At 36.8% G+C, this 119312-nt stretch overlaps 2 protein-coding genes and 1 long non-coding RNA gene across 3 annotated transcripts; all 3 read left to right on the forward strand.

Moving 5' to 3' along the window:
- Nucleotides 1-15397: 15397 nt before the first annotated feature.
- LOC145814454 (serine carboxypeptidase II-2-like) lies at nt 15398-43415 on the forward strand. Its single transcript, XM_082911267.1, has 10 exons — nt 15398-15844; nt 17780-17887; nt 23595-23690; nt 23792-23884; nt 25012-25097; nt 25175-25438; nt 26011-26144; nt 26761-26856; nt 41835-41940; nt 43086-43415. The coding sequence occupies exons 1-10, from the start codon at nt 15568-15570 to the stop codon at nt 43245-43247; spliced, it is 1422 nt and encodes a 473-aa protein (XP_082767393.1). The 5' UTR covers nt 15398-15567; the 3' UTR covers nt 43248-43415.
- A 7080-nt stretch (nt 43416-50495) lies between these two features.
- Nucleotides 50496-62948, forward strand: LOC114299778 (uncharacterized). Its single transcript, XM_028244611.2, has 5 exons — nt 50496-50721; nt 59209-59282; nt 59648-59751; nt 59895-59960; nt 62322-62948. The coding sequence occupies exons 1-5, from the start codon at nt 50654-50656 to the stop codon at nt 62586-62588; spliced, it is 579 nt and encodes a 192-aa protein (XP_028100412.1). The 5' UTR covers nt 50496-50653; the 3' UTR covers nt 62589-62948.
- Nucleotides 62949-92170: 29222 nt separating this feature from the next.
- Nucleotides 92171-97334, forward strand: LOC145814396 (uncharacterized). The gene is made up of 2 exons (XR_014357684.1): nt 92171-93120; nt 97024-97334. It is a non-coding gene; the product is annotated as an uncharacterized LOC145814396 (long non-coding RNA).
- Nucleotides 97335-119312: the final 21978 nt, after the last annotated feature.

Raw genomic sequence — 119312 nt, forward strand, 5'->3', positions numbered from 1 at the left:
GCTAGGGTTTCACTACGCACGCAGCGGTTTCAAACAACCTATAATCGGGTAAGCAACTTGTCCTAGCTTGGAATGGTCACTATGGATTTCGAATATGCACTAGGTCGAATGGTCAAAAAGGGTGCCCCGGTAAAAATCGGGGTTTGTGTTCCCATCATGGCAGAGCCCGTAACCGGTCAGCCTTATGGCGCGCATCTCAAAGCGAGCCTCCAACAAACCGTTCAGGAATAGCAGATGGCAAACACGGTGTCCTAGGCGCACCAATGCACATGTAATGCAAAGAAACACATAAGTGCAAAGAAAACAAGATATCATGAGGTCGAGTCAAGTTCTCTAAATCCCCAGCAGAGTCGCCAGAAACTGTAGACGTCCCCGAACGTTCCGGGAGGGAATCCCGTTTTGTTCATTTGGGCTTACTACAGTTCAGGACTCAATGCCACGGTCCTGTATCTAATCTCACAAAGTGCAATGCAAGACCGATGAATTATCAAAGAGTCCAAATCTGGCAAATCGTTTTGAAAACAGATTTTTTTGAAAGAAGTGCCAAACATGGACTGCTTTGCCAGATATAGAATCGCCACCTAAATATTTTATTTTAGGGAATTTAGGAAACCCTGACTCGTTGCCTAAGGCCACACGTTCGTCATCACCAAAGTTGCCTCGGCTCGGGAACTTGGATACGATTGGGGAAGGCCACTTCGTGAGCACCCCCACTCGCCCGATCAAAGATCGGCCACTACTAAACATGATATCGAGTTTTGAAAATATTATGCGTTCTTATTCCGGTTATTAGCCTAGAATTATTATATGATGCACACAGCATACAAGTATAAACTGGGTCGCCTGAATTGGAACAAAACATCTCATATCCGTTTGTTTTGAAAATGAATTAAAGTTTGCTACTCGTAAGTAGGCTAAAACACGGGTTTCGACGAATTATTCCAACTCAAGCAACCCAACCTTCACCCACAGGCATTCAGGCAGTTATATCACATAAACACATAGCCTCATGGTAAGCATGCTATCATGGTTGTCACTCACACACATGCAAGGATGCTAAAGCATAAATACTTACCGAGTACTCCAAGCCAAAGAAAGAAGCTAATTAGAAATCATGCATGAATCCTAACTATGCTGAAAAGCCTAATGCAACACATGCAAAAATGCAACTAAGATAGGCTCGGCTATTCTAAAATGGCATATGAAATGCAACAACTGATACACGTATTCATCTCGAAATTGAAATACAATGCAGTTAGTATGATGCGCCGAGCCCAGTGCATGCAATACAGATGAATGAATGCAAACATGCGAACACAAGTATGATAATTGAAACGTGCCCTAAAACTAACCATCATAAGCTAGAAAATAAAAGGGAGAAATACGTGGGGTTGGAAGACATACATCACACACACACACACACTTATTACAACATTGCCCTCATCGGAGGGTCCGAATAAATAATACCCAACCGAATGAATAACGAATTACAGCTAATTATTACACAACCCTAATTAATTAACAAATTAACTAAAACAAATAAGCTAGTAAATAAAACACATGAAATGGACTACCTCAGCTCTGTTCCGCATGATAGGGATGCATGCATGCTCAAGTTGTCTTGTCAGGAAATCCATCATGATGCCCCGATTTGCCTCTGTTTGCTACTAGGCTCGGAACACTGTACAAATCTCCAGAAGGCTGCTGACCAGTTTTTGCTGCTGGTTTTCGATTTGCTGCAACAGAGAGCAAGAAAGGGGCATGGCAAAGTATTTTCAACATATGTGTGCATGACCACACTCTCCATCATTGCATAAGCTCTATGGAGGGTAGTCCTCGATCCTGGTGCCACCAATCACGCATCTCGATGCATGATGGCCGAGGAGTCGGATTGCACGACTCGATGTAAAATGAATGCACATATAAACACAACAAGGCCTAAACTCCATCATGGGTAATCCGGAGTGTCGGCGACCGAGAATCGAAGCACGTTTCGTCACTTTGAGTATGAAACGTCTCACGTTTCCCGTCTTTGGACTAAACCCTACTCCAAACACAATGCAATACACATGGCATAAATAATGCGACTAGTATGCAACCCTAAATGCAATGCAACCTAATCATGCTAGCAAGCCAGGGATGATATGCAAACATGTAACTAGCATACATAATGCAATGAACTAAGAATGACATACTCAATGCACATGAACTATATGGCATACGCGCACATACGAAGATGGACACGCACGAAGATATGAACAAGGCATACACGACGCGACGATCAAACATGCGACAACATGGATATGGCATACATAATGCAAGATGGACTTAAACTAAAATGAATGGGCCTCAGCCACACTCAAATCAGTGGCCAAACATGATGGAATTAGGCAACAAAAACACATGCAAATATGCACAAATGCAAGGGACCGAACCTAAGGCATCAAATGCCACTCTACCAAAGCATGGCAAGGGATGAAATATGGCATACAGTCATACATTTTCGAGCTCTGAAATGACATGCAAGATGGTCCCGAATCATGCAAACACCTCACACAATGCATGCTAGATGGCCCGAATACCGAAACTAGTGAACCGCATTACACTAGAGGTACACAAAGCAATGCACAAATGGCAAAACCAGCCCCAAATAGACCCTAGGCAAGTCCAAGACAGTGGGAAAATGGTCTAAAATGATGGCTCAAAATGCATAGAAATGAAGCTCATGCAATAGTCCCAAAACGAGGCACACAAGCACGACTCTCAAACGCATTTAAAGAGTGGAAAACATGGGAATATGGCATACATGTAAGCTCTTAAATATGATGCACAATGGTCCCAAAACATGGAAACACCTCAACATAAGCATGCAATAGGCTCCAAAACTCAAAGCTGGGCAAGGGTATTGAACTACAACCATGCATAGCAAGCATCATTCAACCATGAGGCATAAAAACAAAGCTAAGGCAGTCCAAAATATGCACAAAATCAGTTTAAAGCATGGCCAAAAAGTGCTAGAATCAAAGGCCAAAATAGCATGCAATGTAAGCTAGTAAAGAGGATTTGCACTACAAGCATATGAGGCAATCAAGAGACCACCAAACCAGAAAAATTCAGAGGTATGACATGCCAAATAAAGCCCAAAAATCCACTGAAACATGGTCTATGCATGCAAGAATGATAGGCTCCTTTGATAGGCTATAAAGAGGGTTGTTCTACACATGCAAGATGGACACCCAAAATGGAAAAATGGGCACTGGACAGAGCCTATGCAAGTCCTAAAACCCACCAAAAATGGCCTGAAACATGGCTTGGAAGCATGCAAATAAGGGCTCCTTTGTTAGGCCAAATATGCTAGTAAACAAGACAAGGGGTGAGAGGGTCACCCCTCTCTGATTTTGGTGCTCAAAACAGCATGCTAGCCACTGAAAATCCACTAGATTTCAATGGCTAAAAGGCCAAAAAATTGACAACACAAATGTTTTAAGGCATGGCTCAAAACAAGGTGGAATGAAGCATGCAAGGGGATAGATAACCCCCAACAGAAAAATGGTCTTAAACAAACATGTTAAGGACCTCAAAATAAGACTTTTTTTAGTTTATGAAAAATCCCAAATATGCTTTCAAATATAGTTAAGATATGAAGCAAAACAATGCTTAAAAAAGGGAAAGGAGTGTTACCCTTGAAGCTCAGCAAGACAGCACACTTTGGGACCAAAAACCAGACCTTCAATACCTCTCAAGACCCTCCAAAAATCTTAGGTTGGTGTTGGAGGTGTTATGCTATGAGGTGTAGTGCAAAAGTGCAAGAACAAAGGACTTTTAAGCCTAGAATATAGAGACAAAAGGAGAGATATATGTGTATGCCTCAAACCAAATTCTGAACCTTTGCTAATGAGGGAGAGACCCTCCTTTATAGCCAAGAGGGTTCAAAGCTTCTCCTAGAAGCTTAAAACCAAGTTTGAAGATCCTCCATACGTGTATGGAGGATCAAGTCTGTGCCCTTCAACTGGCACAGCTGGAATCAACTCAGTGAGACAGAAAATGGGGAAGCTGGCCGACCAGTTCAAGTGGTCGGCCGACCACTTTCCCTGGTCAGCCGACCAGGGTCAAAAGGGTCAATGCACAAAAGCTGGTCGGCAGCGTCTAGTGGTGGTCTCCCAACTCAATGCAAGCTAGTGGTATGGTAGGAGACCAGTAATTGTGGCCCAAAAGTGAGGAAGACAGTACCTGACAAGAAAACCGGAAAATCGGGGAAAAGTGGTCTCCAAGGAGAAAAGATGGTCTCCCACCCTTGTACCACCTTCCAAACAATGAAAATAGGGTCCATGCCAAAAATGAACCAAGACAGATGCAAAATGAGGGTTCAGGAGTCAAAACGCGCGACCGAAGGCCCCGAAAATTGACTGTTAAGCATCGAAAGTGGCGTGCCACCATGAAGGTGGTCTCCCGGGCCACAGTGTCTCTCTAAGGAGAGGAAACAAGGTGTGTGCCAAAAATCAGAGTAGACGGAGAAAGTTAAATGGTCTCGAACTGAGGCACACGGCCGACGGCTCCGAAAATCGAAAATTGGTCTCCAAATTGGAAAAGCGACCTACGACCACGAAAAGTAGCCTACGGCCACTGAGAGATGGTCTACGAGACCTCTCCCTCCCTTCGGGAAGAGAAAACACAACCTGATTCGTAAATCGAGGCAAAGCATAAAAGGTCCCGAGGCTCGGAGGCAAGGCTCTCAGCCAGGATTCCGAAACCTTAGAACGAGCACGACATGCGCAATCACTGAGTGCTCAATCGATGACGTCTGAGTCTTAAGGTTGGTCAAAAATGGGGTGTCTACAGTAAGCAAAACAACAACAAAACATCTTCAACGATTCACAAAACTTGACTTCTCAAAAAGAAACCTCCCAGGAGGCACAGTGGTTGGTTGACCCAAAATACTCCAGGCAGCAACTTATGCCTGGTTACGTGCCTGCTCACCCACATATATAATATAAATAGTGAGCAGAAGCCTAGTGAATAATAACAGAGTAAAGGGTTTAAATGAATGATGTCCATAACAGATTTAGAAATCATAGTTCATAACAGAAACAGATTTATATTCATATTCTTGTTCAAACCACGTACAAAAATCAGAGTTCATGCATCATCATACATGATACATCCATTAGTGTTATCATGCTTGTCAATTCCATAAAGAACCTTCGGTACCAAGAACTTGTAATATACTTGAGCCACAATATTATTACGCCCGAGTAAGGGCCATGAGACCACGGTATTATTACCCTTGGGCAAGGGCCTTGTGCTTATAGACCATGGTATTATTACCCCCGGGTAAGGGCCTTGTGCTAAAGATGCCACGAATACTTGCCAGAAATTGGACAATCATTCATTGTATTGAATATAACATTTCATAAAACAGATCATATTCCATCATACAGAAAATAAATAAAGTTGAACATAACTTTACTAAGTTATTACTTACAAATGGCTCCAAATGCGGACAGACAGAGCAGACAAAATCCAATAGTTTATGGCGCGTGACCTATACAAACATAATAGATACACATCTTGAAACACATATCTAGATATCACATAACTTCTTTCATTTTCTTCTTAGTGTGTTTCTAAGTATTATCCTCACTATTAGGTCTTAATTATAGCCTAGGAATATCTAGGATGCAATGAGGATGTCAAAATGCACTGTGAAACTAACTTGCTGAAAATAGGAGCCCCGCTCGAGCGCAACTTCCCTCGCTCGAGCGGACATGCAAACATATGAGGGGCTGTTCGAGCGCAACTTCCTTCGCTTGAGCGATCTGTAAACTCAGAAAAGCTCTAGTTGAGTGAATTCTTCGCTCGGTGGCCGCTCGATGGTCTCTCGAGCGCGAGACTGGAGCCCTTGCTCGAGCGCAACTCTTGTCGCTCGAGTAGCCTGCAAAATGTGTAAACTTTTGGAAGCTTGCATTTTACGCTCAAGCCAACTTTTGGTCGCTTGAGCAGAAGTGCAAGATCACTGAGTGGTCATTCGAGCGCAGCTTCTGTTGCTCGAGCGGAAGAGCAGAATCTGGAATTTTCAGATTGCACTCCCAAGCTCAAAACTCGAATCAAACACTTTAAAACTCATCCTTTTGGGCCAAAAACTTGAGAAAACGTATATAAACTTGAAAACATCTTGAATTCAAAACCATTTCGTAAAATTGAGGCCCAATAGCATACCAATTGATCAAAAGTCAACTAGAAACTTATGAATATGCCATGAACATGACTTGCATGAATTACTATGAACTTAGACTCTCCAAAACATGATCAATTAAGGTCAAATGGTAAGAAATGTGATGAATTCTCAGAACCAAGTCAAAATAGACGCATGCATGTGGGAATTCTTTAAAAACAAACTCAAAATTCTATGCATGCATGTATGAATGGCTCAATTTTCTTTATTTCTAGCTTAGTTCTTCCATTATTCAACTTATTTCTCTAGAATTCAAGGTCTAGATATCATATTTGAATAATCCAAGGGTTGAATTCTTACTTAGGCTTGCCAATGAGAGGGCTAGAAGCTTGCTTTTTGTATCTTTAAGTTCAATTCTTTCAATTCCAAGCAAATCCTTTAATTTGAGCCCAAGGTTTCTCCTTTCTCTCCTCTCTCACGTTTTGTCAGCTTGTATAGGCTCAAAGATATGTTGGAGAAAAGAAATGAAGCACATATGGGAGCCTTATATAGGCTTGGTTAATGGTTTAATTAAATTGTTGATCAACTAATCAATTGGACATTAATTTATTCTAGTTTATTTGTTCTGAATCAAATTTTAATTAAACCTACCATAATGTTCTAAAAATCCTAAATAGCACATAAATCAAGCCAATTTCGTGATTAGATGTCAATAAGACCTTCAATTCACAGAACAAAACAAAAACTCAAACAGATATTTCTATATTAGACAGATATAAGTACAAATAATGTAACACACATGCAATTAATTTAAGAGCTTCCACTTAATCACTGATTAGGCTTATTTAATCATGAATAAACATTAATCAGAGGTTGGGGTTGTTACACTTAGCTCACCCCCCTTTACATATATATATATATATATATATATGTAGGTGAGCAGCAGGAGGTTTAACCCTAGAGTTTGCTTGGAAGATCACCTTTGTTTTGTGAAGTAAGTTGAGGAATGCCTCCGTGATAAGGCTTTTTCTTTTGTTTTTGTTTGGTCACATGAGACCATGATATGTAAGTAAGTTTTTGTCCTTTTGTAAACCTATGACCTGTACTCTTTGTACATATATGTGTATATGTTTTGAAAGTGGGTTATAATGTATAAGTTTTCTATTTTATGCACAGCTTATTGGACAAAATTATTAATCATTTATTTATCCTCCACTTCAAGTCCCGTATAATTATTATATTTTGAAATTCTGTCTGAAGACGTAGGTAATCTATAAATATTGGCCGGTCATAATCCAAACCTCTAGAGGCAAGTTCGAGTCATGACAAATATGCATATGGTCAGACTTAAAAAGGTAAACAATAAGACAAATCACAAAATTTACACTTGGTAAAACAAAAACATATATTTTTTTCCTTTTCTTTTCATAATTGTTGTTTGCTTTATATCGGAGTTCATTCGATAATCAATTATTAGTTACCCTTCATATTTTTTTTTTTTAAAACTCAGTAAAAAATTGTTAAAACCTTCATTCTCTCAATACTAGCATATCAACATGCTAATCTCATCAATTTCTCAACAACTTCCAACTTTATGGATATTCAACCATAACAATGAACATGCCAAAATTGTTTATCATTTCTTAACAATGAATCTCTACAACACAAGATTTCACAATATCTCAAATTTTTCCCAAATCTCCAAAATCTAGGGTTTTTACCAAAACTAGGGTTTCTCATTTTTGAAAAGATTTTTTTCTCAAAAGAAGCTTGCAATAATCAACATACTTCATAATCTCAAGATTTGGAGAAACATTTGAAAAGCCCTCTTTAAATCATGTAAAAATCTCATAAATCAAACCCCATCTCAATATACATACAAAACATCATCAAAACCAGTATAGATTTGTTAAAATATATGTAACTCAAAGAATATCCCTACCTCAAGTTATAGAGAGGAGAAGAGAAGAAAAACCCTATAATCGGCAGTGTCGAATTTTGTTCTCCACCGCACAAGTTGAAGCTCTAGATGAGCTCTCCAAAGTTTTCCAAGGAACTAAGGTTGAAATCTTACTGGATTGAGAGAAATCAAGGAAAAATGGTGGTTGGTAAAGTAAATGCAGAGAGAAAGAGGAGGAAATAAAATATGTAGAGGGAGAGAGATGTAATAATATGAAGGGAAAGAGAGGAGAAATCAGCTCAAAAGATAAAAGAAGAAAAAAAATTTGGAGTCTTAAATATTTCCGTACATGTGCGCCTTTTGCCACATGTGCAGCACATCCTCCCGCATATGCGGGCCCTAGCTATACGTTTGATCCTTCCCTTTCCGCACATGCTTTTATTCCAGTAGCGGAGCCTCCAAATTCTTCCACCACCGCATGTGCAACACTCCACCTCGCACGTGCAGCCAAACCCCCGCACATGAGATTTTTGTTTAACTGAGTGTTTTCCTAAGTTTAACTAGGTGTTTCTACATCCTGGTTTTGCTTTTGCACCTGAAACAAGGAAATTCTAAGCTCGAAAATATTTTAGGATTACCACACCAGGAAAAAAATACAAAGTGTGGCGAACTCACATGGTCGACGAGGTCTCAGATTTAAATTAAAGGTTTGAATCAAAGAAATAAACAGAAGTAAAAAGGAAAGTAAGACAAGTTATACCCGAGACATCACATTCTTTCTTTTTTCTTTTTTTTTTTCTCTTTCCCCTATTATAAATATTTTGGAAGTCTATGGCAATCTAATGTAATTTCAACTTGAGGTAGAAATAGTTGAAACAATAGTGCTCCAATTAACACCTACCTAATTTCTTTGGATCACCCAATTCTTACCTTTTTTTTTATATTACAATTATACCCTGAGATAAAATTACATTAAAGGACAACTTTTAATGGAACACCCACCCAACAAATGAAAACAATTAGAAAGATACTATACAATATTGCACACCCATCTCCATCACCATCTATACGTATTCCTTACCAACCTAAACCCTAACTGTATTCTTATTCATCACCACCCTAAACTCATGTATTCATCTTCAATGAAAAACATTTGAAACCACCTAATTAGTTAATGTTTTGCTCGGTATTCCAAATCAGTTAACATTGTAAATAATCCTATTGCAAACTCCGAGTTTCTATGTTTGTGGTTATTTTCACTATTCGTTGATACATATAGAGCAATAGAGGATAATGACAACAACTTTGATGAGGTTGGCATTGCATTAGTAAGTTTATCTATCTTGCATTTACAATTTTGGGTCGTTTTCGATTCGGTACTAGTCTGCCGACTATTAAGGTTCTGTTTAGTAATAAAGTATTGAACAGAAACATTTAGTTTAGCAATAAAGTGTTAAGCATAAATATTTTGTTCGGCATTGGAATGTCATACGGTTCCATTTTGTAGGAATTTTTTTTCCCTATTTCTGTTTTTTCTGAGAGTTTTCTTTCTAAAACCCCCTGTATCGAGGGTTTTACCTCGAAATAAACCAAAAAAAATAATATGTAATGAGGAGTTGGAGGTTACCTGAGAGAAGAAGAAAGAGATTGTCGAAGAGATTTTTAACTGAGATACCGTTATTCACAGTGACAAGGAGAAAGAGGCCATCATTTATGAGAGAAAGAGAAGAGAGGGACAGTCGATTCGTCTCTCAATTGTTTGTCATTCTCAATCGTCTCTCAATTGTTTGTCATTCTCAATCGTCTCTCAATCGTTCATCATTTACTGAAAGAGAGGGTGTGTAAAATCAGGTGGGTGAGCACTTAGGTGTGATGATATTACGAATATGGGTAAAATTAGGCCAAGTTTGAGAACTTGTAAAAAAGTCAAAAAGCCATAAAGTTACTCAAAAAGTTAAAAAATTAACATTATTTACCAAAAGTCAACAATTACGGCTACACAACTCCCAATTCGAATTTTTCCCTACAAATCAATTTTTACAATTTTTTATTACACATTTTTCCATAAAAAGTTAAAAAGTTAACCCAAACATCTATATTTTCAACCTCAATTTTTTAGTTTAAAAAGATAAAAAGTGCACTTATTTAGGACACTCCAAACAACCCCTTAGTATTAAGTGGAGTGTTCAAAGAAATCTTATTAAAATTTAAGATTTAAGGTGGTGGGAGTTCAAAGAAATAGATAGTCCAAAAAAATTAGGTAAGTACTAATACCAACCCTTTTAAATAAATTAAAAAATAGTTAATTATCTAAATATTTAAAAATAAGTATATTTTACTTTTACTTTTTTGATTATCAATTTTCACCTTAAAAAAACTACATTGAAAAAAACCTTAGCATGATAAGTTCCAGTACTTATTACATAGTTTAATGAATCAATAAGCCTAAAAAGTGAAACAAAGTGACGAAATAAAATCGGCTATAACTAATATTTCTCTTTAAAAATTTTGAATACCAAAATAAAAAAAAAAATTAAAAAAAAAATAACAACAACGAGTTCCATGTCAACTATCAACAATCTCACCTATCGTCCATATCGTCCAAAAAATTTAAACCATTTAAAAATGAAATTTTATGAATTACAGAAAGGGTTAATTACTTTTTTTTTTCTTCAGTATTTTGATCTAAATTTTATTTTAATTTTTATAAATTTAAATTAAATAATTTGGTCGCTATACTGTGAGATTAGTTTGAATTTGATCATTCAATACAAATTGAAGGTTAAAATTAATAATTTTTAAATATTTTGTCAATTTTTTAAGCTGTACACATAGATAAAATTAACAGAAATTTAGACAAAAAAATTAAATTAAAATTAGACTTAAAATATATCAGAAATGTCATAACTTACATTTTAAGATATAAGCAAATACCACATAAGATATAACCAAAGATATTTTTTATCATAACAAAATAATAATTACAATAAGTTATAATTAATATCACAGTGAATCATAACTAATACTATAATGAATTATAATCAAGTCTTAATTAATATCACATTTGGTCATAACCGATGACCGCAAACATTATAATTAGAGAATAATAGAATGTGTATTATAGAAATTAAAATAATAAAAATTAAAGTAAAATTATAAAAGTAAAAATTATAATTAATTCTTAAAGAAATTCAGATAGGATTTAAACCAATGAAAAATGCTTGGGAGTACTAATTAGTGCTCCCACTAATTAGGTGGCAGTGGGTCCCGCCATTAATGATGTGATGTTTTAGTTTTGGAGTTGTATTTTTTTATTTTTTTTTACTTTTTTAATGTATTAGTGCTATTAGTGGTGATATTTTTAGTGGGATGAATCATTGTTGTTAAACCAATAGCATGCCTTCGTTTGGCATGGGATTAAAGTGAAATTGGGAGTTAAAATAATAAACCAGATAAAATAAGTTGTAAAATTAATAAAATAAAATTTCATGTTTAAATTATAATTATTTCATTTTTTTTTCATACATGTCAAAAGATCAAAAAAATTCAACTAAAATAAGATTTTTAGCTCTAAATTAAAATAGTTAAAAAACAAAAAAATCAACCAACTTTTCAAACGAAATCTACAATCTAATTTTTGTAATAATTAATGTACAAACATTTATACAAACATTCTCTGGAAAAAAAAAATGTGCAAACATTTAGAAAATGCCATATACCTCAAATTTCCTACTAAATAAATGATCAAATATTTCATATAGGTGTAGAGTTTTTGGCGCTGTTTGGCAACCTGAGATTTAGGCTATTATAGCCTAAAATTGAAAATCAGCCCAAAAGCCTAACTGTAGCAAACTTTTTCTTGATTTTCAAAAAAAAAAAAAAAAAAAAAAAAAACAAATTGACTGTTGGTCGGCTGCTGCAGCAGTGCAGCCTACACTGCCACCAACAGTGTAGGCTGCAGGTTTGCTAAATTACATTATTACCCCTATTCCTCAATTTTTTTAAAAAATAAAGTGAAGGGTAAATTTGTAATTTCAATTTAAACATCATTTCAAACACATTTTTCAATACAACAATCAACCTAAAAATTTAACTCAACTTCCCAAACACAAAACTAAAATAACCTACTAAAATAGCCAAAAAGTCAAATAGCCTACTAAAATAGCCACTTCCCAAACGAGACCTATAAATTCTACATCTATATGAGACATTTAGTTATTTATTTAGTAGAAAATTTTATATCCCCTAAACATTTTTAGTGATTGGCAACAGAGAAGATGTTATCAGCTGACCAATCATAAGTGGTCCTTGCTTTTTTCTTTTTTTCCTTTTTCTCCTTTTCTGGCTTTTCTTAATAATTAATGTACAAACATTTTCTTAAATTAAAAAAAAATAAAAATAAATTATAATACATCTCATGAGATTTGATTAAAATACAAATCGTTTTTTATAGTTTTGAAAATTACATTCCATTCCTGAAGTTTCTAATCTCATAATAAATCGTCAATTTTATTAATATATTATCAAGTCAATTAACCGCTTTTAATGATATTAGAAATATGTTTCAATTAATAATTTAGGTAATTTTATTATTGTATAGTAAAATAATTATGAATTTTATTTTTTAATTAATTCTGTTAAATAAAAAAATACTAATAACGAGGTATTTATAATTTTTTAAACAATAGGAGCAATCTATATTTTAAGCAAACTTTAAAGGTGTATTTATAATTTATTAAAAAAATTTTAAAAAAAAGTACGAACATTTTTGGCAACAGAGAAGATGCTATCAGCTGACCAATCAGATGTGGGGCTTTTATTTTATTTTATTTCTAAGATGAATATAATACAAACGTGTGTTAATCCAAATTTTTTACATGAATAATTTATTTAAAACATATAAAGAATTGCGAGCATTTATTTGTAAATTTCTCGTCAACTACTTATATTCTACTCAATCTAAATTTTTTTTTTTATGTTAGGCATAGTTTGGGAAGTTGGTTTTGGTGGGTTAGGGGCTAAAATAGCCACAAAAAATAAAATAGGCTATTTTAGTCACAAAAAACAAAACATCAAATCCAACCCATAATCATTACACTCCCCTCTCACAAAAAAAAGTCAAAAAAGCTTAAAAGTCAAAAAACTCTTCCCAAACCAAGCTTTTTAGCCCCAGGCTAAAATAGTCAAAAAGTCAAAAAGTCAGCCCACTTCCCAAACGGAGGCTAAGTGACATAGTTACAAAATATCCCTAATAATAATATTTAGATTGACAATATGAATGCTTTGTGATGTGAAAATTCATACTATCAATGTGAATATTGTCAAATATAAATGTTCACATCACTAAGTTGCTAAGTATTTAAAAAATATTTATAAGAATCAAATTATTCATAAAATATCTTAAATATAAGAATTAAGATTTAGTAAATCAAATGTGTAATTTATTAAAATATAAGAATATATTATCAATTAATTAAAATACAAGTATTTGAAAAAAAGATTTCTCACCTGTTAAAAAAAAAAGAAAAAGAAAAAAAGATTTCTCACCGAATCTCTCTAAAAATTGATCCATTTGAAAGATTTTATTAATTATTCAAAATTGAACCCTCAGGGAAAGCCATGCTCAAGGAGAATAAGGCATTCGACTGTTAGGTAACTTATGGCCTCTAGCATACATAATACAATCTAGTTTTTTTTCTCACAATTAGTTAGGTGAGTATCATATACACATTATAATTATAGAAGAAAATAATATAATTTTATATTTTTTAAATTATAATTAAAAAAAATTCATAATCAAATATAAAAAAATCATAATAAAATATCTTCAAATAATGATATAATTAAAAAAATTAACTATGATTAAATAAGAAAATGACAGAATTAATGATCATATGGGATATATATAAATTCTCCACAATATTTCAGAGAGAAAATGCTGTTGTCAGCTGACCAATCAGAAGTGATCCCTGATATTATCAGCAAATAGTAGGGCTGAGTAAGGAATCCGTGAAATTCGTAATCCGATCCAATCTAGTCCAATCCGATAGGTTTAGATTGGTTTTTTGAATCCGTGGTTCGGTTCTGGATTAAAGAATTAAAAATCCGTAATCCATATATTGGTTCCGGATTGAACGCCACGGTTTTCGGATTGGAACCGATCCGAACCGTATGCAAATAATCTATATTTTTATTATACATCCACCCTCATAGTAGCTTCTCTTATTCTATATAAAACCTAAACTCAAACCTAAACCCGTATAATATTTTCTTTTATTACTTTTGTTTGTTAGTTTTTAGTTTTAATTTATAATGGTCTAAATTCTTCTGTTCAAATCAGTTTTCTTATGGTTGTTTAAATTCTAGAATAATATGTCGCTATTGTAGAAAAACATATTGCTATTGTGAAACTAATATAGCGCTATATTTATGTTTTTATGAAATTAAAGTGTTATATATATATTTTTTTGTTATTTAATTATGTGAATCCATGGTCCTAAACCGATCCAATCCGTGTTTAAATGGATTGGTTTGGATTGGCTCCATAATTTAAACGTATTGGATTTGTGCCAATTTTTCAGGAATCGTAAATAACGGATTGGTCTTGGTTTTATCCCAATCCGGTCCAATCTGGACCATGCTCACTCCTAGCAAATAGACATAAAAAAAAATTATTATAGATCTCAAATTTTCTACTCAGGCTTCGTTTGGAAAGAGGGTTGATTTTTTGACTTTTTTGACTATTTTAACTTGGGCTAAAAAGCGTGGTTTGGGTACGACTTTCGACTTTTTTGATTTTTTTTTGTGAGAGAAAGAATATAATGATTAGATGTGATGTTTTATCTTATATTAGACTAAAAAGTTTATTTTATTTTTTGTGACTATTTTAACAAAAAAAAAAAAAAAAAGAGTCACAAAACCCACTTTTCAAACATAGGCTAAATAAATGAATAAATATTTTATATAGAAGTGTTGTCTATAAAATTACAAGTTCTGCATTCATATGAAATATTTAATTATTTAGGTTTTATTTATCATAATTAAAAAAGTCAAAAAATTACTATTTTATTTAAGTTAAATTATCTTATTTAAATCATCTCATCTCTCTATCACTTCACTTGAAACCTAACTCATACCCAACTCATATTCTATTAAAAAAATAAAAAATATACTTATTTACTTCCGAAAAATATTAGAGGTCCTAAATTTTTTACTAAATAAATGACCAAATATCTCATATAAATGTGAAGCCCACAAAATTACGAACCCCGCACCCATGTAGCATTACCCTCCCAACCCACTAATATTCCAACATCACCCAACAGACATAGCGTGGGAATAGCAAATACACGTTAACAGACGATCATTGACCCAACCACACACCTTTTCCTCTTCCCAATACCCAATCTTATAGTACATCTTCAGCATCATATTCTTTTTCTCCCCAATCAAAATCTCCATATTCTCAATCCTGTTCACAAAACCCCACACACAGATGTCAAATCTGAAATGGGGTTTTGTGCTTTGCGTCTATTTTTTCATCACCAATCTTTGCATAGGCAGTTGTAGCAATAGTTTTTCTTCGGACCCACATAACCAACAGTTGTTAGACAGAGTTTCAAACCTTCCAGGCCAAGCCTTTGATGTGAGCTTTGCACACTATTCTGGGTATGTCACAGTCAATGAGGAATCTGGGAGGGCACTCTTTTACTGGTTTGTTGAGGCTGTTGATGACCCTTCTTCCAAGCCTCTGGTTCTTTGGCTTAATGGAGGTATTATATCTTTCAATTACAAATATACCCTGTTTGTTCTTGATGTTTTGATTTGTAGTTGTATGACAAGTAAACTCTTTATAATTTGTCTTAGTGATATATGGTGTACAGTTTTCAATTCCTTCTTACTTTCTGCCCAGTAATTTGAATTTATCTTCATATACTATGTATTTAGATAAGTATGAGCTTATATATGTATGTATATGTGTGTGTATGCTTAGATGGATAGGGCCTGTTTGGAATCAATTTTGTCTTCTGTATTTTCATTTTTCGTGTTTTTTGAAACAGAAGTAACGAAAAGTTCGGAAATGGCCATCAAATATTTTTATTTTTGTTTATTTATTTATTTATTTATTTAGCTTTGGAACTAGGAAATGCCCTCGGGATACAGAGAGAATTGAGAAGGCAACAAATCCTACAGGAAAGAAGGAGGATTCCTAACCCAATCTAAAGATAAAGCTCCCTTTAGATGAGCTGAAGCTAGCCAATGGGCATCTTTTTCTTTCTCGTGGGCACCTAAAAATGCCCATCATTTTGTTATCCAGAAACAAAAATGCTAGAGGCCCCAAAAATTCTACCAAAAATTTTACCAAATGTCTCACATGGGTGTGGGATTCACATGGGACCCACATTCTGTGGGTCCCACACCCATGTGAGACATTTGGTAAAACTTTTGGTAGAATATTTTGAGTTTCTAGCATTACTCATGCAGAAATGGTATGGTTCTAATCAGGAAACAGTACAGCCAAATAAAGCAAACAGACATAACACAAGACATATATAGTTCAGTAATATGCCTACGTCAGGGAGGAGTTCAAATCCACTATGCACAATAAAAGGATTACAGGGCCCCTATGAAGCATAGGTACGGGTACGAGTACGAGTACTGGTATTGGTACGATACGGGTACGTCGATATGGTAAAATTCAAAAAAAATAGGGTACGGGTACGGGTACGGCTTGGTACGTTAATAAAAAAATATTTATTTTTAATTTAGAGTAATGTAAAAATTAATTAAATAGTTTAATTTGTTAAGGTCCAACCTATGATTAACATTTAATGCCAAAAGGAAAAGTATAAATCAAAATTAAATGTCAATATATTAAATAACTTACAAATCATACTTTAATTTTAAAATCATGTTAAGCATAAAACAAAAATTAAAAAAGAAATCTAGTGAAGTGAGTTTTATCACTGTAATAGAAGAAAAATATTGTTTCAACTGAGGTACGGTACGGCTAAGATATATACTAGGTACGTCTGGGTACGTTAAAAATTAAGAAGAAAAAACTTGGGTACGTATTTCGTGTACCCGGTACGTATGCAGAAGTACCATACGAGATACGGTACACCGGTAAGTACCCGGTACGGGTACGGCATGTTTTTCAAAGTACCCATGCTTCATAGCAGGGCCCTGAATCTCGCAATCTCAATTAAACCCCTCAACAATCTTGTCACACTCTCAATCCCGGTCTTGACCTTCCACCCTCTATAAAAGGACGGTTATAGTAAATTTAAGTGCACGGTAAAAATTAGAAGGCACCTCACAACGGTTTTCGAAAATTTATTTTTCATGTTTGCCAAAAATTTTAGAAAACAAAACCAATCAGTCTTCATATTCTTTTATTTTTCATATTTATGCATGTTTATTTCTTTCTCCTCCTAAACATGTGTTTCTGTTTGTCTGTGCCAGCATATGCTTATATGTTGGATGTAGAGTATGCGTATCCGTAACTTAGTTGTGTTTAATTCTCATCTCTTAATTGATCAAATGGGTGAGTTTATTTAATGAAAATTTTCTAAATTGTAGTGTTTCTTTTCTTTTCATTCCTGTTGACATTTATGGTTGATAGTTTTTTGGTTTCTGAGTCTGGTTAATATCATTAGCTAATATTATATAAAATAGTTTTGCTGACCCAAAAATTGTTTCTTCAGGGCCTGGCTGTTCATCAATCGCTTATGGAATGGCTGAGGAAATTGGACCTTTTCACATTGAGAAAGATGGGAAGACTCTTTATTTGAACCCTTATGCTTGGAATCAAGGTATATAGGCTCTTGTGAATTTTTTTAAAATATATTAAGTTAAAACATCTGCAAAATCAGTCGCTATTTTTTGGGATATCTTCTGATTCATGGGCTGCACAAGTAGTATATAAGTTCAAAATCCCTAGGTTGAGCAGTAGGTTGGTAACAAGAAATATAAATACAACTAAAGGATATCTAATATTTTTATATTTTCCCCCAAAACATTTAGAGATCTTGATATCGTAATTTAGTTGCATGTCCAGCCACTTCTGATGGACATTATTGTCTACCTGCAAATCCAAGGGTTATATCATGTTTAATCCAATGCTAATATCTAGGACTGCATCTCATTGTTTTAGTTAAGAATACTACAGAATAAGTATCAAGTTCTATTTGTGCACAGGAGCATTGACAAATATATCTACATTTTCATCAAATACATGTTTCACAATAGTTCATTTTTGTTATTGTTATTTTGACTTAGAAAATATGAGGAAGAAGAACTCCGAAAATATGAGGAAGAAGGAATATATTTCTATTATATTCAAAACTTCTTATCTTACAAGACCAAATGACACTCCTTATATAGGAGATATTACAAACATCATTATAACCCATTATATGCCACTTACATATTATATATTACCACTATCTACCACTATTATATTATATACATTGCCACCAACACCACTATCATATTCTATACATGCCACTATCTACCACCAACGCCACTATCTACCACCAACACCACTATCATATTATATATATGCCACTATCTTATTATATACATTAACACAAATTTCCAGCACTCCCCCTCAAGCTGGTTTGAAGATATCTTCCATAGCCAGCTTGCTAGTCAGCTTATCAAATTGCTTCTTGTGTAGTCCCTTCGTTAGCACATCAGCTAATTGTTCACCTGTTGGAAGGTAGGTCATACAGATTATGCCAGCATTGATTTTCTCCTTGATGAAATGTTTATCCACTTCTATATGTTTTGTGCGATCATGTAAAACTGGATTATGAGCTATAGATATAGCTGCTTTGTTGTCACAATAGACCTTCATAGGTGTCGGGTGAGAAAGCTTTAATTCTTCAAGAATTCTTTTAATCCACATTACTTCACAGATTCCATGGGCAACAGCTCTGAACTCTGCTTCTGCACTACTTCTAGCTACCACATTCTGTTTTTTACTCCGCCATGTAACTAGGTTCCCACCTACAAAAGAGCAGTATCCGGATGTTGATCTCCTGTCTGTAACACTTCCTGCCCAGTCTGCATCTGTGTATACTTCAACTTGAAGATGTCCATGTTTCTTGAACAGTAAGCCTCTCCCTGGAGTTCCTTTCAAATATCTTAAGATCTTATAAACGGCCTCAAAGTGCTCTGCCCCTGGTGAGTGCATGAACTGACTTACCATGCTGACTGCAAAGGCAATATCAGGCCGCGTTTGAGACAAGTAAATCAATTTCCCTACAAGTCGCTGATATTGTTCCCTCTCTTTGACTTCTTCAGCCTTAGCAGCTTGTAACTTCAAGTTAGGCTCGATCGGAGTCTCCACCATCTTACAACCAAGCATACCTGTTTCTCCAAGGAGATCAAGAACATATTTTCTCTGATTAACGAATATACCTTCCTTGGATCTTGCAAATTCCATTCCGAGGAAATACTTGAGGGCTCCCAGATCCTTAATGTGAAATTCTTTTGCGAGTTTCTCTTTGAGGGCTGCTAACTCTGCTTCATCATTACCAGTTAAAATGATGTCATCAACATAAACAATCAATTGCAATTTTACTGTTTTTTGAATGTTTATAAAATATTGTGTGATCTGCTTGACTCTGCGAGAAGCCACAACTGATAACTGCCTTCCCAAAGCGTTCAAACCACGCTCTTGGTGATTGTTTGAGTCCGTATAATGACTTGTTCAATCTGCATACTCTGTCGCTTCCAAGTCTCTGCTCAAATCCCGGCGGTAGGCTCATGAACACCTCCTCTTCAAGATCACCATTGAGAAATGCATTTTTAATGTCAAGTTGATGTAGAGGCCAATCTGAATTTGCTGCAAGAGATAACAGTACTCTGATGGAATTTATTTTAGCAACAGGAGCAAACGTCTCCTGATAGTCGATCTCATAAGTTTGAGTGAAGCCTTTAGCCACCAGTCTCGCCTTGTATCTCTCAACGCTTCCATCTGCGTTACATTTTATCGTAAACACCTATTTACACCCAACTGTTTTCTTGTCTTTGGGTAGATCAACTATCTCCCAAGTACCACTTCTCCTTAAAGCATTCATCTCCTCCATGACTGCTAATTTCCAATTCGGATCATCCAATGCTTCCTGTATATTCCTTGGAACAAACAAGTGTGAAATCCTAGATGTGAAAGCTCTATGGTTTTTAGACAGTCTTTGATAGGAGAGGTAATTTGCAATAGGATGTTTAATGCAATTTCGGACACCTTTCCTAATTGCTATAGGAACATCAAGGTCGGAAATAGAAGGAATAGGATTACCTAAAATTTCGATGCCAGAACTCGGGTGGACATTCGGGTCATTAGGATGGACATTGGGGTCATTATTCCTCAGTTGAAATCGCTTCCTAGAATAAACCTGAAGCTTAGGATTTAGATCATTTTGTAGTACTTCTCCCCCTAAACAAGAATCTTCTTGACTAGGCACCATAGAACTTGGTTCTCCTAAGTGATCATTATCAGACAGATGTGGTTTTTGTGTAGGATAAATGACATTGGGGAGCGGGATAGAAATATCCCAAAAACGATCTTCTACTCCACTTGTCTCCCCCTAAAGAGAAGTGTTGGAGAAATAGGATTTTGTTTCCACAAATGACACATCCATACTCACATGAAATTTCTTGGTTTGAGGATCGAAACACTTATACCCCTTTTTGTTTGAGGAATAACCCAAAAAAACACATTTTATAGCACGGGGGTCAAGTTTTGAACGAAATTGACTGGGAACATGAACATAGGCAGTACATCCAAAAACTTTGGCGGGTAAATCAGAAAACAACCTCGTGTCAGGAAAAAAAGTTTTGAGACAATCAAAAGGTGTTTTGTATGTTAACACCTTTGTAGGCATCCTGTTTATCAAATAAGAGGCTGTTAAAATTGCTTCACCCCATAAATATTTAGGAACATGCATGTAAAACATTATAGCACGTGCTACTTCAAGTAGATGTTTATTTTTTCGTTCTGCAATGCCATTTTGTTGAGGGGTATCCCGACATGTAGATTGATGAAAAATCCCTTTTTTTTTCCAAAAACTCACCCAACTGCTCATTGAAATATTCTGTTCCATTATCAGAATGTAAAATACCAATTTTGGTTTGAAATTGGTTTTCAATCATATTGTAAAAATTTGTGAATAAATTTTTCACGTCAGATTTTTTATTCATCAAATAAATCCAACATAGGCGGGTATGGTCATCAATAAATGTAACAAACCATCTTTTACCAGAAAGAGTAGTGATTTTAGAAGGGCCCCAAACATCACATGAATCAAATAAAAAGGTTTGGAAGCCTGGTAAGGTTTTGGCAAATAAGTAGAGCGATGAAATTTTGCAAAAATGCAACTTTCATAATGAAAAGAAGAACAATCAATCCCTTTAAATAATTCTGGAAATAAATGTTTCAGATAAAGAAAACTAGGATGTCCTAGCCTATAGTGCCATAACATTATTTTTTCTCGAACAGAGATTGAACTAGTACTATTAAAGCTCTGAGCTTTTTTATTACTAACAGGTACTTCATCAAAGTAGTAAAGACCTTCAAGCATCCTAGCACGCCCAATCATCATCCCCGAGTTCTGGTCCTGAAATTCACAATGGGATTCAAAAAATGTAACACGACAATTAGAATCCTTAGATAGTTTACTGACAGATAAAAGGTTACAGGCTAAGTTGGGGACGTGAAGAACAGCATTGAGATTAATTTTCTCAGTTAGTTTAATAAATCCTTTTCCTGCAATAGGTGAAAAACTACCATCGGCTATTCTGATTTTGTCATGACCAGAACAAGGGAAATAGGTACTAAATAAATGGGAAAAACTAGTCATGTGATCGGAGGCACCGGAATCTATGATTCACGGAGAGAAGTTTAGGCAAGAGAAGGCTTTAGGATTTCTACCTGTTTGTGCCAACAAAACACTAGGAGTACCGGATGAGGAGTTAGATTTTATCAGCTTTAAGAGTTGATCAATCTGCTCTTTGTTGAAGGGACCTGAATCGGCTTCATTAGCGGTAGGAAAGCCACGATTCTTCTCTCCTTGTTTGCTGCTTTTCCAGTTGACAGGTTTGCCATGGATCTTCCAACACGTTTCGCGTGTATGGCGAGGCTTGTTGCAAAAATCACACCAGACCCGTGGCTTATCATCAAACCTGCGCTGGTAATTTGCAGCCTTGTTGGCCGCAGCATCGCTAATTAAAGCAGAAATTTCAATTGATTCACCAGTACCTTTTTTCTTAAGCATGACGCTCCTTCGACTCTCTTCCCTTCTGACTTCGGCAAATACTTCGCCAATGGATGGGAGAGGAGGTCTGCCAATAATTCTTCCTCGCACTTCTTCGAACTCAATGTTGAGGCCGGCAAGAAACTTGTAAATACGGCTGTCTTCCACAGTTTTCTTGTGGTGGTTGCAGTCGTCAACCGATTTCCATTCGTATGTGTTGAAGATGTCAAGATCCTGCCACAACCTTTTCAACGAATTGAAATATTTGGTGACGGAATCATCTCCTTGACGAATCTCTCCCAACTTCAAAGTTAATTCGAAAACTTGAGATTGATTTCCTAGGTCAGAATACATCTGACTAACATTATCCCACAATTCTTGTGCAGTAGTATAGTACATGTAATTAGAGCTTATATCCTCCTCCATGGAATTGACCAACCATGTCATAACCATGGAGTTTTCAGCGTCCCAACTGTCGAACAGCGGATCATTAACAGCAGGAGCCTTCTTGTCACCAGTGATGTAACCGATCTTTCCTTGCCCACGGATATACATCCGGACAGATTGTGACCAGCGGAGAAAATTATCACCATTTAGGCGGATGGTGGTGATTTGGACAGAGTGAGAGTTGGACGTTTTCACCGGAATGGCAGCGGCAGGGGTTGAAGTGGTTTCGGACGTGACTGCCGACATGGCTATGACGGTTTTAGGGCTGCTGTGTTTTTTGTTGCTCTGATACCAACTTAGAAAATATGAGGAAGAAGAACTCCGAAAATATGAGGAAGAAGGAATATATTTCTGTTATATTCAAAACTTCTTATCTTACAAGACCAAATGACACTCCTTATATAGGAGATATTACAAACATCATTATAACCCATTATATGCCACTTACATATTATATATTACCACTATCTACCACTATCATATTATATACATTGCCACCAACACCACTATCATATTCTATACATGCCACTATCTACCACCAACACCACTATCATATTATATACATGCCACTATCTACCACCAACACCACTATCATATTATATACATGCCACTATCTTATTATATACATTAACACAAATTTCCAGCATTTTGCATCAGATTCTAATTTCTACATCTTGCTTGAGTATTTTTCATTTTTGTTTTGGTTATTTCTTTTTGTAAAGTATATCACAGAAATTTATGATTGAGAAATTTATGTCAAAAAGTAAGCTCTGCTTTAGTTCCTCCAAGGAAATATAATTGTACCATTTTGCAGTTGCCAATGTACTGTTTCTTGATTCCCCTGTTGGAGTTGGTTTTTCATATTCGAACACTTCATCTGATTTGCTGAACAATGGAGATAAAAGGACTGGTAATACCTTTCTTGTATGACATACTTTTGCTTCCAAGTTCCAAATATATATTATTGTTTCTATGCTGTTGAATATTTACTTCTTCTCCTTTGGCTTGCAGCTTCCGACTCACTGACATTCTTACTGAATTGGTTTGAGCGTTTCCCCCAGTATAAAGGAAGAGACTTCTATCTCACAGGAGAGAGTTATGCAGGTAAATGCTTGTTAATTCATTGTAAAAGTGATACTTTATGAATGTTAATGTATATGTGGTATTCCTAGATATATTAAGTATTGATTTCCTAGATATATTTGGGAATGGTCATAGTTAGGTTTTTAGTAGGATATTCTTTCTCAGCCAATATATACAGGCCTTCAATTATATAGGAAAATTCATTCAATACAATACATTCAATACAATACATATTATTTTCTCTCTTTCTACTATTCTAACAATGAACACATCACATGAAATATTGTGGTGAAATTGGTGGCATTTGGGGATGTTCTGACGTGGTTGTATCTGCCCATTCAAATGATTATGTAGTTTGGTCAGAATGCATTTGGGTTCTCCGTCTAACATCCATGGCCACTGATGTCCCATGGGTGGGTCTAATTCTGTCATTGTATTGGGGGAAACTCTTGTTCTTAAGTTTGGTTTTAGACCTCAATCAAGAGCACAGGGAAAAGAAGAAACATTAAGAGGAGCTAAAAGCTGAATCAAGAGAACAGAGAAATTCTTAAACAGTTTTATTTCAAAGGACCAATGAAAGTGGAAGACATTGAGAGAAGGAATGTGAGATATTATTCCTTAAGTTTCCTTTCTTTATTTGGAGGAAGAATTCAACTTGCCACCCCCCAAAAGAAAATCATTCTTTTCTCAATGTACTGTCTCTTTTGTTCGGTTATATATATATTTTTTCCTGTACAAATCCTCTGTTTTGGTTTGCCTCCAATGTGTCTTGTATATATTATCCTCCTTACCTGATTATTAACATCTTCATAAATTTCTAATCCTTGAAAACACAAAATCAAAATGTTTTAGTTATTTAAGAGTTTAGATAATACATTCATCCTCAATATTTTCCCATCTACAAATAATAAATAAAAAGTAAAAGAATTTACATTTGAAAGGATGATTTCATAGATATGGTCTTAATCTTATAGCTTTTGGTCTAGGGTTTCCTCTCAAAGGAAATCTGGGTTGAATGGAAATACAAGGCATAGTGAAAAATTGAGGGGAAGATTTTGATGTTGACATCCAAACAGGGCACCACCTTATTAGTGGCTTAACAATTTTTTTTGGGCTTGATATAATTGAACTCTGTATTCCACTTCCAGGACATTATGTTCCCCAGCTAAGCCAAGCCATTGTGAGGTACAACTCAGCAAAAAAGGAAAAAACAATAAATTTAAAGGGCTACATGGTATGGACTCTTCTTGGAAATTTTACATAAAATTGTGCTTCTGCAGTATGAAGTAAGTTAATGTATGTGTAACACAGGTGGGAAATGCTTTAACGGATGATTATCACGACCATTTGGGACTTTTCGAGTTTATGTGGTCAGCTGGTATGATTTCTGACCAGACATACAAGCAGCTGAATCTTTTTTGCGACTTCCAGCCATTTATACACTCCTCAGAGAAGTGTGATAAGGTTCTGGATATTGCTAGTGAAGAACTTGGAAATATTGATCCATATAGCATCTTCACTCCTCCGTGCACTGCCAATTTTAGCTCATCAAACCGGCTATTGAAGAGACGCCATGTACGTATGTACATAACATACCGAAGAATATATTTCACTTATTATAAGTTGTAGAATGAATTTTTATTTTTATTCTCATGAGTTCTTTCACATAATATTAGGGTGCTTAGAAAAAGCATTATGTTGGGTTGCTTTCAAATATATTTTGGACAGCCCTTCCTGGTGTCATCCATTTCAAAATTGGTTTTTATTATTTTCTTTGCAAAAGTTTCTGAAATCTTTTAAACCCTTTATTTCTGATCCATGTTTGCCAGATATGGGCTTGGTGGCATGGGCCAGGGTTTGTAATTGGTTTGTCGTGTTTTTAGTTTTCCAAAGAGTTCCTTAGGGGGTTACACAAATAGTTCCACGTGTAAGCATATTTTGTTTTGCTCTCCTCAACATGAGTTTAAGCTTCCACTAAAATTCTGTGTACTTGTTGAATTGATGTACATGTTTACCCCTGGTGTGCCAAACATGAGGATAAATTGAAGTTTAAAACCTTTCCCTAGAAGAAGGTTTCTCCGAATGCTACTGAAGTTTTTGAGAATTTTTTAGTTTGATCATTAATTAAATATAATTTAATCTGATAGGTGGTTGGTCATATTGGCCGGACATACGATCCATGCACGGAGAAGCATTCGGTTGTCTACTTCAATCAACCTGAGGTTCAAAAGGCACTTCATGTTCTCCCGGCAAATGCACCATCTAAATGGGATACCTGCAGGTAGATCTACTTGACGGTATAAATTGTTGATCACATAATCGCCTTAGGTTAACAAATAAACTAGATTTGGGACAACATTATGGTGTCTGGTCAGCTTGAATCCATTCCTTAGTCAAGGACTATGTTTTAATGAATAATTATCGGTACCATAATAGTGGAGCGACATATTTATCTCCTAGTACTATAATATGAGTTTCAGTAAGGTTTTCATGATTTGGAAGAAAATCCATATATAAATAGGAGGAAGGGAATTCAGCTTTCTTGATCCAACTGTTAAAAACATGTTCGGGAAGAAGCATATACAACAGCCCCTCAGTCTACCTAGATCTCATGTAGAGATTTGTGGATGTTATTGTGATCCAAATAAGGAGATTAAGTTCATAGATTTTTTATTGTGTGACCAAGTTGATATTAGAGTTGTATTTCTCATGTCCATTGCACCATGTGTGTATTGCATTTAGTTATTACTAACTATGGTACATTTCGTAGCGCAACTTAAGAATTTTTAGTCACTATCATGGGTTGGTTGCAGTAATTTATGAGAGCTTTGATTCATCAAGTTGCATACGAAGTGTATGTTTTGATGATATTCCATGACATTGTTACTGTTCTGCAGTGATTTGGTAAATGAAAATTGGAAGGATTCCCCTACCTCAGTGCTCAACATCTACCGTGAACTTATCCATTCAGGACTACGTATTTGGATATTCAGGTATTTTTCAATATTCAGCATAACTTTTCAGGAATTTACTGAATGTGTGCTTTCCCATGTTGCTTGCAGATGCATTTTGTATATTCTAATGTTGGTCTCACTGTGCTTGCTTATCAATTAAATTAGTGGTAGGTATTGAAATAAGGATGCTCTCCAAAACCAATTTGAATTTTTCATCAGCACCAGGAACGGTCTTCCCCAGTCATTTCCTTTCATGATTTTTGTTGGTTTTTTGTTTTCCATTTTTGTTTTTGCTTTTTTCCTATCTAATCATTTTCTCTATCTAATTCCATTCAGCTATTTTGAATCGAGGACATGAGTCTGTAGGTGAGGTCATTAATCCTGAAAGGGTACAATTTTGGGTTTAATTGAAGGAGGTCATACACATGTACCGAAAAAAAGGAGGTTATACACAGAAAAAAAAAGTACATCTGAGATAGGACATGGATTAATGAGTAGCAAGCATAGGATCAAAAATATGAAGTTTATATCAAGGCAATCCTTGATAATATTTAAAGAGAAAATTGTTAGTAAGGTTGTTTGGCTATGTATGTAGCCTTACATCCATGGTACATACTAGTTTTTCAGTATTTTTCTACAGTAAAATGATAACTTCCATTCTTACAGATGAATCCCAAATCCTAAAAGTAGATAGGGTTTGATTATGTGTCCGTATCGCTCTTGCAAATCTGCTTTATATAATTAACTCTGGAGATGTGACAGATTGTGTAAAACACTCGTCTCCAACACTCAAAAAGTAAGTATATGAATCATAGAAAATGTTCATTTTTCTTGAGATTTGGTATTTGCACTCTTTAATCTGCAAATAGATTTGTAAAGTGGAGGGTAGCTATCTGTATTTAGACTCTTGCCAAAGGTGTCAAAAAATAGCCATTGCAAAATGAAATTCTCTCTTTTGACATGGGATTACATGAAGTTTGCAAGAGTAGGTTGTATGAACAGAAAAAATGTCATCAAAATCACAAATGTGCCAAAGTGAAAAAGGTGGCTATGGGCGAATAAGTTGGTAGCCGCTTTAAAAAACTGTCATAAATTCTGTAGATAACATTTGTCTCCCATGCATGAAGAAAATTTTCTCGTGCTTAAGAGTAGATTAGACGAACCATACAGAAGAGCAAGAACATCTGATTGACTTGATGATACCTGATGGTAGAGGAAATTGGAACAAGCAATGGAACAGAATATAAAAGAAACTAAATAATAGCCAAAACTGTTATTTTTAACATTAGAAGTACTTCCTAATAGCAATAAGCCTAGTAGTTATAGTCCAACCACAAAGGTCCAAATATGGAAATAAACAATAAATCCCAAAATAAATGAAAGTACATAATTAGCTCTTAAAATTAAGAAATCCTAACATTAAGCATAAATGAAATAAAAACCAATTTTGATCCCCATCACCTGCACTTCTCCATTAAAAATATTTAAGAGGAAGATAGAAAATGAAGAATAAGAGTATGTATGGTTGTATGGTCCTTTTATCTCTTGTACCAATCCTCAATGTAATAAAGTTTAGAAATAGGAGCGGCCATTTAAGTCCTCATTTTAACAGCTTGGTATCCTTTATATAAATTGTTTTTGTTATTTGCAACGCAAAAACAAAAATGACAGCATGAGTAAGGAGTTCTATGAAACCAAGTTAAGACCCTTTGACTGTGTTACAAAAGAAGGCACAAAAGAGATTAATTCTCACGAATAAAGATTATCACAAATGATGGTTTCGTGGAAGTTGGGAGTGATTCACAGTGAGCAAACATAGTGGAAAGCAATATATGAACACATCATCTAAGTAGGAATAATTTGTTTGGCTAGTGATAATGATATAGATAATGCTCACATGTCACCTGTAGTATCACACCCCAATTTTCAAAAGATTAATTAGGGAGAAACTAATTAACCTAAGCGCGAATAGTTGGTAGAAAACCATTTTCTTTCCTCTTGTTTAACCAATCAAATGCTTAAAACGCCAAGCTACCTCCCATAAGATAACATAAATTTAAATACTGAAAGGAAATATTAAATCTCATTTATTAACTGATAAGATTTACAAATTCAGATTTAATTACAATGCAATAATCATAAGGGCCATAGCCCCAAATTAAACGTAGGCCTACTGATCTTTGGTCCACAATATTGGAATCCCCTGCCCAAGTCAATGCACCAGTCCACAGTTCTTACCTGAAATGTAGGGGTTGAGCAAAAGAACGTGGTCACCACAATCTCTATAACCAAGTGCATGCATGCTATGATAGGTATATGCAACAATTATCATCAATTCTATCGAAAGGGACCAAATCAACACACAACGCATCAATATGGACCACCGGTTGATCGGCCAATCGTCCTCCCGGACCTAGGTTTTAAATAACAGTTGCGGCTACCGTAACAAAATCGGTAGTATTGACGCGGTTGCGGTGTGTAATGGCTGTAGCATAACGATAGTGGAAACTAGAGCCGTAATTTTTGAATTCTTTACACAACTTTAGGAAAATAAACCAATACACATTTTTATTTCAGAATCACATTTAGTGAGGTTCAAAATGATGTTTGATGTGTTTTGTTTAGTTTTTAAATATAATCCAATGTATGTACTAATTTTTATACTAGTTTGAAGTTTATGGATATTTTTCCTATTATTTTATGTATTTAATTTTCTTTACTTTACTAAATTATACTTATGGATAAGTTTTCACTTGCTAAGGGGGAAAAAAAATGAAGTATGTTATAATATTAAAAATGATAGTCTCATAAATATAAGTTCATAATACAAAATATTGACATACTAATGCAGAAGGAAAATACATGACATAAAGCAAATAGATATAAGTTAATATTCAAATATTCAAGTAAGAAAATTGTGAAAGTAATAACATTGTACTCTGATTATGTTCTTTAGTTGTAGAAGTTTAGACCCAATAGCAAGAGATTTATTTATCATAATGTAAAAAAATAGATGTATTATTGATTGTTGAATTGATTGATTTTTTAGTACAAATGTGAGAGGCTCCTTATATAGGAGATATAGGTGTAGTAGGTGAAGTGGAGGTGGTAGTGGTGTAGGTGAAGTGGAGGTGGTAGTGGTGTAGTGGGTTAGGTTTAGTGGAGTAGGTGAGGTGGTAGTGGTGTAGGTGAAGGTAAATTCTAACAGCCCCCCGCAAACTCAAGGAGGATAGAAACTAACCAACTTGAGTTTGAAGAGAGGAACAAAACAAGAAAATACATAAAAATAAAAAAAGGATAGGAGACACTGTATGGTCGTGTCAGACCATTGGTGAAGACACTGGATGGTGGTGTCATAACGTTGTAGAGGACACTGTATGGGGGTGTCATAACGTTGTAGAGGACACTGTATGGTGGTGTCATAACGGTGTAGAGGACACTGGATGGCGGTGTCAGACCGATGTAGAAGACAGTTTATGGGGTCATGTCGGACCGTTGTAGAAGACAGTTTATGGGGTCATGTCGGACCGTTGTAGCAGACAATGTTGTGACAGTTGTTATGACAGTTTACGGAGTCTTGCTGGACCCTTGTAGAAACTAACCGGAATCAATGTCGGGACAGTTTACAGAGTCTTGTCGGACCCTTGTAGAAACTAACCGGAATCTATGTCGGGACAGTTTACAGAGTCTTGTCGGACCCTTGTAGAAACTAACCGGAATCAATGTCGGGACAGTTTACAGAGTCTTGTCGGACCCTTGTAGAAACTAACCGGAATCTATGTCAGGACAGTTTACAGAGTCTTGTCGGACCCTTGTAGAAGCTAACCGGAATCTATGTCGGGACAGTTTACAGAGTCTTGTCGGACCCATAAAGGAGCTAACCGAAATTAATGTCGGGACAGTTTACAGAGTCTTGTCGGACCCCTTAAAAAATCGCATCCTCAAAAGGTGCGCCCAATTTTTCAAAAGGCGTGCCATCAAAAGGCGTGCCCAATCCATAAAAAGGCGTGCCATCAAAAGGCGTGCCCAATTCATCAAAAGGTGTGCCGGACATTGTAACGCCCTCAAAATAATAACAATAAACCCACCAGATAAGACATGCATTTACATTTAAACTAACCACATTCCTTTCATTCATTAGAATTCCGTTACATAAGTATTACATGTCAACCTCATAACAAAATGCCCTACGGGCTTACAGCTTTCCAAGTTAACACTTGGTTACAACAAAGAGTCCTAACTCGTTTACACATTAAGCCCTTGGCTTGAAATTACATGTAATACATCAACAGTAAAACGACATAACTATGTCCGCCACTAGCCTCCCAGCTATGTCCTTGGAGGTGGCATGCTTCCTGCACCTGAAAATGATATTCCCATATAGGGTGAGCCACAGCCCAGTAGAAATACACTAAACCAACCATGAACAATGACTAAAACATTAGCAATTGATAGTTGGTCAACACTGATTCAATCACATAAATTACATATTTATGTCAACGACTTACAAGTCCCAATTACTTTTCATTTTCCCTTTTTCAACAGATAAGCATGCTAGCTCTATCATCATTTCCACAGATATGTATAAAAACTATATCTCACATTCAGATAAGCATAAAAGCTGTATCCACAATCTCAACAGATATGTATATCAACAATATCCACGGATAAGCATACAAGCTGTATCCACACTTCACTTCACAAAGATAAGCATATGAGCTCTATCTTCACTTCTCTAGACAAGCATATGAGCTCTGTCTACGGAGTACATCCCCTATCTCCTCCAAATACCTATCCGGTTTAGAGGTACATCCCCTATCTTCCCCTAAACCGCGGAGTACATCCCCTATCTCCTCCTCTACACATAACGTATATAAACACACTGGTTCTATATACAATCACACAATACAAACAATTAATGTATTCTAGCAACTGTCAAGTTTCATAACACATTCCATTGATTAGTTTCAGTTTGCCTAATCAACATACATTGTCTACAACAATCTCGACTATCCTCCACCGATAGCCCCAAGCAGTTATTTCTAAAACAGAAATTAAATGCGCAAATGGATATTCAATCAACATTTCATTTCCTCATTTCTCACCAATTAATTATCCCAATTAATTAAACAATGTAATTAGGCCATTTTCCATAATTACCATTTCAACCCTTAGGTCCCATTTTCATCAATGATTCAACAATCATTCTATTTTCTTCATGCCAAACATGCATCTAGGTTTATTATGAATGAAACCCCAACCTTTGTAAAATTACACAAAAGCCCCAAACTTTCACAAAATTACCCAACCGAGCCCAACATCTCAAAATACCAAAATTTAAAGACAAAACCCATAGAGAGGAGTAGGTTATCCCTACCTCAAATTCGGAGTCCCAAAGGAGAAGACGACAAAACCCAACGTGCTCCAAAACCCGAGATTTTCAGATTAAAAAGAAGCCCTCGACGATCAACAACCTTTTTGTAAAGGCCAAAGGTGAGTAAATCACTCCTACTAGATCAAAACCTAGAGAGAAGGTAGTATCTAGAGTGAGAGGCTCAACAATGGTGATTTTGGAAAAGTAAGAGAGAGAAGAGAAAGCAAAAAGTGATTTGAAAAGTCACAATTTCGGGACTTAAACCCAGTCTTCCGCTCGAGCGTAAAACACCCCGCTCGAGCGGCCACTCACAGACTTCCGCTCGAGCGGCCAACCTCCCGCTCGAGCGCAGAATGCACTCGCCCAGCACTTTTGCAGAACCAGGACTCCGCTCGAGCTCCCAACCCTACGCTCGAGCTCACAACACTGCACAACAAGATACTGGATGGACGTAATCTACGCTCGAGCGCCAACACCTCCGCTCGAGCGTACAGGCCAAAAATCTGGGCAACTAGTTTTGGTTTCTAAACTCAACCAACCTGTAACAAACCCGCTCAACACATCCTATAACTCAAATACAACGTAAGAAAGGATGTAAACAAGATAATGAACAACTACCAACATCCACGGACACATGTCCGGATCACTATACAACAAGGGTAAATCCGGGATCGCTATAACCTCCCCCCCTTAAAGAATTTCGTCCCCGAAATTAAACACAAGTTTTCAAAAACAAGTTTTCCTCCATTTTAAACAATGTTATATTTTAACATTCAACAATTCGACCCATTACCGGTCATCCCATCCCTTTAACAAGAGACATATCACAATATGTAAACAACATATGTACTTTCAACATGCATCAACATTATGCACTATCCTTCCAATTTCAACAATATATTCAACAGATATAATGTTACATTCAACTTCCATATGAGGCAAGTTCCAAAACATACTTTCAATAAACCAAACATTCTCAATGTTTCACAACTTAAGACATATATAAAAGCTCTTAAGTTCAACAAAATGTAAAATTCAAATACAAGATTACATATCAATAAACAAGTCCGGATATTTCTCACGGACTTCCAATTCACGTTCCCAAGTGGCTTCCTCCACTCCGTGATGTTTCCACAAGACTTTCACCAAAGGAATGGTCTTGCCACGCAGGACCTGATCCCGCCTATCCAAGACCCGAACCGGTCTCTCCTCATACGAGGCATCCTCATCTACCTCTAAATCGCTCCAATCCAGCACATGTGATGGATCTGGCTCATACTTCCGAAGCATACTCACATGAAACACGTCATGCACCCCGGACAACTGCGGCGGTAAGGCTAACCGATAAGCAACCTCACCTATCCTCTCAAGGATCTCAAAAGGACCAATAAACCGAGGGGACAACTTCCCACTCTTCCCAAACCTCATCAGGCCTCGCCTAGGTGATATCTTCAGAAAGACATGATCACCTACCTCAAACGCCAAAGGCCTCCTCCTACGGTCGGCATAACTCTTTTGTCGACTCTGGGCTGTAACAAGTCTCCTACGGATAAGCTCAACTTTCTCCGTCGTCTCCCTAACCAACTCCGGACCCCACAAAGGTGCATCACCCACCTCGGCCCAACAAACTGGAGACCTACACGGTCGGCCATACAAGGCCTCAAACGGTGCCAAACCGATGCTAGACTGAAAACTGTTGTTGTAGGCAAACTCTACCAAGGGTAAGTGCCTCTCCCACGTCCCACTGAAGTCCAGGACACAACCCCGAAGCATATCCTCGAGGATCTGAATAGTACGCTCGGACTGCCCGTCAGTCTGAGGATGATAAGCCGTACTAAAGGTCAACTTAGTGCCCAAGGCACTCTGCAAACTCTGCCACAACCTAGCAGTAAAACGAGGATCTCTATCTGAGACAATCGTCACTGGGACCCCGTGCAATCTCACTACGTCCCGAATATACAAATCGGCAAGATGATCTACCGAATCTCTCACGCGCATAGGAATAAAGTGCGCCGACTTAGTCAACCGGTCTACAACCACCCAAATAGCATCACTACCCCGCTGAGTCCTCGGAAGACCTACAACGAAGTCCATAGTGACATGCTCCCACTTCCACTCGGCAATAGGCAAGGGTTGCAACAAACCCGCTGGCCTCTGATGCTCGGCCTTCACTTGCTGGCAAGTAAGGCACTTCGATACGAAAACAGCCACATCTCTTTTCATACCCCGCCACCAAAACTGGCGACCCAAATCCTGATACATCTTAGTACCTCCCGGATGCACCGCAAGGCGCGAATGGTGAAACTCTCGGAGTACTTCCTCACGGCAAGACTCCGGTACAAACAAACGGTCTCGGTATCTCACACTCAGGTCGGGATACACCGTCAAACCCTTCTCAACTTTCCCACTGGAGATCTTCTCTCGGAGGGATTCTACCTCAAGGTCACCTCTCTGTGCCTCTAACACTCTAGTCACAAGTGTAGGCTGCACCACAACAGAAAATAAGGCCGCAGCCTCAACAGATTCGCCCAGTAGCAAATCAAACTCGCCAAGTGCTCCCAACATCTCCCATTCCCGGATGGCTATACAAGCTACATCACTAATGGTCTTCCTACTAAGGGCATCGGCCACAACATTGGCCTTTCCCGGATGATAATGCAACTCAAAATCATAATCCTCGATGAACTCCATCCACCTCCTCTGCCTCAGATTCAAGTCTCTCTGTGTAAACAGATACTTCAAACTCTTATGATCCGAGAATACCTCGAACCTCTCACCATAAAGGTAGTGCCTCCAGATTTTCAAGGCAAAGATTACAGCCGCTAACTCTAGGTCATGTGTGGGGTAATTCTTCTCGTGTATTTTCAACTGACGTGAGCCATAAGCTACCACTTTCCCCTCTTGCATCAACACACAACCCAAACCCTCTCGTGAGGCATCACAATAAACCGCATAACCCAACCCTCTCTCCGGAATAATCAACACCGGAGCGGTGGTCAATCTAACTTTCAACTCTTGGAACGACTTTTCACAAGTCTTACTCCACACAAACTTGACTCCCTTCTGAGTCAGCCTAGTCAACGGTGACGCTAACCTGGAGAAATCCTTCACAAACCGACGGTAATACCCAGCTAATCCCAGAAAACTGCGGATCTCAAACACACTCTTAGGCTGTGCCCAATCTTGCACTGCCTCAACCTTGGATGTATCAACAGACACCCCTTCCCCGGATACCACATGGCCTAAGAACTTGACTTCCCCCAGCCAGAACTCACACTTCCCAAACTTGGCATACAGCCTATGGGCTCTAAGTAACTCAAGCACCACTCTCAAGTGTTCCTCGTGCTCCTCCTTAGATGACGAATAGATAAGGATATCGTCCACAAAAACAACCACAAAGCGGTCTAAGAACTCCCGGAAAATCCGGTTCATCAAGTCCATAAAGACTGCCGGTGCATTGGTAAGCCCAAATGGCATCACCAGAAACTCATAATGGCCATACCGCGTACGGAATGCCGTCTTCGGAATATCTTCCTCCCTGACCCTCAACTGATGGTAACCCGATCTCAAGTCTATCTTAGAGAAACAACGGGAACCCTTCAACTGGTCAAACAAATCATCTATACGGGGCATAGGATACTTATTCTTAACCGTAGCCCGATTCAACTTCCGGTAGTCAATACACAATCTCAAGGCACCATCTTTCTTTTTAACAAAGAGGGCCGGTGCTCCCCACGGTGAAACACTAGGGCGAACAAAGCCCTTATCTAGCAATTCCTGGAGCTGAACTTTCAACTCAACCAACTCTGCTGGAGCAAAACGGTAAGGTGCCATAGAAATCGGCGCCGTACCAGGCACTAAATCAATAGAGAACTCTATCTCTCGGTGAGGTGGCAAACTAACAAGATCTTCGGGAAAGACATCCGAATACTCACAAACCACCCTCGGCAATACATGCTGGGTCTCACCACTCTCACCACTCTCAAAGCTAGCAAGTAGACTACTAAGCTCACTTCGCCCTCGCGAATCATACCCCGGTGGCAAAACACTACCAACCCGGTCTCCCAAGAAATGGAACCACTCCCCGCTCAAGGTACACAATGTAACCCTCTGGCGGTAGCAATCAATAACAGCCCGGTATGACGATAACCAGTCCATACCCAAAATAACATCAAAACCCTTCATGGGCATGACAACAAACGGAAAAGGAAGCCTATAGTCGGCGACCTCTATATCACATCCTCTAACACCCTGTTTCAGAATCAACTCACCACCCAAAGGTGATACCACACAAATAGGAGATGCTAACTGTGCTAACTCCAATTCCAAAACAGATGCAAATGCAGCAGATACAAAAGAATGAGATGCACCCGTGTCTATCAACACATTAGCAACTGAGTTGCAAAACAGAAAAGTACCTCTCACTACTGATGGAGCCGGTACTAAATCCTGCGCGGTAACAGCATACACGCGCCCCGTAGGCCCCTGGTCTACCTGCTCACCTCTCGGAGCAAAAGACTGCTGCACAGACTGGGATGACGAAGCTCCCGGATTGGCCCTCGAGGCCTGCACAGACTGAGCTGGCTGAAAACCCTGCGTCTGCCTAGAACCAGACGCTCCCGAAGTGGCACTCAACTGTGGGCAAAACCTCTTCATGTGCCCAGGTTGTCCACACTGATAACAAGTCAAGAGCTGCCCCCTGCCCAAACTCTGACTCGGCGGTCTAGCTGAAGAAGAAGCAGCTTTCTGACTCCCACCCTTCTGCGGGCAAACCGAAACCTTGTGACCCAGCTGGCCACACTTGTAACAAGTGAATTCTCCCTGACTGCCTCTCCCCGAGCCTACACTAGGCACTGGAAAGGTCGATCTAGAGACTGCACCCTGAGACTGCTGAGGGTTATAACCCCTCTGCCTCCTGCCATCACTCTGACTATCCTGGCTCCTCTTGGAGCCTCTCTGACCCTCATCCTCCTCCTGCATCATAAGCTCCATATGAGCTGCAGCATCCACTAGGTGTCTATACTCTCGAATGTAAGACCCACCAATTCTCAACTTGAGGCCCCGCCTCAACTTCCGCTCAAACTCATAACAACGGCGTTCCTCAGACGCCACCAGTTCAGGTGCAAACCTGGACAGACTGGTAAAAGTAGCCTCAAACTCGGCCACTGACAAGCCTTGCTGATTAAGCCGGCTAAACTGATCCCTCAGCTTCTCCCTAGCTGCTGCTGATAAAAACCTCTCCTGAAAAGCATTCACAAACGCCTCCCAAGTACCACCAACACGAGCTTTCTCGTATTTCCACCATTGACCCGCATCTCCCTTCAGTTGGAAAGATGCCAAGGTCACTTTCAGTGCTCCGTCCTCGATGCCAAGCATCTCAAACGTCTTCGTTGTCTGTTCGAGCCATTCATCTGCCTTAAGCGGCTCTTTAGGATCCCCGATAAACTCGTCCGGATTACACCGGAAGAACTCCCTCTTCAAGAAGGAAGGCCCTGTCTCAGCTGCCTGATTCCCAGCTCTAAGAATACCTAAAGCTCCTGCTATCTCTCTGGCCAAGGCACCCATAGCCTGCTGACCTACTGGCTCAGCCACATTGGCCTGCCCAACTCCCTCCTGCACTGCCGGAATCTCACCCTGTAACGGTACTTCCTGCCTCACAGGTCTACCACGCCCAGCACCTCTTCCTCGTCCTGACATCCTAATAAAGGCAACACAGAACGTTAGCACATTCATAAATGTGCCGAAACTAAACACTCACGTCCTAATGCATGGACAAGTGTAATTCACTCCACATAAGCACATAAACACATAAGCACTTACGAACTTCATTTCCGGATAATAATAGTCCCGAGACGTTACTAGAGTTCCGGTTAGAAACAGCGTTGATCAAGTGCTTTTCCAACAAGACTCCCAGAAACTCAAGGATCCAATCAATATCCCAGAAATTAAATCCCATACCCACATAGTCACATAAGCATGTTAGCATTTAAGCACATAGCATATGGTACTACATCTAAGTCTCTATCAAGCGAGACAAACCCATTGTGATACTAATCACTTCCCACGTACCCAAAGTATCCGAACCCGGTACGCTCTGATACCAAGTTGTAACGCCCTCAAAATAATAACAATAAACCCACCAGATAAGACATGCATTTACATTTAAACTAACCACATTCCTTTCATTCATTAGAATTCCGTTACATAAGTATTACATGTCAACCTCATAACAAAATGCCCTACGGGCTTACAGCTTTCCAAGTTAACACTTGGTTACAACAAAGAGTCCTAACTCGTTTACACATTAAGCCCTTGGCTTGAAATTACATGTAATACATCAACAGTAAAACGACATAACTATGTCCGCCACTAGCCTCCCAGCTATGTCCTTGGAGGTGGCATGCTTCCTGCACCTGAAAATGATATTCCCATATAGGGTGAGCCACAGCCCAGTAGAAATACACTAAACCAACCATGAACAATGACTAAAACATTAGCAATTGATAGTTGGTCAACACTGATTCAATCACATAAATTACATATTTATGTCAACGACTTACAAGTCCCAATTACTTTTCATTTTCCCTTTTTCAACAGATAAGCATGCTAGCTCTATCATCATTTCCACAGATATGTATAAAAACTATATCTCACATTCAGATAAGCATAAAAGCTGTATCCACAATCTCAACAGATATGTATATCAACAATATCCACGGATAAGCATACAAGCTGTATCCACACTTCACTTCACAAAGATAAGCATATGAGCTCTATCTTCACTTCTCTAGACAAGCATATGAGCTCTGTCTACGGAGTACATCCCCTATCTCCTCCAAATACCTATCCGGTTTAGAGGTACATCCCCTATCTTCCCCTAAACCGCGGAGTACATCCCCTATCTCCTCCTCTACACATAACGTATATAAACACACTGGTTCTATATACAATCACACAATACAAACAATTAATGTATTCTAGCAACTGTCAAGTTTCATAACACATTCCATTGATTAGTTTCAGTTTGCCTAATCAACATACATTGTCTACAACAATCTCGACTATCCTCCACCGATAGCCCCAAGCAGTTATTTCTAAAACAGAAATTAAATGCGCAAATGGATATTCAATCAACATTTCATTTCCTCATTTCTCACCAATTAATTATCCCAATTAATTAAACAATGTAATTAGGCCATTTTCCATAATTACCATTTCAACCCTTAGGTCCCATTTTCATCAATGATTCAACAATCATTCTATTTTCTTCATGCCAAACATGCATCTAGGTTTATTATGAATGAAACCCCAACCTTTGTAAAATTACACAAAAGCCCCAAACTTTCACAAAATTACCCAACCGAGCCCAACATCTCAAAATACCAAAATTTAAAGACAAAACCCATAGAGAGGAGTAGGTTATCCCTACCTCAAATTCGGAGTCCCAAAGGAGAAGACGACAAAACCCAACGTGCTCCAAAACCCGAGATTTTCAGATTAAAAAGAAGCCCTCGACGATCAACAACCTTTTTGTAAAGGCCAAAGGTGAGTAAATCACTCCTACTAGATCAAAACCTAGAGAGAAGGTAGTATCTAGAGTGAGAGGCTCAACAATGGTGATTTTGGAAAAGTAAGAGAGAGAAGAGAAAGCAAAAAGTGATTTGAAAAGTCACAATTTCGGGACTTAAACCCAGTCTTCCGCTCGAGCGTAAAACACCCCGCTCGAGCGGCCACTCACAGACTTCCGCTCGAGCGGCCAACCTCCCGCTCGAGCGCAGAATGCACTCGCCCAGCACTTTTGCAGAACCAGGACTCCGCTCGAGCTCCCAACCCTACGCTCGAGCTCACAACACTGCACAACAAGATACTGGATGGACGTAATCTACGCTCGAGCGCCAACACCTCCGCTCGAGCGTACAGGCCAAAAATCTGGGCAACTAGTTTTGGTTTCTAAACTCAACCAACCTGTAACAAACCCGCTCAACACATCCTATAACTCAAATACAACGTAAGAAAGGATGTAAACAAGATAATGAACAACTACCAACATCCACGGACACATGTCCGGATCACTATACAACAAGGGTAAATCCGGGATCGCTATAGACATGATGGCGAGGCACGTGGGTGCCTTGGCTTGCGTGCCCGTTTGTCGGCTGGTGGCAAGAGGCGCGCGATGCGCGTGGCTGCCTTGGCTATTTAACCAAGACGAAGGCTGAGGCTGAGGCATACCATTCTGAAACCTCTGAAACCAACCCTTCTCTGAAAAACTCTGTCTCTTCGGAGAGAGAAACTGTGGAACATTTTGTAGCCCAGAAAAATGGCTTCGTCTTCCCGCGGGCTGCTCACCCTCTTTCCCGACCTCAACGAGTCAACAAGAGAGAGAACTGGTGCGGTGGCACTGGAAACTCAACCAAGCGCCCCGAAGTTTGCTCCGTTGAACTTTCCGATGCGGTCGGTGGAGCAAAGAATGGCAGTGCAGTCGGATGTGGAGGCCAATCAATATACTCTGAAGGCATGTGTGGAAAGCATGACGGCGGTCACAAACTTGTCGAACCGGCTGCAGAGTAGGACAAATGAGGTGCAGCATTTAAACTCCCAGCTGGCTCTGCTCCAACGCATGTATAAGGATGCGCGAGCAGAGATAAGCGTGCTAAGGGCAGAAAACAAGGAGCTGAAGCGGAAGGCCACCGTGATGTTCCGATTTGGAGGGCCGCCATATGCGACAGTGGAGGAGTATGGGGGAGTGAACGTGCTCGGTGGACAAGGAAACACGGAGGCAACACCGGCAAGGGCCGTCCAGGACGGAGGCAAGAAGAAGAGGCCTGCAGCAGAGTAGAGAAGAAAAATCCCACCGGGGGTGTGTTGTTGTATTTTTTTTTTTTGGTGTAAAAATGTGATCGGGGTTGATCCCGAAGATGAATAAAATATGGGTGTTGTGTAAAGTGTTGTTGTTGTGTAATGGGTATCTCTCTCTTCACATGGGCTGTCTCCTTTGGAAATATGTGTGATAAAATAAGAAAAAGAAAGTTGGGTGGTAGTGGTGTAGGTGGTCGATGAGGGTTTCTGTGGAAGAGGGGAGTGATCTCCCTCGGCTTCACGAGGTCGTCGGTTTCCGACACTGTCTTCAGCGGCGGCGTGGAGAGCTTCTTGGTATGTGTTTGTGGTATGTGTTAAAAAAAAAACTCCAGCGGGCAGCTAAGGCAAGGTTGCCGGCCGGCTGCCCGCCGGAAAGAAAGGAGTATAGGCTAAATCTTATAGCTCTGATACCATGTAAAAAAATAGATGTATTATTGATTGTTGAATTGATTGATTTTTTAGTACAAATGTGAGAGGCTCCTTATATAGGAGATATAGGTGTAGTAGGTGAAGTGGAGGTGGTAGTGGTGTAGGTGAAGTGGAGGTGGTAGTGGTGTAGTGGGTTAGGTTTAGTGGAGTAGGTGAGGTGGTAGTGGTGTAGGTGAAGGTAAATTCTAACACATAACAAAAGAGTGGGGAAAGAAAGAATTCACAGAAATGAAAAGTCCACCCATCTTAGTATAGCATATGTAGTCAATTGTTGAGTAAATATTGGTTTAGAGACACCATTCAATTGTCAAATGGGTAAAGTACGTCTGCTTATGTTTCATTTCTTTAATGACAGTGGCGATACAGATTCTGTAATTCCAGTTACATCCACCCGGTACAGTATAAATGCTCTCAAGCTTCCAACTGTTAGCCCTTGGCAAGCTTGGTATGATGATGGGCAGGTACTAAGTTCCACTTTTTTCAGTTTCTTCTTATTTTATTTTTTTTTGGCATCAAATTTTCTGTTTATCCAGTTATTATAGATGAAAAGAATAACAGGCATGCTCACCCAATTAATTTGTAAAATATATGCTTAAAATATGTTTTATGAATAAAAATTATTATCCCTAAAATATGCATTTCTTGTTACTTTTATCCTCCAACTTTTAACCTTCTCAATTTTTTCCCTAAAGTTTTCAGTGTGAGTCTAATTGGTTCAATTTCAAACAGATTATCTAAATAATTAACAGATTGATAATAAAATGCTATGTGTTTTGTATCACTTTGGCCCCAAAAGTTTTCAATTTTGCTGATGAAGTAGAAGAAACATAGTCTTACAATGTTTATAAATGAAATGGACAAAATTTTAATCATCTAAAACACATTTATGTTTCTTAAAGTAAGCGTTTCATGTCACTTTGCTCCCAAAAGGTTTCAATTTTGCTAATGAATAAGATGAAATATAAGAAAGCAATTTCATGTTCCTATCGAATATCAAATTGTCAAACTCCTCAAGCCTCTGCCATCGTTTCATTCCAAAGTAGAGAAGGAAACAACCAAAAGTCCATGCTCGTTTGATCAAAACCTTCAAACATCAAGGTAGTAAAAGTTTCAAGGATTGCTTCAATGGTTGGTTGTGCAAAATTGATCCTTGCAATGAAATTCAATATGTGCTTCATGTGAACTAGACCATTATTGAACTTATATTTTACCTCCCGTGCTAGCTTCATGTTGTAATTTCTCCTTGTAATATTTGCATATGAGTTGGTGTAAAGACGAAACATAATCTTACAGTGTTTAGAAATGAAATGGAAATTCTAAAATTTTCGGAGCCAAAGCGACATAACACATTTTAGGGACCATATATGAATTTTAGTATTATTCCATTGATGATTTAGATGGTTGTTTGAAACTGGGCCAATTTGAATCAAATTGGATGGAAACCTTTGGAGACAGAAATTGATAAAATTGAAACTTGGTTGACCAAATTGATTCGAAATGCATGCTTTTAGGATTATACGTGTATTTTATACCGTGTACTATTTATTGGTTGACATTGTAGCATATTAGCAGTGATCATACGAAGTTAATATGATATATTGAACAGGTGGGAGGCTGGACACAGGGGTATGCGGGGCTCACATTCGTTACAGTAAGAGGAGCAGGTCATGAAGTACCCCTGCATAAACCCAAACAAGCCTTTACACTCTTCAAATCCTTCTTGTCAGGAAACTCAATGCCAGCACTTGAGCAAGTCAGTGACTCTTGAGAATTTTTATTCCACCAATTGGTGCTTCTTTCTTGAATTGCAAGAAAGCAGTTTGTTGTAGAAGTGCAATGCTGTCAAGGAGTGACTTTTAATTCCAATTGACATTGTTTGGACACCTTGAATGACTTTCTATACTCAATAAAAGCTTAATTGGTGTTGGTTGCAAAACTAGTTTCTTGTGCAGTGTTTTATTTTTGGTAAATTTGTGATTTTTATTTTTTAGTCTTTTATTTTCTTGGGCAAGAGTTTTATGGCTTTTTTTCTTTTTTCCTTTCGATTGAAGGCTAGTTGGACTTAATTCTGTCAATATGATGTGAGATTTTGATGCAGAATGTGCGAGCACCTTTAAAATTTTTGTTAGTGTTTATTATTTAGTATTTTATTTTATTTTTAATTAGAATTTTGTTAGGAGTTTTATTAATATTATTAGGGATTCAATTTTCTTTTTCCATTAGGTTTAAGTTTAATTTAAGGTTTAAATTAAACCTTAAATTAAACTTAAACCATTATTCTTCATTGCTAGTGCATTGTCGAATATTTAACCATCTCTACAGCCTTTGAAAGTTAGCCTGTTGCATCTCGTTGTTGCACTAATCGCGTTCCTAGTTTGGCACGCAAGGATTGTCATCGAGTACACTATTTTCCTCATGTCATCACTTCTATAGTCACCATTTGAGAGTTCGAGCTTCAAACATTGTCACGTTTCGTTTTTAAAAGATAGTGAGAGTTCGAGTTTCAAACATTGTCACGTTTCGTTTTTAAAAGATTAACTAGACGTAAACCAATCAATCTAAACGGAATGTCTCTCACATTAATAATCATTTAAATAATAAGATATAATGATTTATTTTGAAAATACTATTAGTTGACAGGGGAAACTATACCCAGTGGTGTTTAGGACAATTATTTATCAGACAATGATAAGTAATTTTGAATTTTAACACAAATAAAAACACCAATTTTAATTACAATCTCATGGAAATACACTCTCTTTTCTATTACATTTTTTTTTTCTCATGTTTTCTGTGTCTTCGTTTCTCTCTATCTCTTCTTCTCTCTCTTTCTTCTCTTTTAGTTTAACATGCAAATTCAAATTTTATATAATTAGTACTGTTAAAAAAATATTAATCAGATTAATATTAAATATTAATTTAAAAGAGTAAGGGATGCCTTATCTATCTGTTATCAGTAGTGGTTCTCATTCCGCTATTTCTTCCTATGAATAGGGTAAAGGATGACCTATCATTTAAATTTTTAAATATGTGATTGAGATATAAAATTATAAGGTAGAGAAGGGAGGTTATAAGTAAGGTCACGTAGCAGAGTTGAGCCAATTTGGTCAAAGGAAAATCGATGAAAATTGGAGACGTGATGATTGGTGGAGGGTGAGACTAGCTAGGGTTAGCGGGGAAACCATTATCGTGCTCTCTTTAAAAAAGATTGGTTGACAAATCTAAAGATCAACCTGTAATCGTTGGCCTTCTGTCTGTAAAACTATTGGAAATGTGTATTCTACGCTCGAACTTCACTTCTTGTGCTCGAGCGGTAATCATTTTTGTATCCAGACACTCGAGCCTCACTTCTCGCGCTTGAACAGACTGTGCGTATATCAGTCCGTAAAAATCACTTTTTATATAACTTTTTCATCTCTCTCTCTCACTTATATATACTTATTTGATAAGGAGGACCATTTATAAACTTGACAATAATGACTCATTTTATATCATTAAATCCCGTGCACAGTAATGCTAGTTAGAAATTATGAGAAATGACGGAAAAAAAAAAACATTCCTATTTTAGCTATCTCATTTCTCACATAAAGTAATGATATTTAGTGAGAAACAAGTTAATTGATGATAAACTATTTTATAACTCAAATCCATTTTACATTCTATACTGTTGAAAAGTATCACCAATCCCTTAATTTTTTTTACATTCTATACTTTTGAAAAGTATCACCAATCCCTTAAATTTTTTTAAAAAAATTTAGAATGAAGCCATCGTTAAAAACTTGATTTGATTTGGGATGTTTCAATAATTTTTCATCAAATTTAACAAAAAAAATTATTTGGTGAAAAAATTTGAATGCTCTTATTCTCTCTTAAAAATTTTACCAAATCTTTTTTAAAATTTCAATCTTCCGAATGCTGCTTTTAGGGAAAATTAGGAAGAGGTCCTCCGCATATGTTCATGTAAGAGTTTAAGAACAATAAAAATTAGTTTGGTAGCTAAGGTCCCTAAAATTTTAAATTTTAGAAAGATAAGGACAAATTTTGACATACATGGACTAAAATGTCCTTTGAATCCTAGAAATCCTAATTTTTTATCTAATTTTTCACTAGCCATTTGCCCTCTCTCTCTCTCTCTCTCTCTCTCTCTCTCTCTCTCTCTCTCTCTCTCTCTCTCTCTCTCTCTCTCTCTCTCTTCATGACCTATCTTTGGTACTATTTCTATTGAATTTCCTGCATCATCACCACATTCACTGTCATTCATTCATTCATTTTTTTTTCTTTTCTCAATCATGTCTACCGATGCTCCGTCATCTACCACCATCACCTAACCACTATTGTTTACCAATAGCCTCTCTCTCCAATCTATGTATAGATATAGTATGTTTTACTTTCTCTCCAGTTAATTTGTTTCATTATCGCCAATTTGTGCACAAATACAATGTATGAGTTTTAAATCTCTTTTTTCTTCTCTTTCCCCCCCTCTCTCTCTCTTCCTATTATTTTCTACGTCTATGTGTTTTTCTCTATGTTGAATCATGAAATTTCCTTGCCTCTATTTTTGTCTATGTTGAAATTTTCTCTATGTTGAATCATGAAATTTCCTTGTCTCTGTTTTTGTTTATGTTGAAATACAAAAATTTCCCTTGTCTCTATGTTTTTCTCTCTATTGAAACATATATTTTTTTTCTGTATCACTATTTTTTTCTTTGTCTCTATGTTGAAACACAAAAAATTGTATCTGTGTTAACATAGATTAAATTTCATTATTTGGATTGCAAATTTTCTTAAATTAATATATTTTTCATATTAGAAATTGGTATTGTGCTAGTGATCTCGTTAAATTTCGGTTTTGACACTTTTTTTATTATATATTTTCCTCTTAATTAAAAAGTTTAATTCATTGAAATAGAAAAATTTTGCTAATCAACAAAGACCATCATGCAACTAAGAAATCTATGAATGCTACAGTGAAATTTCATTGACTTAGCATAGTGATTTTCAATGAGTTGGAGAAATTTCACGAACTGAACACGGTGAACTTGTAATGGCTAGGGTCGAGGCCCAACCATCATTTCTTTTTCATATAGAGATAGTTGCATTAAAAAGATTTTTTTGTCATAATTGGAGTTTGAATATTTTCTAAGTATGAAATTTTGATTTTTCAAAACTTACGATTTCGAAAATAATTTTTAGTGGTAATTGTTCTTCATATATTAAATAGTCTAATTCGATTTTATGGGATTTTCCTACGAGGTATTAGCCACTTTACTTTAATGTCAAACTTAGTAATTTTAGTTGGAAAATTATTTTTGTACTAAAATAGGAGGAAAAAGTTTTTTATTTAATTGGATTTTGGTTTTTTTATTTTTGTACTAAAATATTTTATTTACATTGTAAACTTAAGTAAAATATTTACGTAAATAGTTGCATATGAAAATAAGGTTAATGTGTATGGAGTGCCTTGTAAACTAAACCTATTGGGCTATGTCACTTCTAAAAATCTCAGTTCACTCTACTGCAAGAGTAAGTGCTCGAGCGGTCTACTCCTTACATGCTTGACATATTAGGAGCCTTCATTCTTTGCTGAGTGGGCGCCCGAGCAGTCTGTTTGAGATCAACCATTTAAAAATCATTTTTTACCAAATCTTTTCATTTTCTTACTCTATTTTCTCTCTTACTCCTCCATTCCGAAAACCCTAGACCTTCACACCTAGATTTCATCTAATTTTTACTAAGAATTCACCCGTAGTACTTGAGTTAAAAGTGTAGAGCTCAAAGAGATCAACGTGTTGTACCGATTGGATTGTGTTTTTGTCAAAGTCATCTCTTGGGTCTTCATCCATTTGCACTCATCTTTGAGATAGAAGGACTTTTTAACTTAGTATGTCCACGATTTGAGATGTATATGTGGTACTTTCTTTGTTATATTAATGTATGATAGGAGTAACTTTGATTTATGTGGGTTATTGATGTTTAAATAGGAATTTTTCTATAATGATTCTGGTTTAAACCCGACCCATTCATTGTTTTGGATATGGGTTTTCTTGTCTTGATGGTTGTTCATATCTTCTTCCGTCTTATTCCTTGTTTGGTTATTGGAATGTCTTGGTTATACTTGAAACAGGTTGGGAGTTAGTTTTTTTTTTCAAAACTATTGCTACCCTTTTTTCGTTTGTTCGCTCGAGCAAACTTTCTTAACTTCCAATACTTTTGCAGGTCTACAAAACTACTGGGAGTATGACATTCTTCACTCGAGCGGTGTTTCTTGCACTTGAGCGGTCTTGGCTTGAGCGGTTCTTTTTCAGCTCGAGCAGTCTTTTGGAACACTTAGTATTTTTACATGCCAGCAAAAGTACTAGAAGGGTGGTGTTGTTCGCTCGAGCGGTGTGTTGTTCGCTCGAGTAGTCTCTCTTTTTGTGTCTAGTCGCTCGAGTGGTCTGCGCGTATATCAGATTGTAAAAGTCACTTTTTGGATCACCTTTTCACTTATCTCTCTCTCTCTCTAAGTCTCAGATCTACACACACTCTCTAAAAAACCATCTCTAAATTTCAAATATACCTTGATCCTTCGATCTCCACACCCTAGTCCCTTTGATAAAAAGAGAGAGCACATCGAGGGCTTCGTTCTAATTCGAGAAGTTCGCATTTTCGGTACCGTCAAGTTCTACCCATCTTTTCTTTGCATCTTTTTTTTTGAGGTAGGGATTATTTTGACTATTTTTATGATTTTTAACTTAGTTATTTGTTTTTTAAAAAAGATATTGTGATTTGGGGATTTTTGATAAAAATCTAGGGTTTTGGTTGGAAATCAAAAGTGGGGTTTTTAAAATGAGTTCTTAAATATGTATATGGGTTTGTAATTGTGGTTGAATTGTGATGAGACAGTGGATTTTTTTCCTTGGAGTTAATTTTTAAAGAAATGGAATTTTACACTAAATTGTGAACATTTGACTTTGTAAAGAAAAAATAAAATTGATGTTGGTTTTATGAAATTGGGATGACGACGATGATGATGGTGGAGTTGGATATGAATTATCATTCCTATCTTGAAATGTTGGAAAGTATATCTGTATTAGAAATTATTTATCTGTTTAGAGATATCTGTTTTGGGCTATTGGCGGAGGATAACTATGATTATTGTAAATTGCATGAGATTTAGGTGAATTGAAACTAATTTCTCATTCATTTGCATGGAGCATTGTAACATATTCAACACATTGAAAATGTTTATTGCTTTGAAAAAATAGATGAATGCCTTGGTGAATTTGGGTAGGGAGTGTAGTTGTGGTATTAAGTTGGCCTGTGTATCCTTCGTGAAAGTTTAGAAACCCCGTGTGGATAGGTGCCGAGCCTTTCGGTTAGTATAGGTAAAAATGACAATTGGTAGTGTTTGTGGCTTACTTGTAGACACATTCTAGAGATTTACAGTATTGTATCCACTGCCCTGTTTTCTATTATAAAAAAAGTGATTTCATGAATTGTGATATAACCTGACATTACACGGTTTTTGAAAAGAGATATAAAATATTTTTGGCATGAGCATTGCATATACATTTATCTTATAACTCTGTTAAGATTCATACACTGTGTTAGAGTATCTTTACTGGGTTTTGGCTTACCCTATGTGAAAAACCATTTTCAGGTGTTGATGATATGCCTCCGCCAAGGTAGTAGTTTGGGAGGACTTGGAGCCAAGAGTTTCCTTTTTTGTTATTGTTGTGTTTATTTTGTACAAGCCTAGGGTTTTATTTGTATTGAGTTTCAAACTCATTTTTGTTGTAACCAAGCACCGTCTTGGAAAGTTATAGTCGTTAGGGCAATTATATATCTATTTAACTTTTATTTCTTATCTTTTGTTTATAACAAATGCTATAGATTCAGGGTTAAGACTTATGAATGTATAAATACATGTGTTACTCTTTTGTACAGTTGAAGCATATGGATGGAAGGGCTCTATTCTCAGATCATGATGTTGTTTAATTAATCATTACTCTCGGTATTTTGAGGCATTATATTTTCCCAAATTTATAAGGAGTTTTGAATGGTTAATGAAAATAGAGATGTTTGATGAAGATTATTTGATTTTAAAATGCAAATGTGGAAAAAATCCTAAATTTTTATTAAATCCTAATTTTGATTTTTACTCTAAGAGGATTTTGATTTATTTGGGCAATGTAATCTGAAATTGACTTGTTAATTTATCAAAACATGGATGATAATCAAATTGGTGAACTTGTTGAGATTTATTTGCTTAATTAAGGTGGTGGATCTAGTTGAATTTATGGAATTAAGATTCTTTTGAAATATGAGGGCAATAGAAGAAAATCATTAATACTTTTTATCAATCCACTCTGTCTCATATAATAATCACGTGAGAGTCATATAACATTATATATATATATATATATATATATATATATTTATGTTCATATATTGAAAATTAGGATGAAGATGTAAGAAAACATAGGTTTTGAAATAAAAAAAGGTAGCAGAGAAATCGAAAAGAAATGAAGAGGAATAGACAGAAAATTATGACCAAGTTTGGCAACATCAAAACTATCCATATTTTTATCTTTTTATCTTTTTTCCATCACATCACCTCTTTACTTTTCTACACATCTTTTCGTAAAAAGACAAAAAATACACTTATTTAGGTCATCCCAAACAATATGGAAAACAAAACTTTGTGATTCTAATTTCTACAAAATCTTAGTTCATCGTCTTAATCGTTCAAAATTTATATTTTGTTTTAGCTTAATATAATTATAATTTGATATAAATTTTGGGGTAAAATATAATTATATACTTGTGACATTATTATTACTAACTTTTGTTAAAAAGACATGTACAATAAAATAATAATTTTAATTGTCACGATTTCATGTCTACAAATCAAATGCAAAGTGTTATTTACCCCATAATTTAATTGCATTAGTTGAAAAAATAATTTTTTTAAGGATAAATTATACTTTTTCACATTCAAAATTCATTTTGGTTGGTCAAAAAATCTGAATAAAAAAAGTAGACTAAAATTTAATTAAAAATTCTCCCTCCATGATATAATAATAATAAAATCAAATCTCTCTGTATCTCCTCTATTTTTACATACTCACAACAATGGATTCTGTATAAATATACTGTGAAATCGAAGCAGACGAGAAAGCCCCTCTCCCAATGATGGTTGCCTCCGGAACCAATTCCTTCGCCAAGGAGATGGCCATCCGCAAGCGGATTGCCAGCATGTACTTTCTCTTCCTTCTCTTTCTTTTCACATATATATATTTGTTAATTAGAGTTTTGTACTTGTTGGGTTTAGTGGGTTTAAGGGTTTGGATTATACTCTGAAATTTGGGAAACACTCTGGAATTATGAAGGTTAAGAAGGGGGTGTTCTTGTTTGACTATTGATAATTGGAATCGGAATATTGAATGGTATGTTAAAGGAAAAAGGAAAAAAAAAAAACAAAAAATGAAATTTTTGTAATGAATTGGGTTTTAGATTTGGTGACTGGAAGAATATTTGTGTCTTCTCTTATCTGTAATTTTTATTTACATTTATAATGATAGATACCTCTAGCCTTGGAGAACAAATTATTTTTCAGTTTCTTGTAGAATATATTGGTTAAGTGCTGGTTATTCAAGCTTCAAGGTCACAACATACACGCCTCAATTGGCACCAAAAATCCCACTCTTCAATTTTGTTTGTTGAGAAACCAAAATTGACCACATACTTATGGTTTGGTTTATCGTGTAAATGGGATTCACAAGAGGTTTTAAGTGTTTTATAAAAATCTATAGAAATCCCATATCAGGAATAATTAAAGAAAAATGGCAGGGATGTTTTGTAAATAACTCCCTTCCTAACCTTTTTGCAAAACATGTAGTATTTGTTGATTTGATACCCTTTTTTTTTTTTTTTTCTGCTTTCTAAAAACAAGCTAAAGGATTACTAGGTGTTCGCATCTACTAATCCTATCTAGAACTTGTGTGGCAGCTAGCCAGCCATGTGTTGTTGCCTTGGGCATGGATGCCATGTGGTAAGGTAAGATGTAGTGGCGCAAGAAAATACTAGAAACAAGCTTGTGTTCATATCTTTAGATGCAAATATATTGGTCATTTATCTTCTAATACTAACAAATTTTGAATATATAAAGTGTTTGAATATAATATTTCGGTCAGTTTGATCGGTATCAGTGTAAAGTGTTTCAAAATCAAAACAAACTGTACTTTATGAACAATAGGCTGAAAACCAAAATTTTTAGATTTCATGCCTTTAAGATTACACTCTGTTTTTGGAATTTGACTTATGTTGTTTTTTTGGAACTTTGACCTATGTTGTATGGACTCTGATACAAGCATTGGGTGTGGGTGTTTGTTCAAGTGTTAGACCTTCATAAACCTAAATCTTATGATATTGAGATATATATCCAATAGTTGGATATGGGTACAAAGATGTGTCATGGACATTTCTATATATTGCATTTTGTATAATATTCTTAGATAAGATATTGTAAATTATATAGGAATGTACTTAAAATTAAGGGTATGGCTTCTCTCATGTTGGAGTTCCAACTGGACTGAACAGTTCAAACCACTAGATGAAGGCACGCTAGTTGAAATGGCAAAGAACGGCTCAGATTAAGCCACACAATCAAAAGTCCAGACCCACTTCAATATGACATCGTTATTAACTAAACGGAAACCTAACCTAGTGCCGTTCAGAAATTTCAACACTCACATTTGTTCCTATTCTCTGAAACGATGTCAAATCTCTCTCTCATTCATGCTCTGCTCTATGCTTGCCCAAAATTCGATATCCCTTTCCTTCTCACCCAAAAACTAACATGGAAGCCTTTGATAAACAACCATGGCTGGAAGGAAACGATTTCTGTTTCACAGGGCGCCTTCGTGCATGGAAGGCAAATTTTGGATGTGGTCTTAGTGGCCAATGAGGTTGTGGAGGAATATAGAGCGTTACGTAAGGAGGGGGTAGTATTTAAGGTAGACTTTGAGAAAGCATATGATCATGTGGATTGGGGTTTTTTGGACTTTGTTTTGGAAAAGAAGGGTTTCGGTTTTAGGTGGAGGAAGTGGATTTGTGGGTGTGTGTCATCGTGCAATATGTCGGTTATTGTGAATGGAAAAGCCGGGAATTCTTTTCATGCGTCTCAGGGATTAAGGCAGGGAGGCCCATTATCTCCATTTTTATTTGTCGTAGTGGCTGACGTGCCGGGGAGGTTAATTGATGTTGCTAGGGATAAGGGGGCTATTGAGGGGTTTGTGGTGGGTAGAGATATGATTAGTGTGACTCATTTGCAGTTTGCAGATGATACCATATTTTTCTCTTCTAAGGAGGAAAGTATGGTCTGTAATCTACTTATGCTTTTGAGAATCTTTGAAGTTGTATCCGGCCTTAAGGTCAATCTCACTAAGAGTTGTGTTGTGGGTATTAATCTTGAGCGTAGTTGCGAGCTTCGTATGGCGGATGTGTTGGGTTGCCCCATTGAGAAGCTTCCTCTGAAGTATTTGGGGCTCCCATTGGGTGGTGATCCTAGAACAGAGGCCTTTTGGAATCTAGTCCTTGTTAAGATTGGGAAAAGATTGGAGGGTTGGAGGCGAGCATTGTTGTCTCGGGGTGGGAGATATACTTTGGTACAATCAGTGTTGAGCTGTATTCCTATTTATTTTTTGTCCATTTTCAAGATACCGGTTCGTTTTGCAAGGCAAATTGAGAAATTGTTGAGAGATTTTTTGTGGGAGGGGTGTGATGAGGGTAAGAGGGATCACTTAGTCAGTTGGGAGGTTGTCTCTCTCCCTCGGCATAAAGGGGGTCTTGCTATTGGGAACATTGTTGCTAGAAACATTGCCCTCTTGAGCAAATGGTTGTGGAGATTTCCTGAGGAAAGTGAGCCTTTATGGTGTTCTATTATTAGAAGCAAGTACGGAACTCAGGCTAATGGTAGAGATTCTATTGTGGTTAGCAGAGGCAATTGTCATTCTCCATGGAAGTCTATCTCTCGTTTGTTTCCCATTGTGTCTCGGTTTGTGTCTATGAAAGTGGGTGATGGGGCCAGCATTCGATTTTGGGAGGATGTTTGGGTGGGGGAGACACCTTTTGATCAAGCTTTTCCACTTTTATACCGATTGGTTCATGCACGAAATGTGTCAATTGCGTCGGTGGCCTGTTCTAATGTGGCACCAATCTCTTGGAATTTCAATTTCTTTAGGAATCTAAGTGATAGGGAGTCTCTTGAGTTGGCATCTTTGTTGACATTGATTGATGGGGTTTCCTTAGTTTTATCTCCCGATAAAAGGATATGGAATATCAGTTCTTCAGGGGTCTTTTCTTGTAAATCTTTGTTTGACAATCTCATTGATAAATCTTCCGTTCCTTTGTTTCCTCTACATATGAAAATCTGGAAAACGGGTGTTCCTCATAAAGTCAAGTTTTTCATGTGGTCCTTAGCTCATAGAGGTGTCATGACCAATGACCTTTTCCAAAGGAGAAGGCCTAATCACTATCTTTGCCCTCATTGGTGCGTGATGTGCAAGAGGAGTTCGGAATCGGCGGATCATCTATTTCTTCATTGTTCGGTGGCTATGCAGTTATGGCAGCATCTATTTGGTTTGTGTGATGTTACATGGGTTGCTCCACGGGATTGCACACATATGCTTCTTGTTAGGTTTGATGGGTTTGGCAGCTCTGAGAAAGCCAAAATTTTGTGGTCTTGTATTGTTTGTGCTATTTTCTGGATCATCTGGCTGGAAAGGAATTCAAGAATCTTTGATGGAAAGGAGGCTGTTGTAGATTCTTTGTGGGATAGGGCAGGTTTTTTGGCTTCTTTTTGGGCTTTTGTGTCTCCTCCGTTTAAAGGAGTTCCACTTTTCTTGATTTCTAGGGATTGGTTTGCTGTTTGCAACCCCTAGTGTTTGGACTTTCTTGTTTTCCCTTTCTTTTTCTGATAGTTGTTTGTATTTTGATTGGGTTCTTGTTCATTGTATGAGGACTTCTTGTCCTCCACACTTTCTTCTTTAATAAAACTTCTTGTTGGCTTTTCAGAAAAAAAAAAACAACCATGGCTGTAAGAATTGTTGGGACAAACTTTCTCTCTCGGTAATGCATCTTTAGCCTCAATGCAGCATTAAATAAAAAAATTCAACATCTTTCTATACTGGTTTGGTTTCTGTGGAATATTTACGTCCCTAACATTTTTTTTAATGTCTGTTCATCAACTCCTTAGAGGGGGGTTTAATTGTAAAAAAATATGCAATTTACACTTACAATTTGCTGTTGTTTAGTTTTGCTCAAAGAAGTATGGATACGGACACGCGACACGACATGGACACGTCGACACGCTAATTTTCAAAAAATATAGGACACGACACGTGGGGGACACACATAAAATATATAAATTTATATATTTATTATATGTTATATATATGAATATATCATTCAAAGATAATAAAGAATGTAATATGACACTAATTTTTATAAATTAAGATGGTTTTTGTTTTATTATTGTATCATAAGTTATTTTGTTCGAACTTATAATTAGTTTCACCTGTGTCTAATCCATAAGCACGTGTGTTTAAGTGATAGATACGTGTGTCCTCCATGTATCCAAAGAGTGTCCGGGTCTTTAAAAAAAATTAAAAAATGGGACACGTTTTGAAGAGTGTCAGACACATGTCGGGGAAGTGTCCAAAGAGTGTCGGTGTGATACCCCTGTTCCGTAATATGCTAAATTGATCCTTAATTTGAATATGATTATGTGTTCAGCATGATTTTATGTGCCATTATGTGGTGTGATTTTGCAATTCTATCTGTTTACTGTAGGAATATCTGTTTGAGTAAACTACTTTGGGAATTAAATTGAGGGCCCTATCGGCCACAGAACCCGAAATTGATTACACCATTGTGATTGGCATAATTTTTAGAGCCTACGGTGAAATTTAATTGAAAATTGATTCGGGTTAGATTAAACCGATTAAATTGATGAATTAGAGCCCAACTACTTTATTATTATAATATTGGCCTTAGTGGGTTTTGTTGTCAAGTTTTAAACACTCAATCTCTCTCTCCCTAGCCTCATTTTGACTGATAATAAACTCAAAGAAGAGAAGAGAGGGTCGGTTGGAAAAAGAGAGAATAGGAGATTGAGGGTTGGCCTAAAGCTTGGAAATTTTGGAGGTTAAGCTCAAAGAATTGCCATAGATTGTGGAGATTAAACTCCTTGGTGAGTAATGCATGCATTTTTAGTCATCATCTTGTGAATTCAAGTTTAATAGATGGCCAAGACCATGAATTAGTTTGAATATGAAGGGATTGAGTTGTATATGTTGAATTTCAAGCTAATAGAAGCATGCATGTAAAGAATTGTTATAGATTTCCATGTTTGAGCTTACTTTGTGTAATCTATATTGAAATTTGAATGAAATCCATGGGTATGACCACTTCTTCACCAAATAAGTTGTGAATAATGTGTATTTCTTACATGCAAGAGTAGATTATGAAAGAGCAAGCTTTGCATGTTGAAACTTGATATGTTGGTGATGAATTTGGATTAATTTGAGGCATGCATGTAAATGACATAAGAAATGGAGCTTCCTAATGTTGTAATTTTGTATTGGTAGCATGTTAGCATCAGTAAATGTGAATTTTGAGCCATAACATGCATAAATTGTGGGTTGAAAGTCGAGGTGAAGCTCAAGAACTCAATCTGGAATTTCCAGAATTTTGACTTCCGCTCGAGCGGGGGAAGGGCCGCTCGAGCGGAGAAATCGTGCTCCCAGCACTTTTTGTAGAGTTGGATGTCCGCTCGAGCGGGATATCTCACGCTCAAGCGGGGAGTTTTGTAGACAGGCCTTCCGCTCGAGCGCTTTATTCCACGGCCGAGCGTATTTTTCATGCAACCAGTACTTTTGCAAGCCTTAACGGTCCGCTCGAGCGGGGAAGTTGACGCTCGAGCGGGGACCTTGTTCTCTGAAATTTTATATGCTCGTTCTGTGTTTTGTTTTCCGTTCTCTTTCACTTGTAAGCACTTTTAGGCATGTGTTAAGCATGGTAAATGAGTTAATGAAATAAGAATAAAGCCTAAAGAGGAATATGTGAATTAAAGAACGGGTTGAATTGATAATGACCCTTTTGTGTTCATGGAATGTGTAGGGTCAAGCTCCAGGGCGAATCTACAAGCCGATTACTGTGAGTAATATCGATATTCGAATAATTGTGAATGTCTAATTGTTTATTCCCTTATAAGCTTTATGAATTGCTGATTGGGATTGTGGACAAAAGTTTGACATGAAAATAATTGGACCTAAGGTCATTTTGATAGAAATGAATGGACCAGAGGTCGTTTTGATAGAGATGAATGGACCAAAGGTCGTTTTGATAGTAATGAATGGACCGGAGGTCGTTTTGATAGAAATGAATGGACCGAAGGTCGTTTTGATAGAAATGACTGGACCAAAGGTCGTTTTGATGTACATGAACGGACCGAAGGCTGTTTTGACATATATGGATGGACCAAAGGTCGTTTTGACATGAATGAGTGGGCCGAAGGCCGTTTTGCCACAAATATATGGGCCGAAAGCCGTTATGACATAAATGGGTGGGCCGAAGGCCGTTTTGACATAAATGAATGGGCCAAAGGCCAGTATGTTTGGAACTACAGTCACTCGATCTAAACCTTACATAAATGTACATATGTTAAGTAGGAATATGAATTGGGCCTAAGGCTGTTTGGAGTATATTGTCTTACATATTGTTTATATGACTTCTGTATTTGATATTATTCACTGAGCTATCGCTCACGCTCATTCATGTGTTTGTAGGTGAGCCGAGGGAAGTCCAAACCCAGCCCTAGTGAAGTCTGCCAGGAACAACATGAGTTTTGAGAAAGTCAGCCTTGTGTCTCACGCACAAGACCTATCCTTGCCATTTTGTTATGTAACTATATTTTGTTTTGCTGGCAAGGACTTTATGTATATTTGTAAATAGTCTGTCATGGGTTGACTTAGTTGGATGATCCTGTCTGTAAAGAATTTTATGGTACTGTACTTTTGACGTGGGTTATTAACGTATATGAGTATGGTTTGTTTTGAAGTGCATATAAGCACGGCTCTATGGACAAAGTTTTTGATTATTGCTTCCGTTTGGCCCCTTTACTCTGTTGAGTTATGTCTATTTTGGTTTGAGGCCGTAGGTAATCTCAGGATTACTGGCTGGTTACGTCCTTAACCCATAGGGGCGGGTTCGGGTCGTGACAGTCGGTGTCCGACACGGACACAACACGGATATGTCATCTGCTTAGAAGTGTCCGTGCTTCTTAGGTTTTGCTGCATAGAAGGAAAAATGTTTTGTTGTTGTTTGTTTAGTTTTTCTGGACAAGAAGTTTATGCCCGACTGTTACAGAGTTGATTAAAACAAAGTTTGAGGTGCTGTAAAGATTTGAATTTACAAACAATAATTTGAACTGACAAAACTTCATACTAAATTTATTGGCTTTTCAATATGTGGAGAAGGGTTTCATAATCACAGCAACTACTCAGATTAGAGTTCCTTTTAAATTTCGAAATCGTTTGAGAGAAAAAGATGATGATCATGTGTCAGCACTGAGATTAAATTTTTTGAACGGAAGCTTTTCTTTCCGTTAAGTTGGAAATGATGCAGTATTGAGATGAATCTGGGTGTGACTGTGTGGCTTAATCTGAGCCGTTCTTTGCCATTTCAGCTGACATGCATTCATCTGGTGGTTTGAACTATTCGGTCCAGCTGGAACTCTAAAATGAGAGAAGCCATACCCTAAAATTAAATAAGATACAGGAAAAAAAAAAAAGAAGAATTTTTATCACTCATCATTGTGTGAGGCTAGAGATGTTTCATTTCTAGCTAACGTGAGTTTCTTTTTCTTCATACATCGTAAAAAAATTAAGGAATCCAAGTATCTGAATTGGGTATGACTGTCGAACACATATCCCACACCCTTACTCTTATCATGTCCATTGGACATGGGTACTTTGGCAGAAATAGAAGAATTGAGGTAACACAGCCTTTGACAATATATGCACAAAGTGGCTTCTCTAAAGAGATAATAAGAAAATAGGAAAAATAAAACGAGGATCATATTATAGATATCCATTGTCCACAATAATGGCATGGACAAACTTGACGTGGGTATGTGCTAATCCACAAAATGATTCTAAGTGAAGCAAAAAAGATTCTTATTTGTTACTATAGAAAACAATTTTTTTATTTTTTTTTTAGTTTCGCCTGTATGGTATTGATAAATTGTAGAATGATGAATGAAGCACTTGATTGCCAATTAAAAAATTTGAGATTTGTTAATTCATCGGCTAATATATTTCCGAAAAGTCAAAACTTAAGTGATAAAGGTTTTGTGAAACCTTCTAAGATTTTAATAGGTAAAAGGATAGGAGTTGGTTGAATGTATTTTCCAAAATAAGCCAACCTTTTTTGCTAAGATCCGCATAGAAATATGTGACTGCCATTGGTAATTTTTCTTGCATCTCCTCCTCCGGTGATGAATGAAGTATCTGATTGTCAATTCGAACATCTGAGATTTGTTTGTGTGATTTTACTCCTTCACTTACCTCACTGTGTTATTGATCGCCAGTTTGCTTCTAGTTAATGTATAATGAAGATTATAATAAGTTGAATTCTTGATCTCTGTTTGTTTTCTTCTTTTTTGTTTTGCACAATTTTGACAGATTTAATAAAAGAGAAGAGGATTTCCCATCATTGACAGAGTACAATGATTACTTGGAGGAAGTGGAAGACATGAGTAAGTTTTTGTAGTTTATAAGAGTTTTCTTTTTATAGAAATGCTTTCCTTCTTTGTAGAAGTCTTGACATGGGCATTCTAGGTGCCTTGACTTGGATATAGGTGTTCCTGTTGTTGGTGTGTGATTTCACCTATTACCTCAGGTCTTGTAATAGAGAGTTCATTATGTTGCCTTCCCTCTTAGGTTGTGAGAGGTTTGTTATTTGGTTTTCTAATCCCCTCTTGGGATGTAAAAGACCTTTTTTCCTTGTGCCCTTTGTTTCCTCCATAGGGTTTGGGTTGAGCTTCATTCTATTTATCTTTTTGGCAATAAAATCTTATCTTATGTACTGAAGAATTATTTATTTGTTTATTTATTTTTTCAGTATTCAACTTGGTTGAAGGAATAGATGTTCCTGCTATTGAAGAAAAAATTGCAGAGTACGAGAAAGAAAATGCTGAACAAATTATGAATGCTCAAGCACGTAAGGTTTGTTGTGAAGTTAGCTGAATTTCTTGTATCATACTGAACAATGTTTTATTTAATTTAGGTTTTTTAAAGGTTGTGAATTCTGTGGTTTCTGTTGCAAAATTTTCTTGAGTATTCTTAGTCTGGTTATTTTATTATTACAGGCCGAAGAGTATGCAGCAGCATTGGCTGCAAGCAAAGGACAGCCTGCACAGGCTGATGGTGATATGGTGAGAAGATTACATGCATTATCATTTCATCTTGTCACTTGCCTACTTAAAATCTTTCTTAGCCATCTTCAAGTGCACTGTTACTTTTATGTTTTTGATAGGTAATTTAAAGAGCTTGAACTTGAGTCTCTTTATTGGGGGACTGCAGCCTAAGCGGCTGGGTTGTCCCCTAGGGGACTTAACTCCACTTTTTTGAATATCATTAGGTGGCACTGCAACTATGCTGTCCAATATGAGATTGTAGATTGATTGGAGTTGGCAGATTAACTTTTTGGCTTGCTTTATATCCTACTATTAAAAACCTAGTTGATGGCCAAAGAACATGGGACTTGAAAAGTCTCGTCCCAACTAGTTGGTTTAGCTACTTGAATTATGTTGTGTCCATCCTTAAGAGCCGTAGCTTTAGCTAAATCACACTGTGACATGTCTAATTTTAGCTGTATTGTGAGCATGAAATTGATGATAATAACAATAATAATAGTTGATGATGTTTGCCAAATTTTCAGCCATTATGTTAGTTTAGCTACTTGAATTATGTTGTGTCCATCCTTAAGAGCCGTAGCTTTAGCTAAATCACACTGTGCCATGTCTAATTTTATCTGTATTGTGAGAATGAAATTGATGATGATAATAATAATAACAGTTGATGATGTGTGCCAATTTTTAAGCCTTTATGTTATCACAGATTTGATAATGCTGATCCTTTGATGTTTTGCATAATTATTTGTTTCTTAAACTTGGCAATATGTTCTCAACATGTTACCAGTATGGAACCTAATTTTCCTGAATCTCTGCATAGATTTCTTGTGTATCCTATCTTAAATTTGATGTAAGAGACACCATTTTTTAATTTATTATTTTTTCTTTTTATATATCTAAGATCCTGTATTTCAGCAAGGAATTTGAGGCTATTTATATTCTATAAATGATTGTTGATGCACATACATTTAGCCTTAAGTAAGAAGTGTAAAGGCGTCTGTGTAGAGCAAAACTATTTGGCTGATATGAAGACATTTTCTTAATGTGTACCAGATGTATTTAAACCTCCCTAATTGAAGTGCTGCTTGATGGTTGTCAATAATCAGAAATTGGGTTATTGGATTGCTGTGCGAAAGCCTGACATATTAATGACTAAACGTGGCTTATAAGTTACCTAACTCTCAAATACAAACATAGTGAGATTACCTGGACAATTGAATTGGTCACGCTCATTATATTTATGTTTTAGGTACATGCTTGACAATGAAGTTGTTTAGTGTGGTGATACTGCTTGTGATTAGATATGATTTTGTGGGTTTGAGTTACTTTGCCTCTTACTAAAAAAACGTGTATTACTCAGCAGAGAATGGATGAATCTGTGCTCTCAAAACCCAAATCTGCGAATTTGGGACTAATCTGGCATGAACCTGTGCGTGTGAATTTATTTACACTAGCAGTGATTAGGTTTTTTCAGTTTAGATACACCATTGAATGGGATTAGCAATGCAGATGTTTTAACCAATAGTGGAATATTTGTTTTACTATTATTGTCCTCGTGTTCGTCATGCATTTTGGACTTGTCAGTCAATTATCAGAGGTTTAGAGAAAACCAGAGAATGATAAATATCAACACCAATCCTACATGTGCCTAAGTACAATTAATTACATGATAAATGTGGATTTTTGTCGGTGTTCTTGTGGCGTTTAATTTTAGGATATTGCACCCCTGAATTTGAAAAATGAAACTGACTTTTATGATTACTTGATTACATAGCCAGGAATAACCTAATGAGTGTGGTGTTACTAGATTATGTTTATGCTTTCATCTTTTCTGTTATCTCTCTCTCTCTCTGTGTATATATTATTACATATGTGAGGGGTTCTCATGTTCTGAAAATGCCCTTCTAGCCTATTTAAAATAAAAAAAATTATATAGAGAGGAGGTTGGGACTCGAAACCGAGACCATGGTTTGATGAAGAAAGCCCTTAACTACTTAAGCAACACATACTATATGTGCATTTTTTTTTGGGGGGTCATTATTCTTATAATATTACTTCTTTTTTCAAGTTGCACACGCATCGCGTGTGTAGACTGCTAATATATATATATACATATATGGCTTTCTGTATACTCAAACATCCATATTACATTGTCAAACTTTCTTGAACCTCTGTTATTCCATTGGTAACTGATGAAATCTCATAATGGTTCAATTTATGAAATATTCTGAACTTAATATGGCTAGTGTTAATTTTAGAATGCTTTCTTTTTTTTTGTTTTTGGTAAAAAAGAATGTAATATTTTCTATAAATGGGCTTGTGTTGAGGATTCTTCTTGATGAACATCACATCACATGTTCTAAACCGTCTTTATTGAGACAGAGCATGAGCCAGAGCTCCCAAGTAGGGGTCGCTGCTGGTGCGTATGCCCCTGCAGTTGCTGGGGGTGGAATTGCGCAGCCACGGCCAACAGGCGTGGCTCCACTGCCTATTCCAATTGGATCTAATCATGACATGCAAGGGTATGATATTGATGATGAAGAAATGATGAAACTTCGAGCAGAGAGAGGTATAAGGGCAGGAGGGTGGAGCGTCGAATTGAGCAGGAAACGGGCACTTGAAGAAGCCTTCAGTAGCATTTGGATTTGAGTAGATATCTGAGCTCATGTGCTACTTGGCTTTGCTGCTTTACAAGAGGAAGGTGACACAATTTACTATCAGATTTTTAAATACGAGAGAGAGAGAGAGGGGGAGAGAGAGAGAGAGAGAGAGAGAGCAGTTAGTGATATCAGTGAAGTGTAATGACTGTATGTCTGTTCTGTATGGTTATAATCATTTATCATGTCCTGTTCTGGTTTGGTTCACGCATTTTTAGCATTAATTTTTTTTTTCTTTTTTAGATTTTTTTTTACACGATTAAAAATGTATTACAAATAGAATTATCGTTCATTATTATGAGGTATTGTTTGATTTATTGGAATGAAATAAACATTCCATTAGAATGTCTAATTTTATGTTTCGAAATGCACGCAATTGCAGAACTATCAATATACTCAATAGATAACCAAATAATTCGAATCACATAGTAAGTTGCATAAAATTGGGAGATTTAATCTATAGCAGGTCCTTTAAATCAAAGAATTTATTATACACAAGTACTAAATCAGGGTAGCACAAAATGATCTACAAAAGGGACATCGATTAGTCTTTGGCAACGACTTGAGCATGCAGTCCCTGTGAAACACATGCGAGCAGGGCGTTATCGCAACCATCATTCCTCCACAAATCTCCCCCAAACAAATCGAACAATCACCAACTGCTTCGTAACCACCGTCTCCATCAAACTCCTTCACCTTCATCACAGCCTCAACCTCGCAAAGCCCTTGACACTCATGGCTCGATATTGGTTCCTCAAAATCAGTCAATAACACACCACGAATCTCTTCAACTTTTTCAACAGACAATTTTCTTTGTTTTAAACCCTTCGAAAAATGGGTAAGTCTATAGTACATTTTGTATAAAAAATGTACGGTACATACAAAATCAATGGTTAAGATTGAGCCACATCATTAAAAGTGAGCTGCTAAACATGTCACTTTTTATAGTTATGAGCTAAAATCATATTTCTTCATAACTATAATCAAATTGATCATAACTTAGCTATAACTACATCTCATAACCAACACCATTTTGTTCATAACTAATATCACATATTTCATAACCACATCTCATAACCAGCACCATTTTAGTCATAACTAACATCACATATTTCATAATCATAATCACATATCTCATAACCAATACCACTTTGATCATAACAAATATCACATATCTCATAACTATTGATCACATATCTCATAACCACATCTCATAGCCAATCCTTTTGAGTCATAACCAACATCACATATCTCATAACCACTAGTCACATATCTCATAACAAACACCTTTTTGTCATAACCACTAATCACACATCTCATAACCACTAATCACACATCTCATAACTACTACCCACATACATCATAACCACATCTCATAACCAATCCCTTTGAGTCGTAACCAACATCACATATCTCATAACCACTAATCACATATCTTATAATTAACACCTTTTTGCTCATAACCACATCACTTTGATCATAACTAACATCACATATCTCATAACTACTAGTCACATATCTAATAACCAACATCACATATCTCACAACCACTAGTCACATAACCAATATCTCATAACTCATAACCATTAGTACATGTAGCATAACCACACCCTTTGACACCACTTTGCTCATAACCATTACCCACGTATCTCATAACCACTAACACATATAGCATAACCAAATACCCTTTGACACCACTTTGCTCATAACCATTACCCACATATCTCATAACTACTAACACATATAGCATAACCAAATACCCTTTGACACCACTTTGCTCATAACCATTACTCACATATCTCATAACCACTCATAACCATTACCCACATATCTCATAACCACTAACACATATAGCATAACCAAATACTCTTTGACACCACTTTGCTCATAACCATTACCCACATATCTCATAACCACTCATAACCATTACCCACATATCTCATAACCACTAACACATATAGTATAACCAAACACCCTTTGACACCACTTTACTCATAACCATTACCTACATATCTCATAACCACTCATAACCATTACCCACATATCTCATAACCACTAACACATATAGCATAACCAAACACCCTTTGACACCACTTTGCTCATAACCATTACCCACATATCTCATAACCACTAACACATATAACATAACCAAACACCCTTTGACACCACTTTACTCATAACCATTACTCACATATCTCATAACCACTAATACATATAGTATAACCAAACACCCTTTTGACACCACTTTGCTCATAACCATTACTCACATATCTCATGAACCACCTTTGACATCACTTTGCTCATAACCGTTACTCACATATCTCATAAACCACTAACACATATAGCATAACCAAACACCCTTTGACACCACTGTGCTCATAACTATTACCCACATATCTTATAACCACTAACACATATAGCATAACCAAACACCCTTTGACACCACTTTGCTCATAACCATTACCCACATATCTCATAACCAACATCACATATATCATAACTACTAATCACATATCTCATAACCAAACACTCTTTGACTTATAACTATACCACTCTGCTCATAACCAAAACCACATATCTCATAATCACTAATCATATATCTCATTACCTTTACCCGCGTATGTTATAACCACATCTCATAACCAACACCCATTGTTTCATAATCAATATCACATATATCATAACCACTAATCATATATCCAATAACCACTACCCACGTATAGGGGTGTAAATTTGGCCCACGAGCTCGCGGCACACCCTAAGTCCGCTCGTGCCCTGGGTAGGCAGAACTAGGCTTGAGCCTAAACCCAACCTAAGATATGTGTTCTAGAGCCCGACCCGACCCTGGTGTTATGGAGTGTGACCCATCCCGTGAGCTCGCCCCGAAATTTTCTTCCCCATCTGGCTCGACTCAACCCCAATGGCTCCCTGCCTCTCTTGTCAGTGCAATGGTCAAAAATTTAAATCAAAACAATTTGAAAGAGTCATATAACCGTTAATTCCACCAACAATCAATTTTTATTTTATTTTATTTTTATATATATATAAATTAACTCCTCCCTCCCAAGTCTTATAAATACCACCCCTCTCACATCACTACAAGAAAAGTGGGCTTAAAAGACGAAACTTTTTGCGACGGCACAGCTTGCCGTCGCAAAAAATGTGATCTTTTGAGACGGCATAACTTGCCGTCGCTGAAAAATGTGACTTTTTGAGACGACACAGCTTGCCGTCACAAAAAATGTGACCTTTTGAGACGGCACAACTTACCGTCGCAAAAAAATGTGACTTTTTTAGACGGCACAGCTTGCTGTTGCAAAAAATGTGACCTTTTGAGATGGCAGAACTTGCCGTCGCAAAAAAAAAAATGTGACTTTTTGAGACGGCACAACTTGCCGTTGCAAAAAATAGAGTTTTTGTGACGGTACCAGCTGCAGCCGCAAAAAAAAAAAAAAGAATAGTTTTTTGCAACCGTAATAGGTACCGTTGCACAAAAAAAAAAAAAAAAAAAAAATATATATATATATATATATTGTGGCTTTGAGACTGCTTCATATATATATAGTCACAAAATGATTTAAATAAATGCAACGTTATTTTTCTGTCACTAAAAAAAAAAAAAAAAAAAAAAGACGTAGTCTTACTCTTTTGAACATTTCTCTTTTCACCCATTTTTTTATCTTCTTATCTCTTTCTCTGTCTCTCTTCTCTCTCTCTCTCTCTCTCTCTCACTCATCACTCTTCTCTATCTGTCTGTCTCTCTCTTTCTCTCTGTGTCTCTGTCTTTGTCTCTCTTCTTTTTCTCTCTCATTCATCACTCTTCTTTGTCTGTCTCTCTCTTTCTCTTTGTGTCTTTCGTCCATCTCTCTTCTGTTTATCTCTCTCATCTCTATTCTCTCTCTCTCTCGCTCATCTCTCCCTGTCTCTCTCTCGTTTATCTCTTTTCGTTTTTTTTGTTCTCTCTCTCTCTCTCTCTCCCTGTCTATATCTTTTCACCAATTTTTTCATCTTTCTCTCTCTCTTCTCTTTCTCTTTCACACTCATCACTCTTCTCTCTCTGTCAATCTCTCTCTCTATCTCTCTGTGTGGGTAGTGGTTCTGAGATATATGATTAGTAGTTATGATATATGTGATATTGATTATGAAACAAAGGGTGCTAGTTATGAGATGTGGTTATAATATATGTGGGTAAAGGTAATGAGATATATGATTAGTGATTACGAGATATGTGATTTTGGTTATGAGTAGAGTGGTATAGTTATAAGTCAAAGGGTGTTTGGTTATGAGATATGTGATTAGTAGTTATGATATATGTGATGTTGGTTATGAGATATGTGGGTAATGGTTATGAGTAAAGTGGTGTCAAAGGGTGTTTGGTTATGCTATATGTGTTAGTGGTTATGAGATATGTGGGTAATGGTTATGAGCAAAGCGGTGTCAAATGGTGTTTGGTTATGCTATATGTGTTAGTGGTTATGAGATATGTGGCTAATGGTTACGAGCAAAGTGGTGTCAAAGGGTATTTGGTTATGCTATACGTGTTAGTGGTTATGAGATATGTGGGTAATAGTTATGAGCAAAGTGGTGTCAAAAGGTGTTTGGTTATGCTATATGTGTTAGTGGTTATGAGATATGTGGGTAATGGTTATGAGTGGTTATGAGATATGTGGGTAATAGTTATGAGCAAAGTGGTGTCAAAAGGTGTTTGGTTATGCTATATGTGTTAGTGGTTATGAGATATGTGGGTAATGGTTATGAGTAAAGTGGTGCCAAAGGATGTTTGGTTATGGTATATGTGTTAGTGGTTATGAGATATGTGGATAATGGTTATGAGTGGTTATGAGATATGTGGGTAATGGTTATGAGCAAAGTGGTGTCAAAGGGTGTTTGGTTATGCTATATATGTTAGTGGTTATGAGATATGTGGGTAATGGTTATGAGTTGTTATGAGATATGTGGGTAATGGTTATGAGTAAAGTGATGTCAAAGGGTGTTTGGTTATACTATATGTGTTAGTGGTTATGAGATATGTGGGTAATGGTTATGAGTGGTTATGAGATATGTGGGTAATGGTTATGAGCAAAGTGGTGTCAAAGAGTATTTGGTTATGCTACATGTGTTAGTGGTTATGAGATATGTGGGTAATAGTTATGAGCGGTTATGAGATATGTGAGTAATGGTTATGAGCAAAGTGGTGTCAAAGGGTATTTGGTTATGCTATATGTGTTAGTAGCAAAGTGGTGTCAAAGGGTATTTGGTTATGCTATATGTGTTAGTGGTTATGAGATATGTGGGTAATGGTTATGAGCAAAGTGGTGTCAAAGGGTGTGGTTATGCTATATGTATTAATGGTTATGAGTTATGAGATATTGGTTATGTGACTAGTGGTTGTGAGATATGTGATGTTGGTTATTAGATATGTGACTAGTAGTTATGAGATATGTGATGTTGGTTATGATCAAAGTGATGTGGTTATGAGCAAAAAGGTGTTAATTATAAGATATGTGATTAGTGGTTATGAAATATGTGATATTGGTCATGACAAAAAGGTGTTTGTTACGAGATATGTAACTAGTGGTTATGAGATATGTGATGTTGGTTATGACTCAAAAGGATTGGTTATGAGATGTAGTTATGATGTATGTGGGTAGTAGTTATGAGATGTGTGATTAGTGGTTATGAGATATGTGATATTAGTTATGACAAAAAGGTGTTAGTTATGAGATATGTGACTTGTGATTATGAGATATGTGATGTTGGTTATGACTCAAAGGGATTGGTTATGAGATGTGGTTATGAGATATGTGATCAATAGTTATGAGATATGTGATATTTGTTATGATCAAAGTGGTGTTGGTTATGAGATATGTGATTATGATTATGAAATATGTGATGTTAGTTATGACTAAAATGGTGTTGGTTATGAGATGTGGTTATGAAATATGTGATATTAGTTATGAACAAAATAGTGTTGGTTATGAGATGTAGTTATAGCTAAGTTATGATCAATTTGATTATAGTTATGAAGAAATATGATTTTAGCTCATAACTATAAAAAGTGACCTGTTTAGCAGGTCACTTTTAATGACCTGGTTATGAAGTAATATGGTATAAGTAAATAATTGAATATAACTAAGTTATGAGTTAATATAGTGATAGTTATGACTAATATGGTATAGGTTATGATATAAAATCATATAAATTCATAACTAAATGTATGGTACACCTAAATGTACCATAGCATTACCCTTGAAAAATCACCCTTATCATCATCATCATCTTCTTCAGCTACAACTTTTCGCTTTTTAACTTGTTTGCTCCACGAAAAGAGTGATGGTGACATCATCGGAGTATATGTCATCATCCTCGAAATATAAACATCTACGACTATGACGATTGTGGGCTTTTGATACATTGTTTTTTCGATGTCGAACTTGAAACAACTGAGTAGATATGCAGATACATCTTTTCTCAGATTTATAGCCATGTCATCGGAAAAGAAATTTCTAGCTTCAATGGCATGAGAAACCAAACATTCTGTTGAGTGCGGGGTTGATAAATCTTCAAGCTCAAACGAAAAGGTTTTGTTGATTTCTCTAAAACCGACACGTTTAAGAGTTGTTTTCTTGGATGTGTAGCTAATGCAGAACATGAACAACCCATATGATTCTTTTATCTTGTGTAGCTTCTCGTTCCACTTGAATACATGAATCTTTAGGTCTTCCACTTCTTCATCAATACTCACCATCTCTCTTTCTCTCTGTTCTCACTCTACAAAGAGTTCTTGGCAAACAGAGGAATGGGTAGATAGGATTTGTAAAACTTGTATGTATAGAAATTTTAGATGAGATGAGAGTTCTATATATATATGTACACGTGTAATAGAAACACTTGGGAAGCAAGCAAGATATAGAAAGTGTTTTTTTTTTTTTTTTTTTTGGATTAGGAAAATGGTTTTAGTAAGTTCAAGTTGGGTTCATGGGCGGAGCTATGCATAATTTTGTTTTAATTATTATTATTATTTTTAATATTTAGAATTATGTAGTATTATATAAATTTTTTGAGAGGTTTTCATAAATTGGTACCATTAAAATTGTTCAAGAAATAGATTTATCAAAAAAAAAAAAAAGTTTAAAAAAATAATCAATTCTGTGCTTGTCATATTTTTGTAGCCTTTTTTCTTTAGTACTACACATAACTATTAATAGTTAAATATGAATATGAATGAGACTTATATGGATATTATTACAACAATAATTGTGTATGTCACACATTAGATAGTAAATATAAAAATATGGTGACTGTAGTCTTATTGACATAATAAATATCACGATATCATTTTTTTTGAATAATGGTATAAAAATAAAAAATTCATAGATAATTTTTGTATATAATGATGTAATTTAATGTGGACATTTCACTTTAAAATAAAATACCCATGAAGATGTTTTTTATTTATAACATCATTTTTGTGATTTTTTTTTTTTGTTTTTTGATATAAATTTTATTTGAGAGGCTACAAGTGCACATTGTAGGAAAAATTATACTTTTTGTCAGAGAAATTATACATTTTGTGAGATGAAAATTACAATTTTTGTGATGAAAGTTGTGAATTTTGAAGACATGATGTGCATCTAAAAATCATGTATAACAAAAGTTAAACTTTTTGTAAGAGAAGTTATATATTTTGTGAAAAGCAAAAAGTTATATTTTGTGTGGACAAAAGAAAGTTATATTTTGTGTGACAAAAAGATATACGTTTTATGAGAGAAATTATACTTTTTATATATGATGCATATGATGTGCACTTGTACATCATAACATTCTCCAATTTGTATATATAAATAGAGTTTATAAATAAAATAAAAAAAAGAAAGAAAGAAGGTAAGAAAAATAGACTTCTTTTAAAGCACAGAATTCTTAGTTGCTTAGAAAAATATTTTTTTTTTTTTGTTTCTCAAGAGCAATCATTTTGCCTCTTCTCTCTATTTGATTGATTGAAAATCGCAATCTCGTTATCTTTAATTTTATTAAAGAAGCTAGCGCACGGGTTAATTCTTTTAAAATAATATTTTATAAAATTAAGTGAAATTATTGATATATGTCTATATATAAATTATTTTTATAAATATTTTACAATCTATGCATTATAAAAAAATAATATTAATTTATCATTATATAAAATATAACATTAATAAATATATATAATAATTTTAGTTGAATTATTCATATATAATATCTGTGTACATATGTATAAAACTATGTAAAAAATATTTTATGAAACATGCAGTGTAATTTTCACTCGGTTGAACTACGAAAGTGCATTTTAAATATATATGATAATAAAATAAATATAAATTTTAATATAAAAATAGTGATTAGATTAAAGAAAAAAATTCATTGAAAATTAAAGAATGATTTTAATTTTTTATTTTGATAATTTTAGCCATTTCTATAAAAGTGTTACTTATATATATAATTTTATTTTAATTATTTATATGTATTTTAATAATCTTAACCCTATTGTACTATATAACTAAAATAAATATATATAATAATTTTATATGATATTAAATTATAACACTATAAAATAATCACTCATTTTGACATTAATAATAATAGTTAAATTGAAAGAAAAATTAATAACATAAAATTAAAAGTGATTCTAATTTTTTAATTTTTTTTATTGATTTGAAAATAAAAATATGTAGTAATTGAAATTTTATTGTGATGCCCGGGTAGGAAACTCGGCTTGTTTCCTTTTAATTTTGTTTATCTTATTTGCGTTGGGAGTGTCGGGTATTAACCCAAGGTCTTGTCGACCATTTGGGTTCATTGTCCCTGAAAACCTTTCTTGGATTCTCATCCTTATTTTGTTCTAGAGTAAAATTGTTTTTTGCTTATTTCGAACAACGTGAGTTGGAATCGGAGTGTTGTGGTCTTGCTAGTGCACTTTTTGGGTGAAAATCAAAGCTGCACGTGCAGAAGTGGGGCAGCACGTGCGGCCTCACTTCCACGTGCGGGAAGTGAGGCCGCACGTGCGGTGAGGGAGTGCCACCATTGGTTGGCTGTTGCTTTAATTGCATGAGTGGGGGCACGTGAGGGAAACAAGCCACACGTGCGGGGGAGGAGATTGCGCGTGCGGGAAAGTACGTACCGCACATGCGGGAAAGTACATACCGCGCATGACATTGTAACAATCACGTAACAGCCATTTGATCATTTGGTTGTAACAGTCTGTTTTGGATGACTGTTCAAGCGGTCATTCGGTCACTCGAGCGTAGATACGAAGCTCCTAGTAGCTTGCCTGTGTGCAGGCAAGACAGCTCGAGCGATGAGGTAGTAGCTCAAGCGTAGAATCCAGGCTCTAAGTATTTTCATTGTAGCTCTGCAAAACATCTAGAATCTTGTGTTTGCCGCTCGAGCAGTTTGGTTGGGACAACTCACTCAAAATTCGATCAGACACTCTTTTTTCTCATTTTTTCTAACTCTTTTCTCTCTCTAATACCCATTTCCAAACCCTAACCCTAAAAACACTTGATTTCCTCGAGTTTTTGCTAAAGATTCACCTTAAATCCTTCAAAAAAAGTGAAGACCAAGTTGGATTCTAGATTCTCACCGATTGAATCGTGTTTTGGTCAAATTCTTGTTGGGTCTTCAACTCTTAGCTACTATTTCGAGGTAGGGGTACTTTTAACTTGTTGTATTCTTGATATGAGATATATATATATATATATATATATATATGGTAATTTCTTAGGTGTAATAATGTATGAGATGTTTTTGTTCAATATAGTGGGTTGTTTAACTAATGGGAGCTTGTATCTAACAATTTTAAGAAAGATTGTAAAAGTTTCTTGTTGAATCTTTACATTGAGGATAAATATTGACTTTCTATATGCAAATGGGAGGAAAGCCCCAAATTTTATTAAAACCCTAGTTTTCCAATTGACTTGGTAAAGGGAATTTTGTTCTATTGATTCTTGAAAAATGAAATTGGGTGTATTAAGAGTATTTTGGCATAGAGATGTGGACTTATGATAAATTGTGAAAAGAAATCCTTGAGATTGAGAGATGATGAAATTGTGGAATTGAAGAACTTATTATGTGATGAATATTGGTATTAATGTTTCTTTTGTGGATTGAACCAACCTTAGGAAAAATTTATTTAAAAATTCATGCATCATAAGCACCATAATTTTTCATGTGATGAATATTCTTATTAATGGGTTGTGTGTTGTATATGGTACTTGCACGGGGAGTCATTGTTCCCAATTACCCTATATGCGTATATCGTTGGATGAATGTGGGAAAGGCTTTTGGGTGTCCACGAGCCTGCCGTTTATAGTGTCAAAAAATGTGGAAAAACTTGATTTTGGGTGTCCACGAGCCTGCCGTTTATAGTGTCGAAAAATGTGGAAAAACTTGATTTTGGGTGTCCACAAACACGCTGTTTCAGGAATCGGCGAAAGTGGAAAGGGAAAAGTTTTGGGTGCCCATCGCCCTATCATTATTAGAGTCAGCAAATGTGGGAATATTCTCGGTATATAAATCTATATATGTAGGTATCGTTTTGCAGCTCTTGCTTGGGATGTCATAGCGGATTTACCATCCATGGTTGTAGATGAGACTTTGAAAGAAAATCATGCATGGAACATTTTTGGATTTTAAATGAGAAAATGTGAATTTCATTTTAACTAGTGCATGGCATGATCATATGCATCTCAATTGTTTATATAACTTATTAAATGTATTTCTTACTGAGCACTGGCTCACCCCAAACTAACCACCTTTCAGGAAACGAGGTTGACGTGCTGCCTAAATGATTGAATTGGGAAAAGATTTTGGATGGGGGCACGAAAGCTTTCCTTTGATGTTTTATGTTAAAGCCTCGAGCTAATTTTTGTATGAAAATTTAAAATTCCATTTTTGTTGTGTATTCAAGGACACTCCTTGAGAAGATATTTGCCTTTTTGGCTATTTCTTTACATTACCTCCTGTCTTTTGAACTATTTTTTTTTTTGTTGTTAGATGTAAATAAACTATGATTTGATTATTGGAATAGTTTAATGGAGAAGAGGTAGTCTTGGATTTATTTTATAATTATTATGGATTTATTTTCTCTTTCACTATTCAATCTTGCGTAAACCCACGTAAACATGATGTAAGATGGCATTTCTCCCAGAGTGTTATAATTTGGTATCAGAGCTAAATAAGTTTGAATACCTAGAGCTTGTGCTATGTGGATTATGCCACTATGGGTTGTCATGTTGGGTTGGGATGTTAGTACTTTATATGTTTATTTGCTTATGTGATTATGTGGGTATGGTGTCAAGTTTCTAAGATACGGTTTACGTCTATCACACTTATCGAAGTCTCTATGGAAAGGCACTTGATCAATGCTTGTTACACTTGGAAGTCCTTGAGTGTTGTGGAATGAGTTGGTATCTTAGGAGAATGATCCGTATGTGCTCTATGTTTTTATGTGCTTATGTGGATTGCCTTATGCTTAATGAATATATGGAAAGGGTTGTGACTATTCGAGTGTGACGCGTGAGTTGGCATGTGGGTGCATGAATTATGAGTTAATTCCATTCTCTTTTACTCTTATGTAAGATGTTTGGACGTGGTAGAGGCCGTGGTAGACCTCGCAGGGGTGGTCGGGGCATTTCGACCCAACATAATCTTTCTCCTTAAGAAAAAAGGTTAGGACAAAAAAATGTGGCTGCTCCTCCGACCTAAGATGTGGTGGGGGTACTAGCCCGAGAAATGGTCAGGGCTCTTTGAGAGTCTATGGACATACTCCAAGCCGAGCAAGTGACAAGGACAATTGATGGAGAAATTCGAACCTCATTTTTGAAGAAAGAATTCTTTCGCTCCAACCTTGCCGAGTTTAGTGGCAAGCCCAATCCCATGAAAGCTGATGAATGGCTAGAGCAAATTGTTAAGTCCTTTGAGATCTTGGACATCCGTGACGGAGAGCTTCGAGTAGCGTTGGTGGCTTATCAACTCAAAGGGAAGGCTAAGCAGTGGTGGAAATCTGTTAAGATTAGGGTCGAGCACACTTGGGAGGCATTCACCCATGCCTTCCAAGAGAAGTTTTTTCCTCTCATGGTTATGAAGAGGTTAAGGAAATAGTTCGAGGAACTTAGACAGCGTAATAGACCGGTGGCAAAATTTGAGGCCACTTTTACCAATTTGGCACGCTTTGCACCCGAGCTTGTAGTGACTGAGGAGTGTTGATGCTTGGAGTTTGAAAAGAGATTGAGGTCCAAGATCTTGATGAAAGTGATGGGCATATGTTCAGAGACTATGATAGGTTGGTTGAGGTCGCCGCTCATGTAGAGATCCTGTTAGAAGCTGAGAAATCTAGGTTGAAACATAAGAGGTCGGGTTATGCGGAATCTCAGGGTGACACAGGATCTTCTAAGAAGTCTAGGGGTTCTTCTTCTTCCTCTTCCTTCTAGTCTTTGCCCCAATAGACCAAGTTTTCGGGGTCAGTTTCTATGAGGAGTTCGAGAAATGTGGGTCCTAGCTGCATTACTTGTTTTAGGTGTGGCCAGAAGGGCCATAATGCATCGGAGTTAGGGCTATTAATGGGTCGAGTCGCGTCGGTTTTACCACTGAACCGTCACTCGAACCGACCTCGTCGGTACAGAAGTGGTCATCCGATTTCGACCCAAATATTGCTCAAAATCGTGCACATCGGGAGCTCGGTTTGGTGGGTGATTTTCGGTCGGCTAATCTTCTATTCATTGCTTCAATTCCATGGCTTTTGTCCCTTTCTTTCTCACATAAATCACAGAAACATACATATATGGAACATAACACAATCACAATAGCATATTATACAAATCTCAGAGATAACAAACTCTCTCTCACACATACAAGAAAGAATGAAATAAAAATTAAAAATAGAGAGAAGATATTAATCTTTTTGCCATGGCACTATGTCAACGTCATCTCTACTATACATCATCGCCGTGTACGATTCTTGACCTTCTACCAGAAGGGTTTCAATTTCGGTAGATCGAAGACTCGAAGATGATGATGGCTTTTGGGTTTGATTGGTAGATTAGAGAGAGAGAAAGGGAAATGAAACTGTAAGAGAGAGAAAGGATTCAGTGGCTTATGGGTTTTGGGTGTGGTATATCTCAAATTTGAGAGAGAAGAAGAAGAAGCTAGATGAGAGGGGGAGAGAGATAGAAATGGACATGATGGCTTAGATCAAAGACTCCACTATCTATTGTATAACCCACTGCACTTATACATATAAATAAATTGAAAGAGAAAAATGGGGGAGGAGAGAGAGAGAGAGAGAGAGAGAGAGAGAGAGAGAGAGAGAGAGAGAGAGATATGAAAGGACGAGAAGCTGGGGTTGAAACTTAAAAGGGAGAGAAAGGGATATGAAAGGTTGAGTTGAGAGAGAGAGAGAAATAAAAGAGAAGAAAGACAAAAAGGTTAGAGAGAGTGGATAGGTACAAAATGAAGTCTGAATATTCAGAATAAAGTGATAAAAGCTTGTCTTGGGAAAGTAAATCTTGGAACCACAGTCAAACTTTGGAAACATAACTCACTGTTTTAAATGTAAAGTTGCAGGTGTGGTTTGTGTAATAATAGGTCGGTCGGATCAGTTTAAATGAATTCTTGTATGCAGAGCTTTATATCAGACCGAACTTTGAACAAATTTTCTAAATTCAAACCGCTACTGACCGTGAGATTCTCGAAACCACCCATATTGGGTCGGTTTAGACGGTTTGGTTCGGATTTGTTAGGTAATTCGGATCCATGAACACCCTTAATCGGAGTGTAAGTAGAATTTCAATTATCAGCAAACGGCTTGTTTTCAGAGCCAATCCCAAGTTAGAGGTTAGTCGCCGGCATGTTACCATTGTGGGAAATCGGGGCATATGAAGAGGTCTTGCCCACAGTTAGCTGGAATGGGGGTTGCTTCGGGGTACTGGTAGTCTGGCGGTCATCAAGCAGGCTAGGGTTAGAGACAAAATTATCAGCCAGTTCAGTCTGGATAGGTATCTAGGGTGGTACAAGGGGCCACATCTGCACAGTCAGTGCAACTGACCAACATTCCGAGGGGTGATCTGAGTGAGCAGAGACCACAAGGACGAGTTTATGCTATCACTGCTTTTGAGAAATCTTCTAGATCATTGGTGATAAGAGGTATATATCTTATTTATAATACTTAGGCCAATGTGTTAATAGATACCAGAGCATCACATTCATTCATAGCATCCGCATTTGCATCCATGTTGGGCTTAAAGATCGAATGACTACAATCTTCACTTATGGTAAAGTCACCAATTGGGGGTTATGTTGTCTTAAATCAGGGATGTCGTGGGTGTGTGATTGAAGTCGCTGATAGCCGACCTCCCTTCAATCTTGTGTTATTAGATATGTTGGGTTTTGACGTCATCTTTGGTATGGATTGGTTGTCTTCCTATCGTGCCATCATAGATTGTTACCGTGGAAGAGTTATTGTGTGCACAAGGGGTGGGGATTGTTTTTACTTTCAAGGGGATGGAACCAATAGTGGGTTGCAGCCGTCGTATGACCCTCAAAATTGGGGCAAACTTAGTTTTCTTCTTACAACTATTGTGGATGATGGGGGTAGTATAGTTCAGAGGTATTTCCTAGAGTGGTTTGTGAGTATTCAGATGTTTTTCCTAAGGATCTCATCGAATTACCACCTCACCGCGAGGTTGAGTTTTCTATAGAATCAGTACTTGGTACGACACCCATTTCCATGTCACCCTACAGGTTTGCACCAGTAGAATTACTTGTTTTGAAGGAACAATTGCAAGAGTTATTAGACAATGGTTTCATATGCCCTAGTACCTTGCCATGGAGAACATCGTCACTTTTTGCCAAGAAGAAGAATGGTTCGTTATAGTTATGCATCGACTACTGCAAGCTGAATAGGGTCACGGTTAAAAATAAGTATCTATTGCCTTGGATAGACGATCTTTTAGATCAACTTAAGGGTTCCCAATGTTTCTCAAAGATAGATCTAAGATCGGGTTATCATCAATTATGTGTGATGGAGGAAGATATTTCGAAGACGGCCTTTTATACTCGGTATGGCCAATATGAATTTCTTGTAATGCCATTTGGTTTAACCAATGCCCCTATCACTTTTATGGACTTAATAAATCGAGTCTTTCGAGATTATCTCGATAAATTTGTAGTGGTATTTTTGGACGACATTCTTAACTGTTCACCTTCCTAGGAGGAGTATGAAGAGCACCTTTGCACTGTCTTGCAGCTGCTTAGGGAACACCGATTGTATGCTAAGTATAAAAAATGTGAGTTTTGGCTTTCTGAAGTGATGTTTTTGGGTCACGTTGTCTCCAGGGAAGGGGTTATTGTAGGTTCTTCAAAATCTGAGGCAATGTAGAATTGGGAATGACCTAAGAACACCTTCAAGATTCGTAGCTTTTTGGGTCTTGGTCTTATAGATGGTTTGTGAAAGACTTTTCTACCCTAGCATCACCATTGACTAAACTAACTAGAAAAGGAGTAAAATTTGTTTAAAGTGAGTCTTGTGAAAAATCATTCTTAGAATTAAAAGTTAGATTGACCTCTGCACTAATCTTAATCATTCCGGAGAGAGGGTTGGGTTACACCGTATATTGTGATGCTTCTAGGGAAGGTTTGGGATGTGTTTTGATGTAAGAGGGTAAGGTGGTGGCATATGGTTCACGTCAATTAAAGACTCATGAGAAGAACTACCCAACTTATGACCTTGAATTGGCCACTGTAATTTTTGCTTTAAAACTTTGGAGGCATTATCTCTATGGGGAGAAATTTGATGTGTTTTCAGATCATAAAAGTCTCAAGTACCTGTTTTCACAAAAAGATTTGAACCTGCGTCAGAGGAGATGGATGGAATTCATGGAAGATTATGATTTTGAATTACATTACCATTTGGGGAAGGTTAATGTGGTGGCCGACGCCTTGAGTAGGAGGTCTGTGAGTACTGTTGCTAGTTTGGCCATAAGAGAGTGAGAGATGTTGGGTGATCTAGGCGAATTTGACTTGCAGTTTGGCGAGTCTCTTAGGCAAACCACTTTGTTCTCAGTGCTTGTGCAACCCACACTTCTCACATGAGTTACAAAAGCACAACAGGGCAATTTAGAAATAAAGGCAATTTGAGAGAAAATCTCACAAAGAAAGGAGGAAAAAGGTTGAGAGTACATTTTGACCCGAGCATGTGGTATGTAGACCACCTTTTTGTATCGGAATTCTATAGAGACGAAGTACTCCAAGAATTTCATCACTCATGCCTTACATTACATTCGGGAGGTACAAAAATGTATCGTGACCTTAGCCGTCAATTTTGATGGAGAGGTATAAAGCGAGACGTGGCCCTGTTTGTGTCCATTTGTCTAAATTGTCAACAAGTCAAAGCAGAGCACCAAAAGCTTGGCGTTGTGACAACTCTTGCCTATAGCTGAGTGGAAGTGGGAGTACATCACTATGCATTTTGTTTCAGGTCTTCCTAGAACACAGAGAGGTAATGACATGGTTTGGGTTGTTATTGATCACTTGACTAAGTCGGCTCATTTTCTCGCTATGTGTATAGGCGATTTGGTTGATTACTTAACTGAACTTTATGTTAGGGAAATTGTTCGACTTCGTGGAGTTCTAGTGAGCATTTTATTAAACAGAGACCCTCGCTTTATGGCACGGTTGTGGCAAAGTTTACAAACTATCATGGCCACTTAGTTGACCTTTAGCACCGCCTACCACCCTTAAACTGACGGACAGTCTGAGTGCATTATCTAAATCTTGAAAGATATGTTGAGAGCTTGCATATTAGACTTCAAGGGTTCTTGGAAGAGACACTTGCCTTTAGTGGAGTTCGCCTATAATAATAGCTTTCAAGCTAGCATTGGGATGGCACCTTTTGAAGCCTCGTATGGGCGTCCATATAGGTCAACGGTGTGTTGGACTGAGGTGGGGGATTCACCTATGCTTGGGCCAGAATTGGTTCATGAGACCACCGAGAAAGTAGCCCAAATTTGGAAGAGATTAATTATGGCCCAAAGTCGACAGAAAAGTAATGTTGACTGAAGAAGAAGACCTCTATCATTTGAAGTGGGCGATCATGTGTTTTTGAAAATATTGCCTAGGAAAGGTTTGATGAAATTTAGGCGAAGTGGGAAGTTGCCACCTAGATTCGTCGGTCCCTTTGATATCATCGAATGGGGGGGAAAAGTAGTCTATCGCCTTGCCTTACTACCACAATTATTCGGGATACACGATGTGTTTCATATTTCTATGCTTCGCAAGTATGAACCCGACCCTTCCCACATTTTAGATTGGACGATCCTAGAAGTGGATGAAAACTCTTCATACGAGGAGAGACCTGTGAAGATCCTAGACTCCCGAGAACAAATTTTGAGTGGTATGACTATTCTTTTAGTAAAGGTATTGTGGCACTATCATAGAGTGGAAGAAGCTACTTGGGAACGAGAAGCCGAGGTCCGAGAAAAGTATCCGGGCCAATGTGTAATCTTGTTAGATGATTGTGTTCATCACTTTGTACATCTTGATTTATGGAACGAAGTCATGTAAAAATGTTGATTTCCTTAAAGACTTGAACTTTTGTGTCATGATGGGCGTTTTGATTTGGTTTTGATTTTCAACTAGTTGTTGTGATGATTGGAGTTATTGTTAATGTAGTATTCACCTTCCTTGGGAATTGTTGGAATTATCTGGTAGGAATTATGAAATTTTGGAGACAAAATTCTTTAAGGAGGGTATGTTGTAACAGTTTGTTTTGGGTGACCACTCGAGCGGTCATTCGGTCGCTCAAGTATAGATGCGAAGCTTCCAGTATCTTGCCTGTTTGCAGGCGAGACTGCTCGAGTGATGAAGTGGTCACTCGAGCGTAGAATCCAGACTCTCACTATTTTCAATGTAGCTCTACAAAACTTTTGGAACTTTGCGTTTACCACTTAAGCGGTGAAAAGTTCGCTCGAGCGGTCTGGTTAGGATAGCTCACTCAAAAGTCTATCAAACACTATTTTTTCTCACTTTTCCAACTCTTTTCTCTCTCTAATATCCATTTCTGAATCCTAACCCTAAAAACACTTGATTTTCTTAGGTTTCTGCTAAAGATTTTCAAGAAAAGTGAAGAGCGAGTTGGATTCTAGATTCTCACCAATTTGATCGTGTTTTGATCGAATTCTTGTCGGGTCTTCAACTCTTAGCTACTATTTTGAGGTAGGGGTACTTTTAACTTGTTATATTATAAACCTTTTGATTGATTGTCCTGGATATTTACAAACTTTTGTTCTTCAACCTTTTGTTCTGGTTTTTCAGAATAGGACACTTTGGTTTTCATGTACTATGAGGATTTTGTTGATTATTGTTCTTGAACCTTTTCAATATCACTGTTATGTTGATTTTTTATTTTATATTTGGGGATTTTGAAGATTTGATTTGTTTTCATCGGATGGGTAGTCCCCCCAAAAATTGTCTCTTGACATGTAGACTAGTTTATTATATGAGATAAGAAGATTTGTTGCCTACTCTGCATTTCTCTGACTTAAGGTTTGTTTTTTTTGGCTTCTTAGACATGGGATTCTGCTTTTCAGATATATATCTACAAACATGTTCTTCATTTCACATCCTCTTCTCTTGTGCAGATCACCCCATTGCATAAACAAGAGAAGTCTACTCTGCATTTATCTGGTTGAAGGTATTTCATTTCATATCTTTAAACATGTTCTTTATTTTTGTTTGTGATTGTTTATTTATTTATATTAAATGAAAGAATATGGAGGTTTTAAATTAGATTTTTTTGGGCCTTACCCAGTAAATTGGTCCTGAGTGTTGTGCCTGCATGGCTTTACCCAGTAAATTCTTTGTATCCATTACTTTCTTGCATGTTGTTACATATTTTCTAGTTATATTTGTCCCAATACTATCTAGCAGTGATTAGAATTACTTGAGATAGAAAACCCTGAAGAATGCATTTAGCTTCAAAAACTAAGGTTATGTTTGGTTTAAATTTTTGTAATTGTTTATGATAATACTAAGTAAAACCTAGTTATATTCAAGTACACTTTTACTTAATCTATCAAGAAATAATCATGGTTTTAATTCTCATTCTCATACAGCAGCGAAGGTAGCGATCTCCGTCGGATTTGCAAAGGCAACGATCTAGCGGCGGTGATCTCAATAGGTGTTATCATGGTGGTTCTTCGGCGTGGTGAGTTTCTTTATCTCGTTCTTTTGTTCTCTCTTTGTCTCTTGTTCTGTGTGTGTTGCGTGTTTACAAAATTCTAGAGAAACAACAGTGCTGCCCATCTGGGTATGCTCTCTTTAATTTTAAATTCATAATTTTGTTTTTATCAGATGAGATATTAGTGGACTTGGGACAAAATATTTAACCAAACAGACTATTGAATAGTTGTAGTTTACTGAATTTTGAACAATCTGTGGCACTGAAATTCATCAGAGAGTGATCAGTAGGTTTCTGTGGGAAAGGTGCTTGAGATGAGCTCCGATCAACATGCGATTCTGGTTCGTGACACTGGTCCTGCAAACGGGCTAAATTCTGTTAACATATTAATATACTTATTAATATAATATGTTACTATCTTATAGTATGTATATAATAGGAATATATTATAGTATGTATATAATAGCTTTAGCTTTCGGCTTGTCCCTGCTTTCGGCCGCCCACCTTCTTTCGGCCTACTTTTCTTTATTATAGTAATTTATATCATAACGATGTTTTATATCCAGCTCCTATATTATGGAGCCTCTATTTGGTTTCTGATGATAGATTCAACAACAGAAAGTTCTCTTTCAATATCACTCTCTCAACTCTCTCTCAACTTATTTTACATGGTATCAGAGCACAGGTGTTTCTCCTAAGTCTCTGCATCACATTTTTTTTCTTGGCAGATTGCTGCGTACCTCGTCCTTACCTAATAAACAGATTGGACAACACCCGCCCCTTCGTCTCTTCACGATGAAGCCAACGCCACCAGATTCATCATCATCGGAGGTCTCACGCGCCTCCACGCGCCGCCAGAACATTAGGCAACGCGCTGCCTCGTTTCAGACGCGCTCTACGCGCCTCTTACACTGTCCGGTGCTATTGTGCGCCACAGCCTCATCTGCTAACATGAACCGCGTGTTTCTGACGTTAGCCGACGTCAGCCCTGGCTGCTTCCGTGCGCCGCGTGTTTCTCACCTGCTAACGTGCGCTGCGCCACTCTATGCTAACGTGCGCCGCGCCTGTGACATCAGCCCTGCATCATCTTGTTTGACCAATCGTTGACTTTTTCCATTTTTTGCCTTTCTGGTCATATTTTTGGTCCGTTCACTCTTTTTTTGACTGATTTTGACCATCTGAATTCACTGGTAACCTCGGTTTTTTCAGATTCTACCTCAATTGTGCTATTTTTCTCTCATGGATCGCCTGGACTCCTCTAACCACCCTATTTCCGTTATTCTTGACGGGACTAATTATGTCCTATGGGCACAAGCTATGTCTGGTTTCCTCAAAGGAAAGAAACTTTGGCGCATCATCACTGGGGATGTGTGCAAACCCGTTCAAGGGACCACGGATTCCGCTGCCACGGACTCCGCCGCCAAATATGTCGACCGATTGGAAGATTGGGATAGTAAAAACTATCAGATCATCACTTGGTTTCGCAATACTTCCATTACATCTATCAGCCTTCAGTTTGGTCGGTTCCAACTTGACTCTGCTTCCTCTCCTGCCAAAGCCATCTGGGATTTTTTACAAGAACGCTATCAGACTACTGGCCTTGCTCACCAATATCAGCTTCTGAGTCATCTTCACCGTATGCGCCAAGAAACAACTCAGAACATTAATGATTTCCTCTCCCAAATGTATTATGTTTGGGATCAGCTTGCTCTTTCTGAACCTCCATGGGATTGTACTTAGGATGCTGCCTTGTTTACTACTTACCGTGACCAACAACGCTTGGTTCAGTTTCTCATGGCCCCCACTCCCTGATTTGAGCCAGTACGCGCATCTCTCCTTCATCGCACTCCTTTACCCACTCTTGAGCAAGCAATTTCTGAACTCCTGTCAGAGGAAACCAGATTTGGTACTCTCCATCTGCACCCTGCGGAATCTGTTCTTGCCACTCCCCAGATTCGAAGTTCTCCTTCCCCACCTTCACCACAGAAGTCCAATGCCTGCAATTACTGTCACAACCGCAATCTTCCGTTAACTCATCTTCTGGTTAATTGTCCAGTTCGTCTTTGTCGGTTTTGCAATAAGACTGGCCCTGGTCATCTCCAGCAAGATTGTTTCCGTAATCCCGCCCGTGCCTCTCGCAATGGTCCTTCCACCGGGCATTTTTCTCGCAGCCACTCTCACCGTTCTGGGACTCCGTTTAAACCAATGCCTGCTCAACGCACTGCTGCTGCTGCCTCAGAGGATTTACCTTCCTCTGTTCCTATAGACCCTTCCACTCCAGTCTTCTCTCAAACCGATGTCGAAGCCATGTTTCAACACTTTTGGCAGAATTTCGGTACTCCTCCATCTACTGCTTTATCTGTCACCGCAGGTAACTCTTCTTGGTACTTTGACTCTGCTTGTTGTAATTACATGACCTTTGACCCTATTATTTTTACTCCTCTCTCTTCTACTCCTCATGTTCCTTCTATCCATACTGCTGATGGGTCTCTTCTGTCTGTAAGTCATGTTGGTTCTGTTTCAACCTCTCACTTATCTTTATCCCATGTCTATCTTATGCCTGCTCTTACTTTAAATCTTATCTCCATTAGTCAATTATGTGAGCATGGTCTAACTGTTACCTTTTCCCGTACTGGTTGTTTGGTGCAGGACCTTCGGACGGGGCAAACTCTTGGGATAGGCCGTAAGCATGGACGTCTCTACGAACTCATCCATCTTCATGTTCCCGATTCCTCTCAGATCACAGCTCCTACCACTGCTACCACTGCTCCTCTTTTATCTCCTTTTCAGCTTTGGCATTGTCGTTTAGGCCATCTTTCTGTTGGTCGTTTAAAATCTTTAATTTCCAGTGGTCATTTAGGTCATGTAAGTTCTGATGTTTTAGATTGTGTGTCCTGTCAACTTGCCAAACAACCTGCCTTGTCATTTAATAAAAGTGCCTCTGTTTCTCTTGCACCATTTGATCTCATTCATTCTGATATTTGGGGACCCTCTCCTACTCCTACTATGGGAGGCGCACGCTATTTTGTTGTTTTTATAGATGATTTTTCCCGTTTTACATGGTTGTTTCTTATGAAAAATCGCTCTGAGCTCAAACAACTTTATTACAATTTTGCTGCAATGGTTAAAACACAATTTTCTAAAAATATTAAGCTTTTTCGCTTCGACAATGCCATGGAATATAAAGATTTTGACTTTCTTTCCTTTCTTCAGCGTCATGGTACTCAACTTCATCGTTCCTGTCCCGGTACGTCTCAACAAAATGGACGTGCTGAACGGAAACATCGACATATCCTTGACACTACTCGAGCTCTCCTTCTGTCTTCCTCTTGTCCGGAACATTTTTTGGGAGAGGCAGCTCTCACTGCTGCTTACACTATCAATTGTATCCCTACACCTGTCATTCATAATCACACTCCTTATGAGCGTCTGCATGGCACCCGTCCCCCTTACACCAACCTTCGGGTCTTTGGATCTGCCTGTTTTGTTCTTCTCCAACCTCATGAACGTACCAAACTTGAACCACGTTCTCGCCTTTGTTGCTTCTTAGGGTATGGTATTGAACACAAGGGGTATCGTTGTTGGGATCCTCTCTCCCAGCGACTTCGTATCTCTCGTCATGTAGTCTTTTGGGAACACAAAATGTTTTCCTCTCTCTCTCTCTCTTCCGTTTGTCCGTTCCCTCATCCTCTCTGTTTTTTTCTGACCCTTCCACTGATCTGTTCTCTGATGAGCTTACTCCACCGCCCCTACCAGCCTCTCTCGAGCCTGCCTTGCCTACCTCTGATGCGCTTACCCCACCGCCCTTGCCAGCCTCTCTCGAGTTCTCTGATGAGCTTACTCCACCGCCCCTACCAGCATCTCTCGAGCCTGCCTTGCCTACTGGTCTGTCCATGCACCTGCTCCCTCTGCTGGTCCTGCTCTTGCTCCCTCAGGATCCTCCCCTCCTGGTGAGTCTCTCCCTCTGGCTCCTCCTGCCTCTACTCGACCACACCGGGTAACCCAACCTTCTACTCGTCTTCGTGACTTTATTGTTGGTTCTACTGCTTTTTCTACTTATGAACCGACCTCCTATCGTGAGGCTCGCTCTAATCCTCTTTGGCAGCAAGCTATGACTGATGAATTACAGGCTTTAGACAAAACTCACACTTGGGACATTGTTGATCTTCCTCCTAGCAAGACTGCCATTGGTTGCAAATGGGTCTACAAAATCAAAACTTGTTCTGATGGATCTATTGAGCGCTACAAAGCCCGCCTTGTTGCCAAAGGCTTCAACCAAGAATATGGTATTGACTATGAGGAGACCTTTGCTCCTGTTGCTCGTCTCACCTCTGTTCGCAGCCTGATTGCGGTTGCTACCACTCGACACTGGGATCTTTATCAAATGGACGTGAAAAATGCTTTCCTTAATGATGTTCTTCTTGAGGAGGTCTACATGCAACCACCCCTTGGATCTACTTATCCACCTCATAAAGTCTGCAAACTTCAGCGTGCTTTATATGGTCTCAAACAAGCTCCGCGCGCTTGGTTTGCCAAGTTCAGCTCTACTGTTCATGACTGTGGTTTCACCTCCAGTTCTTATGATACTGCTCTTTTTATCCGGAACACTGCTCACGGGACCACCTTGCTTCTTCTTTATGTGGATGATATGATTATCACCGGTGATGATCTTGATGGTATTCTATGCCTTAAACAGTTTCTTAGCCATCATTTCGAGATGAAAGATCTTGGTCCTCTCAGCTATTTCTTGGGTCTTGAAATCTTCCATGATTCCACGGGGTCTTTTCTCTCTCAGGCTAAGTATACCTCTGATCTTCTCACCCGCGCTGGTCTTACGGATTGCAAGACTGCCTCCACTCCCCTGGAGCCTCAAAGTCGTCTTACACCTCTTGATGGCACTCTTCTCTCTGATGCTACCCTATATCGTCAGCTGGTTGGCAGCCTTGTCTATCTCACTGTTACTCGTCCTGATATTGCCTATGCCGTTCATATTGTCAGCCAGTTTATGTCAGCTCCTCGTACCCTTCACTATGCTGCATTAGTCCGTATCCTTCGTTATCTCAAAGGTACCTTGTTTCATGGACTTCATTATTCCGCCCGCTCCTCTCTCCAGCTTCGTGCTTTTTTCGATGCTGATTGGGCTGGGGATCCTACTGACCGGCGCTCTACTACCGGGTTCTGCTTTTTCTTGGGTGATTCTCTTATTTCTTGGCATAGCAAGAAACAATCTCTTACTACTCGCTCTAGTACCGAGGCCGAATATCGTGCTCTTGCTGATACTACTCAGGAGCTTCTCTGGCTTCGTTGGCTTCTTGCTGACATGGGTGTTTCCCCCTCTGGCACTACTGCCCTCTTTTGTGACAATCACAGTGCTCTTCAAATAGCTCACAATGATGTTTTTCATGATCGCACCAAGCACATTGAGATTGACTGTCATTTTATTCGTCAACACGTCACTCGTGGTACTGTCTATCTCCATCCAATCTCCTCTGCTGATCAACCTGCTGATATCTTCACCAAAGCTCATTCTCCTGGCCGCTTCGTTGAACTTGTCTCCAAACTCCAGTTGGTTGATCCTCCTTAAGTTTGCGGGGGGCTGTTAACATATTAATATACTTATTAATATAATATGTTACTATCTTATAGTATGTATATAATAGGAATATATTATAGTATGTATATAATAGCTTTAGCTTTCGGCTTGTCCCTGCTTTCGGCCGCCCACCTTCTTTCGGCCTACTTTTCTTTATTATAGTAATTTATATCATAACGATGTTTTGTATCCAGCTCCTATATTATGGAGCCTCTATTTGGTTTCTGATGATAGATTCAACAACAGAAAGTTCTCTTTCAATATCACTCTCTCAACTCTCTCTCAACTTATTTTACATATGGATGAGGTAATCACCTTCGATCTTTTACTATTTGAAATTGACTGTTGAGATTTGATTATTCTCATTTTCAATGTGCAGGCTGGTCCAATTTTTACAATAGATGATGAAGCTCTTCCAGAGTCATTTGAAACTCAAGCCAAACATAATTCAGAGCAGGCCATAAAAACCTCTGATCTCTTGAGCGTCAATAAACTTCTAGAATTTGTATGTCATTGTTGCATCTTTTATTACTTAGTTGCTTTTGCTTCAGTAAGTAGGAAGGGAATAATAAAAGATGATCTCACGAGGTCATGTATGTCATTGTTGCATCTTCTATACTAGTTAAAGTAATTTTTTGCTTTTATGACAGATGTAAATTGTTTCATAGAACACTGTTGTGCTTGTTAGTATTGATATTTTAACAGATTGGTGTTAGATGCTTAAAAGGTTCTAAAGCACTGTATTATACAAACTTTAACCATATAAATAAAGTTTATTAGAAATTTTAATATAATACATTATCACCATTTTTATTATTTATTGGTAAAAACTTATTTTACTAGTTTAGTTAAAATAAAAGGTTATATTTTTCTAGAAAACTTTTACTTTCTGTTATCTGTTTTACTTTCTCTCCTCATGATTCTGCTTTTCTCTTCCCATGATTCATTTTTGTTTTTTGACAAGTAAATTTATTAGAGAAAGGCATCAAAAAGCAGGGTGCAATCTTGTATGTTTATGCTTTTGTATTGCTTAATTTGTAGTTTGGTCACTTTAAGTGGTACATGTGAGGCAAGACAGTTACTTCTAATGCTGTGAAAATGTAGTTTAATACATAGTGTAGTAAATCTTAGTTATCACCATGGTAAAGCTCACCTGTTGGAGTAGAGATGAGAGAATCTTTGGCATCTAGTGAAGAGGATTGAAGTGAGTAATGTTGAATCCTGGGTAAAAATGCTGAATAGGTTTTCAGATTAATTCTTATTTTTAGTAGAGTTATTAATCTTTGTTAAACCTGACTATGCTGTAATTTTTTTACCATGTGCTGCCAAAGGGATGATTTTGTTACACGAGAGAAGTTTTGGCTATAAATTTTTTCAATGGCATTAAGGGTTGATTCAGGGACTTGGAAAATGAAATTGTGTTGCATATTACACTCGCAAAATCTTCCAATTAAATTGCAGTAGATATGAGCACCTATGGAAACAGTAACACGATCTAGTACTTGTCACAGCTAGGCAACTCTGCAAGTAGAGAGCTCAATAATCAGGCCAAGGGGCAGTTACACATTGTATCGACCCTTTGCTGATCTTTCCCTTTTAGAATCATCCTGTAAAAAAATGAAGCAGTTGAGAGATATAGGAAGCTGTAGAGGTGCTAAACACATATAATACAATAATAATACTAAAACTTACATGAAAACTGTAATATCCTTGTTCTGTAATATGCTAATTGGTCCTTAACATGAATATGATTATGTGTTTGATATGATTTTGTGTGCCATTATGTGAAAATATGTGGTTTTGAATTTCTATCTGTTCACCACAGGAATATATGTTTGATTGTCTGCTTTGGAAATTAAATTGAAAGCCTTATCGGCCACGGAACCCGAAATTGATTACGCCATTGTGATTAGCGTAATTTTTAGAGCCCACGGTGAAATTTAATTGAAAATTGATTCGGATCAAATTAATCAGATTAAATTAGTGTCCTAGTGCTCAATTAATTGGTATTAAAATAATGTGTTTGAGTGGGGCCATATAAAAGGCCTTATTATGTTTAATTCCTCTCTTTAATATGATTTTGCCTGAAATCAACTCTCTAAAGAAAGAGAGAGCCGACCTTGAGAGAGAGAGGAGGCACCTTTGTGTATTTTGGCTCAAGATTTGTGAATTGGGAAGGCTAGGTGCAAGATTTAACCACCATTGTGAGAATTAAGGCTCCTAGGTGAGTAATCAACTCTTGACTCATGGATTTTAGTTTGAAATTTGTGAATTCAAAGTTGAATGATGATAAAGAACATGTATTGAGTTGGTTTTGTTGAGTTTGAAGTCATGGAGTGCATGCATGTGTATAATTGCCATGAATTTGTATAGTTGAGCATGAAAAATATGATCCATGTAGAATTGTGGCTAGAATCCATGCTTGTGACCACCATTTGTACAATTTGAGTTGAAATGGGAAGTTATATCTCACATACATGTACCATTCATGAGAAGTATGAGCTTGAATGCATGAAATTGTTATGTTGAAAGTGAATTTGGTGCAGACTGGGACATGCATGTGATTAATTTGTGAAATTGAGCTCCATTGTGTTGTAATTTGGTGTTGGTACCATGTTGGTATATGATTATGTGAAGTTTGAGCCAAAAGCATGCATCTAGAACCATTGAATGTCAAATTGGAGCTTAAGAACATGTTCTGGAAAATCCAGAAAATTTGATGTCCGCTCGAGCGGGGAAACCGTCACTCGAGCGTGAATTTCATGCTCCCAGTATTTTTGCAGACTTGGATGTCCGCTCGAACAGAAAAGTTCACGCTCAAGCGGGGAGCTACGTAGACAGACCTTCAGCTTGAGCACCATATTTCACGCTCGAGCGTAATTTTGATGCATCCAGCACTTTTGCAGACCTCATGGGTCCGCTCGAGCGGAGAAGTCCACGCTCGAGCGGGGACCCTGTTTTCTGAAATTTTGAAAAGGCATTCTGAGTTTCGTTTTTCGTCATCTTTCACTTCTAAGTACTCTTAGGCATGCATTGAGCATTATAATTGAGTTAAAGAGATAAGAATGAAACCTAAAGAGGAAAATGTGAATTTAGAACGGATTGAATTGTTTGTGACCCTTTTGTGTTCATGGAATGTGTAGGGTCGAGCTCCAGGGCAAACCAACCAACCGATCACTGTGAGTAATATCTTAACAAAGATACCTGAAATATGTTGTTGTCCAAATTACTTACTTCTATGTAAGCTTTATAAGTTCGTTGATTCGATCGGTGGACAATGTTGCTATGCCAAATGAATGGGCCAGAGGCCGTTTTGACATGAATGAATGGGCCAGAGGCCGTTTTGACATGAATAAATGAATGGGCCAAAGGCCAGTTTGATACGAATAAATGAATGGGCCAAAGGCCAGTTTGACATAAATAAAAATATGAATTGGGCCCAAGGCCGTTTGAAGTATGTTGTTCTACATACCGTTTGTATAACTTCTTTATTTGATATTATTCACTGAGTTTTCGCTCACGTTCATTCATGTGTTTGTAGGTGAGCCAAGAGAAGTCCAAACCCAACCCCAGTGAAGTCTGTGAGGAACAACAAAGGTTTTGAAGAGTCAGCCCTTGCGTCTCACGCACGAGACCCGTCTTTGCCTTTTGTCATTCTGTTTTATTTTGTCATGTGGGCGAAGTCTTTGAACATGTTGTATATAGTTTTCTTGGGTTGACTTAGACTTATATGATCTTGTATGTACAGAACCTTGTGTAGTACATATTTTGTTGTGAGTTATTAATATGCATATGTATGGTTTGTTATGATGTGCCATGTAAGCACGGCTCTATGGACAAAGTTTTAAACTGCTTCCGTTTGGCCCCTATTAACTCTGTTAACATACATTTGGTTTGGTTTGAGGCCGTAGGTAATTTCATGATTACTGGCTGGTTATGTCCTTAGCCCACGGGAGCGGGTTCGGGTCATGACAGAAACTGTAAGCAATCTTATCATTAACGTCGATAACCTCCTTCTATTTCCTTCCAATGCCCATCTACATCACAACAGTTACATTCGCAAAAATCTTTCTTAGGTCATGTATTTGCCTGTGCACATATCAGCAAATACATGTGTGATGCCACTGGTGTTTATGTTGAACTTGATTGTGCAATTAGGTGGAATTCAACATACTTGATACTTTAAACTGCCTTGTTATATAAGGATGTATTTTACCGTTTGAAATATAAAGAGACCCAACATACAACATTGCCAAGTGAGGAGGAGTGGGAGTTTGCTAGAGAAATTTGTGGGAGATCCAAAATATTTTATAAAGCAACTGAATTGTTTTCTGGAACTAAATATCCCACAGCTAATGTTGCTTTTCCAAATTTATGTGAGATTAGGATAACTATCTCTCAATGACTCTCTTGTTCAATTGAGGTGGTTAGATCAATGACATAAATAATGTTGGGAAAGTTTGATAAATATTGGGTTGTTATACATGGTCTTATAGGAGTTGCTGTTGTATTTGATCCTAGTTACAAACTTAGTGTGTTGGAGTTTTATTTTGATAAACTTTATGGAGATACTGTGATGACCTAAAATTTGTTTTTAAAAGTAGTCAGTGCAGAATTTAAAATTTGAGTTTTGGATGTTCGGACCATGATTTGTGAAAATAGAGAATAGTAAAATAAAAAAAAAAAAAAAGAATATGATCAGAGAATTTTTGGGGGGAAGAGAAAGTAAAGAGAGGGTGGAATACACGTGATGATGTTTTCGGTGGTGGGAGATTTTATGATTTTTGATGGTGGAGAATGATTTATTTGAGAGAGAGATTGAGGGGGAGTGAATGATAAAATAAGAGAGAGGAGCCGTTCCACCTATTCTTTTTCTAAGGTAGCGGCAGATTGATTCTCAAGTGTAAACATCAGCTTCCCCCACTTGCACTTAAATCTAATCCATGTGCAAACACTATGAAGACAAAAAAAAATCATCCCACTAATAAAAGAGAATCTGGGGGAGATGGCTAAAAAGAGACCAAATCACTCTCTCTCTCTCTCATGAAGGAATATAAAAAAGAGGTGCTGGAGTGGGGTTCAAAAGGTGTAAAAAATATTTTCTAGAGAGAGAGAGATGGGTCTGATTGTTCTCAATATACTATACACACTATAGATACATCATCAGGAGATAAGATAGAGGGAGGAGAAAGAACGGCCAGCGGCTGCTCCATATGCTTGGCCTGCATCACCACAAAAAAAAAAAAAAAAAAAAACTCTCTTTCTTTCTCAAAATGTGTATGATTGTGTTGTGTGTGGGTGTTGGAGGAGAACAGCTACGCAGTTCTTGTCAAGGGGAATCCCATTCATATTCAATTCATGGATCATCAGACACCTGACTGCAAAAAGATTATGCGCTTTATGCTGTGCAATTCCATCTGTTTGTCACCTGTTGTTCCTTAGTCGAGAGGGTTTTCGGCGAGCATGCATGAGAGCAAAGAAACGACCTTCAATCTATCTCCCCGCTTACCCGTGTCTTAACTTGTCTTCCATTTTAATTGCCATCGACCTCGGTCATCCTTGTCGCCAGTACTTTGTGAAACTCATTACCGTAGTTAGTTGTGCTTGGCTCAGCTACATATTGTTCACCAGTGACGTTGTTGCCACTTGAAGGTCGGCGAGATCTACTTGCTGCGCAGCAGCGGCTTCCACCAGATTTATTTATATTTGTGGACCCAAACGGTAAACCACTCTCTTCCTCCTATTTCTATATATATAAAAAAAGCATATATAAATAAATTTTAGTAATAAATTGAAGTGAGAGACTGCCGTTTTGCATAAATCCCATCAAAGTTTTCTCTTCTTGTTCAATCTGATGATTATTCACACACACACACACACACACACACAATAAGTAACCATTAAATTTATTTATTTAATCTTCCGATTATATTTGGGAGTTTTGGCTTCTTGTAGAAGTTCTTGGCTGTTTTTTTTTAGTGAAGATTAGCATGTAAATTAATTGTGTCCAATCCACTGTACCCTAGGTCTTGAGGCCAAAGTGAAGAGCTTGGTGAGAGCAATATTTTGATCAGTGGAGATCAAAATCCGACAAAATCGAAAATTTAGGCTCTATTTGTTTGTATTTTCAAATTAACTTTCAACACGTGAACTCTCGCTTCACGTTTGGATAGAACATTCAAAATACAATTCCGCGTGTTAATTCAAATTACAGTTTGAAAACCCGTTTTGGTAGCTTGTACTTCAGTTCTTCACTTTTAACGTTTCTGCCTTCTTCCTCTTTTGATCTGAAAAGTTTCCATGTCCTTCTCCATCCTCATATTTCTTCTCTGTATCACGTGAACCTCATGTTTCTTCTCTGAAAAGCTTCCACTGAGTGGGAATTGGTGTGAGATGGGATGACCGGTCGGTTGACCGCCCGGTTGTCCCAGTCTGACTTCCTGGTGTTTGACTATCTGAGGTTCAAAAGGTTCAGTTGTTTTTTATTTTTTATTTTACTTTTTATTTCTAATCTATTATTTTTTTATAATATTAATAATTTTTTAATAATATTACATCCGTATACTGAACAAATACTGAACAATCTGTTACGACTTTATTACTAAATTAATAACGTGTAATAAATGAGAAAAAAAATTGATAATGTTTTGTAAGGTTTACGTTATGATTTCTATTTAAAATATTAAACTTAGTGTATTTATGTTAATTTTTATTAATACGTATTCTCAAAAGTTGTTGACTTTAACAAAATTTTAGAAAAAAAATAAAAAACGTATTGTAGAAGATGTTTGTACAGGCGTAAAAAATGAATTGATAGAAAATTTAATTGACACAAAATAATTGACATAGATTTATTTTAAAATGAAAAAAAATTATTCAAAAAAAATTATTGAAAAAAAATTAATTGAAAAAAAAAATCAATTTTTAATTTCAGTATTTTAAAAATAGTTTGGTTATTACTGCTGATAAAAAATACGAATATCGATATATGAGTTGAGTGTTTGATTATAAATTATTTTGAATTAAGTTTTGAAAACTATTTTCAAAACACATCACCAAACAAATTTTCTTATTTCACATGTCACATCAAATATTCAAAACTTAATTCAGAATACATCTTCAAAACGCATTTCAACACTCTATTTAAAAATCATAACCAAACAAATTTTCTACACTCAAATCATAATTCCACAACACACAAACTCAAAATACAACTCATACTCTCAAATCACATTTACAAAACTCTACCAAATGCTACCTTAGATTTTTGCTTGTTTCCTCTTCTAGCTTGAGGTAGGGATTTTTCCTACACTTCTTTATGCACTTTTACTTGATTTTAGGGAACTTAGAGTTGTATATAATTTAATTAGATTTTTTGAAAAATTTGTGATTTATTTGCTTAAAAGAGAAATTTTGAGAAAAATAAAAAGTTGAAGCCCAAATTGCGAAAGTGTAAACTTGGAATATGTTTGTAAAGTTATAAAAGAGTTATGTTTTAAATTTAAACAAAAACGGACTTTGATTGTAGCACTTGCACCCTTTTTAAAACTTTTAAGAAGTGTATTTGAATCATTATTATGTTTTGGAAACATTTGGTGTTGTTATGGGTTGGTTTTGGAGGAGTATAGTCCGAATTAAACTTGTTGGGATTGGTTGTTCGCGCTTATTCTTGTCAAAAGTTCCTTGGAGACTTAGAAATTCCATCCTAGGGTCGACACCAGCCTTCCTAGGGTTGACCCTTACCTGTTGGTGAAGTTCTAGAGGAGTTGCTGGAAAATAGGATAGACACCAGACTGGGAGAGGGTCGACCCTCTTCTGTCTGTGTGTTGGTTGCTGGAACATAGGGTAGACACCAGTCTGGGGTAAGGTTGACACCAGCAGTGCAGTCAAGCTTAGTTTTCCCAGATTTTCCTCTTTGGTGTCGACACCACTGTTGCAGGGGAAGACCCCTGCAGAGTTTTTTTTTTTTTTTTTTTTTTTTTTTTTTTTTTTTTTCAGATTTTAGTCCGACTTTTGGCCCTACTTTTTGGGGATTTTGACTTGATATTTTGGGTTAACTTTGAGGCTTATTTCTAATTTTACCTAGTGCTATAAATAGGCCCTCACTTGACGCTTTTCTTTATTTTTCTTTCTCTCTTTTCTCTCTCTAAACTATGGGTCTCTCTTTCTCTCTCCAAAACTACTTTTTGCTCAAAAGTCTTTAGATCTACTCTCTTGGAAGCATCTTCTTGCCTTACTCTTTTGAAAAAGATTGTAGATCTTGTCAAGAGTTTCGTTTTGATCCAAGTAGAAGTTGGTTTCGACAACTTTGGGGTTTCAACCTTTTTGCTCATCTTCTCTTCCAAGCTTGAGGTAGGGACATTCTTGAGTTATATATACAAGTTTTGCTACCTTTATGTTGGTTTTAAGAGTTTTCACATAGTTCCTTGTTGATTTCAATCTTGTGTTTTGAAAATGTAGAGATGTTCTAAATGTGGGTTGTATCCCAACTCTTTTATAAATCCTAGAGAGTTTTCTTTTGAGTCATATATATTTATGTAAGTTTTTGGTTGATTTTGTAACTCTCCTTGAAAATTTCGAAAATGGGTTTGGTGACTCAAGGGATTGATGATTTTTGTAAAACAAACTCTATCTTGTGTTCATTTAGAGATTTTCTTGAAATTTTGGACAACTGGAGTTGAGATTGAAGTGTAGGATGAGATTTTATAAAAGAGATGAACAATGTTAGGGTTTTTGTGAAAACCTAGAAAATTGGGACTTTTTGAAAACATGAAAATCTAGGGAATAACTTCTTTTCTTATGCTAAATGGAGGAATTATTTTCTTTAAGTTGTTGTTAGATGTATGAAAAATATTTAATTGAGAAATGGTAATTGTTGTACATAATGGATGGTGAGAATGTTGAATGGTGGAGGTTAGTATTTGAAAACCTCATATGTGGCTTGAGAAGGGTAAATTGATGAAAAATTGATGTTGTGTATTGAAGACACATGGTTATCTTGGAAATGAGTAATGAAAGGAGGAAATGGAAAATGTGATTGTTGACATTGTTGTGACAACTTGGAAATGGGAAATGTTTTGGATTATGAGAAATCACTGCATTGCATATGCATTTAGTTATTATTTTTTCATTGTAAATTTTGATTGAAGATATTTATTTCATGAAAGAAAGTGATGTTGTATTAAGAATTATGGCAATGTGTATAGGGTAAATACGGTGGTAAGTCCGAATAGGGGGTGTGATGATTTAATAAGTTGGCCTGAGTGTCCTTGGTGAAAGACCAGAAAACCGCGCGGATAAGTGTCGAGCCCTCCAGTTAATCCCGGTAAAAATGAAAATTTGGTAGTGCTTGCAGAGCCTACTTGCAGACACCAGCCTAGAAATTACCAGTGTCGTATTTACCGCCCCTGTTGATTAAAATGAAAAGTTTTTGAAATGTGTTGAGATTGCAAGCCTTTGTTGAAAAATGGAAATCTTTAAGAAAAACATGAAATGAAATTTCTTTAAAGAAGCCTGGCATAGCATTGGCATTTGCATTATTTTTATTGAGAATTGCATAACTGTATATACTTTGTTAGAATTCTCTACTGGGCGTTATGCTCACCCCTATGGGATTTGGTGCAGGTTAAGATGTGGTGGTTCCGCCGGGCTAAGGGCGTGGATATGTTCTGATGAAGAGTAGTCTTGCTCTTCCATTTGTTGTGATGTTTTTGTAAGCCAAGGGCTAATCTATATGGGTCCGAGAGACCATTTTGTGTAACTGGGCTATTGGCTTGGAAGATGTAAGCCCTTAGGGGCATTTTATTTGTGTTAAGATTAGATGCTTCACATGCTGTAGATTCATGTATTTCTATATTCTTGAACATTTAAACATTGATGGTATATTATGTAAAGGTTGGAGTTATGACATTATTGATTGGGTGAATGTTGATTAACGTGGGTGGTTCATTTTGTATTATTTCGGGGCGTTACTCGATTGGTTTTGAAATTTTTATCGGTTTGTGACCAAAAGAGTATTTTCAAAGAAAACAAAGGAATTACATTTAACTTTTGGGCTTTTCGATCAAAATAAGATGCCATAATTGAATAATGCTTGGAGAATGAGTTTGGAAAGAAAATGATGTTTTCTTGGGCATTAACGGCATTATTTTGTTTAATGTATCTATTGGAATAAGACGACTCAGTTAGAAATGGACTTTGAGAGGTTGCCGAACGTGATTGAGATATGAAAATTAGTGTAGTTATTCATATTTAATGATATGTGGAATATATTGTATTTATTGGAATTTTTGGAATTTAATTGCTTAAATATCTGTTTTGGGCTATCGGTGGAGAATAGCCATGATTGTTGTAGAAAGGCATGAGACTTAGGTAAATTGAACCACATTCCTCGTTTGTTGCATTGGATATTGCATTACATTCATTTCATTGAAAATGTATCTGTTTTTGAGAAATGCTTAGAAATGTTTCTGTTTGCGAAAAGATGAATACTTGGTAAATCTGGGTAGGGGGTGTGGAACCGTGCGGTTAGGTGTCGAGCCTTCCAGTTTACTGGAAAAAATGATAGTGGTAGTGCATTAGGGCTACTTGCAGACACTCACCTAAAGATTTACAGAGCCTGTATTCATGTAACAGATATAGTTTAAAATGGAAATGGTTTTATATCTATTGTTGTATCTCAGCATTGCATGCTTTATAAAAAAAGAGATAAACTGTTTTATTATGAGTATGGCATGAGCATACTCCTCTTTGGTTTTGTCATGATCCATATGTTGTGTAGTATATCTTTACTGGGTTGTGGCTTACCCTATAAGGGAAACCATTTCAGGTACAAGTGATATGTCTCCACCAAGGCACTGACTTGGGAAGACTCGGAGCTGAGGCTCCATTTTTGTTTTATTGTTATTTGTTGAATGCAAGCCTAGTGCTGTATTGGCGTTGAGTTGAAACTCCATTTTGTGTAACCAAGAATGTTCTTGGATAAATTTGTAAGCCTGTAGGGCACTTATTATCTGTTTGGCTTCCATTTCATACTTGTTGTAAAATGCATGCTTGGGATTGGAATTGGGGCGTTAAGATGTGAACAACATGTATTTGACATTTATGATTTAATGAAAATGGATGTATGAAATAGGTAGCTATATATATGTGTTTGTCTATCAGGTGGGTTTTGTTGCATAAATAGATATACACTGCCCAATTTTTGGGGCGTTACAGATACACCTGAAGAGGAAATTGCAAAGATTTGCCAATTTTGTTATGATTTGTTGCACGAGTATCAAAGAAAACTTAGTTTGGAGACTAATGCTAATGTTGAATCTTCTACAAGTTCAAATTTTGGGAATTCAGAGGTAGTTTCAGATTATGATTTGTTTATTAGTAGAAACTGGAGAAAAAAAAATCAACAATGTAACATCAGACTTGGACTATTATTTAGAAGAGGATGTTGTGACAAAAACCCCCAATTTTGATCTGTTGACTTGGTGGAAATTAAATGCATCGAATTATTCAACCTTACAGGCAATAGCTAGGGATTTTTTAGCTATTCCGATATCCACTGTTGCTTCTAAGTCTGCATTTAGCACTAGTGGTAGATTGGTGAGCCCATATCAGAGTAGACTTCATCTAGATACTTTGGAAGCATTGATGTGTGCACAGAGTTGGTTGTGGGCTATAGAGATGCAATGTACTTAAATAAATCAATACATAATTATTTTTAAAATAAATATATTTTCATTGAATAGTCTTAGTAATTAATTTCTTTTCTTATTTTTCAGGTAATTCAAGTTATACTACTATATATGATGAGATGGATGTGAATCAAAGTTGATATTTCTTTTGCATTTCTCCTGTTGGATGGCTCAAACTTTCATAGTTGGATCCTTTTACATGTTATACATTGTTTTTCAGTATATGGATGTGAATCAAAGTCAAGCAACATTTTTTTTCCTTTGATCTTTATTATCCTTGTGTAGGTTTTGTTGCTGGAGCGTTGTTGCTGTTGGAATGATGCTGCTGCTGCTGCTGCTGCTGCTGCTGCTGCTGCTGCTAGAGTGTTGCTACTGTAAGAAACTTGTAAAAAATTAATGTTGAAATGTCAAAGAATGCACTTTGTTGAATTGGGAGCTGAAATGCCAAAGAATATGCATTGGGAGTTTAGTGTGTTTTGCTTCTAGTTGAATTAAGCCTTACTATGAACATTTAACTACTTTGATAATTTTGTGCAACTCATTTATGATGTTTGGAATTACATAGATAGATACTTTGACATACATGTGTATTTAGAGTGAAGTTATCCATACGTGGGTTTTGGTTGGCAAAGAGTTTTTTGACATTATTTTGTTGGTTCTGTCTTTAGGATCTTTGCTGTGCATTTTGATTTGTTACAATTTTTTTTTTATTTTTTATTTTTTTGTGTGCGTGCTACCGTTGGGATGAACATGGGTAGCTCTGTATTAGTGTTGGTTGGTAGAGATCAGCAAATAATTTCTTATTTATGCCCTAATGCAATTTAATATCGGTCTTGTAACGCTTTCTTCAAACAAGATCTTTCACATTTTATTTTTCAAACAGGCTCTTATAACATTGTAAATAGGCTCTTATAACATTGTAGGGGAGAGAGAGAGAGAGAGATGGTTGTAATTTATTTTTATTTTTTTTAATCTTCCACGTTCTTCCACATTTTTTTTTCAATTACCAAAATTTATTTGATTGTGTCAAAATTATATATTTGATTATTTTAAAACAAACTTTTTAATTAATTAATTAATGTGTATTTGATTTTGCTGTTGAATCAAATAAAATAAAATAAGATTGAATTATATTTAACTTTGGTTGTGAACCTTGAAAAAAAAAAATATTTAAAGAATGGTTGTTAACCTTAAAAAAAAAAGAAAAGATCAAGTTAGATTGGGGAAAATCCAAACCCAATAAGAGATGGGGAAGGTAATAGCCACGAAGAATGGGGAATGAAGAATGAGGAATGAGAAAATTTTATTATAAGAAAATGAGAATGATAAATTAATATCTACCCCTTGGTTGCCATCGACATTGTTGAAGTCACGTCCGACGCTCGGATTCTGCGAGTCAAATTGAGGTCCAGAATGCGTGTTGGATCACTAAACGATATTCAACTGTATGGTATACTTTAACTCACTCTGATGCTGGACAGATACTTGCAACAGATGTATGTTGCGTATCCTTCCTTAAATAGACGTTTTGCAAGCAATCAATCTCAGAAAGCGTTTGTGGGATTTGGAAAAGTTCTTTCTATCTACGTCACCTTTGCAACGTGTGCATGATCGTCCACTTAGAGCTACTTTTGTGAATTGATTATTTTAGTTAATTTTTTAAGTTTTTATTATAAAAAAAAAATAAAAAAACAGAGAGATGTAAAAAGAGTAATGTAAGAATTTGTAGTAATTTTTAACTATTTTAGCTTAGAGTAATGTTACTCAAATAAAAAAAAATTAAATTTATTTTTTAAATTCAATAATGTGATAATATCTTAAAATGTTTCATATAAAGTACATATCCTTAAATTTAGAAAGTGAATCTACAAAAATAGGCTTACATACAGGGATGAAATTAGGAGAATATTATGTGGGGCTATGAACCCTTGTTTCTATAAATATTATTATTTGTCATAAAATTTTAAAAATATATATATTATTTTATATATAAAATAGCCCTCAATATAAAAAGTATATATATTATTCTTCTTCTATTTTACATAAAAAAAATTTATTCATCCTATTAGAAATTACTTCTATAGTATTTAATTATATATATAATTATATATACATATATTTATATTTTATGTATATAATAAAAAAAATATTTTTTCTGTTTATTCCTCTAATAATAATATCTTGATTACATCCCTACTTACATACGAGGGCTTAATTACACAAATTGAAATTGTAAAAGCTGTCAGCTCACGGGTAATTATTATTGGGGATCATGCTATGCTATAATGCTACACATTCATTCAACTTATTATATTGGGTTGATTATTAAAAATGTAATAAGTGAATTTTTTTTAGTAATAACCTTAAAAAATATATATTAAAAAAATTCATAATCAATCACTATATAAGTTATAATTAAATACAATTTCGATCATAATGATGCTAATCAAATAATATTATAATTAACATTAAAAATAATAAGTTATAACTATTACCATAATATATATAATCAAGTCATAACTAATGCCTAGGGGTCATCAATATGACGGGACGGGCTTACCCGGCCCACAATAATTGTACCCACATCCCATATTTCGGATTTTGATTAGTCAATGGATTGATATGGGTCGAACTTATTTAAAAAAATTAAAAACACGTCTCACCTATAAATGCAAATCTTTCGGGCCAAAATCAAACTGAATTGGATTACACATTTTTTTATTACACTTATATTATTAAGTTCTATACATTTATTTTTTCTTTTTTAATAGTTTATATGATCAAATTAATTAATATTATTAAAACAATCAAATTAAAGTATAACTTCACCAAATTAACAAATTATGACAATGATAATGTTATATGTAAAAAGTTGAAAGTTAGGAAGATATCACTAGTCATTGTCAAATTCAATTTTAACGAATTGCGTTTATTTTTATTTTTATTTTTTAAAATACAATTTACAAGGATAATATGACCAATCAAATGTTGTTGTTTTTTTAATTGGAGTAGTATTGATTTTAATGGATTAAAATTGAAATTAATAGTGTTATTTTTTTTTTTGGGGATAATATTAATATTTTTTTTTGGATGAGATAGTTTGAGTCTAGCTAATGCGATGGTCATGCTAGATTTACACATGCGGGCTTATACGAGCGGGGTTCATGGGCGGGTTTGGGTTGCAAACCTTTGTCCAAAACCCTAAATCATCTTTTATAGAATGGGATGGGCTGGGCAGTCAAGCGGGCTGGAATGGGCCATGGAACAGGTTGGACGGGTTGGATAATAACGAATTTTTTGTCCGTGGGCCATTTGAATACCCTACTAATACCTCAATAGGTCATAACTAAAAGTCACAACATCGTAACTGAGGCACATGGTACACCCCTCTTTGGGGGTATCATAGAATTTCCTTCTATATTGCTTTCATGCTTGTTTGTTCATTCACTAAAAATAGAAATATTTTCTAAAAATAAAAATATTGTATACGTTCAACATAATATTCTTAAAAATAAATTCATAAAATTTAATATCGTTTATTAAAATAAATTATCATTATATTTATAGAAACATATATTTTCAACTATGGAAATGTTTCAAAACGAAACTACTTAATAGAATGGATGATGGCTTCATAATAAATTATTTGATCACATTTATTGAGAAAGATATTACTTGAGATTTTGATATTCAGCCTATCATAGATGTTTTCATATATATAACATTTTCATATAATTAACTTTAGTAGATAGAAACATATAATAAAAGTTATTATTTTGTTAAATTAATGCAGATAAATAAAATATATTAGATCATATTTGTTTTCTCAATTATGCAAACAGAGATTGTTCAATTAATCTTTTAAACAAGTAAAAATTAAAGTTTATAATTTTTTTTGTGATAGAAAAATTTAAATTTTGAATCCATCCCTACTCCTAAGTATGTAAGAAAAATAAAAATAAAAATAAAATTAAACCGATTGAATTGGACCAAACTGGCTACATTTTGTTTGTTTTTTAAGAAAATCGGTCTGTGCGACTTTTAAATTTGATTTTTTTCGATTTTCGGCTTTTGGTTTTTGGTTCGGTATTGGTTCAAGCACCTTGTGCACCGAATTAAACACCGAAACCGACTGTTTTAACATATATTATATTTATAATATATATATATATATATATAATATAATAATATAATCATATTAATAAGTATAATAAATGATTAACCTTAATTAATTAACCTTATCATCTTTGTAACCTAAGTTTGTAAACCCTCATTATATATAATCTTAACTCTAACTCATTATTTTTGAAACCTTAGTATTTTTTAACTTTTTTTTGGTTTTTATTTTTGTTAATCTAGAAATTGAAAAGTATTTATTAAATGGGTGAATTAAATATGTTTTTAATGGTGGACAAATAACTAATTTAATATTTTTATATAGATTAGTAATTATATTTAACAGTGGCTCAAGTTTGAAAAGTTCTAGACTGATTAAACCGCACCGAACCGAATTGTTTCAATTGGTTTGGTTTGGTGCGGTTTGATGGTGTCATGACCCCATTCCGCCCCTAGTAGAATGGTGCCATGATGGCCAGTAATTCACAATTATCCAAGGCCAACTTGCAAGGTTTCACACACAATAGAGTATACATATAGGACTTACAAGTGCGGAAGCAATAAATTTAAAACTAAGTAGTCCATAAGAGCTGTGCATAAGTCAAATGAAGTGGCATACATTTTTACATAGCTTTACAACTTGGGTACACTAAAATGAAGTACAAAAATACATCTTGACCAAAAGGCTTCTCAAGCCATCATATACAAAACATAATGAACAACAAGCTAAGAAGCATGATCTTCAAGATGCTACAAAATGTGAATCCAAAACAAGTTGCAAGGCACATCTAGGCGTTACCGCCGTCCTGCTCATCACCTACATATATATAGAGAGGGTGAACTTGGATACTCCGTGAATGGTACAAGTAATAAAGGGTTTGCATGCATGATATCCGAAATCTTTAACAAAACAACACATAATCATAGCTTGTAACTAACAAGGGAGGAATCAAGTTCATCTAGCAAATCTTTCAAGGCTTTCAAGTTTCAAGGGGTGACATTAATAAGGGTTGTGCTACAAATGCTTATAGTCTCCTAGCACGCACGGACTTTCAAAGGTTGTTATCCAAAACAAGACTAATACTTGATACACAAAATAGGGATAATCATTCATGCTTAACAAATACTTTTCAAAACAAAGCAAAGCTGTATCAAAACTTTATAACATAGCTTTATTAAAAATGCCACTCACATAGTTCTTCAAACGTTAGGGTTGCAGGCAAGGATTCAAGGCCTACAAGCACATAGCAAATCCCATTGAATGCACTATCAAACAAGCTTTACATGAATGCAAATGATTTCGGCATTACTTCAAAACTAAGTCGAACCAAAACAAACACTGTTCCTCATCTCGGGAAAACATAATGGACACCATCCAAGTCTTGGCCGAGGTCCCACACCTTTCTTGCCGAGGTGTGGTCCCGATGGCCACATTTAAGGAAACGAAGTCGGGAAAATATGGGTTTCCTTTTCTTTGAAGAACATGAACATGAAGAAACATGGATGCAAAGATCATAACTTATCATTACAAAAATCTGAGATTTCATGCTATGAATTCAAAAACATGGACCTGGGCACCCATACTCGAAGACTTTATGAAGACAAACACAAAACATGAATCTTAATGCAAACTTTCGGATCAAACAAGACTTTTTCTTCAATAACACATGAACACTATTTTCTCTTTCTAAAACCAACTTTAAATCAATGCATGGCGTGCAGAACATGTTCGATCGTGCAATGCAGCTAGATGATCAATAAGAACAACAAGAGTAGTTTAAGATTCTAACCTTAAAACTCGAATCTACCGGTTCAAACTCCAAAGATCAAGCTTGGAAGTCTACTCCCTCCCTCAAGAGCTCCCTCTTCTTCCTAGAGTCTTTCTCTCTAAAAGACAAAGGTGTGATACAAAACTTGATGTGTTTTCTCGACAGTCACTGACTTAACCCTCTGCTGGGACATGTGGCATCGGCTGATTGGTTCTTCTAAAAAAAGTGATAGATTGACAAGACATGTGTAAGACAAAGTGTATCTAACAAGCTACCTGGCAAGGCACTCCGGCAAGTGATGACATTGGCTAAGGACAAAGCTTTGGCAACTGAGGTGGCAATGACCTCGGCTAGGAAGGACAACACTTGACTAAGCTGTGCCACACCTTGGCCTAGATGTGCCACACCTCGGTCTAGGTCATACCACTCCAGGACAAGATCACTTAGGTGCAAAGGTAACATCTCGGCCTAGATAATACACATCTCGGCTAATATGTCCGGGCGAAGGTGGAGGTCAAACAAAGTGGTTCCAAGATAATTCTAGACTAAAGATGACCTCGGCTAAACTCACACCAAGCAAGGTACAAAACATGCAAGAAACACTTAAGCAAAGCAAATCAAGGTTTGCAAAAATGCAACATATCAAGACAAGATCATGTAATATATGCAAGCATGACTAGGGTAGAGTGAGGGTTGTTACAGATGGGGAAACAATCTGTATCGATGTTGAAAATAATAAAACCGATATTATCGGCTCAATAAATTATTTTACCTAAATACCAACTGTACCAAACCGATTACATCCCTACCAACTCCCTCATTTCATGTCATTGTTAGTGAAAACGAACCGGTTGATAGATCCACTCAACAACCAAAGCTTTGGCATGTATGGGCATAACTTTAAAATAAAAGATATTTATTCATAAATCTCATTTAGTAAATTTATAATTGAAGTCCATAAATTTTTTTAATATTTCATCAAATTTTATATAGTTAGACTTCTATCTCCGGAGGTTTTTTTTCCCTTGATGTATATAAATTTTAGGATTATGATACCCTTTTGTTCTATTTTGATAATACATATTACTTACAATAGGATATATACGATTTCCATATTTTATTATTTCTATTTTGGCAGTTTTGGTGATCAGAGATCTTGGAGGAATCTGTGTATACGTTTTCATTATACGTTTTTGTAGGAGTTTCATTTACATGTTAATAGTGAGAGAACATTCAAATATTGTCTTATTTCATTGTTGCAGTTCAAAACTTTGTTTTCTTCCATTGTTGCAGTTTTGAAGCTCTATTTCCCCCCCTCATTGTTGCAGTTTCAAAGTTTAAAATTGTTGGACAAAGGTTAGAGAACATTCGAAATGCCATTTTCTTCTATTGTTGTGGTTTGAAATTTTGCTTTCTTCTATTATTGAAGCTCTATTTTTTCTTCCATTGTTACGGTTTCAAAATTCAGAATTGTTGGGCGAAGGTTAGCACCGTTTTGTTTTGCAACTGCATGTAGGTATGCTTTTGGTAAGAATTCATGTTCAGTACTGTTTGTGTATGTTCAAAATTATTCAATAATTGATTAAAGTTAGATTCGACTTTTGTTTCAAAAGAGATTGATATGGTATTATGTATCAATGTGTGCATATGCTTATTGGTTGGGTATTTCAGTAAATGTGAACGTTCACATCTATTGAAGGCATTGTTGTTGTGAATTATCAGATTTTAATATTTTGCATTTGGTGATATAAACTTCAACATTGGAAGTATGTGCTAGTTGCATGATGTGCATTGTAGATTGATGATTGCATGATTATTGCATAACGTGAATGTTTACATATTACTGATTATTGTATGAGTGTTATATATATATATATATATATATTTGTATGATTATTACATGATGTAAATATTTGCATTGTATGGAGTCGTTGCTTGTTATGGATTATCACATTGTAATGCGTTGCAATTTGTGTTGTGATCATCATATCATTAATCAATGTTAATATTCATATTCATAAATAATCATACAAGCACAAACAACAATGTGTTATGTTACCAGCATGCATTTGTAATGTGAAAGTTCATATCAATATTTATTTATCACAATACATATTAAGCCAATGGTTATGTGTATACAAATACAAGCAACCACTAGCAAAGTAGATGCTCACAGTGTCTATACTTTGATTGATATGAATGTCCACAACGTTGCTTCTTCATATCAGAGTAAGGTTAGAAGATTTAGGATTTTGAAAATATGAGAGATTTTCTCCCTAAAATAAGGAAGAGATTTTCTTCCTAGAATGAGAGAAAGATTTTATCTATGAAATAAGAGAGATTTTCTTCCTAAAATGAGGAAGAGATTTTCTCAATGAAATGAGAGATTGTTGTTATTTTTTTTTATTGTGTATCAGTTTCAAAATAGAAATATGCGTAAAAAAATTGAAAGGGTAATTTGGTCATATTACTTTGAACATGCCCTAATGAAATATTAAAATGAAGATAAGTTAAATGGAATATAACGCTTAAGCACATTACTTTCTAAAAAACAACCCTTAAAATAACATGATAAACAAAATATATATCTTTTTTTTCTATTTTTTAATAAATTACATTGACATATTGTACAATTGAAAATATATATAATTTAAATATAATTATAGTATTTTTTTTTTATTTTTTTGTCAATCAGTAAGAAAATAATTACAAATATAAAAATATTATATCAAACATCAAACTAAGCAACTAAATTCCAAACAATAACGAAAAAATTCAATTGTCACCAAGTCCAATAATTACCGCTAGCCCAAACTATAAAGAAATTAAAAAAAAATATATACACAACCCATATATTAAAGAAGAAATAAATCACCACAAATGATATCAAACTCCTCTCTATAAAAGTTAAATCCTCAATTTCACACCATAAAATGGAGCTACACGACCATTAGACCACAAAAAATGCTTCATCCCCAATTTTTTCCCTCACACTCCCTCTACTGACGTGGCAAACAATACCAACCAATCAACTATTTTTGAAAACTTCTATCTCCTTTCAAAATTGTTTGTCGCATCATCAAGGGAGGAGTACGGTTTAGGGGATTTTTTTTTATGGTTCCTGATATTAAGATTTTATATCATAAAGGATGTTCAATATTTTTATAATGTCTAAGGCCTCTCAACATTAGCAATTTCTATGGACTTTCTAGAGAAATTCTGGAAAGGCCAAAGAATTTCTCGAGATTCCAATCTAGAGATTTTTTTTTGGATTTCCAGAGAATTTCTCTGGGTTCAAATCACAAAATTTCTCTGCCTTTCTAATACCGATATGCAATATAAAAATCGATCACACAAATAAGTAACAACAACAACCTATATATATATATATATAGAGAGAGAGAGAGAGAGAGACTCACTGAAAGGAGAATTTCTCTGGGTTCAAACCAGAGAAATCTAGAGAAAATTGAAGGCTGTGTTTGGTGCAGCTTTGTAATCATAATCCCATCCCTCCGTTTGGATGGAGTTTTGAAAATGTGATTCCACCACACATTTTAAAACATATTTCTCTTTCACGTTTGGTATATCTGTCTTTTGTCTTCTCCATTTTGAAAAGCAGAGGAGTTTTTGAATTTTGTGTTTACCTGGTCATCCTCCCGGACGTCTCCCCAGACATCTGGCCGGTTGATCAGAACAGTGTAATGTTATTATTATTTTTATTTTTTTGCAATTGCCAATCGCCACCTGTTATTTGGAAAAAAAAAATTATATTTGTTTTTGATATTTTTTAAATATAGAATTTATTTTTTTAGACCAAAATGACAAATAATTTTTTTTGAATCGAATGTTAAAAAGAGTTTGGTTATGAGTTTTGAATAAAATTTTCAATCGAGTTTTAAGTTGTGCGTTTGGTTAAGAGTTATAACTTTTTGAATTAAGTTCTAAAAACTCTTTTCAAAACTCATAACCAAGTAATTTTTTCTTAATTCATATGTCACATCATAAATTCAAAATTCAATTCAAAAAATTTTTCAAAACTCATAACCAAACAAAATTTCTCTTTTCAAATCATAATTCCAAAACTCACAAACTCAAAATACAACTCTATTATCAAATCAAAATTCTAAAACTCTACCAAATGCAACCGAAATTTCTTTGTGTTTGTTCACAATTTTAAATCAAAGAAAATTGTTTTACTAAACTAGAGAAATTTTAACACAATGATTTTCACTGGCCAAACTAGAACTTCATCACCAATTTGGGTGAATTTTGTTTCATCATCTAGCTTGTTTTTCTACCAAACATGCCTTCAAATTAACTTGTTGTTACACTAGAAATCTATAGAGTTCATAAACTACAAATCAATTTGTCTGAAATAGATGAACAATCCATAACAGTTTCAATGAATGAAATCAACAATCAGATGCAAAAATAAAAAAAAACTAAATTAGTAAAGAAGCTCAATACCCAGATTAAAATCAGAGAACCCAATTGGAAGGAACATAACCAACAACATAATTTAAAGAAAGCTAATCCTAAAAAGCCAAGAACAAGACAAACCAGGATTATAGTTTGGATAGGCAAAAAACAGAGGGATGAAAGAAACCCAATTAATTGTAGAGAAATGTGAGATCAAATAAGAGAGAGTGACATACGACAAAGAAAGGTCATACAATCAGATGTAGAAATCAGATTTGAAATCCAGAGTACCTGTGAATTCAATTCAAGAACTCGAGTCCAGGTCATAATCATGTTGATTCTATAAGCTGTGAATGGCCACTTCGACTTCATGAAGGCTCGTCTCTTGCGATGGGCCTCTTCGTCGTCTTCGGCGTCGTCATGAGAGGTGTTGAGGTTGATGCATGCGCATCGCTCGAGAGAGATGAAGAACACTAAAGTCACGCTTGTGCCCACCCAGATCAGATAGCTAGAGATCTTAGACTACAAAAAGAAATATTATAGACCTTTACCATTACTAAAAGTTAGAGAGGGATGTTAAACTAAATTTCCCTATGGTTTAAAGGGACAAAATTAATGAAGATGAACTGCAGATATAAAAATAATTAAGGAAATTTGTATTTCAATATAACGGAGATAAAAATATTATTTTTTCATGATATAAGAAATGTAGCACTTGTATCCTTCAAAGCTTATGGGAAAGTGTATTCAAATCCTTTATTTTTTATTTTGGAAATCTTTGGTGTTGTTATGGGTTGGTTTTGGAGGAGTAGAATCTGATTTAAACTTGTTGGGTTTGGTTGTTCGCACTTATTCTTGTCAAAAGTTCCTTGGAGGCTTAGAAATTCTATTCTAGGGTCGACACCAGCCTTCCTAAGGGTCGACCCTTATCTGTTGGTGAAGTTTTTGAGAGTGTTGTTGGAAAATAGGGTAGACACCAGACTGGGGAGGGTCAACCCTCTTATGTCTGTATGTTAGTTACTAGAAAATAGGGTAGACACTAGACTGGGGAGGGTCGACCCTCTTATGTCTATTTGTTAGTTGCTGAAAAATAGGATCGACCCTATCCTGTCTAAGGGTTGACCCCCCCTGCTTGTGCAAATTGTCTTTTCTACCTAAAGGGTCGACCCCCATGCCTGAAGGGTCGACCCCTGCGTGTTTTTGTTTTCAGATTTTTGAGGCATAAATGGGCCCTATCTAAGGGGGTTTTTGGGCCTATTATTTTATTTGACCTTAGGGCTTTTCCTCACTACTATAAATAGGCCCAAACCATTTTTCTCTTTTGATTCTTCCTTCCATTTTTCCTCTTAAACCGTGATTTCTCTCTTCTCTCTATAAAACCCAAACTTTTTTACCTAAATCTCCAGATCTACTCACCTAGAGTGATCTTTTCACCTTACTCCTTTGAAATAAAGTGTAGAGCTTGTCAAGGGCTTCGTGTTGATCAGAGCAAAACGTGTCGTCACCACCGATTTTTGAGCTTTCTCTCTTCTCTCTCATCTAAGCTTGAGGTAGGGATATTCTACTCTTTAATATGGGTTTTAACCTAGATATTTATCATTTTGCATAGATGGTGGGATTTGGGAATATTTTGGTGAAGTCAGGGTTTGGATTTAAATTTTGAAAGATTGGTTTCCAATATTTGGCTTCATATATGTAGATGAGGGCTTGATTACGGTAATATAAGAAGACAAATTGTGAGATTGGGTCTTGGGGATGATGTTGGGAAAAAGGGAAGGTTTTGCCCTAATTTGTGTTAAATGACTATTTTGAATAAATAATGGAATTGACATGGGAAATATGAAATTGGAAGGGGTATGATTGAATGGTGTAGTTAGATTTGTTAAATCACTCACCTATGGAAATTTGATAAATTATCTGTTTGATAGATTGTATATCTATTTAGATATATCTGTTTTGGGTTATCGGTGGAGGATAGCTATGATTGTTGTAGAAATTGCATGTGGATTAGGTGAATTGAAACTAATCAATTGAATTATGTCATTGAATATGACAGTTTGATTAAACCATTGAATATGTGATTTGATTAGTCATTGTATATGACAATGTGTTTAAATACATTGTATATGTATCATTGTTTGGGAGGAGATAGGGGATGTACTCCATTGTTTGGGAGGAGATAGGGGATGGACTCCATTGATAATTAAGTTGGCTGGAGTGTCCAGGGTGAAAGTCCCAAAATCTTATATATTTATGGGTGCCGGTTCCCTCGGATGTGGTTCCGTAAAATGGCAAGAAATAGAAGTGTTGGATTTGATGAATGTATTGAATTGTGAACCATTGAGTTGTAGTCTCATATTGATTACTTGATAATAATGAATTTGGCTAATTGATTTACCCGAAATGGTAGAATGTAAATGAATTAAGATATTGGTTATCTATATTGAATGACCTTAAAAAGAATATGTGTTGGTTAAGAATGTTGCACATTTATCTGATGCTCATATTTTAGTTAATTCTCATGTATGGTTTAGCATATCTCTGCTGGGCTTTGGCTCACCCTACTTGGGAAACTATTTTCAGGTACAGGTGACATAATACCACCTCCAAGGACATAGCTTGGGAGGCTTAGAGGCTAAAGGCTCTACTTTTGTGATTTCATTTTTGTATTTATATGTCTTCTTTTAAGCTGAGGGCTTTAATTGTAAAGAGCTTCAGACTCCTCTTTTGTTGTAACCAAGTGCTTACTTGGAAAGATGTAAGCCCTTAGGGTATTTATTTTGTTGTTCTAAACTAGAGTTACATGCTATGGTTTCAAGATGAATATTTATGAAGGTGTAATGCATGTGATATCTTTTATAATATTAACTCTAATGAATGAAAATATAACATTTCTATTATGTCTCTAGACCTTATGAATGGTTGATTTGTATAATATTTTGAGGGCGTTACAGCTTGGTATCAAAGCGTACCGGGTTTAAAACTTTGGGTACGTGGGAAGTGGTTAGTACCACAATGGTTTTGTCTCGCTTGTTAGAGACTTATGTATGATGTTATGTGCTTATATGATAACATGTTGATGTGATTATATGGGTATGAGATTTAGCTTCTAGGATGTTGATCGGGTCTACGAGTTTCTGGAAGTCCTGTTGGAAAGGCACTTGATCACTACCGTTTCCAACTGGAACTCTAGCAACGCCACGAGACGATCATTATCCGGAAATGAAATTCGTAGGTGTTTATGTGATTATGTGCTTACGTGGAGTGAATTTCAGTTGTCCATTGCATTAGGACGCGAGTGAGATAACTTTGGCACATTTGTAAATGTGCTAATCTCTTTGTTACCTTTATTAGGATGTCAGGACGAGGTCGTGGTGGTATGTGTGGTAGGCCTAAAAGGCATGAGATGCCTATATCGGATGAGATTTTGGTGCAGGAAGAAGAAGTGGGCCAGGACAACGTGGCCGAACCGGTTGGTCAGCAGGCCATGGGTGCCTTAGCCTGTGAAATGGTTAGGGTATTGAGGGAATCTATGGACATTCTCAGGGCTGAGAATCAAGTCCAGGCCTAAGCAGCTGATGCTGGGCCGTCCTTTTTGAAGAGGGAGTTCTTCCGATCGAATCCAGAGGAGTTTTTGGGAGATCATAAAGAGCCACTGAAGGTTGACGAGTGGCTAGAACAGATGACGAGGACGTTTGAGATGCTCAACATCAAAGACAGAGGTTTGAGGGTGACCTTGGCGTCTTTCCAGCTTAAGGGCGACGCAGGTCAGTGATGGAAGTATGTGCGGGGTGCATTGGAAGGACTTGGGAGGCCTTTGTAGAAGCTTTCCAAGACAAGTACTTACCTGCTACGGTGAGGGAAAAGTTGAGGGACCAGTTCTGTCAGGTTAAGCAGTTGAATACACTAGTGGCCGAGTTTGAAGCCACTTTCACTAGCTTATCAAGGTTCGCACCAGAGTTGGTGGCGACCGAGCAGCGTCGGTGTTTGAAGTTCGAGAAGAAACTGGGGACCGAACTCATGTTCCGAGTGGCCAGTTCCGTGATTAGGGAGTATGAGGGTCTTGTGGAGGCTGCAGCCCATCTTGAGACTATCATGCATGCAGAGGAGGAGAGGACGAGGGGCTCCAGGAGGAGTCAGGATGGTCAGGGGGACAGTAAGAGGCAGAGGGGTTCTAACCCTCAGCCGTCCCAGGGATCGCATTCGAGATCTATCTTTCCAGTGTCGAGTTTGGGTTCTGGGAAAGGCGCTCAGGGAGACATCACTTGTTAAAAATGTGGCCAGTTGGGCCACAAGTCTCTAGCTTGCCCTCAGAGGGGAGGAGGGCAGCGAATAGCTTCATTTTTAGCCCGTTCTCAGGGCCAAAGTCAAGCAAGAAGCTAGCCGCTCACTTGTTATCAATGTCGGCAAACGGGGCACTTGAAGAGGTTTTTTCCACAGTTGGGTGGCACATCTGGTGCACCCGGTTCGAGGCAGACACAGAGTCACTAGCCAGCTTAGTCAGTACAGGCCTCGAGGGCCAATCAGGGAGCTTTTTCAGCTCAGTCAGTGTAACAGTCTTATGCTCCGAGAGGTGAGCAGATAGATTAATGACCTACGGGGCACGTGTATGTTGTTACCGCGCCAGATCTTGTACTAGCTCCATCTGTTGTGAGAGGTACCTTTTTGTTTTGCAACTCGGTTGCCAATGTGTTAATTGATACGGGTGCATCCCATTCCATTATATATTCTGCATTCGCATCAGTTTTGGGGTTGGAGTTGGCACAGTTAGGATCTCCTTTATGTATTGTATCACCTGTTGGGGGTGAGATGATTTTGAAACAAGGGTGTCGGGGCTGTGACATAGAGGTCGCCGATCACCGGCTTCCTTTTTTTTTTTTGTATTGATGGACATGTCTAGTTTTGATATCATTTTGCAGAGGGTTACTGTATATACCTTGAGCAGCGATTGTTTTCATTTCTTAGGGGATCGGGTTGGTAGAGTCTTACCACTGGTGTATGATCCGCGAGGGTAGAATGAACTTAGTTGTCTTCTTGCTAGCTTTTTGAGTAGTGAGTGTGATGAGGTTCAGGTTGAGTTGCCAAGAGTGGTTTGTGAGTACTCGGATGTCTTTCCCGAGGATCTTATTAGTTTACCACCTCATTGAGAGATTGAGTTCTCTATTGATTTAGTGCCTGGCACAACATCGATTTCCATGGCACCGTATCGTTTTGCCCCAGCTGAGTTGAGTGAGTTGAAGATTCAGCTCTAGGAATTACTAGATAAGGGTTTTATTCGCCCTGGTACTTCACTTTGGGAAGCACCGGCCCTCTTTGCTAAGAAGAAAGATGGGGCCTTGAGACTTTGTATTGACTATCGAAAATTGAACTGGGTTACGGTTAAGAACAAGTACTCTATGTCTCGTATAGATGACCTGTTTGACTAGTTTAAAGGATCCCGTTGTTTCTCTAAGATAGATTTGAGATCGGGCTACCATCAGTTGAGAGCTAGGGAGGAGGATATTCTGAAGACGGCATTCAGTACTTGGTATGGCCATTATGAGTTTCTGGTGATGCCTTTTGGGCTAACCAATGCATCTGTTGTGTTTATGGATTTGATGAACCGGATCTTCCGGGAGTTCTTAGATCGTTTTGTGGTCGTTTTCGTGGACGACATTCTGATTTACTCACCTTCTGAGGAGGAGCACGAGGAACACTTGCGAGTGGTGCTTGAGTTGCTTAGAGCCCATAAGCTGTATGCCAAGTTTGGGAAATGCGAGTTCTGGCTAAGAGAAGTTAAGTTTTTAGGCCATGTGGTTTCTGGGGAAGGGGTGACTATAGATTCATCCAAAATTGAGGCAGTGCAAGATTGGGCACAACCTAAGAATGTTTTCGAGATCCGTAGTTTCCTGGGGTTGGCCGAGTATTACCGTCGATTTGTGAAAGATTTCTCCAGACTAGCTTTACCTTTGACTAGATTGATGCAAAAATGGGTCAAATTTGTGTGGAGTGAGGCTTGTGAAAAGTCGTTCCAAGAACTTAAGGTTAGACTTACCACTGCTCCAGTCTTGGTTATTCCGGAGAGAGGTTTGGGCTATTTGGTGTATTGTGATGCCTCACGAGAGGGTTTGAGTTGTGTGTTGATGCAAGAGGGGAAAGTAGTAGCTTATGGCTCGCGGCAGTTGAAAACCCATGAAGGGAACTACCCTACCCACGATTTAGAACTAGCAGCTGTGATTTTTGCCTTGAAGATTTGGAGGCACTATCTGTATGGTGAGAGATTTGAGGTGTTTTCTGACCATAAGAGTTTGAAGTATTTGTTTACACAGAAGGACTTGAATTTGAGGTAGAAAAGGTGGATGGAGTTCATAGAAGATTATGATTTCAAGTTACATTACCATTCGAGAAAGGCCAATATTGTGGCCGATGCCCTAAGTAGGAAATCCATCAGTAGTGTAGCTTGTATAGTTATCCGGGAATGGGAGATGTGTCACGACCCAAACCCGTCCCTGTAGGTTTTGCATCGTAACCGGCCAGTAATCCTTAGATTACCAAAGGCCTCTTGACATAATAGCATATAATAAGGGGCTGCGGAAGCAAATATACAAAATATAAATGGTCCAATGAGCTGTGATGACATACATGGGATAGGATAATTTAAAACTTGTATAAACATAAGAGTGACGACCAAAAGATGCAGAATTTACATATCCCTCCCATAAGGGTAATATAGGACAAGCCAACCCAACTTAACAAACAAATAGAGTTTAATATGGTTACAAAAACAGCCACAAAACAAGACTTTGTCCGGAACCTCCTCGGGAGGCGCAAAGGTTGGCTGACAAAAATTGTACGTAGGCCGTCAACTCTGGCCCTGGTCACGTGCTTGCTCACCTACAGACACAATATAAATAATGAGCGGAAGCCCAGTGAATAATAACGGAGTAAAGGGTTTTAATGAATGATTCCGTACAGGTTCAGAAATCATAATTCAGTTTCGTATCAAATTCATAATCTTGTCCAGATCATATACAGAAATCATAAGTCATGCTTAAGCATACGTGGTACATCCAATAGCGCTAACAGAACAGATACAGAGCATATGCAGAACATGTGGGGGTTATAAATAACCAGTTCCATAAAGGAACCTCCAAATCCGGGTAACAGAGAATAAACATGCTGAGCCCCATGATGGAGCCTCCGATATGGGTAACAGAGTGCAGACATATTAAGTTCCATAATGGAACCTCCGATACCAGGTAACAGCTAACACATATCACATGATGCTAAGGATGCCACGAGTACATGTTAGAAATTGTACATTCATTCATTGTACATTCATATCATCTTAGAAAATAGATCTTAATTCATCATACAGAAAATAAATAAAGTCGAATATAACTTTACTAAGTTATTACTCACAGTTGGCTTCGAGACAGACAGACGGAGCAGACTAGTCAAATGGTAAACGGCACGTGACCTACATGACACATAACAGATACACACTTGAAACACACGTTCGAATTGTACATAACTTATTTTGTTTGTTCTTAGTGCGTTTCTAGCCTTTAATCCTCATTATGGAGTCTTAAACGTGGCCTAGGAATGCCTAGGATGGAATGAGGATGCAAAAATGTATTGGAAAATATTTTTCACAAGTTGCTGAAAATAAGGTCCACGCTCGAGTGTGACTTTCCTCGCTCGAGCGGACATGCAGACAATGAAGCTCCGCTCGAGCGTGACTTTTCCTGCTTGAGCAGACTGCAAACTTTTGAAAAAGTACTGGTTGCATGATTTTTACGCTCGACGGACGCTCGACCTCCGCTCGAGCGTGAGACTCAGACCCTTGCTCGAGTGCGGATCCCTTCGCCCGAGTGGACTGCAAAATATATGAACTTCTGGGTGTATGCATTTCACGCTCGAGCATGACCCTCGATGCTCGAGAGGAAGTGCATGTACTCAAAGCGCATGCTCGAGCATGAAGTCCCCCGCTCGAGCATGGATCAAATTTCTGGAATCTCCAGATTTGATCACCAAGCTCAAATACAACTTTTAAAGCATCAAATCTTATTTTTCTGGGCCAAAACTTGAGGAAATATATGAAAACTCACAAAACAACATGTTTAAAGGATCATAACAAGAAATCATGGCCCAAAAGCATGCCAATTGCGCAAAATTCAACTTGAAGCTCAAGATTAACTCATGAACATAACATGCATGAACTTTCCTTGAATTCCACTATTCCAGAGCATGATTAAACTTGATAAATTGATGGAAAACATGGTGAATCCTCAAAATGCAACTGAGATAAGTACATGCATGAAAGAAATCTTTGAAATTATACTCAATTTGTGAGAAAATGTACATGCATGCATGGTATGGCCCAATTCTAGTACAATTCCTATATAAATTCACTTAGTTCACTAATAATCTTGTTGAAACCAACTCAATTACTCAATGAGGAGCTTAGTCTCTTACTAGAGGCTTCAATCTACAAAAATTAAGGTTGAGGCTCTACAAATCTTCTTCAATTATCAACAATTCTTAGCACCTCCTTGAGTTTGAGCTCAATCTCGAAGTCTTGAACCAATTCCTCTACTCTCACTCTCTCTCACGCTTTTGGGTCTTGGGGCTCAAAGTTGTATGAACTCAATATGTTTTGAAGTGGAAGAAATGAGTGAGTGGGAACACAAGTGGTCAATGAGGCCACTAAGGCCTTAATTAGGCTTAAACAAAATTGAAATTGACTAGGGCCAAAATAAAAATCTAATTTAATCGTTCTAAATCAACTTTTAATTAAACTTACCATAAAATCCTATAAATCCTAATTAGCATATAAATCAAGTCAATTTCGTAAACGGATGCCGATAAGGCCTTCAATTCGCAAACCGAAGTTCAAGCAAGAACAGATCTTCCTACACCCAACAGATATAGACGTTACTAATGTAACACACACATGCAGTTTAATTTCGAATTTCACCTTAATTTCTAATTATGCATAATTAATCATGGATTAACATTAATTAGAGGTCGGGGTTGTTACAAGATGTTAGGTGCCCTTGGTGAATTTGACTTACATTTGGGCGAGTCTGTCAAGTCTACAGCCTTGTTTTTTGTAGTTGCACAACCTACACTTGTGAACCGAGTGTTAGAGGCACAGAAGGGTGACTCTGAGGTAGAATCTCTCCGGGAGAAGATCTCCAGTGGGAAGGTAGAGAAGGGTTTGACTGTGTATCCTGACCTGAGTGTGAGATACCGTGACCGCTTGTTTGTGCCGGAGTCTTGCCGAGAGGAAGTACTCCGAGAGTTTCACCATTCACGCCTTGCGGTGCATCCAGGAGGCACAAAGATGTATCACGATCTGAGTCGCTAGTTTTAGTAGAGGGGTATGAAGAAGGATGTGGCAGTGTTTGTATCGAAGTGCCTTACTTGTCAGCAAGTGAAGGCCGAACATCAGAGACTAGCAGGTTTGTTGCAACCCTTGCCAATAGCTGAGTGGAAATGAGAGCATGTCATGATGGATTTTGTTGTGGGTCTTCCGAGGACTCAACGGGGTGGCGATGCCATTTGGGTGGTGGTTGATCGACTGACTAAGTCGGCGCATTTTATTCCTATGCGCGTAAGAGATTCAATGGATTACCTTGCTGATTTGTATATCCGGGACATAGTGAGATTGCACGGGGTCCCAGTAACGATTGTCTCTGATAGAGATATGTGTTTCACTGCTCGGTTGTGGCAGAGTTTGCAGAGTGCCTTGGGCACTAGATTGACTTTTAGCACAGCTTACCATCCTCAAGCTGACGGCAGTATAGACTAATTTGCAAAAGTTGGAACACTTCGATTTCATGTTTGTTTTGAAAATTGTTTTAAACACATATCACTTGAAAAAGTGGGTTTATGTGTACATTAATCAAACCATCCCAATTTAAGCAATTAGCCT

This window comes from Camellia sinensis, unplaced genomic scaffold (genome assembly GCF_055761805.1).
Source record: "Camellia sinensis isolate YWXY unplaced genomic scaffold, ASM5576180v1 Unanchor10, whole genome shotgun sequence".
Taxonomy (NCBI): Eukaryota; Viridiplantae; Streptophyta; class Magnoliopsida; order Ericales; family Theaceae; genus Camellia; species Camellia sinensis.

What these genes read in the sequence shown, in the direction of transcription:
- LOC145814454 (XM_082911267.1), top strand. Translation starts at nt 15,568, where the DNA reads ATGTCAAATCTGAAATGGGGTTTTGTGCTTTGCGTCTATTTTTTCATC. An exon ending in CAATGGAGATAAAAGGACTG is followed by an intron (nt 23,691 to 23,791) that starts GTAATACCTTTC and finishes TTTGGCTTGCAG; the next exon opens with CTTCCGACTCACTGACATTC. An exon ending in CACAGGAGAGAGTTATGCAG is followed by an intron (nt 23,885 to 25,011) that starts GTAAATGCTTGT and finishes TTCCACTTCCAG; the next exon opens with GACATTATGTTCCCCAGCTA.
- LOC114299778 (XM_028244611.2), top strand. Translation starts at nt 50,654, where the DNA reads ATGATGGTTGCCTCCGGAACCAATTCCTTCGCCAAGGAGATGGCCATC. An exon ending in GGAGGAAGTGGAAGACATGA is followed by an intron (nt 59,283 to 59,647) that starts GTAAGTTTTTGT and finishes TTATTTTTTCAG; the next exon opens with TATTCAACTTGGTTGAAGGA. An exon ending in CACAGGCTGATGGTGATATG is followed by an intron (nt 59,961 to 62,321) that starts GTGAGAAGATTA and finishes TTATTGAGACAG; the next exon opens with AGCATGAGCCAGAGCTCCCA.